The 103,120-nt window shown below is 40.9% G+C and overlaps 9 protein-coding genes across 11 annotated transcripts; 4 read left to right on the top strand and 5 right to left on the bottom strand.

The window, feature by feature from the left end:
* Window positions 1-2,884: 2,884 nt before the first annotated feature.
* LOC115264542 (thiamin pyrophosphokinase 1) lies at window positions 2,885-8,665 on the top strand. Its single transcript, XM_029868294.2, has 4 exons — window positions 2,885-3,157; window positions 3,534-3,666; window positions 3,745-3,908; window positions 7,685-8,665. The coding sequence occupies exons 1-4, from the start codon at window positions 3,140-3,142 to the stop codon at window positions 8,153-8,155; spliced, it is 786 nt and encodes a 261-aa protein (XP_029724154.1). The 5' UTR covers window positions 2,885-3,139; the 3' UTR covers window positions 8,156-8,665.
* Window positions 8,666-9,669: 1,004 nt separating this feature from the next.
* On the bottom strand, window positions 9,670-26,556 carry LOC109415473 (asparagine--tRNA ligase, cytoplasmic). The gene is made up of 3 exons (XM_029868695.2): window positions 26,318-26,556; window positions 10,632-11,499; window positions 9,670-10,567 (listed from the first exon to the last, which is right to left on the bottom strand). The coding sequence occupies exons 1-3, from the start codon at window positions 26,334-26,336 to the stop codon at window positions 9,793-9,795; spliced, it is 1,662 nt and encodes a 553-aa protein (XP_029724555.2). The 5' UTR covers window positions 26,337-26,556; the 3' UTR covers window positions 9,670-9,792.
* A 153-nt stretch (window positions 26,557-26,709) lies between these two features.
* On the top strand, window positions 26,710-28,150 carry LOC109415472 (uncharacterized). The gene is made up of 2 exons (XM_019689349.3): window positions 26,710-26,868; window positions 26,930-28,150. The coding sequence occupies exons 1-2, from the start codon at window positions 26,727-26,729 to the stop codon at window positions 28,072-28,074; spliced, it is 1,287 nt and encodes a 428-aa protein (XP_019544894.3). The 5' UTR covers window positions 26,710-26,726; the 3' UTR covers window positions 28,075-28,150.
* LOC109429474 (nibrin) lies at window positions 28,076-30,806 on the bottom strand. Of its 2 annotated transcripts, none has more exons than XM_029868271.2 (3): window positions 30,648-30,806; window positions 28,483-30,590; window positions 28,076-28,251 (listed from the first exon to the last, which is right to left on the bottom strand). In XM_029868271.2, the coding sequence occupies exons 1-3, from the start codon at window positions 30,673-30,675 to the stop codon at window positions 28,195-28,197; spliced, it is 2,193 nt and encodes a 730-aa protein (XP_029724131.1). In that variant the 5' UTR covers window positions 30,676-30,806; the 3' UTR covers window positions 28,076-28,194. The 2 variants fall into 2 exon arrangements, with proteins under 2 accessions (XP_029724131.1, XP_029724124.1); XM_029868264.2 differs by having other exon boundaries at window positions 28,076-28,225.
* A 6,541-nt stretch (window positions 30,807-37,347) lies between these two features.
* On the bottom strand, window positions 37,348-40,921 carry LOC134291180 (uncharacterized). Its single transcript, XM_062858624.1, has 2 exons — window positions 40,566-40,921; window positions 37,348-40,455 (listed from the first exon to the last, which is right to left on the bottom strand). The coding sequence occupies exon 2, from the start codon at window positions 39,222-39,224 to the stop codon at window positions 37,356-37,358; it is 1,869 nt and encodes a 622-aa protein (XP_062714608.1). The 5' UTR covers window positions 39,225-40,455; window positions 40,566-40,921; the 3' UTR covers window positions 37,348-37,355.
* A 389-nt stretch (window positions 40,922-41,310) lies between these two features.
* Window positions 41,311-56,500, top strand: LOC115264700 (adrenodoxin-like protein 2, mitochondrial). The gene is made up of 2 exons (XM_029868710.2): window positions 41,311-41,784; window positions 55,830-56,500. The coding sequence occupies exons 1-2, from the start codon at window positions 41,588-41,590 to the stop codon at window positions 56,164-56,166; spliced, it is 534 nt and encodes a 177-aa protein (XP_029724570.1). The 5' UTR covers window positions 41,311-41,587; the 3' UTR covers window positions 56,167-56,500.
* Window positions 56,501-59,300: 2,800 nt separating this feature from the next.
* LOC115264707 (uncharacterized) lies at window positions 59,301-61,029 on the bottom strand. The gene is made up of 2 exons (XM_029868716.2): window positions 60,277-61,029; window positions 59,301-60,190 (listed from the first exon to the last, which is right to left on the bottom strand). The coding sequence occupies exons 1-2, from the start codon at window positions 60,846-60,848 to the stop codon at window positions 59,350-59,352; spliced, it is 1,413 nt and encodes a 470-aa protein (XP_029724576.2). The 5' UTR covers window positions 60,849-61,029; the 3' UTR covers window positions 59,301-59,349.
* Window positions 61,030-63,010: 1,981 nt separating this feature from the next.
* On the top strand, window positions 63,011-71,045 carry LOC109429471 (AP-2 complex subunit sigma). The gene is made up of 3 exons (XM_029868245.2): window positions 63,011-63,204; window positions 63,275-63,867; window positions 70,049-71,045. Exons 1-2 carry the CDS (start codon window positions 63,202-63,204, stop codon window positions 63,698-63,700), a joined length of 429 nt encoding a protein of 142 aa, XP_029724105.1. The 5' UTR covers window positions 63,011-63,201; the 3' UTR covers window positions 63,701-63,867; window positions 70,049-71,045.
* A 41-nt stretch (window positions 71,046-71,086) lies between these two features.
* On the bottom strand, window positions 71,087-93,412 carry LOC109415467 (uncharacterized). Of its 2 annotated transcripts, none has more exons than XM_029868726.2 (5): window positions 92,986-93,412; window positions 81,597-82,065; window positions 76,679-77,347; window positions 75,745-76,611; window positions 71,087-72,143 (listed from the first exon to the last, which is right to left on the bottom strand). In XM_029868726.2, exons 2-5 carry the CDS (start codon window positions 82,022-82,024, stop codon window positions 71,438-71,440), a joined length of 2,670 nt encoding a protein of 889 aa, XP_029724586.2. In that variant the 5' UTR covers window positions 82,025-82,065; window positions 92,986-93,412; the 3' UTR covers window positions 71,087-71,437. The 2 variants fall into 2 exon arrangements, with proteins under 2 accessions (XP_029724586.2, XP_029724591.2); XM_029868731.2 differs by lacking the exon at window positions 92,986-93,412 and adding an exon at window positions 84,641-84,878.
* Window positions 93,413-103,120: the final 9,708 nt, after the last annotated feature.

Below are 103,120 nucleotides of genomic sequence, written 5' to 3'. Positions count from 1 at the left end.
GCCTTGCCTACTGTGTTTTTTGACGTTTCAAGTCGTCCAAGTCCCCGTTCAAAATGTATGAAAACCCGATTTTAAAAACTGTCATTTTTCCGAGGGGGGCGACACATCCAGATCTGAATGCATCCTAATCCAAAAATCTCGTAAAAAGCACAACTATCTTCAAAAATCTTTTTCCGTGTACGACACATCTCAATCCATCTCCAAAATCCGATGCATCTTTTTGCGTCAGATTGACAAGATGGCTTGAAAATCTGAAAAATCTGTTCTGCCATCTGGCAATCTGATGCGCATCTTGCGGCAGCGAAAATACATCTTGGGATGTGTCGCCCCCCCTCGCATTTTTCCATGTTTTTTGCCTCATGAACCTTCTTTGGGTGAAAACTAACAGATCAAAACTCAAATGACATAAATCGGACCATCCGTTCGCAAGTTATGCGCGGTCCCACGTATGCCACTGCATTTTTATACATAGGGTGCCGGCACCGGTTTTGGCCAGTCTAAGGAAAATCATTTTTATAAAAATAACCAATAAAAGGTTTCAATTTATACTTTATATTGTCGTCGCAGTTGAAACCCGAAGATTCCCACACCCGACAATCGCATTTTCTCGAAATCCATACGTGAAACCTAACGTCGGACGTAGTGCGCTGGACAGCGGAACTGGCCCTCTATCCAGCGCACTGTGCCCGACGTACGTCCGACACGCGGTTTAGAAAAAAAATCGGTTTTCGCGTGTCAAAAATTCCGATTTTCAACTGCACGAACAATAAGAAAAATGCAGAAATCGACATATACACTGAAATAAATTTTGTTGTCTTTTCCACCGAATCCATGGTAGAATTAAGAACTGTACCAACAATTTTCAACCGAATGCAAAATTCTGTTAATTGTACTGAAACATTGTCAATATTACCATGCGTGTATTGCTGTTGACTAAAAACATTCTTGGTTCTACTATTTGGGCATTGTAATTTCGACCATGTAGACTTGAATGTTGCACGTCTTAGATAAACATGGTCAAAAATACAATGTCAAAATAGTAACATCAAGAATGTTTTTAGTCAATGGTACTTCACGCATGGTAATATTGACAATGTTTCAGTACAATTAACAAATTTTGCATTCGGTTGAAAATTGTTGGTACAGTTCTTAATTTTACCATGGATTCGGTGGAAACAACAACAAAATTTATTTCAGTGTACTTTTGATTCTGCACTCAGAAATAAAAGTATACACGGAATTACTATTATTAAATTTTATGCATTTTGTATCCGCATCTCTCTCACTCTCTTTTTGTTTTCATGCTATCTGCCGTTTAGCCTGGGTTGAAGAGAAGTGTTTCGTCAACCCAGGAGAAGCACCAGATAGCATGAAAACCAGAGAGTGAGAGAGATGCGGATACAAAATGCATAAATAATAGTAATTCCGTGTATACTTTTATTTCTGAGTGTGGACAAAATTAGAAGCACTGCGTCAGTATTAGCAATAGAGGTAATAAATTATAGAGGAATAATGTCGACGCCAGCCGAAACATCTCTTGCTGGCGGAGATAGGCCGGGCTATAAGTGTCAAAGCGAAAAAGTATGCAGTTTGACAGATAGATACCCGACATGTTTGCGAGCGAGAACAAAGGGAACAGCAGCGACATTCGTCCTCTATAGTTTATTAACTCTATTGTATTGCGCATTGCGCAGTTGAAAGTGCTACGAGGAAGTGCGGAATCTCAAATAAAAGTGCGATTTAGTGTCAGATCGTTTCGGTGTCTTCACCGCACTTATTCATTAGCTCATGATGAATAAGTGCGGTGAAGACACCGGAACGATTTGATGCAATATCGCACTTTTATTTAAGATTCCGCACTTCGTCGCAGTCCAGTTAGCAATGCAATAAACTATATTAGCCATATTCTCAACTTTGATTTCTATTTTGACCAATCACGTGTATTTCTTATGGAAGTGGCCAAAATAGACATTATTGGAGCTCTTGTATTTTTTAATAAAATTCTATGGTTTTCACAGTTTTAATCATCATATTATATTTACAGTAAAAAATATTTTTTGCTGGTTTAGGTCCCATCAGGCTCATAACCGCACTATGGCCAAAACACCCGACTGGCCAAAACTGATGCTTCTATCCTATAGATTACCTATAGGGTACAATTCAAATATCAATTTGTGTAGCAAAACAGAAAAAAGTTTAGAAATATTTTTTGTGGTTTTCTGTGGCTTTAGATAGACGTGTCAAAAATGCATTTTTACCGTTTCACGCTCTTCTCTCTGCGGCAAAAAACTGCATTATTTACATTATTTATTATTATTTATTGATGCAATATCGCACTTTTATTTAAGATTCCGCACTTCGTCGCAGTCCAGTTAGCAATGCAATAAACTATATTAGCCATATTCTCAACTTTGATTTCTATTTTGACCAATCACGTGTATTTCTTATGGAAGTGGCCAAAATAGACATTATTGGAGCTCTTGTATTTTTTAATAAAATTCTATGGTTTTCACAGTTTTAATCATCATATTATATTTACAGTAAAAAATATTTTTTGCTGGTTTAGGTCCCATCAGGCTCATAACCGCACTATGGCCAAAACACCCGACTGGCCAAAACTGATGCTTCTATCCTATAGATTACCTATAGGGTACAATTCAAATATCAATTTGTGTAGCAAAACAGAAAAAAGTTTAGAAATATTTTTTGTGGTTTTCTGTGGCTTTAGATAGACGTGTCAAAAATGCATTTTTACCGTTTCACGCTCTTCTCTCTGCGGCAAAAAACTGCATTATTTACCGCTCTCCGACAGTGTCATCTCTCACGGACCTGTCAACGGTACATTTGTTTTTACTCTTCCATTCGTGCTGTTCTATACGAGCGGGAGCGGCGTCGTTGTTGGTGCTACTTTCTAACTACATAGTCACTGTTTTGCGCATGAAGTTTGTAGACATGGTATTATCACCGTTCCTATACCAACAATAATAATTAGATATACCCGCCAGTTAGATATAGCGAGCATCTCTGCCACAGCAGGTGAATCCGTGTTTTCCTACGACGCAGAACGCACTGGGAAATAATATCAACTTGTGTGACCATAATTTCAAGCACGTGCTGCAGCGTAAACTGCATCCCCGCAATGCTTTCCAACGATGACGTAAGTGAATAAAGTGATCGTAGTGGACTAGTCTAGCTTACGTTAAGTATGTGTTTATCGGGGTAACTACCCTTTATCAGCCGCCTACTGTTGTTCGATTCTTCTTCAAACTCCTTACCTGCTCAATTTAAATCTTCATGTAGTATTTCTACTCAAGTTCCAAAATCTTCAACCGATATATTTATATCAAACTATTGACGCGCCTTGTCAAGGCCGAATCTATATAAGTAAGGGCATAATTCATTATTAGCGAAAATCAATCCGCGATAGCAAACACAGTCGGCCATGGTCAACCAGAAAACTGAGACCTTAGACAAAAATGAAGTTTTGCTCTCTGGGGCGTGTCGTTTTCATCAGAGGCTGCATATCGTTTCAGCTGCCCAACGTAGTCACGTGGTCCCCGGCGGACCTTATAGAGGGACGCAACTGCAATGACGAGCTGGCCGTTGTGTTGCTGAACCGACCGATACTGTTGCATAAGGACTACTTTAGAACAATTTGGAACACTGGTAAGTTTAGCTATATGCTGGAAACATAGATGTGCGAGGATTTGTTTGTGGAGTAACATATATGTACTCTATTTTTAGCCAAAGTAAGGGTCACGGTCGATGGAGGTACGAATCGATGGGTGGATTTTGTGAAAGAGCACATTGGACCCGAAGAACAGCTGAAAGCGCCGGATCTGGTGACAGGAGACTTTGACTCGTGTACTGATGAATCCATGTCCTACGTTACGCGACTGAACTGTAGGGTGAGTACGAAATATCGGAAACATGGGTCTTTATATCCAAACAACAGAGTTGATTTGCTCACCTTCGTTTTGCGATGACGAGATCCGACAAAAATGTGCCTGGAAGTTATTTCATTTTACCATGTAAAATTTGATGAGGAATGCTATACCAAAACAGGGTTGTGTATCGTTGATTGGGCTGAGGGATTGTAGTCAAAAAGAGAGATGCCATCAAACCTAGACAGTTCTTAATCAACATTAGTGCAGCAAAAGGGTGTTCACAAGGAGGCGTACTATCACTTCTATTTTGGTCTTTGATAATTGATAACCCGAGCAAAGTCTAATAGCAAATTCGATAAAAAAAACGATCAAATCTGACTGTACATGTCAATGGTTGCTACTCCGTGATTGATCTGAGCTGGTACCAATTGCACTGAGATCCAAATGAATAAGGGCTGGGACACTCCACTTATTCTCAAAGTGCAATTCTAGCAGCTCATACATTTTGGATCAATAACGGCGCCGGCCACGTCCTTATTGTCAGTTGGGAAGGAAAGGAATGTTAGAGTGTGCTGATTCTTGCTACTAAAGATCGAGATACACACTGTGCTGTGAGTGGAAATTGGAAGGGAGGGAAACGACTTTTTCACAATTGAATTCGTTTCCAGTTCTAGCGATGGCTATGAACATATGAAAATACATGAGTTGTATATGTAGAGAAGAGGGCACGGTAAAGGCTGGGTATGCTGCGCAATTCAGATCCCATTGTGATCCACTAGCCTCTGCCCAGCAACTCCTATCCCTACCTCCACGCGGTACCGGCTGGAAACTATGAGCAACCTTAGGGAAGATCGGGTAACCAACCCCGGTGGGAACTTTGGTCGTAGGTTGACAGCGAAGAGGTTTTTTTTTCGGTAAACCTGAGCGTCTGTTCTCCAGGAGGAGCGGCTCACAACAGTGTCTGATCCCCATATTAGGGGCGGCTGATCTACGTCCGAGTGCCAGGGAAGGACTCTAAGCTCAACTGTGCACTATGGTCCTCCGGAAAGTAGGGGGTTGGTGTCAGGCCCTACGAGCCAGCCGTAAAAACCATTGTAGCGGAAAATCAGCAACAGAATAATACGAACCGAGACCAACAGCAACGACTCCAGCGAACAAAAAGGACTTGCGATTGGAAACTCGGTACGTGGAACTGCCGATCTCTCAACTTCATTGGGAGCACCCGCATACTCGCCGATCTACTGAAGGACCGCGGGTTCGGCATCGTAGCGCTGCAGGAGGTGTGTTGGACAGGATCCATGGTGCGAACGTTTAGAGGTACAGCTTCCGCTCGATAACTGGGCTTTGACGACAGTTCAGTTAGCGAGCGCCGCTCGATAACTGGACTGAGCTTCCGGAGCCGTAGGCTATTGTAACATTTTGTTTTGTTTACTGATTTGCAAAATGTGAGGTTAAATTTCGTTTATTTTTGACAGACAACTGCTTTTTAACTGGAGTTTGGCCCAGTTATCGAGCGCCCAGTTAAAAAGCAGTCCAGTTAAACAGCAGTCAGTTATCGAACGGATGCTGTAATCATACCATCTACCAGAGCTGCGGCAACACACGCGAGCTGGGAACAGCTTTCATCGTGATGGGTGATATGCAGAGGCGCGTGATCGGTTGGTGGGCGATCGACGAAAGAATGTGCAGGTTGAGGATCAAGGGCCGATTCTTCAACTTCAGCATAATAAACGTGCACAGCCCACACTCCGGAAGTAGTGATGATGACAAGGACGCATTTTACGCGCATCTGAAACGCGAGTACGATCGCTGCCCAAGCCACAACGTCATGATCATCATAGGAGATTTAAACGCTCGGGTAGGCCAGGAAGAGGAATTCAGACCGACGATTGGTAAGTTCAGCGCCCACCAGCAGACGAACGAAAACGGCCTACGACTCATTGATTTCGCTGCCTCTAAAAATATGGCCATACGTAGCACCTTTTTCCAACACAGCCTCCCTTATCGTTACACCTACAGATCACCGCAGCAGACGGAATCTCAAATCGACCACGTTCTGATTGACGGACGACAGTTTTCCGACATTATCGACGTCAGGACCTATCGTGGCGCCAACATCGACTCCGACCACTATCTGGTGATGGTCAAGCTGCGCCCAAAACTCTTCGTCATCAACAATGTACAGTACCGACGACCGCCACGGTATAACCTAGAGCGACTAAAACAACCGGATGTCGCTTCAGCATACGCGCAGAATCTCGAGGCCGCGTTGCCAGACGAGGGCGAGCTCGATGAGGCCCTTCTAGAGGACTGCCGGAGTACAGTGAAAGCAGCCATCAACGACGCAGCCGAGAGCCCCATCAGATACGTGGAACGGAATCGTCGAAACGAATGGTTCGACGAAGAGTGCAGAACGGTTTTGGAGGAGAAGAACGCAGCAAAGGACTCGACAGAACGTGGAACGTTACAAACAGAAGCGGAAACAGCAGACCCGCCTCTTTCGGGAGAAAAAGCGCCGCCTGGAAGAAGCGGAGTGTGAGGAAATGGAACTGCTGGACCGTTCCCAAGAGACACGGAAGCTCTATCAGAAGCTCAACGCATCCCGCAACGGCTTCGTGCCGCGAGCCGAAATATGCAGGGATAAAAACGGAGGCCTCTTGACGGACGGACGTGAGGTGATCGAAAGGTGGAAGCAGCATTTCGATCAGCACCTGAACGGCGTGGAGAACGTAGGCACGGGAGCTCACGGCAACGGAGGAAACGACGATGTCAGTGCAGCGGATGACGGTAATGACCCAACTCCCACGCTGAGGGAAGTTAAGGATGCCATTCATCCGCTCAAAACCAACAAAGCAGCTGGTAAGGATGGTATCGCTGCTTAACTCATCAAGAGGGGCCCAGAAAAGTTGGCCACCTGTCTGCATCGGCTGATAGTCAGGATCTGGGAAACCGAACAGCTACCGGAGGAGTGGAAGGAAAGGGGTATTTTTTTATCTGTATTAACGAGATTTTTGACTCTCATGCCTACTCTTCAACATCGCTCTGGAAGGTGTGATGCGACGAGCTGGGCTCAACAACCGGGGAACAATTTTCACAAAATCCGGTCAATATGAGCCGTGAGCTTCGTGAGCCGTGAAATTCGGAGGCACATCATCAGCTGAAGTCGGGCCTACTACGGGCTCCAGAAGACACTGTGGTCGAAAAAGATTCACACACGCACCAAATGCACCATGTACAAAACGCTAATAAGACCAATGGTCCTCTACAGACACGAGACATGAACCATGCTCGAGGAGGACCTGCAAGCACTCGGAGTCTTCGAGCGACGCGTGCTAAGGACGATCTTTGGCGGTGTGCAGGAGAACGGTGTGTGGCGGAGAAGGATGAACCACAAGCTCGCTGCAGTTTACGGCAAATCCAGCATTCAGAAAGTGAGCAAAGTCGGAAGGATACGGGGGGCAGGGCATGTTGCAAGAATGCCGGACAACAACTCTGCAAAGCTGGTGTTTGCTATCGATCCAGTTGGCACAAAAAGGTGTGGATCGCAGAGAGCACGATGGGCGGACCAGGTGGAGCGTGACCTGGCGAGCACTGGGCGCGACCGTGGATGGAGAGCGGCAGCCACAAACCGAATATTGTGGCGTATGTACTATTATTGATTATGTCTTGTCTTAAATGTGATGTTGAACAAATACATGTATGTTACTGTTAGAAACTCCAGCAAGATTTCGATTAATGAATTCCATACAGTTTGGGTAATTTTTCTGCATCTTAATTTTGTGTGTATTCCATTCCAGATCATAAAAACTCCGGATCAGAATGCAACCGACTTCACCAAATCTCTGATGACCCTCCAGAGCACAGGTTATGCCAACAAAATTAGCCGCGTGCTAGTCCTGTGCGAAAGTTCCGGCCGGTTGGATCAGATCATGGCCAACATCAACACCCTGTTCCTAGCGGGGAAAATCCTGCCCAAAACGCCGGTATTCCTGCGATCCAGCAACTCGCTCAGCTGGCTGCTGCCAGCGGGAAACCATCTCATCGCCATTCCGCCTCGGTTGGTACACGAGCACATCTGGTGCTCGCTGATACCGGTTGGGCATCGAGCCGTCTGCAGTACCAGCGGTCTCCGCTGGAATCTGGACAACCGGGTCACGGAGTTTGGCAGCTTGGTAAGCACGTCGAATACCTACGCAGAAGAAGAGGTCGAAATCAAGACTGATGGCCCCCTTCTCTGGTGCATGGGGACGTCCCCGAAAGATATGTGATAGTTTCAGGACGTGTTTCAGGGTGAACCAAGTTCAATGTTATCTTAAATCGACTAGTATTTGCCTTACTGTTAAAAATCCTTGCGTTTAGAACGTGGCTTGCCTGCCTGTTGGAGGAGGTTTTCTGGTGCTAGAGTCATGGCCGTAGGTACTTTGTTTCTCTTAAATTAAAATGTTCGTTATTATTGAAAAGGATAATAAGAAGTACAGAATAAAATAAATAAAACATACTCGCGCTTAGTATCATACGGGCGTATCTACAATGATCGATTTCTCTTCATCGATTTTCTGTTTGGTTAATAACTTGGCCAACAAATCATTTTCGATTGTTTTTGTTGTTTTAGATGCTAGTCCCAGTTGTCCTTTACTGAAACACACCGAGAGATCATCCGAACATTGATCGTATTTCGCGGAATTATCCGAAGAGAAAATCGATGAAGAGAAATCGATCATTGTAGATACGCCTGTATGATACTAAACGCGAGATATTAGTGGACAACAATTATTTAATTTTTTGTTCTGTTTTATATTTGTATTTCATCCGAATACCTACAAATTCAAGTATCCCTTAACCTCTTCGGGACGACTTTTTTCACCAACCTCGCCGCTGTAGAACGCGTCAGCGAGGTGCAAATGACCCAACCGTCTTGAAAGGGTTAAATGACCCGTGAATAAATTCAAGCAACTTCTTGTGCTTTGTAGTTAGTAGGTACTTTGTAGTCTGCCATTTCAACGACATGCAAAGCAGTATAATCTAATGCCCATAGTCATAATCTAAAAGATCTGATTATGATGCGCACGGTGAATGAAGGGGAAGCGGTAACAGTCAAGAAAAGAATTGACTACTGAAATGAAACGTAGCATGAGGACTGAGTATGGAACAGAATAATATGCACACATTTTATGATATTTAAAATGGCGTGCACCGTTTCCGCATGGTGCTGGCAGATAACATTGTGATAGTTGCATATGGAGAGAAAACATCGACAGTTGGTTGATTGAACGAGTTATGAGAGATAATGGTAGAACACGATTTTCCGACGAAACTGATCAGGCTGGTTCGTGCAACGTACATCGATAGGAATTAAAATATTTCGACGACTTTCGAAATGATTGAAACAAAATGATGTGCTCTCGAAATCGTTGTTCTTGAAGAACTCATTAGGAGAGCTGGCGTGCAAAGGGGCGATTGAAGTGGACTGAAGAGCACGTAGAAACATCATAAAACTAAATCTAAATTTTGTATGCATTAGTGCTCTTGAAAACGTGAGTAGGTACTCAAGTCGGCCATTGTGGTAGCCATGATTGTATTCTCTGATGTTTTACTTTAATAGATTGGAATATATTGACCAAAAGTTGGATCCAGACTCAACTAGAGAATTGTAGCCCAACTAGTAACAAATAAGTAGGTATTACAGTTATGATAATTCTGCTTTTATGTTAGCTATGAAGGCGCATTGGCTTCGAAATTTCCAGGGATGGTGATATGATAAATTTTACTTTGTGCCTATGCGTAATCGCAAGAAATAAGCATAGTGCCAGTTTATTTAAAGCAATATTTCTAATCTTGTTTGAAATTGAAAGGGATTATAGTTGTTTGATAAAGAAGTAAATTTTCGTCGTTTACGTACGGATATTTAAGGTTTACATCTGCCCAAGAAACGTGGATAAAGACATACCTCTCGGATGTGGTATCGGTTCAACAGCCAGCACATGAGACGCTCCAGGCCCAATCCGTATCCTCCGTGGGGCTGCGATCCATAGATGCGCTGATCGATATACCAGTAGTAAGCCTCGGGGTCAATTCCTTCGCGCTTGTAGCCCTCCATCAGTTCCTCGTGGTCCCAGGACCTCATCGATCCTCCCACAATTTCGCCCACATTCGGCAGCAGAACATCTACACTCTCGGTCAGCCGTTTGTCCTCCGGACACTTGGCCATGTAGAACGACTTGATTTCGGCCGGGAAGCGACACAGCATGATCGGTTCGTTGATGGTGTCGGTCATTTTTCGCTCCGGTGCTTCCGGAATGTCCTCTCCGAATTCATAGAAGGTTCCATCCTCCTTGGTCACGTTGTTCTCCTTCAACCAGACAATGGCATCGGCGTAGTTCATACGACGGAATGGTCGTTTCGGCGGAGCGAAATCCGGGTTGAGTTCCTTAACTATGTAACCCCACGGAGACTTGAGTACCCGATCGACAACATCGACCACCAAATCTTCCAGCCGGTCCAACAGTTCATCGAAGGTAATGAAGGGGCATTCAGCCTCAACGTGGCTGTACTCGGCCAAATGACGACGCGTGCGACTCTGCTCAGCACGATAACTTTGAGCAATGCAGTAAACATCACCCAGAGCCGGTAGGCAAGTTTCCAGGTATAGCTGGGAACTCTGGGTTAAGTATGCTTCCTCCCTGGAATCAAATAAAGTTCGGTGGGTAAAACATGTGTTGATTTTCTAAGTGGATAGAACCTTACCCGAAGTAGTTGAGCTTGAACAGCGTGGAACCTCCCTCGACCTGCGTTTGCACCAGCGTAGGTGGCGTTACCTCCGTGTAGCCACGGTCGTGGTAATGCGCCCGGAAGGCGTCCATAATTACGTCGCGCATTTTAAGAATCTTGGATGTGTTCTCGCCACGGATCATAATATGGCGGTTGTCCAGCTGGACATCCGGAAGGGCTTCCTCGTTCAAAATCTTATCGGCACCACCAGGCGGCGCCAGACCGATCAACTCCCAGTAATCCACATGGAGCTCATGTCCGCCAGGGGCAGTTTTTCCCTCCGGAACTTCCTTCAGAGTTCCAAACAGCTGCACGGCCGATTCCGTTGACAGAACCAAAGCATTATACGTCTGACACATCAGATCATTCATCACGCACTGCAAGAAACCGGTTCCATCGCGCAGCGTGATAAACATCAAACCCTTTCCTTGCCGTCTCAACCTGTGCACCCATCCGTAGATTTTCACCCGAATGTTACGGTTCTCGCCACCCTTGTGGATCTTGATCCTTTTGGCCGGCTTCCAGGATGGATCCTCCTTGATGACGATCTTTTTCGCTTCCTCCAGATTTTGCTCGCGCTTCTTGGCGTCCTCCTCTTCGCGCTTCTGCTTCTCGGTGGACTTTTGAGCCTCGCGGACCCACCATTTCTGGATTTTCTTCAGCTGCGACTTGGCCGCCACCTCGAACGGCGATTCCGGCTTTTCGCCCTTGGCGTCCACGTAGATGGTGGGGAACGGTTCCTTGCCGGCGTGGCGCATCGCCTGGAGGATCGTCTTGAAGGGCTTCTCGGCGGTGCCATTGCCGGTTTCGTCACTACCACGGGCCTCCGAGGTGTACAGTTCCTCTGCAATTGGAGAGAAAAAAAAGTAGAAGAACAATAGTGTGACAGGTTATATATGGTAAGTGGGGGCAGGATGGGTCACCTAAGAAATGGATCCCTATAATTTTCTGAATATAAATCGCATTTCTCTGTATTCTACCTCGACTCTCAGATACACTAGTCAGCTATGATATGAAAGTATAAAAAGGTAATAAATTTTGAAACCTGCTTCTTGACAAACAATTTTCAAAACATGAACCATCTTGCCCCACCTCATTTTAAGGGGGGCAAGATGGGTCAGCTATAAGAAAACTCGATTTTCCTCCAACAAAAAATACTATATCTTCTAGTTTTTCTCTATACATCTAAGCTTCATAGACGTACAGATTACATGAAGAAAGTGTTGAAACATATCGGTAGATTATTCTCAGAACTAGAAGATTTTTGTTCGGGTAGCCATAAACGGACTTTGAAAACCTATATTTTTTGAAGGAAAATTTAAAAAATATGTTCTCAAATTTTCAGTGCTCTCATCGCTTCAATAATGTAGGTCACAGAATAGCCTTTCCATGAAAAATAAAACATTTTCAAAAACTATGCAAACATACCGAAAAATTAGGGTGACCCATCTTGCCCCGTCTACACAATACACGTAGTTATATGGAATGTATAGCATAAGGAGTATAACGAAAAAATATTTTGTTTTTTTCTGAGCGAGGAACGTATAGAATTTTCAAAACAATATATCACTTTTTTGTGTATCCCCGTCGTTCATCTGGGAAAATTATTGAAAAATTCAAAACATATATTGTGCGATTGAAAACGGTACTGACCCATCTTGCCCCCTGACCCATCTTGCCCCCACATACCATAAATGCTATCTTGACCCTTCACTTTTTTTGTGGTCGTAGGAATTCAATTCGCTTATGGTGAGGTTCCAAAATAAACTTTGATGTAGGTCTTCAAAATCTGATAATTTTCTTAAGTTTCATCACAGCACAACTTTAAAATAACATTCTCCTATTCCTCAGAAATCTCTGATGAAGGAATTCCGGGAGCAATCCATGACAGAATTCCGAAGTAATCGCTAAAAGTGTCTCAAAAGGAGCGCCTAAGACAATCCGGAGGAATCCCTGAAGGAATCCTAAGAGAAGTTCCGATAGGAAGTCCAGGAAGAATCAATGAAGAAATCTTGTAGGAGAAATCTCTGAATGAACCCCTTGAAAAAATCCAGAAGAAATCCTCGAAGAAATACCTGAAAGAATGCTGGAACAAATACCGCGGGAAATTCTGAAGGAATACCGGTTAAAAATCTCGAGAGGAATCTTTAAAGGAAAACTGGGAGGAACCAATGGAGAAGCCCTTAAAAAATTCCTGAAGGAATTTATGTAAGAAGTTCAGGAAAAATTTCTAAGGGAATCTCGAGAGAAAACCCAGAAATAATCCCTAATGAATCTCGAGAATAATCTATGAAAGAATTCAAAAGAGATCCAGGCAAAAACCCATGACGGAATGCCCTAAAACATCCCTGAAAAAAATCCCTAAAGATATCCTAGAAGAAATCTCTAGAGGAATCAATGCATGAACCCCGGAGGAATTCTAACGGAATACCATTACGAATAACTAACGAAATTCCAGAAAAATCTTGGCAGCATCCCTAACAGAATACTAGAGGAATCTTCAAAAGAATCCCAGGAGAAAACCTCACTGTATCTTCTTCACCCACCACCCTCTCTCTCTCTCTCTTCAGGTTCGTTCACGGAGCCTGCACGTAAACAAAACGATTTCATAATATTAAGCAAAATAAGCTACAGGCGTTTTATCTGTTTTTAAATCTTGGAAACGTTATCACTTTGTTACCGATAAGACAAGATTCCAGGAAAAAGACCAGCGCATGTCGCTGTTGCAGTGTTATTTTGTGTCGACTTATGGCAATCTAGTGTTTAGACTATTTGAAGAAAATTTTCTATTTATGTGTTATCACTAAAGCTACTTTTTTCAGAACCATTCATCACTCTACCACCTTTTTCTTTTCTGAGAAAAAAAATTGATCCGATTCAGGAATGATTGATCCACATAAACGTCCTATGGCACGCTTCCAACAACTAATATGTAAACAGTTGCTTCTTAGAAAAACAGAAACTGTGATGATGATTCATTCTCCGAATGCACTTACTGAAATGTGGTTACTTTTTTTAGCACATCCTGATGGCTGATGCAATGTAACAGTCTAGGAGGATCATTACGATATTCAAATATGACGTCAAATACAATGGAACTGGGCGTTCACCTGATTACTGTTCCTAGGCTATTTTAAGAAAAGAAAAACGTTTTTTTTTTGTTATATTTTTATTCCTTGTTGGGTATCTAAGTCACTGCTGCGTGCGGCCAGTTGTTAGATCTATTGTGACCCAGTTTTATTTAGCTATATCAAGTTGACGTATTACGCGGTATTACTATTGGTGTTAGCAATAATCAAACAACATCAAACCTTGACTGTAAGTCTGATCCCAACACGGTGCGTCAGTTCGGATGAACTGTAGGGTGCGGGCACCGGTTTTTGCCAGTCTAAGGGAAATCATTTTTATAAAAATAATCAATAATCCAATGAAAACTACCAATGTGTTAAATGGAAGGTTTCGATCTATACTTCATTAGAAAAATGCAGAAATCAAGCTAATACTTGATTTTTGTATTAAAAGTGCCACTGGCCAAAATAGAAGCATTGCCGCAGTTTTGACCATATTCTCAGTTTTGGTTTCTATTTTGGCCAATCACGTGTATTTCTTATGGGAGTGGCCAAATTAGAAGCACCCTGGCCAAAATAGATATATGGGAGATGATTTTTTAAGGAAATATATTTTTTCTTCCAGTTTTTAATCAAAATGTGTGGTTTTCACAGCTGTAATTATCATATTGCATTAGGATCTACTAGTAAAAAATTAATTTACGCCGATTTAGATCGCAACAGGCTCAATGCCGCACTATGGCCAAAACTCCGGACTGGCCAAAACTGAAGCTTCTACCCTACTACCGCATTGGGGTTTGTTCTCTATACATCAAGGGGTTCCATTAACCCCTTGTCGAAGAACTTAATTCTTTTAGCAGAAATTGCCAGACAACGGCACAACAAATGTTCCGAGTCTTCTTTATCTATGTCGCGAAAGCGACATACATCATCCTGAAGTTTTCCAATTAGCTTCAGATGATAACGGCTCGGACAACGGCCTGTTAGAAGGCCTGTAAAAGTGCTTAGATCTCTTTTTCACAGCTCTAAGATTTTGCGAGTATTTACAAAATTTGGTTTTATAAAACGTTTGGACTGTCTCGCAAAAGTGGTGTTTTCCCAGTTGGATTTTATTTTCTCTGCCTGAATTTCAGCTTGAAAAACAGTTGGTCATTTGCCCATAGGAATTGATAAATTAATGCCGGGGCCAGTCACACTTGCACCAACTTGGTCGTTTAGATTCGAGCCGTCAGTGTAAAACACGAGCGATCCTGGGTGTAGTTCTGGGCCCCCATTTGTCCACATATTTCACCCAGGATTAATCACTTCAGAAGAGCGTTTGAAATTATACTTTCTGCTCATCCAATCACCGTTGTCTGTGATGAAAGAGCCGATACTGAATGTTTTTAGAATATTTAGATGCCCTTTCAGGTCACGTTCAAAGAGATTTGTAGTTCTCTTGACCTTCAAAGCATTCTTTGCAGCTTCTAATTGAACAAATTGATGCAATGGAAGTACATAAGTGAAGCGCTTTGGATGGTGTACTTCGCGTTGCTCCAGTAATTGAAAGAGTAGCTAATCTTTGAAGTTTTTCAAGCGTCTTTTGAGCTAACCTTTCATTAGTTTTTGGTCACCAGACTAGTGACGCATAGGTAACTCTGGGTCTCACAACTGCCGAATAAATCCAGAAGATCATCTTAGGCTTCAATGCCCATTTCTTACCAAAAGTTTTTTTCTGCTGATCCATAGAGCATTTGTAGCTTTGGCAACCACCTGCTCAAGATGCCAATTCCAGTTTAGTTTGCTGTCAAGATGTATTCCAAGATACATGACTCTATCTGACAGTTCCAAACTAGTTCCTTTCAATTTTTTGTTGGTTATTGAAAATTTTCTTCTTCGTGTAAACGGCACGATCGTGGTTTTAGAAGGATTTACATTTAAGCCTTCTTTATTGCACCGCGAAGAGATTTATTTTTAGTGTAGTTTGCATTCTGTTAGTGATAATATATAATATGACCATCAGCGAAGCCAATTATTTCGAAGCTCTCTGCTTCCAGTTTTTTGAGAAGATCGATCATCAACTATCACAGACCACAATAGAGGTGAGGAGGGCGCCATTTAACTACTCTAACACTAATAGATGAGCTATCAAGTTTTGACTATATCTCTCTTTTTGATAACATCGCCTCTATCCAATCAACAATATAAGGCCACGCTTTGACATAGCATTCTTCATTGAAGTATGAGTTCCCTTGGCAGAACCTGCGCAGTGAAAGAATGCATTCCCAGACAAGCTTTGAAGTACATTTGTTAGCGCACAATGCTGTATCTGTATTTTCTCTCAAGGCAGATAATTTGCGCATTTAAAAGTAGCAAGAATCTCTGCTTGAAACACCGTAGAATAGTGTCCCATCGCCACTGAAATTTGTGTTCCAGGGCCGTCGATTCCTGCTCCCGTTTTTATTCCAACTTTTGAGCCATCTGTATAGAATTTGATTGATCCTTGGCGAACAGTGGGACCTCCGTCTTTCCTATTTGCACGAGTTGTTTCGTGCAACTTGTAGGGAACATCATGGTTCTCCACAGGTTTCATCCAGTATTTAACCCTTAAATGCGCAATGTTGTTTTAAAACAACATACCTAAAAACGCTCCAAAATAATTGACCTTCACTTTTATTATTAATTATTATTTATTTATTTTTTAAATCAGTTTTTTATTGTCGTGCGCCTTTAAGGTACTGGCCTATTTTGGAAGAATTGTGAAATGCTCAGGAGACCTACAAGATCACCTGGCATCAACTTTTCACGTACTCGTGCAAAGGTAGCAGATTGAGAATCGAATCTAAAGCTTTTGATGGAGTGCTTCGCATCGCTCCTGTAACAGCAATGGACGCAAGACGTTGAATTTTCGCAAGCTTTGATTGCGTGGTAGTCTCTCTTGTTTTTGGCCACCAGACAAACGAAGCATACTGCCCATGATCGCATATCAGTCCCATCTGGGTTTCCTATTCATATGGGACAATTATGCGATCATAGGCAGCATACGTCACTTTTGGGCGGATTATGGCAGTATAAATCCACATTATCATTCTTGGTTTCAAGCCCCACTTTCTGCCAATAGTTTTGGAGCATAACCAAAACGCACTTGTTGCCTTACCGATCACGGACTCAATTCGAGCATTCCAGTTCATTTTGGCACCTAAGTATTTGACTCGATCACTAGGATGAATTTGTATTCCTCCAAGCCGAAAAGCTCTTAGGTTGATCTTCCTTCTCCTAGTGAAAGGGACAATTACGACTTTTGGTGGGTTGATGCTAAGGCCCTCCTTAATACACCATGAATGTGTATAGCTCAGGGCCCTTTGCATTCTCTCCGAAACAGTTTCGTCATACTTACCTCTCACTATAATGACTGTATCGTCTACAAAGCCCAAAACTTCGAAACCTCTTTCCTTCAAGCATCTTAGAAGATCGTCTCTACAACTAAGGACCACATTAGTGGTGAGAGGACTCCTCCTTGAGGGCAACCCTTCTTTGCCCTTACTGTTATAGAAGAACTTCCCAGCTCAGAGGTGATTTCTCTTTTTGCAAACACAGTTTAAATCCAATGTATGATACATTGGTCGAAGTTTTTATTCTTCATGGCACGCTTCATAGATGGATAGGACGCACTATCAAATGCTCTTTCTATGTCTAAAAAGGCGTATAGAGCTATTTCTTTTGCTGAAAACGTTTTTTCCACCTTTGTTACTAGCGAATGAAGTGCCGTAACCGTTGACTTACCAGATGGATAAGCAAACTGGCAGTCAGATAGGGGATGCTCTTTTATGTAAGAAGAATTGATAAAACCCTTCAAAACCTTTTCCATAGTCTTCAAGACTATGATAAGACTGAAGAAAGACTAATAGGGTCCTAAAATGAAAAATATTCTCCCGGTTTTGCTGCATAACACGAAAGATCATGCTTTTCTGATCTCAATGGTAATTTTTCCGAACTTAAACAATAACAGAATAGTTAATAAACTCGAAAATAAAATAATGATGAACAGGTCTTGTTTGACATTCGAGGTCAACCTTGACGTAACGAAAGTGAAACGGCGGGTTGCAAAAGACACCACATTGGCTCACTTTTGACAATAAATCTGGAGCAACATTTGAAAAGGGCATACAAGCATTGGTAAACAATAACTTCACATGTCTCTCCTGAGCTTCCATTAGCTTATTCACAAAAACTAGGACCGTTATCAGATAGAGCAAACATCGCTCTTTCAGATAACGGTGTTCATTTGCGTGGGCGGGCTGCTGTTATGCCCTACGGAGCGTTTTCGAAAAAAGACACAAGACCTCTTGGGCCCTTTTCAAATGTTGCTCCAGAAATGTTCCTGTTTGACATACACGGTAAACAAAATTTACCAAAAATTGAGTGCTAAACAAGGAGTGTTGCAAAAATTATTGATTTATTTGAAAATATATTTTATGGGCTTTACCTAATAGGAATACTTAAAAAATGAGTAAACATGTCGTTTTAATCAATGCTTGATCGAATCATGCAAAAATTGAGATAGGCCTTTAGGAGCCTATTGGCCTATATGCTTTCGAACGCGTCTTGTCTCGCTTCCCCTTTTTTGGGATAAAGATAACTTTTACAAGTCTCCATATTGATGAAACGTAATTCAATCTCAAAGTAGCCTTAAACATCTCAATTGGTGATGGAACCAACACCGCTTCACCATTTTGAATCAGTGCTGGAAATAGTCCATCAACTCCAGCAGATTTAACAGGCTGAAAAGATCTAATTGCATTGTCCACTCTGGCCTTCGTGAAGATTTCATCAGCTAAATCTGAGGCGGTGTTTATTGTACTATTTGACTCCGTAGAGTTTATACTAGGACATCCTTCACCTTCCAGAAATATAGTATCATTGGAATCCACACTTGGAACCGAATCTGGAAAATGGGTTTCCATCATTAAATTCAAAGTGTCACGAGGATTGGTCGCGCTTCAGGTTTCCCAATTCATTTGCATGATCTTTTGCAAGTGTTTTCTGTAGTCTTGCAACTACAGGAGTGCTGTTTATATTTTCACATGTCAGCACCCAGGATTTTCTTTTAGATTTTCGTATTTCGTTGTTGTATTAAGTCAGGGCTTTCCTGTACTGAGTCCAATCTCCCGTTTGCTTCGCTCTATAGAACATTTTACGAGAAAATTTTCTAAGGCGATCCAGTTTAAAGCTCCACCATGGCACGTCTCTAGTAGCAGACGATTGTATGGTGGGACAAATGCTGTTAAAGGAATTGATGATACTTTTATTTACCCATTGAGAAAATGATTTTAACTTTAGGGTTGAATCAATAGTTTCTCCAATTGTAAATGAATGCGTATTCAACAATTCTACATATTGATCTCAGTTTGTCTTTCTGGGATTTCTAAATGCGTTTCTCGAATAATCTACACCACTCCAATTGAAGATTATGTGTTATGATCAAATAGAAAAATCTCATCTGACACGTGCCAGTGTGTGGTTTTGTCAAAGATTGCAGCATTGCACAGTGTTAGATCCAAGACCTTTTGTCTGATTGCATTTGAGAAAGTAGGTTTATCACCATTATTGCAAATGTCTATATTGTTGGAAGGCAGTTACATATTCTAATAGTGACTCACCTCGATTGCTAATATCCGCAGTACCCCAAACAGTGTGATGCGCATTGACGACACAGCCAATCCAATGATAAACGATTTGTTGTTTTCTTTACAGAATTGAACAAATGATGCGATCTCAGGAGGAGGTAAATCAGGAACATCACCAGGTAAGCTGAAGTCACAACGATCTCAGTTTTACCCCTAGTGGTTGGTACCTCTACCATGACCGCAACAATGTCCTTTCTGATGAACTCTGTAATACGATAACATTTTAACGTTTTGCGTACTAAGACGGCGGTTCTGGGAGAATCTTGTTGCTCATCATAAAATAGTTTGTGTCAGAACCCCAAGAATCTTTCGTTTATTGGACCATGACTCTTGAATATGTAAGCGCCACTTCCAGTCCTTTTTTAAACCTGCGACTCAACATGGCAGAAGCACTTTTTGTGTGATGAAGGTTTACCTGTACGAACTTAATTCCACTGCGTCATTGCTCCGTTTAACACAGTAAGAGCAAAATACTGTGGAGGGTACCCTGGTACGCCACCGGCTCCGTTCACGGTTAGGTATCAGGTATCAGAAGGCCGGCTACAGAGGCACGTTATCCTCCATTTGGGACATTTTGTACCATCGCCAAAATAATAGCCTATTTCATCATCTACCTGAGGGAAAAGGAAGGAAATAAGGATAGGGACGGGGATAAGGACAGGTAGGGAAATAGGAAAAGTACCCTGGAAGAGGATACTAACGCACAAGCGTACCACAATGGGTTCAAACAGCGCCCTGAAAAGGGCACCACAGCGGATTAAGAACAACAGAATATCCTGAATATTCAGGTCTCTGAAGACAGTTTCACTTTATAAGTGTTTACCGAATACTCGGAAACGCAATTGCGCAAAAACTGGACAGTTACATATCAAATGATACGAAGTTCCATAATCGGATTCACAGCTATCACATGCAAATGAATTAGCTTGCTGAATCGGCAGTGGCCAGTTAATGATTTGACCAGAATGCTGCAATTCTGCTTTGACAGATTTGTAAGATACTTCGCCACCCTTGGAGATGGCTCAGTACAATACAATTTGGTTTGACGACATGACCCCAAGCTATTCCAGTATTGTCTGTGTTGAGTAGCAGCCCAGGTGTGAATCTGAAGCTTTACCCAACACTTCGATATCGGTATAGCTGGCTCAGGGCCAATGAAGTCATGTGATGCTCCAGTGCGAGCTAACTCATCAGCCAATTCATTTCCAGCGATGGAAGAATGGCCAGGTACCCATACAAGGTGAACAGCGTTTGCTGAATTCAGCTCCTCGATTTGAGTTCGACAAGCGATAACTATCTTCGACTTGGAGTTGGCCAAAGCAAGTGCTTTAATAGCAGCCTGGCTATCTGAACAGAAGTATATTACTTTGCCCATTACGTGCTGCTGAAGTGCTGATTGCACTTCGCACATAAGAGCAAAGATTTCGGCCTGAAAAACGGTGCAGTGTCTACCAAGTGAGTAAGACTGATACAGCCTTAGCTCACGCGAATAAACACCAGCACCTGCTCGACCTTCGAGAAGGGAGCCATTAAGTGTAACATACGATGCCGTCTGAGATACTTCTTTCCAGATATCCAGATGTCCACTCTTCCCGGGAAGGGAATTTCGTGGAAAATGTCCTATATGGAAAATTACAAGCAATTGTAAGATCACTTGAGGCAAGGTCAATTTTGTCCCAATTCACCAAAAGTGGAAACAATGAGATAAGTGTTGATGTGTGATTCACAGGAGTTTCCTCTAGTAGACCGAGTACCCGTAGACGGTAAGTGCAAGAAAGAGCTTCTTGTTAGGGATGAATGTGTAGTGGAGCAACGTCAAAGAGAAATTCGAGCGCTGCCGTGGGAGTTGAAGAGAACGCTCCAGACATCGCCATTAAGCACATCCTTTGGAGATGGCCTAATTTTGATTGGACCGTTCTCATTTCGCCCTTTTGCCACCACACAAGACATCCATAAGCCAATATTGGCCGAACAACAGTTGTGTAGATCCATTTGATATACTTGGGTTTTAGACTCCAAGTTGTACCAAAGGTTCGCCGGCGTTGCCCGAAGGCCATACAAGCCTCTTGATTCTGAACTCAATGTGAGGTGTCCAGGAAAGCTTGGAATCAAGAATGACACCAACGTACTTTACCTGTTCAGTCACATCGATTTCAGAATCAAAGAGACGCAAAGGTCGAACGCCATTACGGTTTCACCTTTCCGTAAAAAAAACAATAGATGTTCTACTCGGATCAATCGAAAGGCCATATTGGCGACACCAACCCTCAACTACCTGAAGGGCGCTCTGCATCAGGTCGAAAAGGGTGGTGATACACATACCAACTAACAATGCTAGGTAGTCGTCGGCAAAACCATAAGTAGGAAAACCGCTATTATTGAGTTGCCTATCAATAGCGTATCTGCTACGAGATTCCACAAAAGCGGTGACAAGACTCCCCCTTGGAAGCATCCACAAACACTCAATTTCCTAATCCCTGCTAGACGCAATGCCGAGAAGAGATATCGGTTTTTGAGCATTTGATGAATCCAATTGGAAATCATTGGAGATACACCATGACTCCGTGCGGCTTCCAATATGGCATCGAAAGGCACATTGTCAAAGGCACCCTCGATATCCAAGAAAACACCCAAACAAGATTGCTTTTGAGCGAATGCTTTCTCGATATCGTAAACAACCTTGTGTAAAAGAGTCACAGTGGACTTACCAGATTGGTAGGCATGTTGGTTCACATGAAGAGGCACGTTGGTCAGATGAACATCACGGATGTGATGATCCACAATGCGTTCTAAGCATTTCAGAAGAAAAGAGGTTAAACTGATAGGTCTGAAACTCTTTGCTTCTTCATACGACGTACGACCCACTTTCGGAATAAACTTCACAGTAATATCCCGCCAGGATTTGGGAATATACCCTGTAGCAAAACTGCAAACAATTATTTTTTTCAAAAACATGTTTGAAAAGATCCCTTCTGAAGCAAAATAGGATAAATCCCATCTGCCCCAGGAGATTTGAAAGGAGCAAAGCTATTAAGTGCCCACTCAATCGATTCTATAGTTACAATACTCCGAGCCGAAGCCAGGGAATCGTAACTACAAGAAAAGACATCAGGTTCATCCAAAGATGTAATATCCACACATCCAGGGAAGTGTGTGCTGAATAAGCATTCAAGAACTTCCTCATCAGAGGATGTCAGATCGCCATTTGGCAAACGAAGTTCGTTCACTCGGAAATCCTTAGATTTCGCAAGGATTTTGTTTAACCGACTGACTTCACTCAAACTGGAAACATTTGTACAAAGGTTTTTCCAGCCGGATCGTTCAGCAAACCGGAGAGCTTTCCTGTAGGCCTTGCGAGCCGACCTGAAAGCCTCCGAACCAGCCGAACGTCGTCTGTTCCAACTCTTTCTACATTGTTTCCTGAGTTTCGCCAGATCAGAGTTCCACCAAGGGGTTCCTTTTGTGATCTTCACAGACCGTAGAGGGCATGCTTCTTCAAAAGTTTCCATGATGAAGGTCGTTGCAGTTTCAACGGCATCATCTAAATCACTTGGAGTGTCAATGGATGGTGAGTATCCATGAAATTTGACCGCAACTAAATCAGTAAAGAGATCCCAGTTTGTTGATCGGGGATTCCTGAAACACAATGATTGCGAAGTAACATTTCAATGTTTTAAAGTTAAAAATAAATAATTAAATAAATAAATAACATTTAAATGTTCAAAAAAGATGTAGCGATGGTCAGATAAAGATTTTTCATCTGACACAAGCCAATTATTGGTCAGCTCGTGACTAATTCTACTAGAGCAAATCGTTATGTCTCTAGCAGATACCATGAAGGTTGGGCGGTTGCCAATGTTAAGTAATGCAAGATCTGTACTACTTAAGTACTCCATCAAACTTGAGCCTCTCAAGTTTATGTCTAAGCTGCCCCAGATGATATGGTGAGAGATTCGGCCGAAAAAATGGCATTTTTTCATTCGAATTACACAGTGTTACGCAATCCCTGGATATAATTCGTTTTTAAAATCTTGCACCGCGAGTAGATTTAAACAGTGAGATTAATTTAAAATTGTACAATTTGGAGTAACTATCGCGAGTGTGACGATTTTGGATGCATGAAACGCGAGCCGGTCACTGTCAGCATGCAAATCGACGACGACGAAAAATCATAGAAACTAGCTGTTATGGAACTCGTTTTCAAGGAAGTGGACCAAATTTTTAGAAGTTGTACGGCTTTGTGACAAAGGAGGAAAACACAGTGCGGGAAAAATTTGTTGGGCAAAGGAACTGTGCGATTGTTATTTGAACTGTGCGAGTACATCCGGGAGAAAATCCGGAAGGCATGACTTTGCTGATTGGATCGTGTGAATCAAGATAGACGGAAAATTGCATCATCTTCAGGACTTTTACCAGTAAAACCGGTGAGATCTTTCCTATTTGATTGCTTTCATCAGTTTGAAGATTCATAATCGTAGAATAAATTTATATTTTTAAAATGGGCCATCATTGAGAGGTCATGGGATCATAACGTTTAAGTTTAAGCTTAAGCCTAGGCATAAGGGCCAGGACATGGATTAAATACCTGTGTTCCATCCCCGGAAGGACCAAGGACCAAGGGGTGACATTAACCTTTTTAGCATCGTCACCCCCACCGAATCTTACCATATTTTAATTTTGCTTTTTCATAAACTGAGCGGTTGGTACGAGATGTCCCCACTCATTGTCTTTATTGTTGAATTGAAAACGCTGCACAGTAGGCCTGGCCGCTTTAATGCTTGTAATGCATCTCCAATGTACTGAAATCATTAATAATGACAAGAAGAATGATGGAACTAGTCGATTCCATCATTCTCCAGGATTCTTTCAATGAATGGCTTTGTATGTGTAGACTAGACTAGACTAGACTAGACTAGCTGCCCCAGATGATATGGTGAGCATTAGCATCACTACCAACAATTAGCGGAAGGCCTTCCGAAGTACAGTATGCGATGACTTGTTTGAAAGCGTCTGTAGGGGATGGTTCATCATGCGGTAAATAAACCAAACAATAGACGTATTTCCTGTTGAGGTTTTCAACAGATACATTAATTGTGATAGCACATACATCTCTGGTGGTTAGTTCAGAGATGAGTGTAGCAACTATTGCGTTGTTGACAAGCACACAGGCTCGAGGCATGACACGCGAGTTTGCCATTTCATGTTTACTGAAAGTGGCAAACACCGGGTTCACAAGGTTTCCTAGATAGAAATTCCCCTTACGAAAGTAAGGTTCTTGGACCAAGGCCACTTGGGCTGAGCCATTTTGCATAAGTCTGCAAAGATTGATTGTTGCTGTTCTTTTATGCTGAAGATTGATCTGAGCTATCCTAACCGTAGCCACTACCCAAACTAGGTAAGATTGAACTCTTCGCAATAACAGCACAACAAAGAACAGCAGCAATAAAACCAAATCGGTATCGATTGGAAAACGCCAGAGGCGGGGATACACAGAATACACTGTGTAAATCGCAGAATGCGAAACCATATATTTATATAATTTATATAAAATTTAAACTAATTAACAACATCTTCATAATCCCGCCCTTATTAAGCCTCAAGTGAGACTAAAGAAGGGCAGCCGATTGTCTCGGAGAAACACAAGGTTCACTGCACCATTGCTCCGGTTAGTGCAGTAAGGGCGTAATACTGTGGAGGACGCCCTAGTTCTCCACAGGCTCCGTTTGTGTTTAGGTTTTTATTAGACCCCCCTAACCATTCATTCCTTGGCACGGTAATTATAATGCCGCATAACACCATGAATTAGGGGTCACCTGTTTAGTGGACTCTTACCACTGGATCAGGCGATCCGTAGTGTTATACTTAGCCTATTGAGACAACCGCTACCGACACTACACAGCTATCTAGGCTGATCGGGAAAATAAGTTAACATTGATGGTCATCTTCCAAACGAGCCCGAACAGCCCTCAAAACGGAGGGCTGTTCGCAGAGTTTTGTGGCAACAAAGACATGGTGATTGGGGGATCGCTCTTTCCCCATCGACCAGTGCATAAAGTAACATATAGGGCGTGATGGCGTCAGCCGAAAATGGAGACGGAGCGTTCTTGATGTGCGGAACAAACGTAGCGCCGACATTGCGCCCGACCATCGCCTTAACCCTTTGGAGCCGGATTGTTTTGCCACTGCTGCCGATACTTCGCTGGCCTCAAATGCATTTGTTATGCTTGGTGTGATCGCCGGGATCATATTGGCTATTGACCCTTCCGGCTCCAAAGGGTTTCACGAAAACGATATTAGAAAACTAAAATTCTTGATTAGTTCTCTACGGTGGCTTTGAGGAGACCATCGAAGTGAATTTATCTGCAGGAGCTTTAGCAGAAATTTGTTGATAAGCTTTTAGGCTTCTATAAAAAAAATCTCCTGGAGAAATTCGTGGAAGGCCATATAGACAAACTCACTGATGACGAATTACATATCTACAATTTTGGAAGGAATGAAAACAAAATTTGGCGAAATATCTTATGATATTACTGGAACTCATTATAGAATCATTACAGCAACAAAAGAACATTAGGTAACTAAATTTATTAAATATTATTTTGATTTCAACTCTACTTTCAAACAATTCCAACAACTTTTTTCCATACTCTATTCTCCATTGCCATTCTGTTATTTATAAACAAAATTTCATATTCTTTCTTTTAGATAACTTAGAAGGCACGACTGGAAGTTCTTAAAGGACTGTGTAATTCAATCATTCTTTAAATTCTTGCTGGTTAACTGGTATGTAAATATGGGAATTTCCCAAGATTAGTTTTTGCGATACCAGAACGTGCTAGATTAGTGAAACAATCGATTCCCGACACATCACCACCAGCACTGATGAATGGAAAGATGATTCAGATGAGACAACACTAGGGCTACTCACGTATGGTTAGGTTCTCCATCGTTGGGCTTCCTGCTTGTTCCTGCAATCCTGTTTACTGGGCAGAACACAAACGTTCACTAATCACAAATATCGACCGGCGACACTAATTTATGCGATCGCAACTTTTCCGAAGCAAAAGTTTTTTATCTGAAAATTCGCAAACCTTTTCTGTTGCAATTCCGGACAGCTCTTGCTGCAGATGTGGACGGACAACCACCAACAGAGCCGAGCCAGCTCGCGAAACCGCACCGCGAAAGAGTGCGATGATCGAATGTCAGACGAAAACGTCAAAATCGGCGCGACGATTAGGTCGACGTTTGTGTGTGGCATGTTAGCCCCCCTGCCAAGCCCGCCCGTTTAGCAACGCACGTGCTTCTGTTGTTCGACCTATTCAACGCTCTCCCGCCGCATGTTTATTTTGATTCTCCGCGGGAAGTTCGGTTGCGCATTCCGGATTGCGGTGCAGAAAACAATGGAACTCTGGAACAGAAGGGACCTGGTTCCGCCGGTGGTGAATACGTTTTCGTGCAAGACGAAACACTGCAAAGAAGGTAACTACATTTTCCTCAATTTTTATTGAACATCTATTTAAAATTGCCACTCACCTCGCAGAAATTCGCATCTTCATCGGGGCCGTCGCCGACGCGGAGCACTACTTCGAGTCACAGACCTCGTTCGAGCAAGCGGCCGCCTACGTGAGCCGGTTCTGTGTACGATGGGGCAACCGCTTCTACAATATGCACGGTTTCCGGCTGCTGAAGCGGCTAAACCAAAGCCTTCTGCGCTACCGTGCGGTGAACGTTGGACGGGTTCTGGCCAATCTGCGGAGTTTGCTCCCGGATGTGAACTACCTGGAGAAAACGGTTCAACTACCGACCCGAGCCAATCTCGACTATCTGCTGGTGCGCTTGCAAGGGCTGGCTAAGCTGTTCTGTCGGATTGTAGCCCTGTCCAAGGATGCCGCCCGGTTCTACGTCCGGTTTATGTCCACCGGTTATTTCTTCAACGTCTGTTCGCTGTTTCTATGTCTTCTGGCGGAAGTTTGGTACAAATCGCGAGAAATGTGTCGGAAATTAGTCCTCATCTATAATCAACTTCATCCGTTCCGAACGCTCCTACAGAATACAGCTGAACAGTGGCCCAGTGGGATTGAATGTTTCTACCCGGAAGACTTGGGCACGTGGCTAGGGGATGAATTTGTTCAAGAAATCGCATCTGTCGATGATAGCGCACACAAGGAGTTCCACCTGAACACCAACACCGATCTCTTCCTATTGCTTTCAACCGACAATCCAGATTTGTCCACGGCCAAGAAAATCGATGCCTCCATCGCCACCAAGCTGGCAAAACCTACGATCCAAGCCGATCTATCAGCCTCCGTACCCAAAACCCTCCTCCTCCGAAAAATTCAATCCGACGAAGGAGAACGCATCGACCGCCCATCGCCCACAACTTCCAAAAAGACCCCAGAACCTGCCAAGCACCGATTCGACCCCAAAAGCATCAAATCCAAATTCGACGTGAAAAAGTTCCTCGAGGAGGAAAAAGCTCAGCGGCGGCAGAACCGATCGGAAGCGCTCACCCGGGACGTGGCCGATAATGTGTTCAACGTGTTCGCTTCCGGAATGGCCAGGGATGTGAATCAGATGGGAACGAGCGATCTGTTGCGAGTTTTCCGAGAAGAACTGGCGGAGCTCGTCGATAAGCGCCGTTTAGAGAAGGGGAATAAATCAAAGAAGAATAAACGATTTAAGTAGGTATAGTTCAACATCATTTGCGTGGTTAACGTTTATTATTTATCATAATAGGACGAATAAACAGCCTTTAAAAGTGGTCATCCTGGGTGTTGTCCAGGACGCATACCGGTTTTGTCCGAACTACCGTTTGCTGCGGTTTGTAGTTTTGCTTCTGCAAATAGAGAGACGGAAACGAGTCTGTTCAATTGGTTTGTGACGCGAATTACGTTTAAGATCTATCTAATCTGAGGTTCCCAGCTTTGGAATGGTCATATGTAATTTCTATTAAAACTTAGAACAACATAGTGCCGCAGCCACAGAGTAGACATCCAAGGTAAAACGAATTGGGAAACGACATTCGGGGAAAAGTAGCACAACCGCCATCCGAACGCTTGGGAACCTCTGTTCTGAATAGAATACCGCCCTTACCTTCACAAAAGCCTTGAAGTTGTGCTTGCCATTGACGGTCGAATTGCCATTTCCTGCCGAATAGAAGCTTGTTGATTCGCTATCCCCGGCTGCGAACGGCCGATGTGAAGTCAAATTCATGCACTTCACCCGTACCTGGAACATTTCTTCCATGCCGTCCTCCCAGACCCGCGTTTTGTGGTCCTCGTCACTGCCGGGCTCTTGTTTGATCTTCTTCGGCTTCGGAGTGTCTTGTTTGTAAGTGTCTGATACCACATCTTCCTCATCGTCCGCTTTCTGGCTTTTGATTTTGAGGTCGCAAAACGTCGACGCCAACCAGCCTTCCATCGGGATCTGGATGGGCTTGATGAACTGCTTGTAGGATGGGGCTGATCGTGGGGTATCTTTCGTTCCTTTTTTAGGTTCCGACGTTTCGGAACTCGGAACCGATCGGTCATTGCTCTTCTTCTGCTTCGATCGCTTGGAACTTCCACTATCGAACGAGAAGAGATCCTCGTCTTCGGCTGGATGTTGTCGAGATCTCCTCCCTACAGCAGTTGACGAGGACTGCTGCGAACTTGTGATTGCCTCGGCAATCGTTGCCTGGCGTTTGGCGCGTTTCGGCACGGCTTTTTCAAAGTTAAACAGATCGCCTTCACCATCGTCCAGCATCAAATTCAGCGGTCGCTTCTGTTTCTGCCTCTGCGCTGAGGGTTCTTCATCGACGGCTGCCTCGCGATTGACCGAGAGGAATCCTGAGAAGCTCGACAGCGCTTGGGATGATGGAATGCTTGCCGGAGTTTCCGGAATCTCCAACTGACTAGGTATCTCTTCTTGCTCCACTGGAATGTCCGGTTCAACCTGCTCGGAACGAGCTTTCTTCACCTCCTTTGGACTATGGTCTTGCTTTGTGGTAGCTTCTCGCTTACGCTTCTCCCTTCCAACATTGGCAGGTTTTATGAATTCCTCTGTCTTCTCCGAAATTTTCAACGGCTGCTCACTGTAATTGGTCGATTCCATGATCGAACATTTGTGAACATCAACATTTTGTGAACTATCTCGTGATTCCGTCTCCGGAATCGAGATACTCTCCTTAACAGCACCTTTCAAAGCTCCTCCTTCACCGCATTCTTCACTGTTCTTGGCCAACGCCTCACCACCTTCGGCAAACGGAATCGTTTCCAGGTCCAGCACATTTGCGAACTTGTACAAAGGATTGCAGTACTTCTCCGTCGAGCAGTGAAGAATTGCCAGACCGATTTCCGCATCCGGAATCAACCGTCGACCAGCGTTCGAAACGATCTGAGTTAAACCATCGACTGCCTGCGACGATGCCTGGGACAACTGAGAATCCGTTCCCGCTTGCATTACGATCACGTTCGCATTAGTAAAAAACGCCTTGGCAATTTTCCGCTTCTGCGCGCAGATACAAATCCCACCGGCCAGCTTGATGATCCCCTCGTACTGGATCATGTGCTTCGGCTTGATGAACACAAACGTCTTACCCTTGAACAGAGTCTTCCTTCCGGGAATTCTCCCGAAACTTATCCCCTCGCTTCGAACGTACGCTTCAGCGAACTCCGGAATGAAATCATCCACTTTCGGTAGCGGACCTCTACGTTCCATCGCTTTCACACACTCCTCAAAGTATTCCGGCTTGACAACCGGAACCTGGCCAATCAAACACATCAGCAGCTTCGGTGTCGTCGTGATGCTCCTCATGATCAAATATCGCGTACTGCCTTCCACGAAAGCATCCCGCACCTTGCCTCCCAATGCTTCCAAAGCCTGTCTCAACCGTCCCTCCACCGACGAGATGGTCGATGTAATACAATCGAACTCTTCCCGCTCAACCGTCCAAATGCTCAAGCATTTCCCGAATCGCACCCTATCGCCCACCCGCAACTCCGTGGGGCTATTCTTCGCTATCGGCTCCTGCTCCGTTTCAATGTTATCGTTCACGTACGTCCCGTACCGCGAACCGGCATCGATCACCTTCAGCGTGGTCGGTTCCGGGTAGAGAAACGCATGGTTCCGGCTGATGGAGGGATCCCCTTGGACGATCAGTTCGCCCGTCGATCGACTGACCGTGTGCTTGGAAAGGCTCGGCAGGACGTAGTACATCGATCCTGGATGATGGAGAAAACATTGTCGATACCTGGTGCAAATTTCAATGTAAAACTCACCATTTTGAACATTTTTTAAAAACCACATAATCAACCAAGTCTAAATAGAATAATAACACTTAAAATAATGCTTATTTTAACTACAAACGTGAAAGAACAGGAGAATCAAGTCTGCCTTTATTTTTATTGATTAGACGAGGCCGAGAGTAAACATTTTAACGATTCATTTAGCGCAATTTGCTAAGGGCTAACGTTATGCGCAACGATTTTTGGTATTTCAAGCATAACTTTTCAATCCGACGTAACTCGAGAATGTAAACAAATCCGGGTTTACTGCTGCATGCATGATTCATAGACCAAACGACGTATCTAGCCAAAATCGAAAGTAACCAGGGGACCCGCATGCGGCAAGGTAGGCCTACTGCTCATCTTTTACGAGTGTGTTAGTGTGACTGGCAATGCGATCAGAAGCCTAGTCGAATCCTGCTTGGAAATCGGTTTGTTTTGTCGATGGGGGTGGCCCGCGAAATCGCATTGTGTTGTTTGGGAAGGCCCGCTCGATGCATGTTAGGTAGGCGTAGTTTGTTCGAGTTTGACGTGCCTGCACCCTCCCTGAAAGTAACAGATACACCAAACTGGCACCATACAAAAGCGACGTATCTGGCATGACGTATCTCGAACCAACCCGGTGTATGTGTATTTTTTGTCAAAATTCATTGTGAAAATGATATGGAATGAGTAGGTTTTGTTCCTTACCTAGTGCGTGCTATATCCCTGGCGATGTTAAGCACGAAAAAACTTATGAAAAGTCTTTTTATAAAAAAACTATTTTAGTGAAATGGTCGTCAACATTGACCATGAATTTACTCAGATCAGTGAAAAAGTTAGATACGTCGATTTGAAAAATTATGCTTGATTTGGGTTTAAATATTTTTCAGTGAGGGTTCGTTCAAATATTACGTAACGCTAAAGGATGTTACCCGGACAAAACTCGCGGTAATACTACAGCAGCAAGTGACCCTTAGAGCTGTGTCTCAAGGTCGGCTTACTACTGGGCAATCGGAGGGGCTTCGCGACCAGCGTGCAGAGTACTGTCACCTTTCTTGGGTTAGGGGAAAACTATGTAAAATTTGAAAGGGAAACTATTGGTGTTTATTGAAAATCTATTGGCATGAATGGTGTGGGTGTAATTTATTAAAGAACTATTGTGGTTTATACGGTAGAGTGGGTAGTTTTATTATGGGTTTTGGGGACGTACCGGTACTGCTGCTGTTGGTGGAGCTCTGCGTAGACTCGATGCCGATGGACGAGCGCTCGCCGGTGCTGCTGCGGGCTGGACGGCCTGTCTGCCGGCGGATTGACGGCTTGGGGTGGTGGAATGATGGTTGAAAAATGGCTTGGTGGATCGGTGGTAGATCGGCTTGTCGGAGTGCGATCTACGCGTCTCGCTGGCGTCTTCCCTCTTTGACGGACATCGACAGAGCCCAGGACAAGGCCGGAGAGACTCTGCCGAGAGGGGTCCTCCTTAACGGTTAGGGCACCTTAGGGCCCGAGGAACAGCTCTATTGCGGATCTATAGCTCGCAAGACCAGAGCTCAGAAGATTCCTTTGCGTATTAGGCGTAATGATCAACAAGGGACCACTAGGCCGAGTCGTGTGCTTGGCCAACTCAAGTTGGCGTTCAAAATGGCGGTAGTGTACCGTAAGGTAACACAAAAGGTCCTGTGAGGGCAACGGGTATAAAATTTAGCAAAAAGGCCGTACTACACTAAACTAGTCTTTAGGTTTAACTAGTTTTAAGAAAAGTTATCACTATAGTTCACTAATCATACCTGATTGAACAGTAGCTAATCACCCGTATTGTTTCACCACTCACTTTTCAAACTTCTAGGGACACTTTTATTTAACTTTATTTTAACGATCCGAAGCACACGAACGCCAGATACTTTATGAGGAATGGCGGGTCCTTGTGGGCCAATCCCTGCCTTTTCCTCTTTCAGAGACGACTATTGTTGCCACCCCCTTTTGTCCTGCGGTCTACGCCCGCCTCATAATGTTGTTCTCCCCACTATGTCTCAGGCAACATGTCTTCTACTTGTCCCCACTCTATACCGTTGTAATGTTCTAACAATTTGAAATTTGAAACTATCTAACCCTACTCACAAACATACAATTTTCATTCATCATAATTTAATTGACCCTACTAACCCAACACCTAACAACCTAAGAGACGTGACAGTATACAAAATAAACAAATAGCACATATTAAAAATCATAAAATATTGTAACACACGGTTACACTATCCCCCCACCTCGGAAAAATAAATGTTGCAACACGTTAAAACATTTATTTTCCTTCACAAAACAAATTAAAATCAATTAAAAACATCAAGACAATTACCAAATATATTCACATCAAATTAAAATTAAAAACGTTACGTAGTAGTTAAAATATCTATAAGTTTACGACGACGACATAACACGTTAAAACCTTGTGTAACTAAAAGCGAAATTTCAAATAAAATTTGCTATAATTAAGCACGTTGTGGTCCCTAACTGTGCCTATGTGTGCCTATGAGCACCGAGATGAACATCTTTGGTGAGTTTCTACTACACTCAATCCGTTATACTTCCTCATCACGTTCGGGTATGAGGGTCTACGAATGACGAATACGATTTAGTCTACCTCGATGTGTTACCGCGCGCGTACCGATCCCTGCAGTATGGAGTACGGATGGATTGCTGATCTACGTTGATCAGCGTATTATTGCAAGATAAGTGAACTCGTTTCATATCTACTCTTTGTTAGGCTGATTGAACTTCTCTTTTCTAGGTTTGTTCCACCAGTTGGCCACCTGGTGGATAGGGAACAACTCTAGGAAGGATATCCGTTCATTTGGAATCAATTAAGATGCTGATCAGGTATGGTGCGGTACATATTACAGTAGACAAATGTTTCTAATCTTCGACCCTATTCTACTCCTTTCCTCCTATTTTCCTAAATTTAGTACTCAGTCTTATTGTCTGCGCACAACAATAGACTCTTGATTCTTCAATCCGGATTGATTTACATTGGTATTATGAACTTCTCTTTCTCTTTCACAGGCAACCATCTATAAACAGACTACATCTAAACAGCAAACACACATCGACCGTGTTTGCTGAAAACGACCACAGCTATGATTGCATCTGCTATAAATTTATGTCCAACGACGACGATCACGATATTTACCACAACGACGAATTAAGCGACAATCAAAACAGAGACTTGATAGTGATAGGATGATCATATCGACGATGACGTGCTATAAACACAAACGACGATGACGAATTTTCATGAAAAACGTTGACGATGTGGACGACCATTACAAAATGATGAATGACGGCAATTCGGACGACAACATTCAACTATAATTCACAACACGACGATCAATGAAATTTCCCTTTGGTTCTAAGATGACCTGGACTAACGAACACAAAGTGAAATGATGACGACGGATGACGGTGCAGTTCGACGATTACCTAGGATGACGACGACGACCTATACACAACGATGGACACAGCTAACAATAACCTTCCTTCTTCACTTCTCGCCTTTCTTAAATAACTCCTCAATTTCATTTTAGGAATTAAAATCCTGCTCATTACCCGGACGCAGATCACTGGCGGAAAATACTCCGAGACTACGGCCGGTTTCGTCTGCTACCTCGTACGAGCTGCTTCCTCGTTTCGCGATAACGGTGCACGGCGTGTACAGAGGCCCATATTTGGCATTGTAATGCTCTACAGCTGAGGACTGTCGGAAGTTACGTTTGAACACCTTCTGGCCAATCCGGTAAGCTGGAGCAAACTTCTTATGCCGCAAATTATACACCTTTCTACTCTTTTCATCACTCTTTTCCAAGTTTTCTTTCACCTTTTCAACTAGTTTTCCTCCTACTTCTTTCCTGTATTCTTCTCTTGTCTCTATCGACAGGTCTCCTTCATCTCTTTCCCGCCTATGCTCTTCTCCTTTCAAGACCTTCTCATGTCCGTACAAAATCCGGTATGGAGTGAACCCGGTCGAAGCATGAACAGTAGTGTTAATCAGCTCCTCGATATCAGCGACCCTGGTGTCCCAAATCCGCTGGTCGGTCTGCATGTAGGTGCGCAAACACGCGTTGATGGTCCTGTTGGTCCGCTCCACAGGATTTGCTTGGCTGTGGTGCCTCGAATTGGGCCAATGGCGGATGCCTCTCGCCTTCAGCAGAGATTGGAACTCTTTTCCGGTGAAGGTCGTGGCATTATCGCTAATGACCACTTCTGGAGTTCCGTATCGCCTAATCCAGACATCCTCGACTATCTTACACACCCCTTTGGCCTCGATCCTTTTCACAGGAACTAGGATGACCCATTTAGAAAAAATATCCATCAGGACTAGCAAATGGCAGTTCCCGTTCTTGCTTCTGGGGAGACTCTGTATGTAATCTAGAGCTAGTATCTGGAATGGCCGGTCCGTAAGCTTTTGCTTACCCATTTCCGGAGCTGAAGCCGCATTTGTTGGCTTGCATTGCTTACACGTGGTACAAGCCTGCACGTGACGCTTGGTATCTACTGCCATTTTTGGCCAGTAGTACCTGATCTTGATTCGCTGCAAGGTCTTCTCGTATCCTGGGTGAAGGACGTCATCGTGTTCCTGTCGTAGCACAGACTCTCTCAGATCTTCCGGCACGCATAGCTTCCATTCAAACCGATAGTCCAATACGTCCGATGCTACCGACACAAATTTAAACAGCTTCCGTTCTTCAATTTTAAAGTCTACATAGCTTTCCGGATCCTGCTCGACCTTGCGAAACTGCTTTGCATACCAGTCGTTATCCTTACTGACGTCTAGCACCTCTACTGACCTGGAAAGCGCGTCTGCAACTATGTTTTCTGATCCCTTTCTATGCTGGACCACCATGTCGTACTGTTGCAACAGAATACTCCAGCGGCTCAGTTTTGACGAGGGCTTCCATTTCGTGTTCATAATGAACGACAGCGCTGAAGAGTCTGTGATAAGCGTGAATCGGGTTCCCTCTACATAAGGCCGAAACCGTTCAATCGATTCCAACGCCGCCAGACCTTCCTTTTCTGCAGCTTTCCAAGCCCGTTGCGGCGTGGTAAGCTTCCGCGAGTAATATGCAACGACGTGTTCTGCCCCTTCGACTTCCTGCGTCAAAATACCGGCAATTGCCAGGTCACTGGCGTCGGTTTGAATCTTGAACGGCAAGTCGAATCGCGGGTTTGCCAAAACCGGTGCAGTTATCAGCTTTTCCTTTAAAATGTTGAACGCCTTTTCCGCTTCAGGATTCCAACTAACGACCTTCGGTTTGCCCTTCAGGAGATCCGTCAGGGGAGTGGTCACTTCGCTAAAACCGTCAATGAAGCGACGATAGTAATTAACCATCCCCAAAAACCTTCTGAGTGAGCGAATTGAGGATGGTCTCTCGAAGTTGACGATCGCTTCAACCTTATCGGGGTTCGGACGGACTCCGTTTTCCGAAAGAATGAACCCGAGGTAGGGCAACTCTGGAACGCAAAATTTGGATTTCTCCAAGTTAATCGACAAATTTGCCGCGTTCAGTCGCCTAGCTACCTCCTCCAAAGTCCGTACATGTTCGTCAAACGAGTTACTGGCAACAACAATATCGTCCAGGTATACGAAAACGTTGGGTTCCAGTTCCCCGTAACCCAGGACCTGGTCCATCAGCCTCGATAACGTTGCTGGGCTGTTGACCAGTCCGAACGGTAGCCGGGTAAACTGGAACAGTCCTCGCCCGAAAACCCTGAACGCCGTGAATTTTCTGGAATCCTTGTCCAAAGGGATTTGCCAAAAACCTTTGGACAAATCGATGGTTGTAAGGTACTTCGACGAGCCCAACCTGCCCAAGATTCTATCCTGATGAGGCAATGGATACGCATCTCGCCTAGTCCTCTCGTTCAACTTCCTCGCATCCAAACACATCCGAACCTTGATTTTCTGCTGTCCATCTTCTTCCGTCTTCTTCATTACTGGAACGATCAGTAACGCCCAATCGCTGCTCGACCGCTCTACCACTCCTGATGCTATCCACTTGTCCAGCTCCTCGTTCACATTCCGTTGTACTTCCGGGGACCAAGGGTATGGGTTCAGACGTACAGGAGGCGCGTTCTGAAAACTCTCCTCGAATTCGATTTTGTGGCTGATTAACGATGTAGTTTCCAAGGGTCCTCCGTCGACAAACGCCTTAAACTTGTTCTTCACCTCTGCCAGACGATCCTTCTGCTCCTTTGTCAGCATACTAGCTTCTTCCAGCTCTACTCGCTCGGCCTCGGCAACTTCGCGATCCTCCAAGGAGTTCTGGACTGTGGGTTGAATCTTGAACAACCTCCAGAAGTTCATACCTAATATGAGCCTCCGCTTCATCGAAGGAGCCACCAAGGTAGTGAGAATCCGCGTTTGACCTTCAAAAGTTACTGGCAGGTTCACGTAGCCTTTAACTGCCAACTGATTTCCTCCCGCTGTTGTAACCTTCGTATCGGTGCTGAAAACCTTTAACTTCAGCTTTCGAATCAAACTCTCACTACCGGTTCCTAGGATGGATACCTGCGCTCCGCTGTCCAACAATCCCACTAATCGCACTCCCAACACATCTACTCCTGCAAATGGCCGATTATCTCCTTCTACCGCAACGAGTAACTCGCTAACATCCGAGCAATATGGAACGAATACTGTCGGAGGCTTTTTTGACTGGACTCGACGACCTCCTACGCCGATCCTTTCGGGTTTTTTGCACAATATGGGCAATTGTCCTTCCTATAATTGTGGAACCCACAAACGGTACAAAAGACTTCCTTCGGAGCTAAACACACTGAATGGTAGTGGAACTTTCCTCTGCAGTTGAAACACGTTGTCCTATCCGGAACCTTGTACTCCGCGACTCGTTTTTCCAACGCCTGCCTGCTTGATTCCGGTTGACTTTCCTTACAATCACCATCGGTTGGAGCACTCTGCTTCCTCGGTGGAAATGATCCTGGTTTATCCGGAGTTCTTTTCCAGTTAGGTTGATTCTGCTCTCTGCTGCCTTGAGGTTGATCTGATGCCTTCCAGGTTTTGCCACCGGACTGCTTCCTACTCTGGAACGGTTTCGCTGAAACTTCATGCACCTGAGCCGGTTTCTGCGTAGATTCCTGGTCTCTGCCCCTGTACATCCACATGTTGACCGAGTCCAGCTTCCTTCCCCACTGTCGAAGGGCTTTCAAGGTCCGGACTCCTTTCACAACCAACACGTTTTTGTAGTCGGATCGAAGGTTGCGGAAGACGATGTCGAACTGCCTTTCCTCCGACGGTGGAACGGCCATGTAGCGGAAGATTTCGACTACCGCATTGTAGTAGTCCTGGAACTTCTCAGCACGCCTTTGTCTCCGCTGCGCAGCCTGTTGCTCGTAATGGAAGTCCATATCCGGAGGCTGAAACTCCAACTTCAATTCCGCAACCAGCTCGCCCCAGTTGCAGAAATCCCTGTTCCTTTTGCCGTCCATGTACCAGGTCCTGGCATCTCCCGCAAACAGGTGAATGGCCTCGCTGAACAGCATCCGCTTACTTAAGCCCTCCGCTTCCGCCATGAATTCCACCTCTTCGATGAACTTGTTCAGCTTCTTCCCATCGTCCTTCCCATCGTATCGCATTTTCCAGTCTGCTACTGACCGAGGTCTACGCCTGAGTCCTCGTGAGCTTCCTGACTCCGCTTCTGAACCACTTTCCTCTTCAATCTCGCTGTCGACAAACCTTTCCTTTTGAAGCTGCTTTTTCTCTTCCCTACTTCCTATTTTCTGGCCTAACTGGACTACGTGATGTACATTTTCGTTAGATTCTACCGACCCGGACGATTTCCTATCCCTTTCCTCGCTCATTCTGCTTAATCGTTCCTCAATGTAGCTGTCCACATGATCTATCAACTTCTTAAGCATTTCTTCAGACTTCCCTACACTTTTCGCTTTACTAATCTTTTTCTTTGGGCTAATCGCTTTCGCTTTCGCCTTTTTGCCAATCCTCTTCTTTCTGCCTACTTTCTTTTTCTGTTTATCTTCGCGAGTACTTCCACTTGAATAGTCTTCCTCCTGCCAATCTACATCACCGGGGTCGTCATTTTCTTGGATACTAAGACCCATCAGATTCCTACTGATTCTGTCGTCTACAGTTTGACCTGCATCACGACTTTCGTTCCGTGAGGAACTCAACAGCCTCAAAACCTCGTCTTCTAACCCTTTCACATCTACCATATCCTTCAGCCTATCCAATCGGTAGTACAGGTGAATCAACCTGGTTTGCACTGCCGACATATCGGTTTTCTTCGTCCAACTGTTCTCAAGCTTATCGCGGATCTTGGTCAACTTCTCCTTTACCTGCATCAGCTCTTTCTTGCATCCTTCCTCAGAATCTATCACTTCCATTGAAAAATCACTAATTTCGCGTTGCTCTTTCAGCTTGTGCCGCAATTTCCGTTTCTTCAGGTCACGCGATTCCCCGCTTGAGTATTCAACTCCGCGAATGACCAGTTCATACTCCAACTCGTCATCGAGCAGATGGTCAGTGTTCATCGAACGATATTGTAAAAGCAACGATTGGAAATCCATTTTAAAAATGCAAATAAAATTCAAATTCAGTTACACTAACACTAGGAAAAAGTTCAAAGTTCAAAAATAAAAACGCAATAAAATATTTACAGAAAAATTCACTAACAACTTAAACTAGAAAATCAAACGAAAATAAATGTAGTAGATTTTGTGTTTTGTGTATTTTGATGTTCAATTCAGGACCTTTATCAATTCAGTTACTTATTCTAATCGTGTTATTTGTCGAAGTTCAATTTTTAGAAATTTTAACTAATTTTTCTTTGGCGTAAAAGCTTTAGCGCTCTTTTCCGACTCACCAAACTGGCCACTGTCTTTCAATTTAAAAAAGTTCCTAATATGTTTCGAGCGGTGTTGCAAAGTGCACGGATCCTACGCTAACCGACAGTTTGCGTACTCTCCTGCCGCCTGTTAAAAAAATCTTCAGATTTTTAAATTCTACACGATCCTCCGATTACCTTTCGTGTGTTGTAGTTGGGCGCCAAGTATTACCCGGACAAAACTCGCGGTAATACTACAGCAGCAAGTGACCCTTAGAGCTGTGTCTCAAGGTCGGCTTACTACTGGGCAATCGGAGGGGCTTCGCGACCAGCGTGCAGAGTACTGTCACCTTTCTTGGGTTAGGGGAAAACTATGTAAAATTTGAAAGGGAAACTATTGGTGTTTATTGAAAATCTATTGGCATGAATGGTGTGGGTGTAATTTATTAAAGAACTATTGTGGTTTATACGGTAGAGTGGGTAGTTTTATTATGGGTTTTGGGGACGTACCGGTACTGCTGCTGTTGGTGGAGCTCTGCGTAGACTCGATGCCGATGGACGAGCGCTCGCCGGTGCTGCTGCGGGCTGGACGGCCTGTCTGCCGGCGGATTGACGGCTTGGGGTGGTGGAATGATGGTTGAAAAATGGCTTGGTGGATCGGTGGTAGATCGGCTTGTCGGAGTGCGATCTACGCGTCTCGCTGGCGTCTTCCCTCTTTGACGGACATCGACAGAGCCCAGGACAAGGCCGGAGAGACTCTGCCGAGAGGGGTCCTCCTTAACGGTTAGGGCACCTTAGGGCCCGAGGAACAGCTCTATTGCGGATCTATAGCTCGCAAGACCAGAGCTCAGAAGATTCCTTTGCGTATTAGGCGTAATGATCAACAAGGGACCACTAGGCCGAGTCGTGTGCTTGGCCAACTCAAGTTGGCGTTCAAAATGGCGGTAGTGTACCGTAAGGTAACACAAAAGGTCCTGTGAGGGCAACGGGTATAAAATTTAGCAAAAAGGCCGTACTACACTAAACTAGTCTTTAGGTTTAACTAGTTTTAAGAAAAGTTATCACTATAGTTCACTAATCATACCTGATTGAACAGTAGCTAATCACCCGTATTGTTTCACCACTCACTTTTCAAACTTCTAGGGACACTTTTATTTAACTTTATTTTAACGATCCGAAGCACACGAACGCCAGATACTTTATGAGGAATGGCGGGTCCTTGTGGGCCAATCCCTGCCTTTTCCTCTTTCAGAGACGACTATTGTTGCCACCCCCTTTTGTCCTGCGGTCTACGCCCGCCTCATAATGTTGTTCTCCCCACTATGTCTCAGGCAACATGTCTTCTACTTGTCCCCACTCTATACCGTTGTAATGTTCTAACAATTTGAAATTTGAAACTATCTAACCCTACTCACAAACATACAATTTTCATTCATCATAATTTAATTGACCCTACTAACCCAACACCTAACAACCTAAGAGACGTGACAGTATACAAAATAAACAAATAGCACATATTAAAAATCATAAAATATTGTAACACACGGTTACAAGGAGGAGGGAGATGGTTTAGCGCTGCGTTACGCTTCATACAAAATTTTAAAATTTCCCATACAAAATTTGTTACGTGGGGGAGGGAGGGGGTCTAAATGGCAAATTTTGCGTTACGTAATATTTGAATAAACCCTGAATACTTCCGTCAAAATTACAAATATGAGCTAACTTGGCACACGAAACGGCGGGATTGTTTTTCTACCACCAGCTCTTGGACAACTGCGAACTGTCAAGCAAGTTGTCAAACTCTTCTGGCTTTCACACGCATCATCGCCTTCCCCCTCATCCGACGGCGACGGCAGTGCGAAGTCGTGCCCAGTTTGGTCCGTTCTCCCGTTCCCGTAACTTGTACGCGTGCGATACAGAAGCAGCCGAAGATCGAAAGTTTGTAATCGTCGCAATTTGTGATCGATTCGCACGGATACCGGAAGCTGCTATGTGCTAAATTGCCTCTGCGGAGATTGATTGCTCCTAGAAAGTGTTTGCGCTAAATAAACGTCACCCGTTTCGGATCCAAGTGAAACGCTCCACTTTTTGTGTTAGACGAGAAAAATGTTCAAGCTGATTACATCACGTACCACTCAGCAAATAATTAGGAAGAGCCTGGCCAAAACCAGTTTGGTGGACGCTGTTGGCACCTGCTGTAGCAACAATGCCAGCCGCAGTGTCATCTCTTTCCAGCAAATGCGGCTGATGCAGAGCGTGTCCAGAAATTTGTCCACATCCCAGCCGAAGCTGCAGAACGAAGAGTAAGTGTCCAGCGCGGATTTGTCTGGGTGGTGTAATCGATGGAAATTACATGCATTGTTTACCAGCGCTTCCATGTGAAGCCTCCTCTGCTGCAGTCTACTTGGTGGCGCACAAAAAGACCAGGAAGCGCTCGTTGCTTGCATGGTTTTTGGGTCGAGACCACGGTGGATGGTTGTGTGTTAGCGGGTTACGAAATATCATACTAAACGACAGAGTCAAAGTTGGGGAAAGTTTTATGTGCCAGCAGCAGCGTGAGAGGGCAAATATTTCCCAATAGACGCGATTTTTGGTCACGTAGTACAACTGGGATATTATGATTTTTCTTGACACTTTGGACGAAAACGCAAAATCACCCTTGCAAAAAGCTTTAGTTCCTATCAGCTAGGTGTGAAGATATGGCAATCAGTAGATTGTGCGATAAGTGGCGTCTTATCATTTCTTGTGTTATTCACTTTGAAGGCCTTATAGGGAATAACGAGAATGACAAAAAATAACGATAGGCACAATCAGCTGCACATCTGCGTATCAACAAGATTCGATGTTTTCTTCTGACGATGTTCTGCTTCATTGAATTGATGAAGCGAATTTGCGTTGCTAATGTGATGAATCAAAATTGAGAATCTCCAGTCGTTCGCTCCTTGTTGTTTTGGACAAACAGCTTCCTTTATTGCTCCATTGAAAGGGTTGGCAGTAATGTCAGGTTTTTGATATTTACTTTCAAAACTGATGTAGGGTGACAATGGGTATTATCGGCAGGTTTGTTCTCTTCGTCATGGGGGGTTTTTGTCAGCCAAATTGCCTGAAACTTGGCCATATAATTCAGCCTAGTTAGGAAGGATTTTAGACCAAATCTGAGTTTAATAGGTTTCAAAAAACCCCCAAAGACGAAGAGAACAAAACGGCCGAGAATAGGTAATTTCCCCTAGGTATATTGGAGAATAAATGTTAAATAAGTTATTAACTTTATAAGTTTAACAAGATAACTTATAACATTCAAATTCTAGTGCAGACTGGGTGTAGAGCAAAGCAATAGTGACTTTAATTGAAAATTGAACAAATTCTGACTAAAATTAATAGTTTCCACTGATCAAGAAAAATTCCTGATTTTTCCAAATTCTTAGGAATAATTCTAGGCACAGAACAACTATTCAAAAATCTATTTAAAAGGTTAAGATTCTTGACGTGATGTACACAAAGAAGACACAAACTCATAGCTCTTTCTAGCTAATTAGTTATTTGTTAACCTTCGTGAAAGAGTGATATAAATGTCTTACAAAGATTGGTTGACATTTAATTTTTCCTTAAAATAATTGCATTTGCTTCTAAAATTTCAGAAAAAAATCTGAATTTTCTCGAATGTTGCCTACTTTTCCTGCAGGAATATTTCCTAGGGATTTGGAAAAAAATATAAAAGCTCAAGCGAGTAATAATTCAGAACCATTAATAAGCATGCCAGTTTATCAATTAGTTTAGTTCAGTTTTTATTTTTTAACCAAAAATTTATAAAGAGGGAAAAGCCCCTTTGAGTGATTTCCTTTTACTTTTTATGAAATCGTTCTAAAACCAGTTTAACAAGTGTTCTACCAGAGCGCCGACAGTTGAACAAGAGTGAGTGTTGAAGAATGAGTCGAATAAATATTTCAAAAAGGTCAAACAGCGCTTTTGTTCATCATACTTTTGTATATTGAACAACTAATCGAATAGAATAGCGGTGATAGCGCCTTTCTCGTGTTTTCGAAACTGCATTTCAACAAAACTCAAGTGACATGTTGATGAATATCGCACTTTCATACATTTAACAAAAATCCAGATATGATTTGCTTAACTGGCTTTTGATGTTTGATCCTTAGGGCCGATTTCTTCACCTCGGCTTAACCGGTAAGCCAGGCTTACCCATACAGTTAAACCTGGTTTAACGCTTAAGCCAGGGTGAAGAAATCGGCCCTTAAACTTAAAAAAGCCGCTATCTTGTATTTTGAGCCGCTGTTTTGGATTTAAATCCGCAATCTTCTTCCGAATACCAAATATTCCCATACTGCATGGCTTGAGAGCCTGAAACTCCATTAAACAACCCCCATCTTGAACTTGGAGCCTTTATCTTTGATGTTAGACATCCATCTTGGATATTCTGGCCGCCATTTTTGGACTCTGGACCGGACATCTGTTTTATATCAAATATATACATATTTCATGATTCTAGAGCATTTGACAGCCGCCATCTTGAATTTTGTGACGCCATATTGGATATCCTGGTCGCCATTTTTGAATCTTGACTTCTTCCCCATACCAAATATACCCATATTGCATGGTTTTAGAACCTAAACCACCATTAAACAGCCAACATCTTGAATTTGGAGCCGGCATCTTGAATTTTGGGCCGACATTCCGGAATTTGCGATCTCCAGTGTTGATTTCCGCACAAAATTCGTCAACCATGCTTAAGGTTTCAAAAATCACTGCAGTTTGCTGCGCCACATTATGGGGTTTGGTTCAGTTTTATATACGGCCAGTTCTACCGGTGCTGGTCCGGATCACTGAAATGCCCATAACTCCGGAACAGCTTGACCGATCCGGACTATTTTCAATAACAAACAATGCGGTAAAATTCCGGTTCGATTCGAGCTATAATAGGCAATGGGAATTGCCTTAAAAGTGAGTGCACTTATTTTGCGCACATACAGACATCATCTCAAATCATTGAACTGAGTGGATTGGTATATGCGACTTGACCCTCCGAGCCTTTTTTCGAATAATCTTTTCTGAGTGAGCATATAGCCTTTCCAGTACACTGAGAGTAAGAGAAAGGCAAAAATGTTGTTTAGGAATTACCATCAATTGCCTAATGTTTTCCCCATGGTTTCTTTGTCGTGATATGTCTCGAACCTCACTTCAATATAGACCGGGTTCAACATCCACTTGATGTCAAAAAATTTATAGTGGGTGTTGAGGATTGTATGACGTCATGATTGGCGATTACAATGAAACAATATGTGCTATACCTAGTTCATGTTTGTTACACCTTCAGTGAACATAGTAGCCAAGCAATCTAGTAGGCGATACTAAAACGTCATTCATTCTTATGCATCTATTCTTCCTTCTTTTCCTAACCATCAATCAAAACAGACGTGTTTTTGTGAAATAGAATCAAGAACTTACATTTCTGGTCCTTCGAACCGGATTGGTCCGCCGTGGTACAGGTAAATTACGATACGACTAAAACAATCATAAATGTCCAACACCTGGGTTGGAAACTAAAGACACTTATCCAATTGCGGGATTGGAAAAAACGACGCCTGGGTCGTGATTCAACACACGGGTTGAATTTTGCATTTTGACGCTTGGGTCGAAACTGAGCATCCAATTGCGGGATTGGAAATACAAAGCAAAACCGACGCCTGGGTCGTAATTCAACACACGGGTTGAATTTTGCATTTCGACGCTTGGGTCGAAACTGAGCATCCAATTGCGGGATTGGAAATACAAACAACGGCGACATTCAACGCATGGGTTGAAAATGTCGGATTACATTATACATACGTCGAACCTCCAACGCATGGGTTGGATGCAATTGACACATGGGTCAATTGGATTAGGACAAAATCTTCAATCTCGGGTTTGGATATTGGGAAACCAACACGAGAGTCGTATTATTTAGCGTAAATTGAAAAATTTCCATACGCCTGGGTTTGGTGCAACCATTAAAACAAGTGGGTCGTTATGTGAAATTTACACGTGGGTTAAAAATGGCTTCATGATGACTTTTTACGTTATTCTAACATCCAACGCTTGGGTTGGATGCAATTGATGTATGGATCAATTGAATTCGGCATTGATTCATTCTCGGGATTGGATAGAGTGGAAGCGATACAAGAGTCGTATTATGTACCATAAGTAAAGCAATCACAAAATCTCCAACACCTGGGTTGATGCAAGTATTATCGAAACTTGGGTAGTTGTACCAAATCAACGCATGGGTTGAAAGTGGCTTCACCGGATAACCTTTTACGGACTTCTAACATCCGACACTGGGGTCGAAGGCAATTGACGCATGGGTCAAAGTTGAATTCGATCAAAACGCTTAAATTTTGGAAATAAATATGAAAATAGCGACACATGGGTCGTCATGCTGACTCAAGTCGTAGGTTGAAGAGAACATACGGATTACCTTTTATGGACATTCAACATACGGATCGAGTTAATAAAGTGAAGTCTGAATAGGAAAGATGTTGTTGTCTAACATGCAGGTTGAAATAAAGGTCTACGAAAACAGTTAGAAATTCTGGCAACACCTGATGCATGCGTTGGCTGAGAAGTAGCGCTTGGTATTTGGGCAATCAACGGATGCGATCACAACGCAAATACAACTTGCTATTGAGTGAGAGGGCCAGCATTCAATTACTTAGGAACAGTGATGGAAATGTTCTCATCATGAATCAACTCGCGAGTGAAAAGTCAAAACAAGGTTTACTCATAGTTCCGAGAGTAAACAGTGTGTGAGTTTATTCGCACCCGCCTACTTCGTGAGTAAGAAGCAAAATGAAAACAAAAACACTCACGAACTTTTGTTCGTGAAAAACTAGTAGGTGTGTGAGAACTGCAATTTAGTGTGGCTTTAATAGCAAATCAAGTGATTATCCACCATAAACTAATGCTTTGTGCTTCATTGTTTCTGAAAAGCAGAACTGCCAACCGAGTAAATGCGTTTTTCATGAAAATGCAATGAATTTGTATGGAGGAGTTTTTTGAATTAGCGAAATACAAGAATACGAGTATGAATTTCGTTGTCGTGAATGTAGATGTAGAAGTAATTAATTGAAGCTATCCATCAGAAGTCAAGACAGTTTTGAACCTTTCATACGAATCAGTAGCACCATTTTAAGCAAGCTGTCAATAATGCAAGGCATATGTTCAGCTGCAAAGCCAAAGAGCATTACAAAGTTGATTGAAGGACAATTAATAAAATTTTGTGAACAGAGCAGCATCGAACCATCAGCGACTTAAAAATACGAAACTAATTGCGGCACGGTCAACTGATAGTTCTCTAAAACCTGAATAGATCACTTAAGTAACCAAAGCGACCGTTTCATAAAAAAAAAAAAAAACGCCACCGTAGATTTGTTTGTTTGATATGGCACCACTGCTGTTACAAGGTTGACACCCGTTTTTTGTAACGTTTTTGTGTATATGTGGCCACTACCAGAAGGGTTACTGCATTCAAAAGGAACGTATTTACAAAAGTGTGGGAAGGAAGTGGCAGAGTTGCCGAAATCTCAGAGAAGGTGCAGTGGTGCATAGAAAAATAGATCCGTCTAATGTTTGGAAGTCTATGAAAACAACTTTAATTATCATAAAAATAAACTGCTTTCATCAACGGCTATGGCAAAAAAAAACTTGTGGTATTGTGTGTTATTCGTTTCTGTTTGGATAAGATTCCTGATTTACAGGTAACATTGCTATTTGTGATGGGAGCCACTCTGCAGCGAGTCGTTATTACTAGTGCTCGTGTGCCTCCTTCAAACACAACGGTATGCCACGAGCGAACGGATAGTAAAACGGCCAACGGCAGCTAATTGCAAGCGATCGACCGTCGACGTGATTCGCGGATGGATGTTCATACGGTCGCAGCCTTATGCATCAGTGCAATATTTGATCAGACATCAATATTTATACGGCCAAGGCAAGACTTTAGAAATGTTTGAACTGAGTATTTTCAAATTTGAGGGTCGAATCTAAAACCTACGCAACTGCTTTTATAGCCAGAATGGTACAACCTAGATATGCTTTGTTATGTGATTTAAGAAGAGAAAGCTCAAAGAAGAAAGGGGAACTTTTCCAATTTACAGTCTACTTGTTATGATAGGTTATGATGATAATATGTGCAGATCTTCAATATAAAAGACGGCTTTGCTGAGGCTTTTGATGGAAATCCGGATCTAATAGGGATGATTGAACTTATTTAAAACTTATGTGACTTACAAAAAGATTCAGACTTCGGCCCACCAGTAGTTTAAGAAACATATATCATAATCAGGAGACTACGAGCATAAGAATTCATGGATATGTGTTGATAACGGAGGATTGTGGAACACTATTTATTGTTCGGAAACAGCTTGTGTAAGGCATTGGACATTTTGAAGAGCAAAAAGAGTTGGGGATTATACACACACAATCACCAGCGGTAAGAGGAATATATGAAGTAAAACTAGCCATTCAGTTCACTAAACAAACTTGAAAAGAGATGTTAACATTGATTTGAATGTCTGGAAGATTTCAAGTACCTCCAATCTGTTCACGCCTTGAACAGTAGCATTGTCTCATCGAATTCGTAATCATATACTATTAATAGAAATTCGCTTACATTATATTTTACCTCATAGTATTGGTGATATGTAAATGTAACGATTCAGTGAACAAATATTTTGTATCCTCATTGGCACGATCTATAAGCCGGACAAATAGAGGATGTGCATGGATACATTACATGAACGTCAAATACATGCATCAACAAGTCATTTTATGTTATGGATTCATTTGATTGGTTTATCAACAGTAGAGCCTCATTAGAAAGAATGCTTTGATCGCCCAAATAATAAATGGTCGCGAGCTCATAACCACTAATAGCCTTGGTTGAAATAAGGTAGTGGCGGGCTCGGTGGCGGGGGGAGCATGTTGAGGATTGTATGACGTCATGATTGGCGATTACAATGAAACAATATGTGCTATACCTAGTTCATGTTTGTTACACCTTCAGTGAACATAGTAGCCAAGCAATCTAGTAGGCGATACTAAAACGTCATTCATTCTTATGCATCTATTCTTCCTTCTTTTCCTAACCATCAATCAAAACAGACGTGTTTTTGTGAAATAGAATCAAGAACTTACAGTGGGAGATGATACATTTTTCCTTCCTACATGAAATGGAAGCTCCAAAGCTGAACACCAACTTTTTGGACATTAAAATAATAAATTCATTTGATTCATTTACGTATATTATACAACTACTATTAAACTCTAGTAGCGCTGCTGATGATCAAAGCTTTCAGAAACGTTAATTTACATGAATAAACGTTGCTGATATGATTAATTAAAAATTGATCAGCTTTGATGTTGATGTTGACAATTAGTCGAATAAGAAAACTTAAGCGATGTTTAAACAACGCATGAACGGCAACGTATTTGACTCAATATTCATGACACATGCCATTAGTCTTCCGATTCATGTAATCCTGATTGGAGAATAGCAAATGCAGACGACAGTGCAGCAGTTGGTCCCTAGTTCGAGTCTTGTCCTCGATGTGAGAGCTATCATACAAGTTTAATTAAAATACATTAAAGTAGATAATATGGTCATAACAAGATGTTTCAAGCTATTCGCATATGAAAAATATGTAAAGAAAAAATATTTTTGCCTATTCATTTACACAGTGATATTGAAGGGATAGCTTTCCAACAGTTTATCTCGGGATTTTTACCGATAGTTTTCCGATATTCCTCTTGGATTTCCTTACGAAATTTCACTTACAGCATTTCATGACTTTTCAGAGTTCCTCCTTGGGTGTCCCTAAAAGGATGACTATGGGTATTTTCGGCAGTTTTGTTCTCTTCGTCATGTTTTTTTTAATCTTTTGAACTTAGAGTTGGCCTCAAATCCTTTTAAACCTAGCTGAATTATACGACCAAGTTTCAGAAAATTTGACCAATAATAATCCCAATAATTGCAGGTTTTTCTTCGAAGTTTCTATCGAAATTTCTTCGATTAGATTGTCGCAAAATTTCACTTGGCTTCTTTCATTTTTTTCCCGCGAATGTCTTATAAGGAATTTCCTAAGTTATCTCATGAAAGATTCTGAGGAAAACTCGTGGAAAAAATCCCTGCAAGAAATCTGGGAGTGTTTAGGCAGCATCCATTTATTACGTAACGCTAAAATCGACATTTTTTGACCCCCCCTCCCCCCTCCGTAACGTTTTTTTGTATGAAAACCCGAAAATTTTTGTATGGACCGTTACGCTCGGCCATACTCCCCCCCCCTCCCCCTGGAGCGTTACGTAAGAAACCCCTGTAGTTAAACCGAAAGGAAGAAGTCCAGGAAGGACTTATTGAAGAAATCTCTGAAAAACCTTGGTAAGATTTTTGAAGAAATCCCTTCAGTAATTCCGGCACGAATACCTTAAAAATCTAAGATTACCTTAAGAAATCTTGGCAAACCCTGTTTTCTTTCATGTTCCTTTTAGGGAATGATCAGTGCAGAAATCACGAAAGTAATCTTTGAAGGAATTCCAGCACGAATCGCTGAAGGAATGCCAAATAGAATAACTAAAGGAATCCTTTCAGGATGTTCTGAAGCAATCCCTGCAGAAATCCCTGAAGAAATTGCAGCAACAATCCCTACAGGAATTCGAGAAGGAACATCAGAAGGAATCCTGGCAAGATTCTCGAGAGGATTGTCTGAATAAGTCCCGGAAAAAAATCTGAAGGTGTCTCGAGAAAATCTAATCTCATTGTTTTACCCTACTGTTTATCCTCTACCTTCTTATCGTCTTCTCTGCTGTCTATCCTACGTTCTAGTCTAATGCTCAACCCTTCCATCTGCCCTAAATCTTAACCCTACCCTCTACCATATCCTCTACCCTTACATCTCCCTACCACAGTCTACACCATTCTCCATCTTACCGTCTACCCTAGAACTCGGTAGGGCAGACTCAAAGTATCTAAATACCAAGGTAAGAGATTCCCGCTAATATCCACGGATTAGTGAGAAAAGGAAAAAAGCAAAAAATAGTTATGAAGTTTGCGCTGATTTGTATGGGCACATCACTATTTAGCAAACTTTCTTAAGAAATTAAGCACTCCCATCTTAGAAGCTATTATTTAATTGCATCTGACTGGATTAAATGTGACCTCCATGCAATAAAACAGAAAATATCGCCATTTGAAAATCGGTAACACATTTTTTTTAAATTGGTTCTAAACATATTTTTTCAGCATTTAGAAACATCCAAACTAACAACACTTCACAAACTTTACTGAAATAATGACATTTTAGTGTAAAAACACCAACTTTTCATAACTAACGCAGATGTGTTGGTGAGTCTCATTTTTGACATTTGCGGGAATCTCTTACCTTGGTACATATTTATATACTTTGGGGCAGACTAGCATTTCCCACTCATCCTCCATACACCTGTGAAGTGGATTGTATGAAATCACTCACTCACTAAGTGAGTGTCTTAGGGCCGATTTCTTCACCTACCCGGCTTAACGACGTAAGCCTGGTTTATCTTAAACCACACTTAAAGTTAAGCCAAATTATTAAGCCAGGTTTAAATATTTGCATTTCTTCATACCGGTTTAGCAAATAAAGGCGACGGCTTACGCTAAGCCAAGCTTAACGAAATTTCCCATATCATTCCAGTGACTTTCCAATGGAAACGTCATTTTAAGCCGCCGATATTTTGAAATGCCCGTTATATGCAGCAGGAAAAGCGGAAGCGCTCGGTAATTTTTTCGGATACAGAAGGAAATTAACAATAATGATCTACCTAGACTGTTGATGTTTTACCCAACGCTAGTATCGAAGATCTACGATTTAGTACCTACTACATATAATCGTTCCACAACATTTGGTGTTCGAATTTGCCTCTCATTGTACAAAGTTGGAGTGCCACATTGCAGAAAAGGCGTTGATTTTATGTTTTGATATCCATAATCGCCTTCGAATAAAGTTGCATTTCGATAGTGAGTTTTTGAAAATGTGTTTGTCGTGAGATGCTCCAGAGTTCAGACCATTTTTCGAATATGTTTAAAATTATGAACTGTGTACATTCAATGAAAGCCACAGCGTTCAAGTTACACTAGAAACTGAAATCCCTTAATAGAAACAGTTTATTGTACTTTTATTTCATTCGTTGGTGTTTTTAATACCATGCAAAAAATTTAGGATTTTAATATAAAAATGCGTTAATACGATGCACGCTGCCTTGTACTAAAATATGAAACGGAACGTTTTTCGCAGTGCTGAAATAGTTATTTATGCCACAAGTTGCAAAAATGAAGATTTTTTCAGCACGAGTTGTACATTTATTCAACCAGGCTTGCCGAGATGGATAAATACAACTTGTGCTGAAAAAATCGAGTTTTGCAACGTGTTGCATACTAAGTTTTTTGTAATTAAAACCTTAACTGCACATTCTGAGAAAACATGCAAGCGGGCTTCCACGTGTATTAGCCGTCTTAGCCTATTATCCGATCAAGTAGGCGTTTCACTAGGCCTACAGACCAGGACAGACCGAGATGGCTGTCACAAGTTTTCAAGCTTCCGTCCAGTTCAGTCTGGCACTGTTTCTTCTAAGAGAAGTTTTTGGAAGAAATAATACAGGAAGTGACCGAAAGGACGTGCGCGGACATAAAATTTATAGATTTATGGCATATTAACTTTGTTAAATATGATAAATTAAGCCAAACTAGGAGCAAATTGTCCAATAAAACAACAGTGCCGAAAAGTACTACTTTTCGGCACACTTAAGAGTGCCAAAAAGTAGTACTTTTCGGCACACTTGTTAAAGTTTGGTTAGAAGGCCAATTCACTGCCTTTTCACCGATTGAAAAGTAAGCACCGTGAGGTCGCCATTCACCGCTCATTTAACGGCATTTTCGTAAAGTATATGACATTAAAAATCGACGTTTGCGAATATTGCACTTTAATTTACGTTAACAACTCAACAATTATGTTGTTATTATAGAAAAAATATAAAACGATTGTAAAATATGTTAACATTCGAAAAAATAAAAATTCAAATGTATTATCTCTTGACTCCTATTACCGCTCATGCATCCATTCACCGCTCATAATGGATCCATTCACCGCTCACTGGATTATTTTTTCATGGAATCACAGAAACTATTCATTTATAAAAACAAAATAACTTTTATTCACCAAAGTATTGATGATTCATGACGTTCAGTTCATCCTTTTTTGTCAAAATGGAATCTTTAACGGGTTTCACCTGTTGGATATTTCTTCTGCTGTTTGCCCTGAACAGTTCCCATGTTGTCCTGCAGCGCAGTGTGAGAAATATTTTTTGAGAACGTGATTTCAGGTACTCCCGTATAAAAACTTGGTGAAATGAAAGTTTTTTGATGTGACAGCATGTTACATTCACTTTTGTTACGATACTTTAATAACGTTTGATCATTTTTGTATGATTGACCCAAAATGAGCGGTGAATGGGGCATGAGCGGTGAATGGCGACCTCACGGCACATTCGAAACGTAATTACAAAAATGTATTTTCGACCTATCTACACGGAGAGACGAAACTACCCAAAAGTGAGTTCTTTCCACCCAACTTCGGGGTTGCGTGCGTCAAGCCAATTTTGAGTTGATGGAATCGATGTTTTTGTTGGGTTGTTCCCGCTTGCTTCCATGTGAAAAAAATACCTAATTTTAAGTTTTTTCCACCCAACCGAAATTTTGACTAGGTTGTATTCACTCAAATTTGAGTACTGTGCTAGAAACTCAGTGTTGGCTTGACGCACGGAACCGCAAAAGTTGGGTCGTTTCTCTCTTCACTCTCTGACAACAATAGAAAGAGCGCATGAAAAGGGAGATGAAAAAGAACTCAAAATTGAGTTTAAAAGTACCTAATTTTGAGTTTTTCAGTTTCTCCGTGTAGATTCAGTATCATCGAATATCTTCGAAAAAGGCAATAGGACACGATCGGTGAAGCACTAGATTTGTAGTAATGAGCTAAATTGTTGTATGGTAAGAAGTTTAATTCTCCGTTTTTGCAAGGAAATCGTGCAAAAAGCGTGGATATTATGATTCCTTGCCTAATTTGATACTGTTTGAGCAAAACTTTGGAAAGCTGTACTGATTGAGGAACAAGAAATAGCCAAAACAACAACACAGTTTTCTAAAGTTTTGCTCAAACAGCATCAAATTAGGCAAGGAGCCATAATACCCACGCTTTTTGCACGATTTCTTTGCAGAATTCACCTTCTCACCATACACAAATTCAGCTCATTACTACAAATCTAATACTTCACCGATCGTGTCCTATTAATATTAATCACGAAAAAAAATGAGATTACTTACCTAAATGTGCGCTTTAAAAATGGAATTTTGAAACGAGTTGCAAAACATTTTTGCAATGGAAAACAAATCACTAGAATATGATCATTTCTATCAGTACCATCATGCTTCGCGGTGGTTCGATGGGAACAGTCATGTGTTCTATCATGCTAGACACTAAATTTTGATCAAGCAAGCTGTACCATAACCGTGACAATTTGGCAAGCTCTAGCCGTGACAACTCGGGTTGTGGATCAAACAATTGCATTATGATTCATAATACAACCGAAATCAGTTGCATTGTGAATCATATTGCAATTGTTTGGTATAGTACGATAAACTAGTCCGTTGTGATACGGCAAGTATAAATCAAATTTCATAGTGCTGAGTTGCAAAAAGATATTTAAAATTCACTTGCGTCGTGTTTTCGGCAGTTTTGTTTTTTTTTCGTCACGGGAGGTTTTTAGAAATCTATTGAACTCAAAGTTGGCCTCAAATCCTTCCAAAGTAAGCTGAATGATATGGCAATGTTTCAGGCATTTTGGCCGACAAAAACCCCCACGACGCAGAGGACAAACCTGCCAATAATATCCAACGTCACCCTATTAGGTATTCAAAATAAGTCATGTTTAGAAGTACATCACGAATGAAACTTTTTATATTTAGAATTATGAGTCAAAACGTTGAATATTCGATGGGCTAAACGTGTTTTGAACTAAGTTTTTATAAGAAATCAGTGTATAAAAAGGTATTAGAAGATTTTTTTTGAGTGTCATCCTAAGTTTGTAAAAAAAAAAATCTCTTGATTCATAAGAGACGAAAATGTTTATTGTGACCTGAAATTATAGACCGGGTTAAAATAAATAGAAACTTCAATGCAAATGTTCTTTCGACTTCCAAATCAGTATGAAAAATTTCCAAAACTATCAACACGGTGCCTTTTTGAAGGCTTTCAATCTAATGTAAAAACTTGATTGTCCCAAACCCGACGTGAATATTTTATATTGACGACCCGCCTACTATAGGTTATCATTTTCTTTATCATCGTGTCCATCCGTAACCAAACGTTTTACAATTGTATCGTTCCTAAGTGTACGTGTTTCTTAAAAAACATTTTCTACCGTTTCAAAAATGTATTTATGAAGCAGGTGAAGAAACCCAAACTCTGTAATTTGCGGCTTAAGCCTGGCTTAGCGCTGCTAAGCCACCTCAGAGCACCGCTTAAAATAAGCCACACTTAACGTAAACCGTAGCTTTATAAACCGGGTTTAGTGGTTAAGCCGAGGTGAAGAAATTGAAAAAAAGTTAAGCCCGGCTTAAAATGTTGCTAAGCCTGGTTTAAAATTTAAGCCCGGGTGAAGTAATCGGCCCTATGGGGCGATTTCTTCACCCTGGCTTAAGCGTTAAGCCAGGTTTAACTGTATGGGTAAGCCTGGCTTACCGGTTAAGCCGAGGTGAAGAAATCGGCCCTTAGGAAAAAGGATAGTAATTACACACACAGACAGACAGGCGTAACACTTCGGACATATTTCGATTCAAATCAAAGTTGTTGGGAAGGAAATGCAGTCTCTGCGCTCCAAACCGATTATTGAAGGCAGCTTTCATGTTAGAGGTTAAAGGTTTAAGCGGCAAACCGTGTTGCCAGTTTTAAAGAACATTTCTACCGCAACAATAGTTACGAACCAATGTTCGCCTAATGGTAAAAGGACTGAGTTTGGTCAACCATCAACTAGGTGGCGGTAGTGGGCAAACGTCAAACTCGAACAAAAACGATGGAAGCGCCACTGGTGGGCTGTTGTTCAACATTCATTCTATAAAATGGACCGTTAAATCGGTGTACGATGGGTGTTATCTGAACATAAGGCTGATTAAAATTTATAATAGCAGTAACCCGTGACATCATGAGATGCATGCTCACAAATCAGAGTTCTCCCAATAATGTTGCATCTAATGGGTGTTTCTGTTCCGTTACAGGGTTGAGGTCACATTTGTGCGAGCCAACGGAGAACGGATAAAGGCGAAAGGAAAGGTGGGCGACTCGCTGCTCGATGTGATCGTCAACAATCAGATCGATCTGGAGGGATTCGGAGCGTGCGAGGGCACGCTGACCTGTTCGACTTGCCATCTGATCTTCTCGCAGGCCGACTACGACGCCCTGCCGGAGAAACCGGGCGATGAAGAGCTGGACATGTTGGATCTGGCCTACGAGCTGACCGATACATCCCGACTGGGGTGCCAGATTGTGCTATCGAAGGAACTGCAGGGACTAGAAGTGCGGGTACCGGCCACGATCAACGATGCCAGGAGCTAACCCCTTGGTCGCCACAGCCACAGATACGGTGCCGCAAATGTTACCGGTTGCACATATCGTTTGTGTTTTTTTTTGGCAATAGATTTTCAATTGACTTCTGTAAATGTTAATTCTTCTGTTCCTTGTTTTTATCAATAGTAGTTTCCATGGCCCATTCAATGGGCAGTGCATCGTATAATACAATTCAATCATTTCGAAACGAAATGCAAGGTTATCTTTGTTGGGTAGACAAAATATAATCTGGCGAGCAAACATACAAGTGAATACTGTTAACAGATAATTCAGGACAATTATCGAACAAATATGGCTTTTAAATAAATGAATCAATGTTGAACGACTATATTATTTCTCTTTCACAGCCAGTAGACTAAATGGGCATCCAGTTCATATCCCAACTAACATTTATTGTGAATGTAAACGTCAGCAAAGCGTCCTCAATACGGCTTGATGCTGAGTTACTGTTTTGTACATATGGACGGAAGCTTCTATGCAAGCCCTATACCAATGAATCTGGCGAACTTAATCCACATGGATATGCTGTGCGAGCAGCTTCTATGCCACCAAGTCATAGCTCTTTTCTCGGTTCCTATGTAACCACTAACTGAATAACATCTCGAGAAGGCGCTTTTTCAGCCTTTTCACAGTTGTTAATTTATAGATATACGGCATCTCTAAATTAATCGATTAAATATAGTTAGGATATGGATACCCTACCGTGACGTAATACATGTGGAACTGGAATTATCACTTTTGAATTGAATAATTAAAGTAGGGTCTGGGACCATTTGGGCAGGAGCACCTATTCTGGGCACTTGCTGCCTTAACTCAGTCAATTTCGAACCGATTGACTTAATTTTTGAAGCACGATCAGATACGTACAGTATCTAGCCATGTGCAAAATCTAAAGTCAATTGGTTTGAAATAGACTGAGGTATAGCAGCAAGTGCCCAAAATAGGTGCTCCTGCCCAAATGGTTCCAGACCCTACTTGCCGCTACTTGGCATCGAACTCCCGATCTCTGTATCCACTGGTCCCGATGATGTTCTCGCTAAATAGCATAGAACACAGCCCGTTTTGTTTTACTCTCCTCTCCTCTTCTTGGCGTAACGTCCTCACTGGGACAAAACCTGCTTCTCAGCTTAGTGTTCTATGAGCACTTCCACAGTATTTAACAGAGAGCTTCCTCTGCCAATGACCATTTTGCATGTGTATATCGTGTGGCAGGCACGAAGATACTCTATGCCCAAGGAAGTCAAGGAAATTTCTTTTACGAAAAGATCCTGGACCGACCGGGAATCGAACCCGTCACCCTCAGCATGGTCATGCTGAATACCCGTGCGTTTTTGTTTTACTCTAGAAAAGGCTTTATAATTGTGCCACAAGAAACCTTGCTCAGCTTCCCAAATATAATTTTCAGCACTATAAACTTCAGTCATTTACTTTCTGTTGTGTAACAATCGAATTGAAGCAGTCAACGGAAGCTTGTCAAACAGGAACCATAAGCTAATACACAGCTTCAAAACAAGCACCATACAACTACCGAACTCGGTTTTCTGAAATCAATCAATTGTCACTGGGGCTGCCTTTACACTATTCCAAATCCGGGAGATTTCCCGGAAGATGTGAAAACTTGAACACATCGAATAGGAGTCCCCACTAACAAAACAGCAGCTACTATACAGTACAATTTGTAATACTGACAAATCCACAAACCAGCAGCGCATTGAAAGCCGTTATGCGATATCATTACAGCTAGAAGCAGTAATAAATAAACTGTTGGTATACCAAAACGACTTGTCGGATGTAAACATTATTGTCAAAAAAAAAAAAAACTTTAACGGGATATATAGCTACTACACAACTACTTTACAGCTATTAATCTCTTTGCTGTGAAATTATTTGGGTTGCTTTTATTGCACTTTCATCCAACTCTGGAAAATGTGCAAATCAAATAAGAGCTCCCAGTCAATAGAGATAAGTGACATTTCATCACACGAACACTAGCTTGAATTTTTCCATACACAAAAATGCACGCCAATTCAAAGGCTATTCAGATTGCATATGAAAATATTACCCAACTGATTTGGGTAAAACGGCTAAATAATGATAAAACTCAGAGAAAATAGGTAGAGAAGCGAAGAGTGTGAAGCCAAAAATACCTTATTGAACCGTCAAACTGGTATCCTATCGAACAAAATCAACAAACCTTGACGATTGCCGTAAAATTCAAGATAAGTATTGCGATCATTTGAAACATTTTTTTACCAATATTTTTAAATATCAAAGATATTACTATAAATAACATTGATTCCTTAAATTGATGAAAATTGATCCTTTTTGGTATACAATATAGATGATTTCTTGTTAATAAATCAACAGCATAAATCATTTTCTAATGCAGTACACGAGAAAGACACTACCCTCGATAGGTGGATTAATCTGTTTTTCGGCAGTTGCCAACATCCGAGTGACGAAATCAAAACAGAAAAAGTGTTGCCGTTCAGACGGCTGTTCACTCTTCGCTTCTCTACCTATTTTCTCTGATAAAACTAACAACCGGGGTAAGAGTGCACATATTTTCCCCCAAGTTTCACTACTACATCTACAAAAGAGACACGCATACATTTGAACGTGATTACCACTATAAAACAGCTGCTTTTATAAGTACGTTTTGTAATGTTGTCAAATACACAAAAACTAGCACTTCCTAGCTGTTTAAAGAACATTCTTTCAGCTAGAAGCTGTGACGATGGTGCTTGTCTTGCAGCTGTATGTTAGCTTATGGTTTGTATTTGACTAGCTTCCCTTTTATTCAGTGTTGACTGCTTCAATTCGATTGTTACACAACAGAAAGCAAATGAATGTAGCTTATGGCACTGGAAATACTAGTTGAATAGAGTTTTTAGAAAATCAGGTACTGCATCCGCTTGATTTCTGAGTGTTCTGTAACTGTGCTGCTTTTCAACTGGGCTTCCGACAACTGGTTCATAGCTTGTAAAACTTAGGAATCAATAGATCAACAATATCAGCTTACTACAAATACCTACAATTTGTTTGGATCTTTAGGAGCCATATATTTGTGTTCAAGTTGTATACAATTGCTTGCATTGAATTCCCTTATAAAAGGGATAAAAATTATATGAAATATATCATATCATATTGATCTTACCTTACATCAGTGTGCTAATCCTCCATTTTTATCCCGAACCGGAAGTGCAACGTGCCATTGTCCTGAAATTTATCTAAGAAAACCACAGCCATGAACTGTTGCAGTTTTACCGTTTCTTGTTTCTCGAACTGGTGGCACCCCTTGAAGACCCGGTTCTGCCGCTCGGACCGCGGGTGTACCAACTCGATGAAGAAGTCGTACCATCCTCCGCACTGCGGCGTACACTTGGTCAGAAAGGCGCCCACAAAGCCCTTGGTTCCCTTTCCGTTAATCGAGACCTTCAACTGCCAACGAACTCCGTTCGCATCTATCATGGCAGGCGACTGCTGAAGTGCTGTTAGCTTGGAACCGCTCGAAGGACACACCACCATAATCAAATGACCAATGTTGTACTTCTTCCATTCGATCATCTCATCCCTGACGGATCTAAGCTTGTTCCGGTATTTCTGCAGAGTGAATTCGTAACAGTTCCTTTCCGTTATCGGATCCTCGGGTCCGATGCCGTACTTGATCCGCACCAGGCCATCTTTGGTGTGAAATTTCTCGTTTTGCAACTGGGAAAAATCGTTGCTCAGTACTCTGGTGATCTGGTGCGACACGTCCGCCGGCAGCTCGATGGACACGACGATCCGCGTTTTCTTCAATGGTAGTCTGTCTAGAATTTCCAGCACAAACAGAAAATTGCCCCGCAAGTCTATCATTTCTTTCGTGTCCAGATGCAGCAGGAGCTTGTCCGTCCGTTCGAGATGTAAATTCCACTTGACGGCATAACGGTCGATGTAGGACAGTGGAATAAAACGTCGGCCGTCCAAGGCCAAATCGTGGTGAAGCGTTTCGATCTTAGGTAGCAGTGAGCTGTAACAGAAAAAAAAACCGGATTAATTCACCTAGTGGTGATTAGATCTGAAATTTTGCACAGTTGAAACAAAACAGAAACTTACCATTCAATACCGTCGCTTCCGTCTCCTTGTTCCGGAATGCTGTACATCGAATTGCTCATAAGGCCATCGCATTGCCTGTTGATTTCCGCTTGCTGTGCCAGAAATTGTCCTTCGCTAAGGCCGTCGATTTTGTTCACAATTCGATCCCGGTTGTGGCTTTTGAGACGAGTGGTCAAAAGTAGCGGCTCCAACTGCTCGGCGTACTTCTTGGATGCGCCCACAACTTGAGCCTTGGCCTCTGCCATCAGACGGTCCAACCGGTCCAGCATGGACGCTTCGTTCCGCCGAACGGTTTCCAACACCACCAGACATTTTTCCGCTTCGCGACGGAGGGACTTGATGTGCGAGTTGAGCGAATCCAGTTTGGCGCGGGTTTCCTGAAATCGTCCGGCGTAGGTGTCCCGCACGGTGTCGACGGAATGGCGGCTATGCTCACGGGATCCAATGAGGCATTCGGCGCAAACGACAACCTCGCACGTCAGACAGTACAGGTCACCCCGTTTGGTGGCATGTGTCGGACAGGACTGGCCAGTACGGCGCGAGTTAACGGCAGCGGATTCCGGGTTGTTCATTGTGATGCAGTTCGATTCACTTTTTGTGGGCTTACTACCGGAAGGAAGCTACCGAAGCTGCGGAAACAACACTACTTACCCAGCTGTTGCGAGAAGATTGCGGAAAACTTTTGTTTAATGTTTATTTTATCACTGGTGTCAATAACATTTACATCACGAATTTGAAGTTAAGAGCATCCCTACATCGTATCCCATCACTTTTTTGTGGGTTTTGCCTACCCTTGAAAGTTTTTGACTTTGGTTCATGGCTCTGCTCTCGTTCTTGGTTTAAAACTTTAAGGTGAAACGGGACGCCGTGTTATTTTTCCTATCTTGCCTCTCTTTCTAACAATTTGCCTCACGATTTTGAAGATGGTAATCTCGAGTTCTATCGCACTGAAGATGCTGAAAAACAATCAGCATATGCACTGCAAGTGAGCATACACAGTGATAGGTTTTTGTTGCAAAATATGAAGTAGAATCTGAGATTACCATCTTAGTAGCAACAGAGCAATGGCGGATATTTCCCCGACCGTCCCGTCCGCCCTTAAACTGGGCTTCTTCAGTAGAACAACAGAAGTCCAATGTCGCGACTGTTCGTAACATCTATTTTGCCACGCCATTACAGCGTCAGCAGCGGTACTAGAAGTGTCAAGTTAAATTTGTTTACCAAAACAAAATGTCCTCTACAAGATGGCCTCTTAAAATAGTAAATTATTGCAAATAAAGTTCTTAAAATAATTAAATGAGAAAAGTGAATACAGCGCCATTGGCTTCTTTAGTGGTGTTGAGATAATTACATATTCTGAATCTGCATGCCAAACTGAGCCGAAATCCAAATTTTCATCAGTTTTGGTGCCCGGGAACCTATTTAGAAATCAATTTGAAATTTGTATGGGAGCGATTTGTCGAATCACCCCTCGTCGCATTTTGTACTGAGCATTTTTCTCACTGGGTAACGCCTACCCTCACTTTTTTTCGCAACGTTGGCAACGGAAAGTGGGCGTAAATGAACTGTCATTTTTTTATCTTTTCGATCCGATCTCGGGGAAGCAAAAGACTAGCGTAACATTTGAAAAGGGCCTATCTGCAAAATGTAAACAAACCCGATTTTTCACTATTCCTATCAATATCTTCCTAAGCTACCCCATAACACCTTGATCAATGCGAAAAGAGCTATTTTACCCGTTTTTTAAATAAATTTCAAAAGGGCCTATCTGAAATTGAATAATCTTTTAGGGCCTAACTGCATTCAAAAGGGCCTAACTGAAAATTACCTTTCACATCAGATAGGCCCTTTTGTAAATTTTGATTATTTTTCATATTTTCCAATATTTTTAGTAATTCTTTGGCTTTTCTTGAATTATCGATGCAAATAAATCCAAAATAATTCAAATTAGCTAAAGTTAAGAAAAAAATAAAAGGGCCCAACTGAAAATTATCCCTCAAACCAGATAGGCCCTTTTGTAAATTTGGGTTATTTTTCATATTTTTCAATAAGGCTGACACAAATTTCGATTTTCTCTAATGTCACCCCCCCCTCGGAAAATTTTGGTCGGAATTCGACATTTTGAGGGGGGACACAAATAAATTATACAAAAATTTAAAAACTTTGAACTGAAATTAGAGTTTTCGAGAAAATTTCTTAACAAATCCGATGAGTTTTACAATTTTGCCTAATTGTTTGGGTAATTTTTCAACAAATATATTTATTATTTATTATCCACCCCCTTGACGAGTCAACGAGCAAAGTGACAAAAGAAGAAAATGAGATTTGTTCCGGCCTAATTTTGAGTAGTTCTTTAACTTTCCATGAATTATCAATAATAATAATCCATAATAACTAAAATTAGCCAAAAATAAGGAAAAAATAAAAGGGCCTAACTGAAATTGCCAACGATAAAAGGGCCTAACTGCAAGGGCCTAACTGATTTTGAGATAGTAAAAGGGCCTATCTGCCGTCCATGTTCAAAATCTATTATTTATTGGATTTTTGCTATAGTATAATGCAAATAATGCACAGAATCATAAAGTAGACTTCCTTACGTGTCAATGGATGGAATAAAACACCTAAAAAAATCTTTCGTTTTTATTTAAATAGGATTAACTAATCTGGAAGGTAATCTTCTCATGCGATTTTCTCAATGTTTACGTTTTGCAGTTAGGCCCTTTTCAAATGTTACGCTAGAAGAGAAAAAAGTCATCCCGCAGTAGACGAAGAAATTTCCTTTCAGCTGATAAATCAATTTTCGGTCCTTGAAAAGGTAAAGTTTCCCCCGCGAGCATCCGCTTGAAGTGCTAGATTACACCGCGTAATCAAGGGCCATCGTTTGGGAACCGTACCACCGCACCGTCTAGGCACAGAACATCGAAAATGGTAGGTTTGTTTTGATTTCCTGTCGCAGAGGTAAAAGTTGTTGATGTCATCGGATTCGTCTCGTCTGCAGATTCGCTTCATCCTGATTCAGAACCGTGCCGGGAAGACCCGGCTGGCCAAGTGGTACATGAACTTCGACGACGACGAGAAGCAGAAGCTGATCGAGGAGGTGCACGCCGTTGTGACGGTCCGGGACGCGAAACATACCAACTTTGTCGAGTTCCGGAACTTCAAGATTGTCTACCGGAGGTACGCCGGGTTGTACTTCTGCATTTGCGTGGACGTGAACGATAACAACCTGTGCTACCTGGAGGCGATACACAACTTTGTCGAGGTGCTGAACGAGTACTTCCACAATGTGTGCGAGCTGGATCTGGTGTTCAACTTCTACAAGGTCTACACTGTGGTGGACGAAATGTTCCTCGCCGGGGAAATCCGGGAGACGTCCCAGACGAAAGTGCTGAAACAGCTGCTGACACTCAACTCGCTCGAGTAGGATGGATTAACTTCGTTTCGTTTGCTTTTGTTGGCTGGAAAGCAGTTTCTAGTGCTTTTTTATATATATTTTATCGACGCTCTAGTAATCCTCTATTATGCAATATTATGTTTCGGGACCTACCCGACTGGAACTGGAAATCGGGAGTATCCGCGTATTTCTAAGAGGTAAGTCCATGCTATTATTTGATGGGGCGGAACTACTGATTAAAACCTGAGAATTAGAACTAAATCGAATGGGGCACGTTCGGTGTAGTACTAGATTTGTAGTAATGAGCTGAATTTTAGTATGGTGAGAAGGTCAGTTCTCTGTTTCTGCAACGAAATGGTACAAAACGCGTGGGTATTATGATTCCTTGCCTAATTTGATGCTGTTTGAGCAAACCTTTGGATAACTTTGTTGTTCATGTTGCAAGAAATGGAGAAAACAACAACACTGTTGCCCAAAGTTTTGCTCAAACAGCATCAAATTAGGCAAGGAATCATAATACCCACGCTTTTTGCACCATTTCATTGCAGAAACGGAGAACTGACCTTCTCACCATACTAAAATTCAGCTCATCACTACAAATCTAGTACTTCCCCGATCTGTCCTATTCTAATGTTTATATGTACAAAAACTTCAAAATTATAGCATAAAAAACTTGCAGTTATAAGGAACAAATTTTAGCAAGGGCGTAGCCAGCTTTTCGGCCGGTGGAAGGGGGGGGGGGGGGGGAGTGGGGTGGCAAGCACCCTCAGCAAATCTATACCTACGAGCATTTATAACTAAATACAGAACAATTAAATTCAGTATATTTTAAAAGCATTGTTTAAACCTTCAGCAATCACGTTGTTGTATTTTGTACAATACGTTGAAAAAAGCTCGCCTGTACACAAATCAACGTGATGCTGGTAGCGGTGGACAAATGCTGGAAGATTTAGGATTTTTATTTATTACTCGTGTATTATTTCATCTCCATTTTTTCTCCTCATTATCTAGCAAACATTCGTAAGAAATAATAGCCGAACTCTTTAGGAAATTACGAACGCTTTTGAGGACTAACCCGGAGTGTTCATCATGATCATCTTCGACATTTTTTCCAGTCCGAAGATTTTTTTTAAATGTCTACCTAATGTCTGTAGTTCTGTATGTCTGTAGTGACTGTAGTTCTTTCAGTAATTAATCATTCAGTTTGTCTATGCTTGGAATCAAGCTTGAAATGTCCTGGATCACCATTCCTCTGAAAATACACCTTCAGCTGTATCGTTCAGAGTAAATCCTTGCCAGACTCTCTCTGAAGATTGTTTTATATACTCATATAGGGAAGTGGAACCATCTCGACAGGGGTCCTATTTTGGGCACTTTTCTGCTATAGCTCAGCCAATTCTGAACCAATTGACACAATTTTTGGAACGCGATGGGATACGTATAATATCTAGCCGTGTACAAAATTTCAAGTCAATTGGTTTGGAATTGACTGAGTTATAGCAAAGAGTGCCCAAAATACTGGCCGCTGCCCAAGTGGTTCGCTACCCTATTGCATATACTCATCTCAGAGCATAATCCTATAGAAAATTTCTCATTGTTAATTGACGTATTCCCAGAAACATCCTTGCGATAATTTATGAAGGTATTCTCGTAGAAGCCTTGAAACTATCACTGGAGGCAAACCTCGAGATACCCCGTGAGAATTCCTGAATGCCTGGAGGAATATTTGATGAATTTTCTGCAGGTATTTCTGGAAGCTCTCGAATAATGGATTTTTTGGAAACATCCTGAAATTTATTCAAAAATAAATATCTGCAGGTATTTCAGATTCCAAAGAAATTCCGGGAGGAATCCCTATGACAATTCCGAAAGAGTCTTCTCTGGGTGATTTCCTGAAGGATTCCCTGGAGAAATGTCTGAAAGCACTTTAAGCATGTATGCACTTTTTATTTTATTTCATTTTATTGATGCATAAGAGGGTCATGGGGCCAAGTCTCCAATGCAAGTCCAAGAACTCACATCGTCCATAATACACCGTGAAATTTGGGATTAGGCATTGCAATCTCTTTATTAGCCGTGTGGCTTTTAGGTTTTGCATGGACTTAAGGATGAAGAAAGAAGGGAGATTGATTTTGCGTATCAAGCTGTGAAAGAATATGTTGTTAATTGAATGAACGTTATTCACCTTTGCGTATTTTCACACAAAATTAACATGTTTGACAATATAATGCTTGATTGCTAGTGAACCGTTTATGCTAGTTCTTCTTGTTCTTGTCTCTTGAATATTGGAAGCTTGGTTGATAATAATGCCAAAAAATAGAAAATTGTGTATCAACTTCCTTCCTGCAAACAGAAATCGAATATATCAAAAATAACAAAAAAGGGCCGTGGTACTTCTTCGTTTGATCACGAAAAAACCTGAGCTTCCGTTATTCTTTTATGACATGCATGTTGCTTGGAAGAATCGCTGGTAGATTTATTGTCGCGTTTATTGTGAGAATTTTGCTGATGGAATCCCTGATTTAACTTCTGAAGAAACTGCTGGAAGGATTCCTGAAAGAATCCCTAGATAATTTTCTGGTCCCTGTTAAAATTATCTTCCAGTAAATACAATTCGATGGAGGAATTTATCTATTATGCTGTGAATCGCAAGTCAGTCCCATCTGCATTTTGGACAAAAATGAATTAATGGTCGTTTTCGACCTTTCTTGGGATGATCTTTCAGCTGCGTGAATAAAAATATATAGGTTGTTCAGTTAAATTAAAAAACAACACCAAGTCAGATTGTCCCATAATGATATGTAATCGCAAGTCAGTCCCATTACAAACTTGTGTACCCTGCAGTCAGGCCCGGATTAAGGATTGTGGGGGCCTGGGGCCAGAGCGGATGTGGCGGCCCCTCGGAGGTACAAATGCCAGGAGCAAATAAGCTTTTCTTTGTTTTTGTTAATATTTAGCAAGCAAAAAGGTTTTTGTGGGGCCCCTAAAATGTGGGGTTTTTGTGGCCCCCCTCCCCCACCCCCCTTAGATCCGTCCCTGCCTGCAGTACAATACTTAACACTGTTTTAGCCAGTTTCATATTTTTCACTATTACGTTTTTACGTTTGAAACAATGTGTGAAAGTTTCAGAATGATCGCAGAAGATTTCAACTCATGACGATTTTTTTAAAGTTTTATATAGAAATCGAATTTGAAAACTTCAGAGTCCATTTTCTCAATGCCTACTTTTTGCAGATGTGACTGACTTGCGATTCACTGCAGTATATAGCTATAGCTCAAAAAAATCATGGAGAAATTCTTGGGTACATCCCTTGAAAAGATTATTGAAGGATTTCGGAATTTGATGAAGGAACTCCTGAATGATTTTTTGTTGAGAACCTGACAGAAATTTCTGAAGAAATCAATTGAGAAATTCTTGAAGCAATCGTTAGAAGAATTCCCTGAAGCAATCCCTGGAAGAATTCCTGGATAAATCCCTGAAGCAAATCCTGGATGAAAATCCTTGGGAGAATTCCTACAGGAATGACTGGAGGAAATTTTGTAAATTTCCGGAGGAATATCCGTAGATATCCATGAAGAAATTTCTGGAAGTATACCTGGAGGAACACTTGGATGAAAAATTTCTGAAGGAATCCTTGGAGAAATTCCTGGAGGAATCCTTGGAGAAATTCCTGAAGCCGTTTCTGGAAAAATCTGAGAGAATCCGGGAAGAATTTCTTGACAAATTCCTGGAGAAATCCCTGGAAGAATACCAGAAGGAATCCCTGGAGGAATTCCTGGAAAAATCTCCAAAGAAATTCTGGAATGAATTACTGGAGAATATTCTGAAAAAAAAAATCCATTGATAAATTCCAGGTGGGTTTCCTGAAGAAATCCCTGGAAAAATTCGTGGAGAAATCCCTAAAGGAATTCCTGAAATAATTCCTGGAGCAGTTTCTGGAAGAATTTCTGAAGGAATCCCTAGAGGATTTTCCGACATAATTTCTTAAGGATGTCCTGGATCAATTCCTGGAGAAATTCCTGTAGGAATTCCTAAAAAAAATTCTAGGATAATTCCTGGAGGAACTCCTGGAGGAGTTCCTGAAGAAGTTCCTGAATAAAATCTTGGAGGAATTCCTGTAGGTATTCCTGAAAAAATCCCTAAAGAAATTCTGGAAGAAATCTCCGGAAAAATTTCCGATGAAAATCTGGAGGAATTGCTGGAGAAATCCTCGAAATAATTCCTAGAGAAATACCTGGTGGAATCCTTATACAAATCCGTGGAGAAATCTCTGGAGGAGTCCCTGTAGCAGTTTCTGGAGGTATTCTTAGGGGAATTCCTGGAAAAATCTCTGCAGCAATTCCTGGTGGAAAATCTGGAAGAACACCTGGAGGGATACCTGAAAAATTTTAGAAGGTAATCCTAGAGAAATCCCTGGCAGAATTTCATGAGAAATCCCTGACGGATTTCCTGGAAAAATCCCTGAATTCCTGGGGAAATTTTTGAAGGAATTTCTTAAACAATTGCAGGAGGAATTCCTGGAAGAATGTCAGGAAAAATTTCTAGAGGAATCCCGGTAGGAAGTATTGAAGGAATGCACGGAAGAAACCCTGGAGGAATTCCTGATAGAATTCCTCCTAGAGGAATGCCTAGAGCAATTGCTGTAGTAATGTAGTAATTGCTGGAGGAATCTCCAGAGGAACTCTTGGAAAAATCTTTAGAGTAATTCCTGGAGAAATTTCTGAAGGAGTTTCTGGAGGAATTCCTGGAGGAATCCCAGGAAGAATTCCTGAAGAAATCGCAGATGGAATTTTTGGAGAAATCCTGAAGGAATCCTAAGAAGAGCTCGTGGAGGAACTCCTTGAAGACTCCCTCTCATGGTCCCTGTAGAAGTCCCTGAAGAAATCCCTTTAGGAATTCCTGAAGAAGCAATATCAAGGGGAATATCTCAGGGAATCCCTAAATATTTCCTGGAGGAAGTACTGGATTAATTCATGGCGCAGTTCCTGAAAGAATGCAGAAGGCATTCCTGAAGGAATTCTAAAGTGTTCCTGGGAGAACCTTTGGATGATTTTTTAAAATAATCGCTGGAGTTGTTCCTGAAAGATACACAGAAAGAATTCTCGGGTGAAGAAGGGGAGGAAGGAATCTTTGAATGGACTCCCAAAAGATTTTTTTGTATATTTTTTTTAAGATTTTCCTGGATTAACTTTGGCTTAATCTCTGGAGGAATTTTCTGAAAGAATTTCTTGAAGATGTTCCAGCAGAAACACTTCTAATTATTCCAGATACAATTATTGAAATAATCTCTAGTGAAATTCTTGAAGAAATGTATGAAGAAATCCCTGAAGAAATTTCGGAAGATACACTTGCAGAAATAGGGAAGTGGAACCATCTCGGCAGGGGTTCTATTTTGGGCACTTTTCTGCTATAACTCAGCCAATTCTGAACCAATTGACACCATTTTTGGAATGCGATGAGATACGTATAGTATCTAGCCGTGTACAAAATTTCAAGTCAATTGGTTTGGAATTGACTGAGTTATGGCGCAGAGTGCCCAAAATACCAGCCGCTGCACAAGTGGTTCGCTACCCTACCTAAAGGCATCTCTGCTGACATTTCTTTGGGAATCCTGGAGAAATTCCTATAGGAATCCTCGAAAAAACACTGGAACAATCACTTGAGGAACCTATACAAATATCCCAAGAGAAATCCCTAGACAATCTCTTGAAGGAAGATGTAGATATAATTCTGGAAGGATTCGTCGTGTGAATTCGCCGATGCATCCTTGCAGAAGTATCTGTAAAAATTTCTTAAACATTCGTGGGGGGAATTTTTGGAGCATTTCTTGGAACAAACCCTGAAACAAAAGTTCTTCTTTTTCTACTGGAATCGGTTCCGGCATATCTGAAAAATTTGGCATGTTTTTTTTTGTGTATTCCATGAACGAACACTATTTACAAAATTTAGCCATTCAACCAAGCTTGTTATTTGGTAAAATTCTATGATAAAATTTAAGTGGTTCTCTAGAAGAAATACTTGGTAAAATTTCTTGTGTTGAGTAAAAAAGGTGTGATAATTATGGAAAATAAAAACAAAATTATCAGAATATGTTATTTCTTGCGATAATTTTTCTGGAACTCTAAATTATTAATAATCAAGTTGGCTCGAATTTTTACAAAATCTGGCGGCCAGGGAGCAACGCCCCCTCCCTGCCCCCCTCTGGCTAGCCCATGAATCATAGAGTCTTTATAACATTTGAAATGCTGAAGCTATTCAGTAAACAACACTTCTGGTGAGATTTGGCATCAACAACTTAGTAAGGATCCGTCCTAAAACTTCGAATACCTCGCCGAAAGACATAAACTCTAACGCTAACCCATTATTTCCCTTTTCAGACAAACCCTGACATTTGCTCCTAGCAAGTGAATCTCATCACAATCGTGAGTTTTGCAAACGTGCAGGATTCCGAGCCGCTCCGAAGCTGCCGTTACAAAACCGAAGAAACATTGACAAAAAAAAAGCATAACTCATACTCTTTAGATTCGGTGCAGCACCACACCACCCCCTTCGAGGTGGTGCACTCTCGGTACGTACGTACGCTACATTACGTAGATAATCCATGGGTCCAAAGATGAGAAGTTAAGTTAGATTTTGTTTTCCCGGGTTTCTCGCCCTTTCGCGCTTATTTGCTGCGTAACTCAGTGCATTCCTTGTTACACGAAGAAGAAAAACGTAAGTAATAATTGTTCGAGATCGTACTGGACATACCGCTCCTGGCTATGTCTCCTACCGCGAAAGCTTGATTTGCCATAAGATCGCGTTCGTTTGAAAGAAATCTAGAAAAAAAAAATCCAATCATGATCATAAAGGGTAAGCAAAGATATTGTTGGTATTATTAAATAGAAGTAATCGATTATTCAAAACACAAGAAAAATACACAAAAGAACATAGCTACTACACAAGAAAACAAAAACGTTGTATAGTCACGGATCTACGATACAAAAACAGTAAGAGGGCGGCTTATTAATCCTTAGAAAGCTGGCACTCGATTGTCTCATGTGGGGCATTTCTGATCAGAAGCGCTGCTCACGGAGTTCCTAAAGAGGGGTTCAGAGCGATGCTTAGATCCATCTTCAGTCGAGAAATTTGTCAGCTTCCTAAGCATTAATAAGTCCCTCTGCAAAAATAACCTAATGTTAGTTGTATTCGAAAAGCAAAAAATAGACAGTAATGAACTACCGATTGTAAACTGAACGCGGGAACGACGAAACACGGAGAACTTAAAACCAACATCTTGATCGTAACGTTATTATTATTATTATTCGTAATCGTGTATCTAATTACTGTGTAAAGATTTATTAGTGAATAATAAAATATATGCAATAAGACAGATTAGCCGTTTTCTTTCTTATTGAAGAGGCAGCGTAGCATAGTTATAGTAGTTTAAAAGCGATTTTATTACATTTCTAATAATATAAAGTAGAATTTCCGGGTATTAAACATTTTAAAGTAGAATGGCCAATTCACATTCTACGGTAAATTGTGATTGTGACTCGTTGATTTTGATCAAACATCGTGCTGGAGACTATTCTCCAGATTTTATTTCTACGTTTCATTTGGTAATTCAAAATAGTTTCCTATGTTGCTATGATATATAACACTCCCATCCGATTTCGAACTCGCCTCCTTCTGTTTAAAACTTCGAATGCCACTTCTTGTGGTGGTAACATGCCTAAAACAGATCTCTTCTGAATCTCATTCACACTTAGAAAATTACCCGAAGCCTATCGTCCCCTTTCCTTCGAGTGTTGGTGATGCTCCCGGTCTCGATCGTGCCACTTTTTGTCCTCGTGTTTATTCCAGTGGCCCTCCTTCTTGTGCTTGTGTCGCTTATCATGCCATTCCTTCTGTTCGTGCTTCCGGTAATCGTGCTTATCGTGATGTCGCCGTTTATAATGATCATCATCATCGTCATCGTCGTCGTCATCATCATCATCGTCGTCATCCCGACGGCGATCGTGATCGTACTTATTGTCGTGATGTTGATTTTCCTCTTTGGAATTGTACTGCTTCTTGTACTCGCCCTGATAATTCTTCTTAGGATTGAATACTTCTCCGGAATCATCTCGCTCGTCACTGTCACGGCGTTTGTGCTGCTGATCGCCGTTCTTCTTGTAGTCCTTCCACTCGTCGCTGTCTTTGCGGTACTTATCGTGCTCGCCGGATTTTCGGTAATCCTTCTTATCCTTGTACCGAGGATCGCGATCGCCGGATGCGACTTCTTTGCTTTCATCGCTGTCGTTGTTATCCTTATAGTGTTGCTTCTCGTGCGATCCTTGCCGGGAAGTCGAAGGTTCTTGGTGGTCAGTTTGTCGCTGATCATCCCGACGTTGTTTGTCTTGATATTCTCGACTCTTGTCTCCGTTACGTCTTTCTTTGTCTTTCCACTCTTTGCTTTGCTGTTTTTGGAAGTTCTTATGCTCGTGTGATCTGTAACAAACCAAAAACCGTTTATTATTTTCACTTGTTTTAGTATACCAACTCATTTCGACTTCGACAACACGAAGGCGACTGCAAGCGTTAGAATACACAATGCATCGCCAGTTCCAAATGGCAAATTCTGACGGCGACGCTGGCATTAGATTGCCTACCTAGTGCCAGATTTGTAACACATTAACGAAGACTTCAGTGCCGCGTAACTGGAGTATCAGGACATTCTTCTAGATGACCAGTAAAAGCGTTAAACAACAGGCGAACAAAAAATGTACGCCTGTTCTCTATCGGCAAACCACGTTTAATTGGCAAATTGTGTGATAAATTTGTAAAAAAAAAATACCATGTGGGATTTCAACCTATGACTCGGTATCGCCAGTCTAGCACTTCAACCCACCAAGCTACAGAACAAGTTACGATTCTGTAGGATAGAAAGTCAAACTGGATTTGAAGCCCCACTCAAACCGGGCCCATCTTTCACAACTTCAACTCTCCTTGCCATTTTGCTTCCCAAAACTTGAATAGCGCCACCTAGTAGTTTAATCCAGAATCTATTAGTTTATCAAAGCCTTTGTAGCTGTGATTAACTTTCTAGAACACGTAATAATTAATTATTATGTAGAAGAATTATTCTTCTATGCAGTATGAATCCTACGATAGAGACATTTCGACATTTCTACGAATCCCTAGTGACGTTCCTGGATCAACTTAGTCCACTTAACCGAAGACTCTATACTTAACACAAGTAAGTTTAAATCATTGGCGTAGCCCCCCAGAAAATTTTCATGACTTTATACATATATAATATAGAAAAAATGAAAATCATTGTCTTGATGACAAAGACAGATCTATAATAGCCATTTATTTAGCATAATATGTGTTAAAATTGATAGTTATTGGAGTCTTTTCTCAACTTGTCACACTTTACAAGATCATTCTCCAAAATGGACTATTAGTTTTGTTTGGAAATATGATATAACCAGAATTATATAGGAAACAATGCTTTGTACAACTTCTTTTTTAACCTTCCGTCAATCGCGCGGTTGGCCTCCATCGTCAGCACCGCGCTGTGGACAACAAGCGAACTTTTCTCAGCGTGTTGTATGAAATACAACAACGCGATCGCTCGAGGGTTAAATCGCCGAGAAATGAAACTTAAATGATAGTTTTCAAAAGAATTGTTTGATGGGTATCCTAAAGCACCTCTGAATTTTCTAGCAGCATTACTGCAAAATATTGTCAACTGCTTTCTTGTGGAATTAAAGTACCCGGATAATTCCCGGGAAAAATTCCTAGGGGACTCCCTGGAGGATTTCCTGAAGAAATCCTTGAAAGAGTTCCTAAAGGAATCTCGGGAGGAATTCATGCAGAAATCCCAAGCAATAATTTCTGGATAAACTCCGGAAGGAATTCTTGGGGGAATTTGTGAAGGTATGCCTAGAGAATTTCCTGGAGAAATACCAAAAGTAATTTCTGAAGAAATTCTTGGATCAATTTCTGGAGAAATTTCCGAAGAAACTCCTGGGGTAATTCCTGGTGGAATTCTTAAAGGTATTCCTGGAGGAGTCCCTGAATGAAATCCTTAGGGAACTCCTGGAGGAATCCCTATAGAAATCGTAAGAATGTCTGGAGGTACCTATTCCTAAAAGAATTCCTGGAGGAATTCCCATAATAATTTCTAGAGGAATTCCTGAAAGAATTCGAGAAGGAACCCCGGGAGGAATTCCTGGAGACATGCCTGAAGGAATTCTTGGAGGAATCGCTAAAGGAATTCCTTGAGAAATCTCTAGAGGAATTCCCGCATAAATTCTTTGAGGAATCCCTAGAGAAGTCCTTGGAGGAATTCCAGGAGAATTTCCTTGAAGAACCACTGGAGCACTTTCAACCTGAAAGAATTCCTGGAGGCATGTCTAGAGGAATTCCCGGACGAATCCCTGTAGGAATTTTTGGAAGAATCCATGCAATTCCCCGAGGATTCCTGGAAAAATTCCTGGACGAATCCGTAGAGGAATTCTTGGAGGCATCCCAGGAAGGATTCCTGAAGAAATCCATGAATCGATTTCTGAGGAAATTCTAGGAGTTTCTGGAGAAATCCCAGGAGGAAGTACTGAAGAAATCGCTGAAATTCCCGAGGAAATTCTGAAGAGTACGTGGAGCAATCCATGTAGCAGTTCCTGAAGGAATCCCTGGAAGATTTACTGAAGAAACCCCAGGAGGATCTCCAAATCTCGAATCTCGAAAGCAATCTCAAGAGACAGTTCCTGGAGGAAGTCTTGAATTAATTTCTGGAGGACTTTCTGAAGGAATCCAAAAAACATTCTTGGAGGCATTTAAGAAAAAAACCTGCAAGTAGTTCCTGAAAGAATCATAGAAAGAATTTCCGGGTGAATCCCAGGAGGAATGCTTGGAGGAATTTGTGAAGAAACCCCATGATGAATCCCGGAAGAAATCCCATAAGAAATTTCTTAGGGAATCTCAAAAGAGCTTTCTTAGCGCATTCCTGACGGTCCCTGGATAAAAAATCTGAAGAAATCCATGTCTGCAGTAGTTTCTGGACGAATTATTAAAGGAATAATTGGATGAACTCCTAAATGATTTTTTGTACATTTTTTAAAAAGAAATACCTGGATTAATTTTTGAAAAATCTCTAGTAAAGTTTTCTAAAAGAATTTCTGGAAGACATTCCTGCAGTAATACTTCAAACATTTCCAGATGGAATTGAGGGGGTTAGAAGCAAAGGGGTGTAAGTGACAAAAATCCACTTTCCAGTAAATGGGGTTTAAAGTTTTTGACCAATTTTTCATCCCATACAAAATGTATGAAGTTTCAAATTCAACCCAATTTTCTCTGATTTATTGTAATTTTTCCAATCATCGTAGAAACAATCCTAAAAAAGTTCCTGAAAGCTTGCAATCTGAAGAATTTTATGATATGCTCAGCTCAAAATCGACAAAATGGTCACTTACACTCCTTTGATTCTGGGCCCCTCAATTATTAGAGCATTCTCTAGCAGAATTCTTGAAAGAATATATGGGGAAATTCTTGAAGAAATAACTAAAGAAATACATGTAGACATATCTTAAAGGATCTCTGAAGGAAACCTAGAAACAGCACTTGAACTATCACTCGAGGAACCTGTAAAGATATTCCAGGAAAAATCCCCGAAGAAATGTTTGGTGAAATCCCTAGATGAATTCTTGAAGGAATCTGTGGAGGAATTCATGTGTGAATTACTGCAGCAAGCTATGGAAAAAATCCTGGAGGAATATTGTTTACGAAACTAGAAAAAAATCTATAGGTAACAGTAATTTTTGATTCCTCAAAACTGCAATGCTGATTTGCATATTCACATATCGGGCGCCCATTCCGTTGAAAAGACATCTGAAATCAGGTCCCTCCTGGGCCCCCTCCAGAAAAAAATCTTTGCTACAATCTGAACTAGGCACATTACGCATTGAAAAACCACGCTGGTAGTACATACACAAGATGGGCGCTATTGAGCAAGCAGTGATTTATGATGCAACACTTTTTAAAGCGAAATACTTCAAATTAGAGCCACCTACTGGAACATATATGTACTAAATACTACCTTACTCACCTATCATCACCATTCCTCGGACGGTACTCCTTCCGCTCATCGTACTTGCCTCCCTTTCCCTTCCTTTCGTCATATTTGTCGTACTTATTTTTGTACGACTCTTGCTCCGCCCCTGCCTTCTCTCCCGACTGTCCACCTCCCTTCCGCTCCCTTCCGTACTGATCCCTCCGCTGTCGCAGTTCATCCTCCGATTTCCGATCGACTTCCTCCAACGTCGTTAATCCTACCTCGTCCAAGAACTGATTCTTCTTCCGTTCCCATTCCCACAGCAGGTGGGCTTTGTTCTGCAACTTCCGATGCATTTCCGGTTGGTTTTCGTACTTTTCGCGAACCCACGGCGGATACTCGGCCCAGTTGATTGCTTCGATGCTGGGAATCGGTTCTTGTGCTGGAGTGCTTGCAACACTGCTGGAACTCGAGCTGCTGCTACTGCTGCTAGCTTCATCGTCCGCAAGGTATCCTTCGCTTGGAACGGACATGATCAGTTCCGGTTCCGGATCGAGATCTAAGATGGCGGTGAGGCTCTGCAGGATAACCGATCCTTCCTCTTTGATCGTTTCGAACGCGCTACGATAGTCGAACTCGAACGGCGACAGCGAGGGAACTTTCGGCGGGGGAGCCGTGGCCTGCTTCTGATGCTCGGCGACTTCTTCGGCCGTTGGGTGGATGTACTGCTTGTAATCCCGTGGGTGCTTATGCTTTTTCAGTTTAGCATCGATCTTGCGCTGTTTGGAATCGCAGTATTTGGCGCTGTATTCAGAGAATAGCTCGTCCTGGACTGCATTTTTGTTGTAGCAGAACTCGGGCAGGACATAATCCTTGTCGGCTATCAGCATCGGTTGACCGTCGTCTCCTGACCATACGACCCTGTATCAGTAAAAGTAAGCAAATGCGTGAGTGTAAATCTAGATGTCATTGCATGTAAAGATTATACCTGTGTCGTATGTTATCGTCCTGCGGAGGAACTCGCCGCATCTGTGGTTGTTCCGGTTCTGGTGGCGCGGATGTCGTCGATGGCTCCGGTTCCGGCTGGGGTTCCGGTTCCATTAGAGATGGGTCCTGCCTCTCCTGGTCCTGCATCGCTTTCATCCATTCAAATTCAGCCTGCTGAACTTGCTCGTCCAGTTCCGATCGGGTGTACAAATGTTTCAGCTTGTTCATCTCGTTCTTCAGAATGGTATTTTCCAGCTCCAGTTCCGAAAGACGTTTCTCATGGTCGAAACTATTGATGGTGGCCCGGTTCTCGTACATCCGCGAGTTGCCAACCAAGATCGCAGCAATTCCCGTTAGCACAATGCTCAGTATAACGAAAGACGTTCGATTGACATGCCTCCATGGAACGATCGCATCCCCTCGAACGAGGGCAGTGTCCTCCTCGTCCTCCTCATGGCTTCTCTTACGTTTGAGTTGCCTATTGCGTTTGGATCGTTCTTCGACGGCGCTATCATCGTCCCGTTCCGGCGAAAGAGGAGGTGTGAGCTGTACACTGGATTGTGCCAGTTGATCGAGGTTGAAGCACTTGTTAACGTGTAGTCGCGCCTGATCGCTCCCATCGCTCTCGCTTATCACACTGATACCATCCGACGAGGAACCATCGTGAGAGCTGTAAAAGATTGCGGACCATAAGAAAAAGGCAAACAAGCGTGTTAAACAGCTGTACATAGATTCATTCATAAGTCGGTAAGATAAGGAAATGTCGCAAGAATAATCACACCACGTTGTGTAAGATCACTTTAATATTAGAGCGATATATTGTCTAGGTCAACAATTTCGGAGTCGGAACACGCGTGGAGATAACCGCACACGTGACTACAGATAAGAAACATTGGCGCGAGAAGTGAGTAGGACATGTTCTACGCACAAAAGTAATTGGGTAAAGGTAGACACCAGTGCTTGAAATCGAGTGAATATGAATGGTACGATCAGTCATCAGCGCCAACCATCACTACGAACGAACACGCACAGGCAGCAAAGAGAAACCGAACCAACCGCGACCACTATTCCTCATCGGTCGGTTGGCTGGTGAAGCATATTGACTGGTAACGATTATTTCTCACTTGCTGCGGTCAGGCTGAAGATGCGTAAATGATTCAGTGGATTTATTTTTTGCTCAAAACTTGTAAAAACAAACAATTTGTTCATAAGAGAATGATGGACGCGACTATTAAAATCGATTCGAGTTTATGTCATTTGCACTGTAATAACGAGATAAAAATAAAGTATATTCATCAGTCCTGCAAAATATCAGTCTCAGTGCCTGTTTTTCAGCCGAAAATGAATGACTGCGGCGGTCGTTTTCAGTTCCTCGATGTGAGAACTGACAGAGTTCGAGAGCTCCATTCGTGAGCGACCCAACAAGATCAATTCCCAATCATCCACACAGGGAAGATTCAAAAATTACGTCCATCGTTTTTCGGGATTTCTAGACCCCCCCCTCCCCCCTCTGTCACGCAATTTCCCTATACCCAATACACGTACTGTCACACTTTTCTAGACCCCCCCCCCCCCTCCCCCAAATGTTGGACGTAATTTTTGAACGTTCCCAGTCACTACTCATGCTGAAAGGCCATTCGTCTCAAGCGGTGGCTTGTGAGAGTGAGTGCCCTATACGTTAGCACGGGTGAAAACACTCAACTACAGAAAATTGAATGGAAATTTAGCCCTGTCAGCTCTCGCTTTCAGCACGCTGCGTGCGAGTGTGAGTACCTATTTCATTTCGCTCCCGTTTTGCTGATCGGAAAGCAACTTTGACAGGAAAACCAAAACGAAGAAAATGAAAAAAGCAAAATATCGCTATCATAAAAGGCCTGTCGAAAAATTGCAACACTGATATTCATTGCCGTATATACCGGCGAAGAGAGAGATTCAGAGAGCCGCACGGCGCTGAATCGTCGTTCCTCACTCTCACTCATATTTTTTTATTGCTCCCGCTCCCACATGCTTCAGAAGCATGTTAGCCAATGAAGGCATATTGCTACCGCTTTGGGTTGAAAAGCGCCGGTCATAGGGTTACCATCCGTCCTGATTTAGCAGGACATGTCCTGATTTTGGACTAATTTTGGTGAATATTTCTTAACAAATCCGATGAGTTTTACTCATTTTCGTGAAAATACATGAAATGTCCTGATTTTCTATGCTGGGTAGATGGGAGCCCTAGCCGGTCAAAGAAGAGCAAATTTTGATTCGTCTGAGGTAAAACGCTTCAATTTTCAAGCGCTGGTAGACACTTATTGTGCATTGGCCTACGCATGATTCTTAAAGAAACGCCAAGAAAAATGTCAATGTTATTCTAGAAAATTTGTTCCCATTGAACCAATAACTTAGATATATCTAGCTTGAAGAAAAAATCTCTACTCTGGTTGAGAGAACAATTGAGAATAAGCTTTATTAATTGTCCGTGTAGCTGCCGGCTTAGAATAGCACTACGGACCACCTGTTCCGGGGGTAAAAGTCCACCAAACAGGTAACCCCAATCCAAGGTGTCAGGCGACCCGTGCTGAGGGATGAATGGTTGAGGGGGTTTAAAAGATGCTCGATCTTTAACGGAGCCCGTAGCGTGGGTAGATCGCCTTTTTGGGTTGCGTTGCGGTGATAGATCTACCAAACCGAAATCTAGTGTCGTCCTATTTTTCAATTTTGGAATATGTGTTCTTGTAATTCAAGGAGTTATAGCATATAGTCCTACTACTGGTGTTTTGGTGACTTCCAGTTTTTGAATAAAACTGAGTTTACCAACTTTACTTTGCATATAGTTAAAAACCTCACCATCTGAGGCTAAACTCAATGCAAAGGAAATCAAATTGGGTTAGGGATCCATGTATGTACTAACTCTTCGAAGACTGGAAAGTGCTAGTACGCAAGGAACATACTAGAATCATTATTACTGAACACCTGTTCCATTGTTGGAATGATATTGCTGCTAATGTTAAAACCCGGGTCCTAAACTTCCTACTGGGGAGAATTTAGCAGTAAAACAAGGGTGATGCTAGGTTTCCGATGCATGGCCAATATCAGTACTCTTGTTTTGTTTTCTAAGAAAACAAAACAAAAACTGTATCAAAATCGATACTTTATTGCCCCTCAATGGCAATTGAGTAATGCGACATGCACTACACTAAGGATACGGGTAATGTCACAATAGATCTAAAAACTGGTCGCAGTGACAAACCCGAACAGGAATAAAAAAAAAAAAAAGCTTTATTAATAGTTATTTATGTGACGAGTTGCAAAAAGTTGTTTTTTTCAGCACGAGTCGTACATTTATCCAACGAGGCTTGCTGAGTGCTGGAAAAATCGAATTTTGCAGAGAGTAACATAAACAATTGTGCGAATTATGCATTGATTTTTTTATTATACAACTCATTTAAGTTGCATAGTTTTCATAATGCAACTCAAATGAGTTGCATAATGAACATTATGCAACTATTTTTCATTATTTTTCATTCGGAAAAAATGACCATTAACTTTATCATAACAAGTATCTACAGCAGCACAGCGGTACGGCAACAGGTTATCACGTAGAAGGACCCGGTTCAAATCTCGCCACGTGTGTATTATGTACAACAAGGTAGCTCATGTTTGACGCAATACACGCAATCAATTGCCAGGCTGTGGTGAATCTGGAAAGTACATTTTTGTTTTTACATTCATTTTGAGAAAGTTCTATCAGAAGCTGCTTAGAAGGCTAACAAGCTTCCTTGTGTAAACTTTCAAGTTCTGAAATTACTTAGAAATGAAGCTGCTTAGAAGGCTAAAGAGCATCTTCCAACAAGCTGCTTAGCTTATAAAATACCCTTTTATCCGAACTTCTGGTTACTTGGGGAACCTGCAATAAGCAGCCAGTTGCGATGGTTGCGATTCGTCCATGTTTTTGAAGTCAGCATCAGTTTCAGGGCAAACATTTGATTTGAGAGTGATTTACGAGACATTTTTTATCTCTTCTTCAGGACCCCAATTACGAGCTTATTCACACACGTTTTTATTTAGAGTAACATATATCAACTAACAAAATAACTTTTTGTTACGATTGCCCTAGTATTTTGAAAAATTATATATTTTGTTGGGAAAAATATTTTGCCTATTTCAATTGTTGGTCCTGAAATGATTATTTGTTTGGGGTTCAGCACGCAGTTGGGTTCAGTTGGCCCCCTCCACCCACAAAATTTTCGAAATTTGTATGGAGCCAGACCCCCCGTCCCCCCTCAGAGTCTACGTTGTTTAAGGACGGGCCCTAGTCATTTTCGGGGGTCTATATCTTGGGAGTCTATATACATAATTAGCTGATTTGCGAAGTATTGAACTTGTACTTATTGGAAACTTCCGCTATTTAAAGAACTTTATTCAAACTAGTGTTAGAATCTTTCCCTGATTTGGAGGGCTCTTGAATTCGGGGTCCTGGTGTAAACTGCCCCCTACGCACCCCCCTTGCTACGCCACTGCAGCTCATTATGTACAAATCTAGTACTCTACCCAACGTGTTCACGTATTATGAACAATCAACTATCGATTCGTATTGCTTCAAGTCTCATCTAGTACCTACATACTTAGCATTTATAACTAAGAAAATGTCGTGGGAAACGAAACATTTTAATTCGAGGTGAAATCAAACTCAAATAAAGCATTACAAAACAAGGTGAAGTTGGGAGGCGGTAGAAAAAAAAAGAGTAGAATTACTGTTACTGCATCTACGACATTTGCAAACTAATGTCACAACTCTTCCGCAACTCTTGACTTTGCTCTTTGTTCCAATTTTCCAAAAATAACCCTCGCACAAAGAGCACGGAAATGGCAATATGGTTTAGAAGAGCGCAAGAAAATGATCCATTCATAGAGGTAGGTGGAAATATACTTACTGCAGACTAATGTTGCTGCCGGCTAATTTCGCATTGCTCTTAGCTCGATCGTCACCGCGATCCTCATCACGTGCCACGACACCATCCGTTTCGTCTTTGGTTTGTTTGGGTTTATTTTTCACTGGTTCCACGCCACTGGGTTTGTCACTCTTGTCCTCTTGTTCAGCTTCCTCATCCTCTTCGACTTCCCCGTCGGATGATCCACTTTCTTCGTCACTTGCTTCTTCTTCATCGCCATCTTCTTCGTCTTCCACTTGATCATCGTCGTCGACGTGCTTCTTGTCCGGTTCTGTTGCGGCGGGTATCATCTTAAGATGACCGGCTTTGGGCGATCGATCCACTAGCGTCCAGCTCTCGAACTCTTCTGCGCTCAGAGCCGCGGAAGGACCGTCTTCACCGGCGTCGTTGGTATCGTGTTTTGCGTCCATTGCAGGACCACACGAGCACGGGGGAAACGGCTCAAGTCAAGCTGAGATGAGAGAAAAAAAAAGATTAGCCAAAAGTAGGTGTCAAGAAATGGGCGTGAGAAATATCATTCTTGGTAAAAAGTAGGAAGATGTTCGCGATGCATGCGATGTCGGTAGAGTGCCGATAGTTGACCTTCGATCTTGCAAAGGCAAAAAGTTGACCAAGCACCTCGCAAAGGCTTCCCGCAACCCAAGAAACAGAGATAGCTGAATAACAGTTTCTTGGGCTGAAGTTCACTTAAGATTTGTTTGTTCAACTCTTATACAGCTAAAATGTGAAGGATGGAAGGATGAAGCATCATTCAACAACCTAAGAGACGCAATTGAAAGGTAAAAACAGCACTTGCACAAGCATCTGAACTACATGAAATACTAATGAACATTCCATAGGGAAACAGACCTCAAAAAGCCTCCGGGAGGCGCTTAGAAAAATAAGATCCAAACTAGTTAATGCTGAATGATTCTTACTGGAAGCTTGTGGTTCCGCTTAGAAGTTGCAGATTTCATCGGATGATTATTTGGAAAGCAAAATGAATCTAGATAATAATCTAGATAATCATAAAATTCCACAAAAATTTCTTCAGAAGGATTCTTGGAACTCGTTAGAGACTCCTCTTGGAATGTTTTTCAGGGTTTCTTCAGATTACTTTCTTTTAATGACATTTTTCTTATTTCACCTAAACTTCCTTACGGAGGTTCTTCTGGATTCTTAAACGCATTTTTACAAGATTCCAGCAATTCTTTCCGGAATTTCTCGATAAGAATCCTTCAGGATTCCCAAATTCCGACCTTTGTTGCCAGAGGTTTTTCACAGTGATCTTGCTGGATTTTTTTCCAGGATTCCATAATTAAAGGCATTAGCGAGATTTTTCCCTGAGTTCCTCCTGTTAAAAAGAAAACTCCCAGGATCGCTTTTGAAGTTGTCGCGGGAGTCGTAAAGCTTCTCCCGAAATTGCTCTTGAAATATTTTCAGAAATTCTTTCTGGTTTTCGATTTCTCCCAAATATTTTCACACGATTGTTTTTTTTCAGAATTTCTCCAGGAGTTATTCCTGAGATTTCTAGTAATGTTTCTCCCAGAAGTTTAAGCAATTTTTTAAATGTTTCAAGCTTATCCTGAAATTTCTTCCAGAGGTTTTCTCGGAATTGCTTCCAAAGAGCCTTACTGGATTTCTCCCGAAACTTCTCTTGTCATTCCTTCAAGAAGTTATCATGAACTTTCGTCTGAACCATTTCTATCAGAATTGTATCTAAAAGGTACTCGCGGGGTGCATCTTTAAGCTCCACCTAAGATTCCTTCAGGGCTTGCTCCCGAAATGTTGCTCGGAATTTTAGGCACCTTTTTCTGGACTTTTCTCAAGATTTGTTCTGGACTTTTCTCAAGATTTCTTACGGAGTTCATATTGGTTTCCTTTTAGGATTTCTATAGGAGTTACTGTTAATATTTTTCATAGAGTTCTTCTCAGTAGCTGATCAAGGTTTTTCTCATAATTGTTTCCAAGATTTTTTGCTGTGATTGTCCTAAGAGTACTGCTAGTATTGTTCACAGAATACCCGTGTCCCGGGATTTTTTTGGGTGTTCCTTCTAGGATTTTTCTAATTAAGACTTCACGGAATACCTCCTGGGATAGTCTACAAAATTCCTTGTAAGAAATCCCTGAAGAATCATCGGAAGAAATCCTGGTGAAATCTCGCGAGGTACTCCGAGAAGATCTATAAACCCGAAAAATTACTTTGAAAGAATCTCTAGAAAACTTTCTTTGAAAATCACAAAGAGGAATTACTTTGAGAGAGCTTTGTTAGAGTCTTCGTGAGGACCCAACTAACAAAAGTAGTTGCATAAAAGCTTAAAGAGCAAACGCTTTTGAAAGCAAGCTTGTTTAAGCTCTTATACAGCAAAAATGTTAGTTGGGGAATACCCGAAAATTTCTAGAAATAATCGCGTTAAGTACTGCTGCAGAAACTTCGTGAAAAACTCTGTATTGAACCGCCAAGAACAATTCTCAGAATACTTGGAAGGAACACTGAAAAATCCTATGAGGAATGTTGGGAGAAACTCCTGGAGAAGCCCAGAATGAAACTACGACAAACCTCCAGGAATTCGTGAAAGAATACTAGGAGAAATCACGGATACATAATAAGAAACTGCGTAAACATTTGAAGAAGGATTTGCGAAATAAATTTAAGGAGTTCTCCACTTCTGACACTGAGGAAGATTACAAGTGGTAGTCGAAATACGCGTATCTGTCGAAGGATAAGCAAAACAGGGCGGAATTAAAAGGTACATAACTGATTACACTCATTCGAAAAGGGTATTCTGCTTAGACGGTTCAAAAAGTCGGTACAAAATATGCTTCTTTTCTTTTGGAAAAGTTTTGTCCAACATAGGATAGTCTACTCTTACCATCACTACACAAGTATACCTGTTTTGATCATTTTTACACAGCTTTCAAAGTAATAATATGTATCACAGTTGAACACAGCTATAGTAGGCAAAATATCACCTAAACACTCTCACAAAATTTCGTCCGCTGAGCAAATTTTTTTAAAAATAAACGCAATGCAAGAGAAATCTCACCGTTTTTTTTGGTGGCGTCGTCGTTTTCGTCTACTGACTGGTCGGCGTCACCGAGCCGCTTATCCAATTTGATTCTCACCAATCACGCACGGTACACTAACTATACGCATAGAGCGCGGAAGGGATGCGTTCACCTCGACGATGCAAGCTGCACTAGCGTGCGTTCTGCCGAGAGGGCTGCTTGCGCGTCTTACTCGAGATCTTTGTCTTGAGCCGAGCTACTTGCGCTTCAGTACAGTACAGTACAGACCGAATCAACCATCCAACGGAAATCAACGGACAAATTCCATACTTTCTTTGCAGATTCACGTGCAGTTTTCTTTGTTCGATACATACAGGATGGCAGTTTCAGGTGCTTTCGAAGGCGACACGGGGGTGTGTTGCAGGCAAACTAGAGGCGTGGATGTGGACTGTAGGGATTGGGATGGATTTGGTTTGGTTGTTTTACTACCTCTCTGATAGCCTAACAGGGGAAAGTGGAGTATAATGCCTTTTAAGCAAATGTGGTCATCTATCTCAGATTCAGCAAATCAACAAATAAAACAATCTAAACAAATGTTATATCCTGAAAAACTGCAGGAGGCAATACGTCTGCTGGTATTTTTACTTTGATTTTTAACGAAATACCTGGGGGCTCCATCGATTTTTGTAATAAGAGCAATGGAAGGAGAAGGAGGCGCATGGTATTTATTAGGTGGATGTCATTTATATAAAACCATTACACGATACGATCATGCTCGTATCGGTTCAAATTAGGTGATCTGTTCGAATATACAAAATTGTAATTTACGACGTTTTTCTTCAGGCAGGCAGTTTGCCTGCATCTGAAGAAATGCCTAGCGAAAATAATGTGTATTCCATGGTAGGCTTTTTGCCCTCCGTTCCCTATGTGTTGCCTTAAATCACGAGGAGGCTTGGTTCAGTGCATTGGATAGAATTGGTCTGGAACCGTCAGTTCATTCACAAGGCAATGAAGAAACGAACAATTCAAAAGACTGCAATTAAACAGACATACTACGAAGTACAGTAAAAGACGAATACTACCTGGTCTAGTAGAGTTATAAAAACGCCTTTTGTAGTGTGCACCTTCATACAGAACAAGTGTTTCTCATAAGATTGTACCCAAGTAACCACAAGCATTATATCATTGCACGAATCATACTGGATATCAACCTTTGTAATGCGAAATGCAGTAATTCCACACTTGTCATGCAATAATCTAAAGATTTGCATTATCAATGTATTGATGCATTACATTTTTCTTTACATTAGGATAGATTAACCCTCGAGCAGTCGCGTCTTTGACTACCTGCAGTGACGCCGCGCTCACACTGTGTACCACATGCGTGCATTTTTCATGGTGCGTGTACTCATTACACGACGCGACCGCTTCCGGGTTAAAAGGTGATATACGATAATTCAATAATTCAACACTGGAAAAACTGAATAAATGCAATGTGCAAACCACCGATCGACGACAAAACGGTTTTTACAGATGACCTTTTCTCTTTTCTGTTGACTGCTTTCACATGATGGAAACCACAATTTGCATATGAGCAGTGTGCGAAGGGTGTTTTAAAATTATTATATTGATTAAATAGGGGAAATTACCTATTCTCGGCCGTTTTGTTCTCTTCGTCTTTGGGTTTTTTTTTGAAACCTATTGAACTCAGAGTTGGTCTCAAATCCTTCCCAACTAAGCTGAATTATATGACCAAGTTTCAGGCAATTTGGCTGACAAAAACCCCCCATGACGAAGAGAACAAACCTGCCGATAATACCCATTGTCACCCTATCTTCTAAAATGCATTGTGTATTTATCGGTGATTTATCAGAATGTGATTACAGGGATTCTACTACAAATGACATAGTCGTTTTGCCCTCTACTGTAATGATTGAGACAGAAGAACAGTTTCCATTTAGTTAATGAAATATCACAGCGCAACATTTTTTTTGTCTCAAGAGCAAACTTATGTGTCTCTGACAGATTTTGGGCTGCTGAGTCTGAATCCGGGCTCAGATTTGCTCCAACACGTCACAATTTTGATCTATGCCTCAATTTATAGGGCAAAATATGCGATTTTGAGCTTTTTTGACTGCAAGCCATTGAGCATGGAAATATATTTTTTAAGCAATCAAAGGATAAATTGGTCAATTGACATCTAAATTAATGACTCATGCAAAATATTTCGATTTGCCAAACCAAATTTGAAAGATTTAAGCATTATTCATGTCAGTATATAAACTTTCATGCAACTTTTGGAGGATGCTTTGTATGGGAAATATCATATCTAACATAAATCGCTTTAAACTATCAAATTCGATTTGGTAAAACGATTTTTTTTTGCATGAGTCGTTAATTTAGATGTTAATTGACCAATTTATCCTTTGATTGTTCAAAAAACAAATTTCCATGCCTAATGGCGTGCAGTCAAAACAGCCCAAAATCGCATATTTTGCCCTATAAATTGAGGTATAGCTCAAAATTGTCACGTGCTGGAACAAATCTGAGCCCGGAATCAGATTCAGCGGCCCAAAGTCTGTCAGAGACCCATAAGTTCGCTCTTGAGACAGACCAAAAGCTAATTTTTGTTACGCTGTATAATTTAGTTGATGTTTTAGTTATTTATTTCGTCAATCTAACGTAGACTACATTTAAGGCCCACGCACAATGGATACGTTTGTGTGCGTTGATAGAAGTTTGACAGACATGGAAAACATTCAGATTATCGCAAACGCAGCAGCAACGTTCCAATTCTGCGCCGGCCTTTATATCAAGGGGCTAGACATCTACTACATCGTTCTAGTTCCTGATTAGTATGCAAAAATTTGCAAAATTTGCAACCATAACTGTTAAAAATCCCGGATAGAGATGAATAGAAAACCAAAAACAAAAGAATAACAAATTATTGTCATAACTTATTTTGTCATTTATGAGTTATCTTCATGAAGAGTTTAATACAACATGTGAATAGCATAATATGATATCATATCAAAATAAGCCATTCGCTTATTTATCAAATTTGGAAGAATAACTACTAAATGTCTTATTTTGCTATCATAACAAATTTTGCAATTGGTAAGCTATTGTTGACCTCTGACGAGTTTGATGAACCATCGCAGTTTGGCACTTATCAAGAACATCCTAGTCAAGAACAACATATGTAATGACAACTTTTGATAGTTTTTTTTTTTTCAGTTGACAGACGAATAACTAATTTTGATATTGTTCTATTTTCAATAACACAAAACACAATAATGGTATATTTTGCAATTTTCAACCTTATTTTTTTTTGTTCTTGGTTTGCCATTGTAATGTCAAAATTTGAGATTCTTCAGTTGTTTCACAGAACAATGTCAGTTATTAGTTTTGCCCTTTTGTCACTTGTTTCAAACAAACCCTGCCCTTTTGTCACTTGTTTCAAACAAACCAATGGCAAATTTTATCATTAAGTAATTCTTTTTGAATGGTAAAACATGCAATTGTTTTGTAACTATTTTCTGCCCGGGATGCAAAATGATCACACAGCGATACACTTTTTTGTCTCAAGAGCAAACTTATGTGTCTCCGAAGGATTTTGGGCCGCTGAATCCGAATCCGGGCTCAGATTTGCTCCAACACGTCACAATTTTGAGCTATACCTCAATTTATAGGGCCAAATATGCAATTTTGGGCGTTTTTGACAGCAAGCCATTAAGCATGGACATATTTTTTTAGGCAATCAAAAGGTTAATTGGTCAATTAACATCTAAATTAACGACTCATTCAAAATATTTCGTTTTACCTAATCAAATTTGATAGATTTAAGCATTTTATGTTAGTATGAAAACTTGCATGCAACTTTTGGAGGGTGACTTGTATGGCAAATATCGTACCTAACATAAATCGCTTAAAACTATCAAATTCGATTTGGTAAAACGAAATATTTTGCATGAGTCGTTAATTTAGATGTTAATTGACCAATTAACTTTTTGATTGCTTAAAAAAAATATTTCCATGCTTAACCCTCGAGCGATCGCGCTGTTGTATTTTTTACAACACGTTGAAAAAATCTCGCTTTTTGTACTCAGCATTAGCGTGGCGCTGACGGTGGTAGCCAACCGCGCGAGTTACGAAAGGTTAATGGCTTGCAGTCAAGAAAGCCCAAAATCGCATATTTGGCCCTATAAATTGAGGTATAGCTCAAAATTGTGTCGTGTTGGAGCAAATCTGAGCTCGGATTCAGATTCAGCGGCCCAAAATCTGTCAGAGACACATTAGTTTGCTCTTGAGACAGACCAAAAGTTAATTTTTGTTACGCTGTGTCATTGATTAATAACTGTGGAATTGCTCGTAGAACACTTAGAAGCAGGCTTTGTCCCAACTGGAACTACGTGAAGTAGAATACAGGTCGGACTCGATTATCCGGGTGACCCCAAAATTATTTCACCCCGGTTAATCGAATCATCCGGATAATCGAGCCATGCTTCTTTTCTTTTATTTTTGATGTTCTTCAATCAAAAACTGTACCTTAAACATAAAAGCTAACATACATGACGTTGTAGTGCCTAAACTTAACGTCTGGTATTATTACAAGCATGTTTTTTGAAAATGAAATTTTGGCTGAAAAATGTAAAAAAATAAAAACAATTTTCAAATAGGCTAAATCTTATTTACAGGTGTTGTATTTGATGTTTATCACATTTTTTGACATACTGTAATCTAAAAATTTGTAAATTAAGCAAAAGCAAAGTTTTCCCCGGATAATCGAGCCATTTTTGCCGGATAATCGAGCCCCGGATAATCGGGCCCCCGGTTAATTGAACCCCCGGATAATCGAGTCCGACCTGTAATATTAAGGAACATTTGAGTTCTTTATGAGAAATGCGAAGAAGTTAGTTTTCCATACTAAATTCCATACAAATTTTAATCAAAAAAGCTTTGCTCCGGGTTGATACAATCAAATATTAACTTTCCTTTATACAGGTATGTTCCGTTTTTGTCACTATTCGTTTTTATCACTATTCGATTTTGTCAACATTTCATTCCGTTTTTGTCAACACTACTTTTTTTGTCAAATTTGTTCCCTCGAACACGAGTTATTTACAGTTTAACATTAATCTTGAGGCAATGCATCCGTGAATGAATTTGAAGTAACCATCAATGATGACATAGAAGACGTATACGCCAAAGTAGCTCTCAACACATTTCAAATTCAGCTGTAAATAATGGTAATTCATGCTTTCTCTCACGGATAATTTTACTTCTCATTTGAACATGAGAAAAAATAAACCAATTGTTCAATAGAAAAATTAAACCGAGCCAGTTTAATTATTGAAAATCTGACAGGAGGTGGCAGGCAATATCAATATCATCGTCAACAATTTTGTTGTTTTGTAAATGGCTAAAACATTTTCCAAATGTAACATAAGTAGCTAGCCATGGTAGATCAATAATAGACGGGATGTGCATATAAAACCATCAAAGGATGGACTCGATTATCCGGAAAAAGGGAAAAAATCACCCTGGATAACCGATCATTTTTTTTTTCATTAGCCTATTGTAATTAGGGCACCTTAATTGGTGTTCCTTCCAAGGATTGCTCCAGGATGTCCATCTGAGTATTCCTCCAAGAACTTCCTTCTGAAGATCCTTCTTCCTCTCTCTTCTTTTTCCTTACGGCTCTACGTACCAACTGGAACTTGGCCTGTCAATTCAAGTGCTCTTCGGGAACTTTAACAGTTTAGGACTTCTTTTGCCTATCATTGCCAGAATTTTTACACTAGGGTAAACTCAGTAGACTTCGCCACTGCTCTAGTCTTCGCCCCCTTCATACAAATACCATTTTATATGTATGAAGTGGCGAAGATTAGAGCGGAGGGGGCGAAGTCTAGCGTTTTACCCTACAATCTGCTCCAAGTGAATAAATAAATAAATTCCAAATAAATTTCACGAGATTTTTTACACAAATTTCTTGAAATTACGCGATGTGCTTAATTCTTCTCTTTTGGTCGCAATTTCTCCGATGGGGCTCAAATTTCTACCAGAGATCTCTCTTGTACAAGATCTCCCGACCGAAAATGCTATATTCACTAGGCTTTCACAAGACGCGACGCGAGACAAGACATAACACTTATCGTTCTTACAATCGTTCTTACGATTGTAAGAACGGTAAGTGTTATGTCTTGTCTCGCGTCGCGTCTTGTGAATGTCAGTTTGTTCTTACGTTAGCGTAAAACATAAAAATGAGTATTCACTAGGCTAACTGGAGATTCCTATAGAATTTTATCCGTGATTTCATCTTTCGATTGCTTCAAAAATGCAATCTTGGATTTCTTCAGTAATTCCTTCTAGAGATTCTCTTGTATTGCTCCAGATTCCTTAATGGATTTCTTCTGAGAAATCGTCAAGAAATATTTCAGAAGTAAATTAGGAGTTCAGTTCAGTCTTTCAGGAATAAGTTTCTCTAGGAAAAAGGAGTCTAGGATCTTGAAAATGATCTGGGGATTTCTCCAGCAACTCCTAAAGGTTTCCCAGAAGAAACTAACGATTTCGAAAAAAATCCTAACGATATCCCATCAATTCTGAAAGTATCCCTCGAGAAACAATTTCATGATTTCTTGAAAGAACTTACACTTTTTCAAGGATTCCCACAACGAGCTTCTGGAGGATTCTCAGAAATAACTCCCCGGAGATTTATATACAGAATATCAGGATGACTTCCTGAAGAAACTTCTGGAGGATTTGAGGAAAGAATTCCTGGAAGAATACTAGACAAAACTTTTGGGGGATTCCCAGAAAACGCAGTATGAAATAGAGGAGAATTATTACTATTATATTATCTTTATTAACGAGATTTTCAGCCCAAGACTGGTTCATCTATTAATCAAAGGAAAATAACAAAGATGTAAGATAGAATCCTCTTGGAAAATCTTTTGGAAGTATTCATAATAAAAGTTCCAGTAGGTGTTGGTGTTTCTACTGCGCATAAATTCCAAAACAAAGTTTTGTAGAAATCCTTTAAAGAAATTTTTGGATGGAGGACATTCCAGGGAAAAATATAATAAGAAACTCTTTAAAGCACCCTGATGACATTCTAGAAAAACTGGCGAAGGAATCCCAGAAAGAAGTTCTGGAAGAACCCCAGAAAGAACCCCTGAAGAAATATCAGAAAGAAACTCTGGAAGGATTTCAGAAAGTAAATCGTAGGACGTTCTGAAAAAACGGAGAAACTCATATTTTCAAAAGTAAAATCTTGGTGAATCTCCAAAGCACTACGTCAGCGAGCTGTACCCAACATAATGCATAATATTTGAAGGGATCCCCAAATAAATTCTAGGAGAAATTCAAAAAGAGTCATCTAGGTTGATCCGAGAAGAAATTTCTGAAGAAATCATAAGGGGCAGAACTTCTTTTCTCTAAAAATTCTTATCGAATTCGAAACAAGCAGCATGGTACAAGGTAAACTAATTCTGGAGGAACTTCTTGGGGAATCCAATATTCTGGAGAAGTTACAAGTGATTGCTTAGAAAAGATGATACTCGTGGAGTAATGCCTTCCGGATGGAAGTTAACATAACCTTTTTTAGGATATCGAAATTAAGTTCTTGGAGATTAATCATTCCTGGAAGTACATATGTCATATTTTAAAACGTCGATCCGGGTACTGGAACTGTAATATGTGTCATTCTTGAGTTCAACGAAAATAAATTTACAAAAATGTGGTCATAAATGTGGTGAAAACCTCTTGTCGGCGTCACAGTTAGGGAACTGTAATTTGAACTGTGTGACCAAGACATAAAAAAAAACAATTAAATTTCATAGTGAACTGCATATTTTTACTTTTGGAATGTGTTCTACAGTAGGTAATACTTCCAATTCATATCAAAATGTTGCAAAATATTTTGTCAAAGAAAATTATTCCGTTTTTATCACTATTCCGTTTTTGTCAACTAAAAATCGCGGGCCGTGTTGATAAAAACGGAACACACCTGTACAACGGTAATCGTTAACCCATGGGTATAATGCCCAAAACATTCAAGGCAGTTTTTATTAAGAAATGATCCTGGATTAAACTCTTCACCAACAGTATAATGTTCGCAGAAAATCTGCGCGTTTACCGCTTTGGCTGTATTCGCTTTATAAAATAACCAGTGACCAAGCGTCTCCATTGTTCTTTCGATCGATGGAAACACTTGATAGTAATTGTTCATACTAAATCTGGGTATCAAATTTACGTGGTTTTCATAAACTGCACTGATTATCAACCAGGAAGGTATCTTACATTGGTAGGCGTATAACTGTTGACATTTACGTCACTCTCTGGATAACCTACTGGATAATTAAAACAATCGTCATTCACCTACCTTATCACTTATCAGACCAGCACCACACGATGAAACAAATAACACTGCGACACTGCACGCTTGAACTTGAATTTATCAAACACTCCTGTGTTTGCTCACGAGAATTTCACCACCTTCCCAGCTCAGCTGGTCACAAGCCAAACGGAAATAAAAACACTTCCCGATTTTAGTCCAAAACTAGCTCTCTTTTTTGTTGATTTTTGAAACCTTTTCACCTCTTGTCACCCATCGCTGATGGAAAACTCGTCACCTACTGCGACAGAGATAACACTCCAGCACACCTGATCCAATGCTAGCTAATCCACTGATTCAGTTCTGATTGTTTCGATTTTCAATGGTAAAAATTGCACATCAAAATTCAATTCTGAACAATGCTCTGCAAAATTCGAATCGGTATCTACGTACGGCTACGACGTCAAAGCCGCAATGAAAATAATAATCCCACACCACAAGGCGAGGCAACAGAGAGCATACCAAACCAAACCAACAACCCCATGCACACGTCGATTGATGACAACGTCGTCGCCGCCGTCGTCGACGAGAACGCGTGTTGTGGCGCGGGTGGGCGGTTGGTGCGCAGAATTTTGTTGTGTTTTCGCTTGAGAGCAAAACCGCATCAGCTAACTCCCTAGCACGCACACATATCACCAAGCCATGTGATGGGGTGCGCTAGAAATTACGCCACGTTTTCTTTGAAAATAGGATTTGAACACTTTTTACTGTTGATCGTCAAAATAGTGGTTTAGTACAAAAAATGACAAAAAATTTCGCAATTTTCGTTACGTTTCCTCTAGAAATGCCATTTATATTTACATTTTTGTTAGGATTGAGAGTGAGTTAATAATAGTGCTAATTTTTCTTCACAGATACATATAAATCGCTCGAGTTTCAGCAACGGGTATTAAAATGTCGATTCAGTAGAAGGTATGAACCGTACTCTGGTGGACAATAGTTGAAACTGAAAGAATATTTCTCGTTTCCTCCTGTAGGTAGTGTGGCTATTCGGTTGACGAGGCCCTATGCATTGGGGCTGTTCATTTGGGACCATTGAAGCCGTTTACAAAGGTGAATGCATGTCTGTATGAGTTCCTAAAAAGTAATGCACCTCGCATTAGCCTGTGAAGTGTGCATCCTTTAGTATATACCTACTCTCTCCCAAATTTTACATTTACTGTGTCCCCCGTTTACAAGTTTTCCGAAGGAGTGAGCTTACAAATTAAAAGGACACTTCGTTGATACTCAATCCTCATTCATTTATTTAGTACTACATCCTTACACTCCAACATTTTTTACGTCCATTTTTTACGCCGAATCGGTTATAGTCAAGGTATACATCCACTTGTTTATGTTTAACGTCTCATTGCTCTTGGATCTTGGATAGTTTACTAAATATACATGTGTAATACAGGCGTACCTCGATAGTACGTACCCTCGATAGTACGTACATTAGTATGGGACAAACATCAAATTCTCGCTCCAGTCGACTTTTTTGATTCCATTTAGGTCCCATATGAACTGGGCAAAATTTCAGCGCAATCGGTGAAACTATAATTTAGCGCAAGCGGTTCAAAGTTTTCATAGGATTTACTATGGGAAAAGTTGCACTTTCAGATAAAAAATCCCAGAGGTCGCCCTTTGTCTCCTTAATTCAAATCGATCAATGCTTCTTGTAGAAAAATCATTTATGAAACTTTCTTTCGAAGACCGCAAAACGATTGGATGCTTGTGGAAAAAGTTATTGATTTATTACTGATCAGTGATCCGGCGAACGGCTTTTTGTTTTGTTTTATTAGCAGCACTGCAGCTGCTGCTTTGGCTGCTGCTGTTTCTGGGGGTGGTGATGCCTCCCGCCACCCCAAGCAAGAACGGCAGCAGCAGTGCTGCTGATAAAACAAAACAAAAAGCCGTTCGTTGGATCATCAATCTGTAATAAATCAATAACTTTTTCCACAAGCATCCAATCGTTTTGCGGTCTTCGAAAGAAAGTTTCATAAATGATTTTTCTACAAGAAGCGTTGATCGATTTGAATTAAGGAGACAAAGGGCGACCTCTGGGATTTTTTATCTGAAAGTGCATATTTTCCCATAGTAAATCCTATGAAAACTTTGAACCGCTTGCGCTAAATTATAGTTTCACCGATTGCGCTGAAATTTTGTTCAGTTCATATGGGACCTAAATGGGATCTAAAAAGTCGACTGGAGCGAGGATTTATTTTTTCCATACAAGCGTGTACCATACTAACGTACATTTTGCCACGATAGTACGTACACCAAAATTTAGTTAATTTTTAATCTACACAAATGAGTTCGAATCATTAGTAGACGTATAGCAGAGTCTCCGATACTATGAATTTGTGTTATGCAGACTCCTATAACACTGATTTTCAGTAAACCATGGTTTCCCAAACTGTGGGTCGCCGCGACCCCCCGGGGAGGTCGCCGACCTTCATCCAGGGGGTCGCGAGGGTCAGTTGAATAATTTACTGTAACAGACAACAAATGAGGGAATTTCTATGATGGGTCGCCAAAAGCACGTCAACTAACAAAAGGGGGTCGCGCACCTAAAAAGTTTGGGAACCTATGCATTAAACAGTTTTAAAATGTAACGAAATGAAAGACATGAACGAATACGTTTGATGTAATGATTGCAGTATTCTTCGCTTTACAGACATATTTTCTGCCAGTCATAATATCTGGCATCATCATTCTGGCGTTACATCCCAACTGGGGAGGACTGCTTCTCAGCTTAGTGGTCTATAAGCACTTGCACAGTTATTAAGTAAACGCTTTCTTTATCAATAGAACGTTGTAATAAAATAAAAGGGCACATGATGGTTCTATTTTGTGTGGTAACAAAAAAAACTAAATTTCTCGTCGAAGATTGCTCTCCAAAACATGAATCAAACCCATCAAGTTACTTATCCAAACCATTGATTTCAGTTCATTTACTTTTTTATTTTTTTTCGTTTTCCAACAATTAACGTTTTTTTTGCGATACGTACAAAATATTTGACAGTTTCCCATGAGTTCGGAAATTTAAACAAATTTGAGTACCACTCCACAAACTTATTCTAGAATCCTCTAGGAGGGAGCTGCAACTAAGTTGCTTTCTCCTGTGTTTATTCAAGAAAATTCTCCAGAAACTACATGAGGAATTCCAAAAACAAAATACTCAAAAAAAATCATAATGAACTACAGGAGGATTTCCATTGCAAGCATCTGAAAGAATTCCAGGAGGATCTGCAGGAATTCCTGACGGAGCTCTTGATAGAAACCAAAAAAGAGTTCCTAGATGATTCCTGGAAAAAGTTCTCGAAGAAATCCCGGAATCAGTTTCTGAAAGAATTCCTAGAAGAAGGAGGAATCCCGGTAGAAGTTCCTGAAAAGTAATTCCTGACAGTCATTCAGAAGAAATACCCGGAGGAATCCCGCGAGGAATTTCCGAAAGAATCCTGGAAAAAATCCCAGAAAAATTACCTGGTGAAATTATTGTAGGAATCCCAGGAGGAATACTCGAATCAGAAGTAGCTCCCTAAAACAAAACTTTTGGAGGAATACTGAATGAAGTTCTTGCCAGGAATCTTGTAGGATTTCTGGAAGGGTTTCAGAAGGAATTCCTGAAGAATTTCCAGAAGATACTCCGGGAAGAATCTCGTATGAAATTCCAGGAATAAATCCTTACGGATTGTTGCAAGGAGTTTTTGAAGGGATCTCGGAAAGAATTTCTGATACAATTTCCGAAAGCACTCCTAGAGAAATTCTGGGTGAAGTTGCTAGAATTTCCAGGAATACCATCTGGAAGCCCAAAAAAATAAATCAAGAGATATCCTAAAATAAACTATTCGGAGAATCTCGGATGAAATTCCTGGAGGATTCCGGCGACTTCTTGAGAAATTCTGAAAGAAATCTCTTAAAATCCGAACGTTATCGAAAAGGTCACAAAACATCAAAAACTTAGAAAACCATTCTTAAGCCACCGCGGCTTGCATTGTCCTAAAGGCTGCACCAACTCAATTGTTTCTGGGATTCAACAATTGTTGTGGGAGTCGGGGAAAGACATTTCTCTTTCTTACTTGCTTTAGGGATTTCTTCAAGTTTCAAGTTTCTTTCAGTTCCAAAATTCCTCTAGGTTTTGATAGATTTCTCCAGGAATTCTTTCTGGGATTCCTTAGGGATTCTTCTAGGAGTTTCTTCTGCGAGAGACAAACCAGCCAAGGGTGAAAGTCTCTGAAATAAAGACAAATCAATCTGCGATTCCTAATGAGATTCCAGGGTCACTTTCAGATACTTTTGCAGAGATTCCTTCCGAAACTTCACCAAGAATGTCTTCTGTAATACTTTCGGGACTTCCGGGATTTCTTCAGGAATTTCTTCCTGAATACCTCCAGGTATTTCGTTCCGGGATTTTTCCATGAATTCATTCCAAGATTCCTCTAGAAATTCATTACGAGATGCCTACAGGAATTCTTTCTAAGATTAATCAAATAATTTTCCCTTGCATTCCTCCAAGAATTCCGGAATTCCACCAAGAGCTCTGGGATACCTCTAGGAATCCCTTCTCGTAAAACATTTAAGCTCTTGGAGGTGTCCTAGAAGGAGCAATGTTCAGAAGATTTTGAAAATATCACGGCAATAAATATTGCACGAGAAAATACTTCTAGAATGTTTCTATAACAAGATATAACTGATCTAGATCGATTTAATTATATCTAGACCAGTTTGAATGGCTCTAAAAGATAATTCAAATAATATCAATATAAGTTCCCAGAGACGAGATGCCGCTACGTAGCATCTCCAGTGCACAAGAAGATTTTTCCAATAAAGATAGAATCCAAAACAAGCAAAATTGCGTAATTAATAAACGGGCCCTTAGGCCGCATGTATATTTTTGGCAATCCTGACGTTCTAGAAATAACATTCTTTGATTTGAAAATGAAATTTGAAATAAAAATTTGTGATTCAATAGTACGTACGTTTCGATAGTAAGTACACTAAACGAAGCGGTGGTGTACGTACTATCGAGGTATGCCTGTATTCAGTAAAGTTCGTAAGGACAACAAAGATCAACCAGTGATAGCTGCTGATATTAGTTATTTCTACTGTTAGATGGCAACACTGTTCAAACAGATTCATATATTTCTGAATATACATACTAGACTGGGTTAACAAAGTCGATTTTTTTTGGAACAAAGCTTTTTCGATCCCTTTTAGCGTCCAAAACGACTGTGCAAAATTTGGGAACGATTGGTTGCATCCCCGTATTCCGCATTGTGATTGAAAATTGTATAGAATTTAGTATGGGAGAACGAACTTTTTTGCATTATTCTCATAAATTGATTTATTTTGTCTAACACGATCTAGCTAATAACGTTGAAGTATAGCCTAGGATAGACCGAAAAACCTTGTCGAAGACCGCAAAGCGATCCGATACTTGTGACAAAAGTTATTACGTTTGGATCGTCTTAGGTTGCTTAAGGACAGACTTGTCAGAATCCCAAAATAGCCGCCACAATGGCCGACTTTGGCATCTACTCACGATTTCGAGGGCACAAATCTCTTCGTAAACAAAACCAGCGCGCCTGATCTTCTTATTTCTCTTATCTTCTTATCTATCTTATTATTGCTTATTACAAGTGAGCAAGAACAGAATAATAAAATGGACTGTTGTTTGCAGCTTGCTTCTTGAGACTTGTGCGTTTGAAGTTTTGATGCACTGTTGAAGCGGGATGTCAAAAAATTTGTCCTTAACATTTATCATGTAAAGGAGTAACATCAATAATAAAATCTCAATTTTTGGCCTGATTGCCAAGCGAATAACTTTTTTCACCAGCCTCTGATCAACTCCCGGTCTTTGATAAAGTTTTTCAGCATAACCTAGGCTATAACGTCATTTAGTTATATTAGTTCTACAGGTCGGACTCGATTATCCGGAGACTCGATTATCCGGAGTACTTTTATTGCGAATTTTTATTTTATTTTAATGAAGAAATTTGACATAATTAAGTATTATAACATAGTGCTGACATGATATTGGAAGCCCCCGATTTTATTTTTCTCCGATTTTATCGGCTTTTTGACCCAATTATGTTAGACAGATGAAAATAAAGAAGTTTACACGTCATGCAAACTTCATTTTAGTCATGTAAACTTCTAGTTATGATGGTTTACATGATATATCATGTAAATTTGTGTTATATGTCATGTAAAAACTCTGAGCCATGCTGAATTACATGACATATAATGGAAGTTTACATGATTTTAATGAGATTTACATGACATGACATGTAAAGTTCTGTGAAATACCACGCTCCAACCATGTGCATCAGAGGTCACAGAAATTTACACTATCTTTTCGATCTGTCTAGCCTCACTCAGTATTAACATTTTACCTTTCCAGTATTTTACAATGTATCTGAAATTCAGTCTTTCTATTTAGAAGCCGAAAGGTCGATGTATTCTGCCGAAAATATTAGGAACTGTTTGTAACATTATGGATTTTTATTCCTTTTAACAGCAAGTCGGAATTCAGTTAGAGATTTATCGAAATGGAGGAATTCAAGCTGAAAGGAACATTTTTTTAAATGAAAAAAGCAAAAAATTAGATTACTGAAAACTCAGTTAAATTTGAATCAACTATTACTGACTAACTAAGTATTCATTTGACAGCTCAAAAGCTTCTTAGTTTACTGAGTTTTAGGTATTTGCAAATTTTAACTGACTTAACTCTGCTGTTCAAAAACTCAGTTAAATTTTACCAACTTCGGTAATCAAATCTGAGTGTGTAGTGTTTCTGGGATTTTTCCAAATTTTCCTCTAAGGGAAAACCTTTCAGAGATTTATTTCCTTTTGTTATTGCTACGGAATTTTTTTGAGGAATTATTCATGGGATTCTTATGAGGATTTCTCCAGGTAACGTTTGCATTAAAAAAAATGGACTTTTTTCGAAGTGAGCTAGAAAATTGTATAAGCTAAATATAAACAAGTTGTTATTTTTGTTTACTAACAGCATCTATTGGTTATGCTAAAAAAACAATAGTACAGACCTTTAAACGCAGTTTTAATAAAGTTAGTGAGGATGTTGGTTACAGTAGTCGAAAACAAACGTGTTGGCATATTTTTCGATATTTTTACCGTTTTGAGCTATATGTCTATGAAAACTATTACATATTTAGTTGCGTATAATCCTTATTTCACTTCTTCTTATCAATTAACACTTCGAAGTCAAAAAACAGCAAATTTCGACTTATAATTTTATCATGCTAAACATCGTTGGAGAGCCATGTCAAAACAGAATATAATCACCCCTATTATGTTTCCCAATGAATAACTATATCTCTCGTGAACATTTGGCGCAATTGATGCAATAGTTTACCAATTTTTTAAAGGAAATTTTGTTATCCAAAAAGAAATATGATGTGACCGAATTTTCTTAAAAGTGCCACCCTACTTCAAAGTCCCAGTATAATGTGAAATGATCACAATCATCTAAGTTTTTCATATATTTTCATCAACCATGCAAAAATATACTCGTACAAATTTTTGAGCAATTTTATCTCAATGGAGCACAGAGGTACACTGCAATGCAATGTATGCCCTCAGTAGAAAATCATTGGGAATAACATGAAATTTTTCAACATGGTATCACATTTATTGGAATAACTCCACAATTAATACATATATCGTTATGAAAATTGGAATGGAAATAGTAAACAAGTTGTAAAATCGGGGACAATTTTCAAATATGACTCTTTAGTGTAAAACAACCTCATGAAAAATGGGTGAAAAAAGTCAATTTTTTTAATGCAAACGTTATGTCTTAAAGTTGCCTCCGGAATTTTCTATTGATATTCTACCAGAAGTCCTTTGAGGATTCCTTTAACTATTCATCAATTTTTCCTAGGATTCTTTCAGGAAGTCCTTCGGATATTTTTCTTCATTATTTTCTACAGAATTTCTTGCATGGATTACTTCAGAAATTCTTCCGGATATTCCTCAGAATTCTTTTAGAGATTTCTTCAGGAAGCTCTACAGTAGGCTTGTCCACTTTTTCAAAAATGTACTCTGATTCACAAGTCCACCTCATATATTGATTAGCATCCAAATAGAAGTAACTGGTCAAAATTTCAGCCAAATCTATTGAGATTAAGAGGTTCAAAGCATGATTGCCCCGAAAATCTAATTTTTCGGACACATTAGGTTTTCACGAATTTTAATAATTTTTACTCTACTCCTACATCAATTATGCCAAAGATGCAAATAACCAGCAAAAGCAGTTACTTGTTTTTGGATGACAATCAAAATATTTTTTACAGATTTTTACAGACATGTTCTATGAACTACAGTGATTTCTGTAGTGATTCTTTCAGAGACTCCTCTAGGGATTCGTCCAGTATTTTTTTCTGGGAAAAATCTAGGAATTACTTAAGAGATTTATAGGCGGTTCCTACCCAAGTAACAATTCCATTGCTGATTGGTTTTGCTTGATTTTTATTCGTGTTTTATTACAGTAATAAGTAAATCTCACAGTTTTATGACTACTTTTATGAAACCCTTGATGAAATGGTGTGAATGGAAACTTGTTAATTTTGCACAAATAAGCAATGAATTGATAGTTTGCCGTCATTTGCATAACATGCTCACATAAATAAACTCTCTTAACTGAGTTTTCTTGTGATTCGAGATAGTTTTAGTAAATTAACAAATTGATTTATTTCATTCCAAGATGATAATATTCACCAATTTCGAAGCGCATTAATTTTATGTTTCTGTAACCCCAACACAATAACTACTAAAATATTACTTTGACATTGTCGCTTTTCACTTACGAATGATCCTGAACTTTTACGTACCATCGAAGAAGCTTCTCTGCATCTTGAGCTGTCATAGTTTTTGTTAAAAAAAACACCAACAATCATCATAATAACCTCTTTTCGAGAATGGAAAAAATTTCAACTAGGTTTTAAAACAGTTTTATTGCTATTCTTAATGTGGTTTGCAAAACCTCTCCGAGAGTGGTCCACTTAGCCGGAAGATGCTCTTAAAGAGGTTATCAAGATGTTTTGATGTATAAATTAGTTTTATAGCAAGTTTTATAAAGTTGGTTATACAGATCTCTTATAGAGCCGAACAAAACTTAAAATGTTACTTGGGATGATAACCAGCTCAAAAAAATTTGAGGCCGCATTTAAAGATGTGATGCCGCTGTAATTGTCTATGTATCTTCTGTCACCCTTCTTGTGCACCGGGAACATATGCGAACATACTTCCAAGCGATTTTGCTAGATTCGGCATATATTTGTCTGTTTTGGGATTTCCTCCAGAATTATTTAGTGCGTTATCTTTGAAAGCACCTTCAGGGAATTCTGAATAATTTATTCTAGGAACCCTCCAGAAGCTGCTTTTAGAAATTCTCCAGGAGTTCTTTATGGAAATCCTCCAGAAGTTCGTTTTAGGAGCCCTCCTGTAATCTTCCGGGGTTATTTCTGGGATTCTCCAGAAGTTATTCTTAAATACATCCAGGGCTTTCTTGTAGGAATCCTTCAGAAATTCCCTCTTGGAATCCTGCAGGAGTTCTTTGAATTCTCTAAGATTTCTTTGTGGGAAACCTACAGGGTTGATGGAATTCCTTTAGGAGTTCTTGAAAAAAATTCCTAGATCGAATTTCTGGATTCTAGACTGAACTACTGTTCCGTTAATTCCTGATACAGTAAAGGAATGTTTGAAGTATTGCCTAAAGAAATTCTTAGAAGAAATCCATTAAGGAATCTGGAGGAATCCACAGAAGGTATACAACGTGGAATATCTAATAATCGAAAGATAAAATTCCTGGATGGAAATCTGGGATAAATGTTCTATAAGAATCTTCAGAAGAAAGTTCCTGGAGGAGTACTCGGAAGGAACAGCAATGAAGGCGCCCTAACACAATACAGGGTGTGGCAGGAAAAAATGCGAAAAGTTCAAGGTACTATTACACACTAAATATGGGATTTATATGACTATTTTTTTATGACAGTGTATCAGTCAATGTCTGTATTCTAGCACTGAAAAATAAAAATGAACATATTTGATGTTTAACATGTGATAATGTAAGCCTAATAAGCGGGTATCAATAAACTGCGCGCCCAATGGTCATTAA

The sequence above is a fragment of the Aedes albopictus genome, chromosome 3, assembly GCF_035046485.1.
Source record: "Aedes albopictus strain Foshan chromosome 3, AalbF5, whole genome shotgun sequence".
Lineage (NCBI taxonomy): Eukaryota > Metazoa > Arthropoda > Insecta > Diptera > Culicidae > Aedes > Aedes albopictus.
Note: the sequence above shows the minus strand (reverse complement) of the source record. Positions and strands in the feature narration are given on the sequence as shown.

Bases quoted from the DNA above. Each gene is read 5' to 3' on its own strand.
- LOC109415467 (XM_029868726.2), bottom strand. From the start codon at position 82,024: ATGGACGCAAAACACGATACCAACGACGCCGGTGAAGACGGTCCTTCC. The intron at 77,348-81,596 runs GTAAGTATATTT...AATCTTTTACAG, and splicing joins GGCAGCAACATTAGTCTGCA to CTCTCACGATGGTTCCTCGT. The intron at 76,612-76,678 runs GTATAATCTTTA...TTACTGATACAG, and splicing joins GACGATAACATACGACACAG to GGTCGTATGGTCAGGAGACG.
- LOC109429474 (XM_029868264.2), bottom strand. From the start codon at position 30,675: ATGTGGTTTTTAAAAAATGTTCAAAATG. The intron at 30,591-30,647 runs GTGAGTTTTACA...TCCATCATCCAG, and splicing joins TTTAAAAAATGTTCAAAATG to GATCGATGTACTACGTCCTG. The intron at 28,226-28,482 runs GTAAGGGCGGTA...CTCTATTTGCAG, and splicing joins ACTTCAAGGCTTTTGTGAAG to AAGCAAAACTACAAACCGCA.
- LOC134291180 (XM_062858624.1), bottom strand. From the start codon at position 39,224: ATGGATTTCCAATCGTTGCTTTTACAATATCGTTCGATGAACACTGAC.
- LOC115264707 (XM_029868716.2), bottom strand. From the start codon at position 60,848: ATGAACAACCCGGAATCCGCTGCCGTTAACTCGCGCCGTACTGGCCAG. The intron at 60,191-60,276 runs GTAAGTTTCTGT...TTTCTGTTACAG, and splicing joins GGAAGCGACGGTATTGAATG to CTCACTGCTACCTAAGATCG.
- LOC109415473 (XM_029868695.2), bottom strand. The intron at 10,568-10,631 runs GTAAGGTTCTAT...ATTTGATTCCAG, and splicing joins TTCAAGCTCAACTACTTCGG to GGAGGAAGCATACTTAACCC.
- LOC115264700 (XM_029868710.2), top strand. From the start codon at position 41,588: ATGTTCAAGCTGATTACATCACGTACCACTCAGCAAATAATTAGGAAG. The intron at 41,785-55,829 runs GTAAGTGTCCAG...GTTCCGTTACAG, and splicing joins CCGAAGCTGCAGAACGAAGA to GGTTGAGGTCACATTTGTGC.
- LOC115264542 (XM_029868294.2), top strand. The intron at 3,667-3,744 runs GTAAGTTTAGCT...CTCTATTTTTAG, and splicing joins TAGAACAATTTGGAACACTG to CCAAAGTAAGGGTCACGGTC. The intron at 3,909-7,684 runs GTGAGTACGAAA...ATTCCATTCCAG, and splicing joins TTACGCGACTGAACTGTAGG to ATCATAAAAACTCCGGATCA.
- LOC109415472 (XM_019689349.3), top strand. From the start codon at position 26,727: ATGTTTATTTTGATTCTCCGCGGGAAGTTCGGTTGCGCATTCCGGATT. The intron at 26,869-26,929 runs GTAACTACATTT...CTCACCTCGCAG, and splicing joins GACGAAACACTGCAAAGAAG to AAATTCGCATCTTCATCGGG.